The sequence below is a fragment of the Cyclopterus lumpus genome, chromosome 12 (genome assembly GCF_009769545.1).
Source record: "Cyclopterus lumpus isolate fCycLum1 chromosome 12, fCycLum1.pri, whole genome shotgun sequence".
NCBI lineage: Eukaryota > Metazoa > Chordata > Actinopteri > Perciformes > Cyclopteridae > Cyclopterus > Cyclopterus lumpus.
Window position 1 is genome coordinate 9,578,412 of NC_046977.1, and position 111,975 is coordinate 9,690,386.

The window sequence follows — 111,975 nt, forward strand, 5'->3', positions numbered from 1 at the left end:
TCAATAAACAGGAAGGCAATTAGGAGAATCAGGGGCTATAGAGTTGTATGCTGTGTGTGTATATAACATGGGTGGTCAAATTTATTATAGAGGTAGTGATAGACTTTCTCACTTCTCTGAGGCCCTCTGGTGGAGAGGACTGGGAGTCACCCGGCTGCTCTCTGAACAGACAAACCCACTGTCCGTCTCCGGAGAGATGATCCAATCCTGGTCAACACAACACAGAACACAGATTGTGAACATGTACTCATAATAACCTCTAGACTTGAGTTGATTTCATTCTGATCAATCACCCAAATATTTTATGATACTTCTAAAGATGCTAGAGATTGACCTACATTTGTGCCACTGTGCCTCTGTGGCAGCGTGTGTCTCTCTCTTTCTCGCAGCTCATTGATATGCCTGATCATCAGAGGCATTGCTGAACTGGCTGATTGTCATTTCAGCTGCAGTGCCACTGATACATTTCATTCCCTCCCTGGGCTATCTGTCGGGGTGATTAAGCACTTGCTGCAGTCACACTTGACAAAGAGGAGTTGGATTAATAGCACCCTGACTTTCTCTCTCCGAGGCTGCTTATTTTATACTCTTTTCATTATTTATCAAATCATTTAGAAGGGATGTATTGTAGTGCTGCTTCAGGAGAGGGTTCTCCTCTTGGACAACCCTGACTTTTAGCAATTGCTATTACTCACCAAGGGGGTGCAGCAGTAAGTCAGGAAGTCAGGTCTTGCTTTGTCATTTATAGTCTGAGGGCAAACGCTCAATCTGACTGGCTCATTTCATTCAATCTGATCCAGCAAATTGGTATTACATATAGATCCTCTTTGACTATTTGAATATGGAAATTCGACTTGACCTTTCTCTTCTGAAGTTGCATTTGGTGACCTTTTCTGGTATTTCCAGTGTTATTTTGCACTCTGTGGGATGGCGCCATCTGGAATACATGCAGCATTCAACACTCTGCTGGCACAGATTACCAGTTTTTTCCAGCCTGAACAGTGCAGAGGTGGGCAGCGTTGGGGTTTGATTGCACTGACTGTGCCTCTGTGTGGCAGAGTCCACAGAAAAAAGATGTGAAATGCCCCGCTGAGCACCAAAGACTGGGGGTATTTCATTGCAATTAATACAGCTACATACACACTGCAATGTAATATGTCCTTTTCTATGTGGGTGTTTGTGGACAGATCCTGTGTATTGTACTTTACTGGACCCCCTCTGCTCATCAGTATGTTTAGATAATGTGCAGTAGTAATTACATTCATCTCTGTCACATAGTGCCAAGTTACAAAGTTATTGTGGCAGTGACAGCTGCAGCAAAACAGCATTCACACATAACGCTGAGGTGTGTGGTTGCGGATATATGCGCCTGTTTTGCTCTTATCAATACACTGAGTAGAACAGGATCTATTCATGCTTGCTGTTTACACGGAGACCATTGTGTGTGTGTGTGTGTGTGTGTGTGTGTGTGTGTGTGTGTGTGTGTGAATGGTATCAGATCCGGCAATGGGAGCAGACAATAAATCAGACTGGAAAAGCAACAAAAATAAAGCATTTTTCTGGTCTAAAAAGATGTCCAGGTAGACTGTAAGTGAACATGTCCTTCAGTAAAAAAACACAACCAGAGACGTGGTCTGCGTTCTAACATTTTAATCCCAACACAGTTTCCTTGGTGGGGTCAACACAGAATGCAGGGTAGTTCCTGCAGTGGATGCCTTTAAGGATTGTTTGCTGTATTTTTTTTATTAGTTAGTAAACAGATAGTAAACACTGGAGAGTTCTATAAAATATAGGGGAGAGAGAGGGCGATAACGTTCAAAAATGGCCTACACTCCAGGATGTTGAATGCATATGAATACAAAATATTTAGCAGGCTTATGCAGGTCAGTCTATGCAGCTTCCCGACTTGGTGATTTTACAAAGGAAATCTATCGTTCAATTTATCTGTTTGTGCAGAATTAAATGAACAAATACTTTGAATTTTGTTCATGAATACACCGCACTGAATAACCCTTTATATCCTGCTGTAATTGGACAGAAAAGAAAAATCTTTAAACTTTTGAGTCCCTGTGAGGGATTAATAACTAGAAGGGGTTGTTTAGATTTTAGCCTGTAAAGCCACATATAGTGTGTAATGTGTAGAATTTAAGTGATAGCACTGAAAAAGACTGTTTACCCAAATACAAATACAAAGAATAATGAGCGGTCTCCTCTCCAGCACTGATCTCCATTCTTAGGAGCAGGTTGATCATCCATGGAGCTTCTCATACTGCACTTTAAACAGGGCTGATAACGTCACTCTCTCTACAGTTGAGTGTCTGTAGAGAGTTTGGACACAAACAGGGCAATAGCCTACACTTTCTTTGAGAATTGTCTGTGCAGTTGATTTGTAACAGAACTGCTCAAGTTATAGAAAAGATACCGGGGGAATGGAGGAAGAGAGAGCAAGGCCATGGGTGCAGAAGGTTACATGAAGTAACCACCACGTTTTGTTACATTTACAGTCAGTGTGCAGATCCTGTCTGCTTGATATCTTCCATGTGTGTCACACGCGCAAACAGTACAAAAAAGAAAAAAGTCAGCATGTTCTGGAGTCTCTGTTATGGTGTGAGATGTGTTCCTGGTCGGGTTTAAGACCGCTAAAACCCTTAGAAAGTCAAATGAAAATGATGATTCAACATGATTCAATATTAACTATAGCTGGTCCTGGAACAGTTGCAGTTTTCCATCTCCATTCACAAACCCTGGGTGGATATGAGAGCAAGGAAATCACGAGACTTATTACCACCCTCAGCAGATCTATTATGTAAGATTGTAATGTAAAAAAAACCCGGATGAATAATGTTTTGAGTCACAAAGTACAATGGATGCACGGGTAAATGTCACTTGAAAATGGACTTGAATTGTACAATGAATGAGCAGCAATGTAAAATAATACTTTCACAATCAATGTTTACATGGGGCGACATCGGGTGCATACATGTGATTCCTGTACTGGAGGCTCGTGCATTTAAAGGCTTGAAGTTAAAAGCAATTCAGTGAAAATGACAGAGCCTGCAGGCAAGACACAGCACACTGGAAGATGACTGCGTATCAGGTGAATACAGACGCTTTGTGTCACAGCATCACTTACTGTCGTTCCAACAATAAAGCACTTTCTCTATTCAGCCCGTAGAGATGATGCAGAAGGAAGTCTTTGAGGGAATAAAAAAATGTTTTCAAGAATTGTTTAACGCGTCTGTGTGTGTAATCTGTTGTGAAAGATGAGCACGGGAGGAGTCGGGTAAAGTTTGCCTGCTTGAAAGTGGGAAGGGAAATCATAAAAACTGAAACATTAATTTTGGTTCACAGTTATACAGCTGACATTTTGTATAATTAAGTGCCATAAACTTCAAGTAATTTCCGAAAATGTACACCCTGTGGAAATGTCAATAAATTCAGCATAATTAATGTTAAGTATAAAAAGGTCTCATCCATCATGAGTGACATTTTCAGTTCTTGCACTAAGGTTTCATTTCCCGCTATCTCACACTGATATGTGTGGGTTTCTTTTTTGCTTTGTTTTGATGCACTCCTGCAAAGCGATGGGGAGAGGAGACGAGGTTTGGATATCAAATCCGATAATGTGAATCCTTACAAATTCAGTCGATCACACTTGCTTGATCAACCTTGATCTTAAATGCAGTTGTCATGGTGGCTGTTGAGAGTTTACAGTGTTAAAGAACGCTGTATTTTGTACTACTTTGTCATTTGCAAGTGCCTTCATCATTTCAAGTGGTAATTGTAAAATCAATGATATATATATATATATATATATATATATATATATATATATATACACATGGTGCAATGAATCATCAAACTCACGGTTCGGATTATATCACAGATCGGATAAGCACAAATAAAAACGCCAATCATTGATGACCGATATTGTTGATGACTGATATTGTTGTTTGATTATAGCAGCTGGTCGACAAGGTTCCAGACAAAATCTTTTTTTTGCCACCATCGCAAAACATTTTTTAACCACTCTGAAGTCTGTAAACCATCAATAATTCTAAATGTTATCATAATGACGTTATCCATACGGATCCCGGTTTAAATAAGGGGCTATTACAATGTCGTACAGGAAAGTTGATATACCTCCAAAAAAGTGTCCACTTATTCACAGGCATCTCTTTCCCAGTGTAAGTCCATGGGGAAAAGACATTTTGGGCCTAATGGCATCACGTGACCTGGAAGTTGTAATTCCACGGTTGGACACTATGTCATATTGGCTTCAAAGCCTGGCGCTCTTCCTGGGGGGCTTGGTTTGCTGCTGCGTCTAAACCTGCAGGTTTTCTCCGGCTCTGCAGGTGGAGGATATTGAAGGCATCTGACAATTGAGTCAACTTTTCCAATTCAATCGTTGAGAACGTTTGTTACCTGTCACAGGGGCTGGTAGGTTCATTTAATTCACCCTCCACAGCGGCTAATTTCTAACCCTGTTGAAGGGAGCAATGGAGAATATGAAATTATGAAACCAAGAAGAAAAGGTGAGACAGAGAAAAGGTTGCAGTTACTTCAGCATGACGGTGCCATGGATTGTTCAATACACAGGACAGTTAGGCTACTTATATTTTAGAGCCATGGTTGGGAACATACTTTCAGTCAGAGTGTTTTTTCTTTTTTTTTAAATCTCTCTTAATGAGGAGAGGTTGTATGTGGCCTAAAAACAAAGCGCTGCACCCAGTTTTTTCTTTTGGGCCTACCACTCCGATCGTTCTAGTTGGAAATCTCTGAACTTTCCAGTGAGGCACTGGTGTTGAGTCAGGCATAATATATTCAACTAATCAACCACTCTGCCCTGCACTCTGCTTGCTACTAGAGGATGGAGAGGGGGGAAGACCGGTTAACAAGAGGCATTTTGGTCATGCTTCTAACAAGGGGGTATCATCCCCCTCTCAAATCACATACTGGAAATACAATTCATACATTCATACAGATAGACACCCTTCCATTTTAGTTAGATGTCATAGATCGGTTGGCTATTTATAATGATTGTATTAGTGATGGAGATGCTTTTGATATTGCTGTTTTTAAATGCATGTTTTGAAAGAGTTTGTGTTGAAGGTAAAACTTTAAAAAGACCAGAAATTCTTGTTGAAGGCTGTTATAAATATACATATATTTATTTATTTGTGTTTATTCATGTCTGCTTTGTATAGCTTTGTTCATGTTCCCCTTGTACTTCTGTTGGATATTCGCTTTTCTAAATTTAATTTGGTGAAAAATGTGAATATCAAGCAGTTGAAAAATGTGATGAAAATGCTCTGGTGTCTATCAGTGACCCAAAACCATTAAGACACTTAATGCCCGTATTTTCCATTTAATGGAACTGGGAGTGCGTAGATGAAATGGTGGGAGAGCAGTGACCAGCAGCAGAAATTTCTGGAACAAATGGATCTGTGTTTCCATGTCAGTAAATCATTCTATTGTGAAAACATGCCGTTTCATAGACGTTGCTTTGATTTCCCTATATGCGCTTCACTTTGAGGGAGCTTTTTAACTGATTCAATAATTAATCGGAATTCAAGGTTCTGATGTGTGTATTCTGAATTATACTATCAAGGTGGTATCCTACATTGAACAATATCACCAACAAGGGATTACATAACATGAAAATGGGAAAAGGCTGACTGAGCTAAGGGGTTTACTGCAACAGACCTCTATTAGGAAAGTTTAGACAAACCAAGATGAAAAAAATACTGCAGAGGCCAATGAGGATTTCTCAATGCGTCAGGATCAATGACATTGAAGGGTGTTTTAAAATCTATATTGAGACATCTGATAGAGAGCACTGGTCTGGAGATGATAGCAGATCCTTTTTTTGAACTATCTATGTGCAAGTGGTCTGATGGCAAATTGGAAGATGTCCTGGACTGTTTTGTTTTTTAGCAAGGACGTCCCTCATGATCTAGTAGTTTTTAGTCAAGTGAAGCAGTGGATTTTGTCTCAATTCATGATTCATGATTCAAAAAATATGTAATACCTGCCACAGCGAATAAGAGCCAGGAGCTCACAAAACACCACCACAATGACAAAATTCTATGGCGATGACTCCCCCATCAAGTCCTTGTTTACATGAATCCTTCTTGAGTTTTATTTCTATGCTTGTTCCGCACAACAATGCTGTGAGGAGGTGCTGTAAGAAGATTTGTGGGCAGACAGTGATGGGTGGTGAAAAGGTTTTTTTATTTGTTTGGTACAGTTTGCAGAACAAAGCTGTTTCAGTGTGGAGTTTGTCTCTGTCTGGTACTGCATACAGTTCTCATGCACCATCCCTCGCCCTTTATTATGCTGCACATGGGTGACATAGGACTGAACTAGTGCGGACTGCTCCAGCTGCATCTACTTGTGAGCCCACAGGGAATGCATTGTGTGTGCATGTGTGTACTCTGCCTGCGCACCAAGGCTGCTGGAAAATATGGGTAGAGCACATGATTGCAGGACTCTGCACTTACCTAAGCTATTCACAGGCTCAGCATCATACAGTTGATTCAGCACCTTGGTAATAGCGCACACATTAACTGCAGCACAGATCAGAGGACAAGTGCAATAATGAGAGAGAGCCCAGCATATATTGCTTCTCTCTGTGTGTGTGTGTGTGTGTGTGTGTGTGTGTGTGCGTGTGTGAGTGTGTTGAGCAAATGTGTGCATGGTGCGTCTAGTGTGTGTTTGTTAGAGAAAGAGAAATAGCGGGAGAGAGGGAGGGACAGAGAGAGAGAGGGGGGGAGAGAGAGAGAGCGGACGTGTGTTGGTGAGAGCTGGGTGGAAGGATGTCTGCTCATGTTTGAACTGCCTCCAACGCTCAAAGGGAGAGTCAAGGCACACATTCAGCAGAGAAACAGACGTCTCACGTGGGGACACGTCTTGCTCATCATTTGTGGGGAAGCAGAGAAGATTTGGCGATGCCTGCCGAAGTGAAAGAGGTAAGTGTGTGATGGAATGGCTCTATTTGCTCTGTACCCTCCCTCTTTTTTTTGCCTATCAGGTTTTTTTTTTTCTTCGTCCTGCAGAAAACTGTAGCCCTCCACAGCGTTGCATTCTGCCTCTGTCATGATGATTAAAAGAGGCATGAATCGCTCCATCTCCTTGCTTCTCCCTGCTGTTCGGTGCAGTCTCCTTGTGGGCATGGGGACATGATGCTAACATCTTCATCAAGTGTGTGTGTGTGTGTGTGTGCGTGTGCACGCGCATTGCCGTGCATGCGTGCAAATGCATAGGCAAGCTTATAAGGGGGATAATGTTTGATTGCATCACGAGGGGAGGTCGTTCCCCCAGAGGGAAAATGCTGCACACACTCTGGTAAGTGTATTGCCATGATGTATCAGAGAGACATTAAATCTGACCATGCAGCATTTAACTATTTGAGGATCAGAGCAGTGAAAAGAGGCTCCAAATAGGAACTTTAAGAATAAATAGCATTCCTTTTTTTGGGAGACGTCGATTTCAATCAGTATTTTCTTTAAATAGACCAGTCTGGTTGAATTACAACTAAACAAGATGTATTGCTTAATGGACACATCTGAATGAAGATGAATCCTTTTAATGCATGGGTGCTTTCAGTGACATTTTGATTCACAATGTACAGTGACAAATTCCGTCGACTTACAACGACCAATATGCGCATCACTGATTCAACAAATAGTGGAGGGCAGATGAGTTGTGACAAAGTTGCGACTAATCTCTTCTGACATCACTGGGCTGATGTCATGTTTTATTATCCAATGGAAGCATTGCTCGTTCAATCCCACACTTTGATAAAGACAAACTGCCTGTTAAAGCTGATTTATTCTGAGTTTGATCACTACACAATGACTGGCCCTACTGATTCAATTGAAATGCGGAGTGCTCATTTTTTAAATCATCTTTGCTTTCTGAAATGGATTTATGACAAGTTTGAATCATGGCTTGTGTCTGTTGTGCCCTCACTCAGCATTAGATCAGACTGTGTGTCTCCCAAAATAATACCCTGGCTACAGCTGGCCTCAATACTGAGAGTTGATGGGAACAAGATGCTAATCATGCCATTCGGTCTCCTGCATCGCTGCATTCTTACATCCATATACCATTCTTTGATTTTGTAAGCTAAAGTCATATTCAGAATCTTCATCTCAGTCCATTTGGCTCTGTGAGCACACTTAGTTAGTGATGGTGCAGTGAGTTATTTAAATGAGCCTTGACTCACAGCGGCCTGGCCTTCCCTGGAGCTTGAATCAGAAGGGGACAGCACACAGGCCCCTGTCCGGCCTATTATCGTCCTCCAAATCCTTAATCAAGCTGTGTGGAGACAACAGAAGAACCCCGTCTGTCTTTTGGCCTAGCGTTCATTTAATGCAGCCTAACAAAATCCAATCAACCTTCCCCAGGGGTGTTTAATCCAGGATCATGTCCCTGCTGCCAATTTCTCCCCTGTGACCCTTTCATCTCCTCGTCCCTCTGACACATTTTGCACATGGATATGAGGGGGCCCTTGTGTTTGAAAAAAGAATCAAGCCCTCTCCTTCCACATCCAGTCAGCTGTTCACTGCAGCCTGATTTAACGCATGTTTGGTTTAATGCCGCAACCCCAGAAAGAAGAGTTTTGGGAAATTTAACAGCTTTAAAAAAAACTTTTATCTCAGTGCATGTTCACGATATTTTGTTGGTGCTATTTCCTTAAAATGAAAATTGATTTAAACTGGATAAGCAATTCAAATAGTGAAAATGGTTATAAATGATGCGGTTGAATTGATTTTCCCTGCTATAAAGTCTTTTAATTATAAACTGTTTTGATGGGCCATTTGCATTATTGTTAGCTCTAGATTTCAGAGATATTCAGCTGGTGCAATTGGAAGACCCTCAAGACTGAACAGAGGTGCATCAGATAATCGTATATTGATTGAGATCAATTGTGCAGCGAAGCACATTTGTATAGACACGCAAAATTAATGTGAAGTTTGTTAGAAAATCAGCATGTAATGTGTTTATAGTCACATACTGCGTCCAGTTCTGTCTCACTCCAAGATGCTGAATAATTGATCAACTCTGGTTGATGAAACCCATTTTGTTGAAAAGAAAAAGAGAATTTAAGTTTTCCTTGAAATAAACAAGAGTAAATTACAGAACAATCCACATGTTGTAACAGAGCTGCAGCTAGGTTATTGATTCAATAATGGTGGTAAATCAAGTCTCACAACAAATAACTTCAATGACAATAACTTCCAGTCCCATTATTCTGAAGGCTATTTTGTCATGGGGCACTTTTTAAACATGCTTTCATGGAGAACGTCAACATTTGTTTAGAGGCATTTAAGCATATAAATATGTCTGAAATGGATATTTGGACATGTTGGCTAACACAGACAACATGACAGATATTCTTTGTATTGTTGCATCTCGTGTCTGATGCTCCCACCATTCAAGTTGAAACTGTAATGCAGATGCTTCTGAAAAACCCTGTTTTACCCCGTCCTGGTTTATGACCAAACACGATAATTTGTGATTTTTTATTTTTGTTCCACAGTGGTCTGATCTGCAAAAGCCTCCCTGTCTGTCAGTATTTGTACATATCAACAGAAGTAAATCACTCCCTGAAATAAACTTGACTAAACCCTTTTAAAACCGTCTCGTGGCGCATTCAAACAGGAATTAAGCTTAGACGTTTTAATTAACAAACCAAACACACACGCATACAACACATAATTATTTAGCATTGTTTATGCTAATAACATACTTATAAGCAATCATTACCTGATAGAGATAAGCTAACCGATGTATTATTCATTCTAGTCTGCCCCACACTGGAGAATCCCCCAGAGCCATTTCATTAAAGAAGGGATAAATGTAATCTCTCATCCTTTATTATATCCGTCTAGATGTCTTTTTGGTTGTCTCAACATGATCCCTGGCTCTGCACCAGCATGAGTATTGTTGTCCTATTGCACCGCTCAATTAGATTATAGTTCATGAAATGGCTTAAAGACAAAAAAAATGTCTGATTATCCAGACATAGTGCAATTTTAAAAGTGTGCATATTGGCCTTTCTCAGTTTGAATTCAACAGATCATGTTTCAAATTCCACAAATTATACGGTAATGGAGAAGAAATGAGTTTTACTGTCAAGGTTGACTTGGCTCACAACTCTTCGTCGGATGTAGCTCCCTTTTGATATGAAGACACTTTGAATAACTTTGTGTGCTCTCATGTTGTTGTCTACCCTGTTATATTTTCCCTGTTGTGTATAATGCAAACATTGTGTACATGATACACTCAAATAATGCTGATCAGCCCAACTTCCTCTTTTCTGTCTGTGTGCTGCAGGAGCAGAGTTCAGAGGGGCCTCCTCAGCTATCTTTGTCTCAGGAGGCGAAAGATAACCCAACTGCCAATGACGAACTGGACACGCCCACCTCCATCGCCTCTGTGATGACCACGACCAATGAAAGCTCGACAGAGACTGACACGCCGCAGCAGACGGACACTGAGGTTCTTGACTTAATGTTCGGTGTTGCTTTTATCTGTTTTCGTTTTTGCTCACCTGCTGACTTCCTACATTTTGTTTTAACTGAGTTAAGAACACTTTCTGGCCATGATATTCAATATTTTTCTTTACTTGTAAACATATAACAAAATGTGGCATGTCTTTTTTTTATTCAGTGTTTTTTTATTTTATTCACTTAGACTTGAATTGTCAGCCTTTAAGAGCCATTTCTTACTTCTGCGAGTCCATAAAGTAAAGCATCCTAAAGGTACCTGAGTCTGATCTCAGACGGGCTATACACTATACATTGAGTTTCAGTTACATTGAAAGATAAATAATGTGATACTATGAAACAATCATGCACTCATGGTCCACTTGATTGAGTTGGTACATATTTACATATTTTTGCGCTTCAAATAATTTTCCTCACACTCTGCTAGGAAAGTGTTTAAACCAAATTCAGTCGACTAAACCAGACAATCAGATTTGCTGCAGATTACCATGCTTCTAAAGTCCAATCTAAACTTATCTTTAACCAGAGACATTCGTAATTGTTTGGCAGGAAAGAAGAATTCATCATTTAGCGGGGCCTCAAAAAGCCAGGAAAGTGCTGAAATGATGATGATTGATCATCGCTATGAGAAATGAGCTGCAGGGCTGTACAGTATAAATAATAAAACACACACTGTAGGTAACAGACGCATGTTTGGTCTATTCCAAGTAAATGAACACCCAAAAGTTCCTGCTCTGTCTGTAAACACAACAAATTGGTTGGGAAATGGAATTTTAAAGACTAACGGAAGTTCTTATGAGATTTCTGTTCAGATAATACTTGTGGTGCGTCATCCTTGTAGGAGTCCAAGGCCGTGGAACAAGAGGGTGAACAAGCCCCCTGTGAGACACAAGAATCCTCAGAGACGCACCAAGAGGACTTCCAGACATCAGACACACCTGATCTCACAACGACTCCAGAGGCTCAAGATGACGCTCCTCTTGAGCGACCGATTCCTGAAGCAAACATTGAACCCATTGAGTCTGTTACACCGACCAGACCGACCAGCAGCACTACCACAGCCCCCTCTCAACCTCCGGTGGTGCAGCAGTCTGGGGAGTCTCAGCCAGTGAACCCAGACAGGCAGAGCAGAGTGTACGCCCTCCCTGACAGCTACAGAGGCATCAGGAGTGACGGATGTGCAGGGTATGGAAGCCTGTCCCGCACCACCATCCATGGCTACTGGCCCGCCAAGAGCTTCCAGGCTGGGGCTCACTACACATTACCCTTCCTTAGGGACAGCTACGCTCCGGCAGGCCATGGCAGCCAGATAGAGGAGGACGGCCAATGCGAACGGGGAGAAAATCCTCTGGACATGAAGACTGAGCACCCAGCTGCTGTTTACCCAACACTGGGGGGAATCCACCAGTTCAGGCCAATTACCACCATGGAGCTCCTCAGGGAGCCCTCAAGAACCAGGTAAGAGGATGGTACATTGGATCAAACTTTATTGATTCCTCAGGGCAGACTGAGAAAACGGATTTATAGTATGTTTGTGGTTTCCATGGTAGCTAAATGTGGGTCCAAACAACAGTGCCTTCATGAATTTAGCCACTTTGAAAGGGCAATAGGAGAATAATCTGTACAATGTACGTATTGCTCTGCCACTAATGTAACAATGCCCAAATCAACACTTCGCCATTCGATCACAGAGGACCTCCTGTGAAAATTATATATCAAACTCTGTAGCTGCACAGCCACCCGGGAGTGGCCTCGATCCTGGTCCTGTGAGTCCGCCTGGACAATAGAAAGACATATGGACAGCAGATAAGTAGCAGCTGGTATCAATCAGGAATGGCAGCCTGCTGCAAAGTCAATTAAATAAGGTGGTTTCATCTGTTATTGGCTGCCAGAAGCTTGTCCTTATCCCATATAAAGTGACAGAACTGTTAACAAAAGATACAAGCAACTCATTTATACTGTTAAAATCCCTGAAGCCAAGTCTGTTAGACTAAGAGACGCTATTAAACCTATTTCCCTTAAACTGTTAGTGATAGGAATAGTTTGACATTCGGGGAAATGTGCTCATTCACTTTCTTGCTGATAATTAGATGAAAAGATCAATACAACTCTCATATTTATCTGATAAATACAATTGTTCATTTAGGACACGGTTAGCTTGACTTCGCATTAACACTGAAAAGAGAGGGAAACAATAGGCTCTGTCCAATTGCACCAAACTCCGCCTGGAGTCCTTTTGTCACTGTGAGGAGACTCCAGGATGTATCTGTCCTGCCAAGAAAAAGAGCAGCACACAAGCCCCCAAAACAACATAAATTGCTGCTTTCACACTCTGTTTTCTGGGGAATAAACAAACAATAATAATACATGTTTTATCGTGAGCCTTCGAGATACTGCTAGGGGTTTGGATAGAGCAATAGGCTAGCTGTTTTCCCTGTTTCCAGTCTTTAGGTTAAGCTCAGCCAATCAGTATGTAGTGTAATCCTGGCTGTGGTGTACACATTGTAGCATCAATCTTTTCCAATTCTCAGCAAAAGCCAAATTAGTGTAGTTCTCAAAATGTTGATTAACACTAAAATATAAAATAGTGTTTTCAGCTAATCGACCTCTTCTCGGAACTGTGTGGCCGTTTGTAGACTGTAATCGATTGACATCTTCCTGAGTGTTCTGTTGGCTTTGCTGCACCTGTTAGGGTTGGACAAATTGCACCTTTATCATTTTCATTGGTAAGCTGGAGATTTGTCACCCCATTAATTCCAATCAAATCTCTGGCCCACCTTCAACTTGAGCAGAGGTCTAATCATCCAGAATAACTGATATACCTGGTCAGAGGCTTACAAATTAAAGATTGAATTGCATGCATTCCCTTTTCTGTGTCCTCAGAGGTGGATATGATGACGCCTTCATGGCCCAGCTGGAGGGGAATCTGAATCCTTTCTTCCAGGCAATGTGCAGAGCACAGACCCTGCAGTTCCCCCACAAACGCAGCAGCATGGTCAGCCTTGACAGCATCCGCAGAGACCCGCGCTGGAGAGACCCCAACCTGCATGAGGTGATCTCGATGCTCAGCCACCCAATGGACCCAGTCAAGTCCAATGCTGCCGCCTATTTGCAGCACCTGTGTTATGAGAGTGACCGCATCAAGCAGGAGGTGCGCCAGCTGAACGGGGTGCCGATCTTGGTGGAATTATTGGACCACCCTAAGCCTGAGGTCCACCGTAAGGCCTGTGGGGCTTTGCGCAACATATCCTACGGAAAAGATCACAATAACAAAGTGGCCATCAAGAACTGTGATGGCATCCAAGCTTTAGTCAGACTAATGAGGAAGTCTAGCAGCATTGAGGTCAAAGAGTTAGTCACAGGTACCGCTCAATTCTTCACTCTTTCTGGAGCCATAACTTGCAATCCTTCCTTTATTCTCAACAGCATTTGTGTTCTTTTCTTTGCAGGGACTCTGTGGAACCTCTCCTCACATGAGCCGCTGAAGATGATGGTGATCAACAATGGGCTTCAAACCCTGACTGATGAGATCATCATCCCACACTCAGGAGGTAGGAGAGACTCAGCCAACCCCTCCAAACTGCTGAGTGCTGAGTGGACCACCGTCTTCAAGAACACCTCTGGATGTCTGAGGTGACCTTTGTTTTAGTCGTGTAACGAATGATAACAGCCACTAAAAGTCTACTTGTGGTGGATTGAGTTCTCTTTGCTAACAAAGTTGTTTCTGCAGGAACGTCAGCTCAGATGGGGCGGAGGCTCGGCAGAGGTTGAGGGAGTGTGAGGGGCTGGTGGATGCGCTCCTTCATGCCCTTCAGTCAGCTGTTGTCAACAAGGACACTGATAATAAGGTCATTGACTTGAAATTTGAGAGTTTGTTTTTATTATTACAATATTATAAACTTATAAATATGACAAACTTTGCACCCTGGTACATTGAGGCAAAATAAACAAAATTACAGGCTTTTAGTCATTTTGGTAATTACATAAAATGCTGTAATAATTGGTCTTTTCTTAAAAGGCACCGTCAAGTGAGTTATTTTTCTGAAATGGTCAATTACTCTCCATTAGGTATCGTCTTCTTCTTATGAATCCACTCATACTTCTCTGATTTAGCATCACATTTAAGTTAATAGCCTGTTCACAACTGCATTTGATTCAGACAGTTAATGCAAGTCACCAAAGCGATCTCCCAATGTCCTCCAACGTGACATTTCCTCCACATTTACATTTTGATAGGAAAACTCACTAATACATTTTATTCTGAAAAGGGAACGTGTCAGTGTAAACACCTGTATGACTGCCTAATACTATGCACCTTTCTGCAGAGCATCTTTGATCTAAATCTTCTGTCACTGTCCTGAATTCAGTCAGTGGAGAATTGCGTGTGCATCCTGCGAAACCTGTCCTATCATGTTCACAAAGAGATACCAGGAGCGGAGCGGTTTCAGGAACCCCATGGCAATCATCTGATGAGAACAGTGGGACATCAGAAGAAGAAGAATGAGACCGACTGCTTTGGGGGGAAAAGACCCAAAGGTTGGTAGCCCGTGATACTTGATGGCATCAACATGAAGTATTTTAGGTTTGAGTCTGACAGTGTTTGTAAAGTCTGGAGACATCAGTGCATCTGTTTTAGTAGCCTGTTTTTCAAAAACTGCTATTTTAAGCCATTTTCAGAAGATTTAACAGTTTATTATATTGTTTTATTCTTTGTGTGATTTTTACATCACCCCACTGAAGGTTTTTAAACTGAAAAAACTTTGCATAACCCAATATAAGTCATAATTTGAATTACAGCTGATATACAGTAACTAATAGACTGCAGCAGTTCGTGCTGCGGGACACAGTTTAATGGAGAAACAATAGGGTTAGAGTTAATTGTGATTTAAAGTTTTATGGCTTTTCCCCACTACTAACCTTTCAGCTAATTGCACAAAATTGACAAATGCCTCTCTGAGACCAACCTGATACTGTCGGTATCCCCCAGTGACTCACCGCATGCTCTCTGTCTTCTGCTGCATAATCTTAGTCTTTGACATTGTTCTTCTTTTCCCTTTGAACCATATTCACCAGAGGAGTGGTTCAATCAAGGTCAGTCTGCTCGTTGATGCTGACTATTTTCATGGCGGTCATTGAATTCAATACAACATCACATTTACTGACATAATGAAAACCAGTGTTGTATCTGTGTGCATGTATGTGTCTGTGATGTACAGGTTGGAAAAATGGATTAATGGACAGAAAATACGGCACATTGGATTTACCAAAACGTACAGAACAAATGAAAGGTATATACTGAAGAAATGTAATCTCAACTTCACATAAAACATTTTTAATTTAACACAAATAGTGACTGTGATACATCTCATTATGAAATAAGTATGCTATACATGAGGCTTATTTCTGATAGACTAAAGTTTAATACTTTATGAAGAGCATCCATCATATATCATCATCATGCAGCACGATAATCAAGCATCAGTACCTGCTTTCTGCGTTATGTGATCTGCTTTGTATGCATGATGTTGGCATGGCCTGAAAGACAATTAATTTAAATGCAAAGCCACCCTCCGGCACCTGCACTACTTGCAGGGAGTTTCATTACTAAAACAAAATGACCCTGCAACTGAAATCTGGCACATTTTCTGGAATTCACTCAAGAGCTGGAATTCACTCAAGATACTGCCTGACACTGATATATCTTCATTTGCTACTCTTAAACTATCTTTACTCTTGTGTGTCTTTACCGAAAAGCTGCTGTTTTTTTAGCCATGCATGCATAGATGGGAATTCTTACAGTACAGTACTGTGCTGAATACGGTATATGTGGATCCGGCTGCCGTTTGAACACAGATCAAAGCTATGCTCGTGGCTCACACACTCCAACCAGTGAATGCAAATCAGTATGGCCAGCATGTAATCCCTGATGCTTTATACTACTTGTCAGATGTCCAGCGATCTCCACTGGTTCAGTACAAAAAAACAAACTCTGCAGGGGTCTGACAGAGTTGTAATTTTGTTGCGTAGGGTTTCATTAAATTCATCAACATATTTTTCTCCCGGCCTGCCTACTTATTGACCGAAAGTAACCTAGATAAAGGAAAGTGTGGAACGGTGTTAACATAATTTTTTAAGGATTTAGCCACTGATTGTCAGGCTGGTACTTAATGTCATCCATGACTTGCTCTGCCTTTCTGTTCAAAGGCTTGGAACTGCTGTACCAGCCAGAGGTGTTGAGGCTCTACCTCTCTCTTCTCACCTGCAGTCACAACCACAACACCCTGGAGGCAGCCGCAGGGGCACTGCAGAACCTCGCTGCAGGACACTGGGCTGTGAGTAGATGGAACAGTTCTAGTTTGTACACTCTTTGCAATGGGGTCGTGATGGTGGCGAGCATCCCAAACATAAAAATGATCTCTATAAAGCTGGAAACGGGAGCATTAAACTTTAAATTGATGTAGTTATCAAGTGACACGTTGTTGACCCAGTTTATATCTAAATAGGATCACCATGGCTGCTATCGTAGTGTCCTTGTGTCCTAGTACATTGTCTATGGAGCTGGTCCAGGATTTGACTCTGACATTATCATTACGATAATAGTAAGGAGAAACTTGAAATGAGCTGTATCGTAAATAAATAAGTTTGGGGGTCTTTTTACCCTTCACTTTCAGTTAGTTTTCACTAGTGGTGGAATGGATCATACAACTTATGGTTTAGATCGAATCCTGGGTTGGAGTCACGGATTGGATCACCTGATCATGTTTTCTTTTTGCCACTGATACTAATTGCCGATCATTTATTGTTTGAAGATAGCAGCTAGTCTACAAGGCCCCAGACTATTTTTGTTTTGTGCCACCGTCCCCAAAAACATTTCAACAGCTCTGAGGTCGGCAAACTATCAGAAATTAAAAATCTTATTGTTTTATTTATCATGTAACATTATCAGAGATTGGCGACTAGAAAAACATAAATGTCGATGTCCTGATCGCATATTTTACTGAACGTCGGTGGATAACGATCGTCTTTATTTCACACTGTGATGGTTAACGTTAAACCGTGTAATTAATCAGATTAATTATACAATTATACGGTTATGCGATCAGGACATCGTCATTTAAGCTTTTCTAGTCGCCAATCCGGCATGCCACCGCGAGGGTGGGGGGCGTACTGATCACAGATCAATGGTCCGTTACACCACTAATCTACACTGTGCAGGGTCAAACTCGACAACCTCCTCATGCCCTTACATGTTGGCCTCCATGCCCAACGCTTTGTTCTTGGCTGGTTTGGTTGTATTTCTGAGGCTGCATCAATGTTCAAATGTGCAGAAGAAGGGAGATGTGGGGTCTATCGTCTAAATCCAACTAGACTCCAGATTTACTTTGTTACCAGTCTGTATGATCAACAATCACTTTTACACAAGTGAGTGGACCCATAGGTCTGTTAAATAATGGGCTTTGCCAAGACGTATAATTTAAGATCAATGCTCAGGCTCAGATTGCTCAGAAGTTTTAAATCCCTTAGGTTTTGTAATCTAGTTGCCTCATACAATCGAGCAGAATGATATTTACAATGTATACTTGTGGTGATATTAGGGTTTTTGTAAAGGTGGAGAGATGAGTGGCTAGTCAAAATCTCAGCTGCATTTTGTGTTTGCTCTTGTAGTGGTCCAGCTACATCCGGGCCACAGTGAGAAAAGAGAAAGGGCTGCCTATTCTGGTGGAGCTGCTGCGCTCAGATGTGGACAAAGTGGTGCGAGCTGTGGCTATTGCTCTTCGCAACCTGGCGATGGATAGAAGGAATAAAGACCTAATAGGTACAGTCTTCTAACTCATGTGCATACAGGCTCTGCATCTGCATACTAACTGTGCTATCTTGTCTCTCTGTCACACAGGGAACTACGCTTTGAGAGACCTTGTCGGTAATCTGCCATGTGGGCAGCAGCACCCAGCGAAGAATCTTGACGGAGAAACTGTGGTGTCTATTCTGAACACCATCCATGAGATCATCACAGACAGCCCAGAGAACGCCCGAGCGCTTATACAGGGCCATGCATTGCAGAAACTGGTGGCCATCAACAAGTCAAGGTACTTGCATGTCTTTCAACTTAATTGTAAACAACTTTTTCTTGGATACACATTTCTGAACATGAACGTCATTTCAAACTAAACAATGAAAAAAAAGGATCAAATTATAATGGCACAGCTTGATAAACAGAAATCCAAAGCTAAAGCTTCAGATATCTTTTTTTCTTCAAAATCTGACTAAAAAAAGAGAAGAAACGGCATTGGTATTATAGTATTTGTTGCAGGCCACTGCTTAATATCGGTTTGTACTTCAGACACAACCTCGATGCAATAGCTCATGATATTATAAGCATCACATCCCAGGGCAATTAGGAACGGATTTGAATCTATGGGACAGTATTGTCTTGGAGCTGTCCTCTGTTGTCGACCACAATGTCTAATGGTTTGTCTTCAGCCAAGCAGCCAAAGAGAACAAGGCAGCTTCCCATGTGCTCCAGACAATATGGTCCTACAAGGACCTGAGGACTGCTCTGACCAAGGCTGGTTGGAACAAGAGTCACTTTAAGGTATTTTATTGAGATTTCTTGGATCTGGCATGCCTATAAAAACAAAAGGAAAGCATTAAATTCAGTTTTTCCTACCTTGTTTATGTTTCAAAGCCAGCAACTACTGGAGTGACTAAAAAATCCAAGAGTGGAAAGCAAGGCAGCGATGACATCACCCTGCCTCTCATGGACAAAAACCAAGGTCAGCAAATCATTACATGCATCCTCAGCAAAATGTTATTAAACCATCATCTAAATGAGCAAAGTCTCCTCTAGCTCAGGGAACACAACTGCTTTTCAACATACTCTGGTTCTTGTCATGTCAGGGACAAAGAAATGGGCATTTTCAGTCCCAGACCATATTATCCTGAAACATGGCCTTAAACCAATGATGTGCTGTCAAGGTTATCAGTTCAGAAACTTGGATTATTAGCCTGAACCGGCTCTCTCAGAGGCAGGGCAGGCTCACGGATCACCCGTCACATTTCATTTGAATGTTGTTCCAAAAGGGCACCCGCTTTCCCACGTCAAGAGCGACCTCTAGCTTCCTACCGACACAGTGATTCTCTATTGAAGCTTCTTTAGGAATTATGACCATAACTTAAAATATTTTAAATATTTATTTGGTGGAATGGGTATAAACTATATACAAAGATGTCATTGCATTTGCCTGTTTATCTTACTGGTGTTTCAGTCTAAATTAATAGGGTTTTTTTTCAACGTGAGGCTTTACTACTTTTTGATAACTGGCCTTTAATGAAAAATGGTGGTGAAGGGTTGATGGAGCAGAAAAAACAAGTGACATGTTTTTCATTGTATTGTTTTGCAGTGAAATGTTTTGGAACCCACGTAACATGAGTAGAATAAGGGAAAAACCACATTGAATCCAGCTTCACTGGCTTACTGGTATTTTTAATGTTAGCTAGCATTAATATATAGCCACTTTCTTCAAAGAAGATATCTTCACAGCCATATGCTGTTTGGTAACCCACAAAGTGTATTTCAATTATACATTATTAAAGGGAACATTTTCAAAGTTTTACAAGGTTAACACATTATTTCATTAACTACTGACATATAGCTTATAAGAACTTAGATTCTTATAATTAACTTTTTTGTGGCAAACATTTAAATTTATTTGGGGGATAGAACCCTGGGGTTTCTCATCGAACCATTTGATGAAAGAAATACAAAATTCAGATTCAACTTTATTGTCATTGCAGAGTACACGTATACTAGGGCAACAACATGCAGTTTTAGCATCAGACCAGAAATGCAAAAAGAAGCAGTAAAAGTGCAGTGCCATGTGCTAGATAAATAACAGAAAATAATAATTATTAATAAATGAATAAAAATTATTGGGCTTTCCAGAAGCAGGCTACTTATTTACAAAGGTTTCCCTAAAAGTGCAAACAGATTGGCATCTGTTCTTCTCTCATTGTATTTAAAGACAAGCGACACTTTTGCCATATTACCTACTGCTAATATTATTATACTCTTCTGTTGCAGATGTATACTCCAGTTTAGAGCCAAATGATAGAGTTGGAGATGGAAATGGGCCTGTTGTGGAAAGAGACACTCTCCAGGTAATCTGCCATGTGACTGCTGAAATTGTAGTCGTTGTCTTACAGGATTTTGTTTAAAAGTATTACTTTTCTGTGATTTAAATTGTAAGTGCCAGTTTTCTTTCATGCAAATTGACTAACACCATCTGTTTGCATATTTCTTTACCAAGGCGATAAGTGAGAGAAAGCACTTCATCAGAGCTGGCAGGCCTGCAGTGGGCCTCATGGATAACAAACCTCCACCACTGGACTCCTGGGTGTAAACACAACAACACAGCCAGCGAAGCCAGTTAAATCCAGTAGAGACACTTTCCTTTGGTGAAATACGGATTTGTGCAATTTGCTCATTCTTGTACAGAAAGACAAACATGTTCAATTAAAAATAATTTCCTTTGTTTATAGGGAATAATGTGCCAAACATTTACATGTATTTATTATGGAGGTTATTTGGCAAAATATTTAATAGATTTTGTCATTTAGGATGTTATACTGTATGCCTGAGACTCATGATGGAGTATGTATGACTTCTAAAATAGCCTAATTATGCAAACTGTAGTAAATCATGACTCCAAAGAATATATGACATGTACAATTTAAATTTTACTGTTAAACAAGTATGAGATCATTCATAATGCTTTTAGTTTGTCAAGCTTAAGGCCTAAAGTGACATTTGGATATGTTGTTGTCCATCCCCATGGGTTCTGGGCTGAAGAAGAATTATTGTAATAATATTTTTGGTCAGTGTTTGAGATAATTAAGATTAGGACTACTGTCGACCTAGTCATCAAAAACATCCAATTTATTTGGAATTCAGTTTATTCTCGACAAACCTGCCATTAGACTAGATGGTGCAGTCATAAGCAAATCTTCCATTTGTTTCATGATAGGCAAAATGGGATTGTAAATGTGTAACAAAGGACTGTTAATATTCTAAATGAAGGTATTTATATTGTAATATTTATTGTAATAGCCATGTTATTAATTAAGGTTATTGATGTGCATTAGCTAATACCGGTAAGTGATCCTACATTCTATACAACTCTGCTTTGCAGTGGTCCTTTTTGCATTGCGATGTTGAATGAAAAATTAAAATAAATGATGTGCATAATTTCTCATTTTTATTTGTGTTCTCTTTTTGTATTACAGATTGGATTCTGTTTGATCAGTGGGTTCCTGTTAAATGTAACAGCACCCACTGGCCAGTTTAACAAACCCACTTATACGTGTTCTGAAATGAATAGATAAATGGTCAAAGTGAAATGTTAACAATGTGTACATGTTATGTACATGTATTCACAGCCAGGGCACATCTTTAGTCACACTACACAGGATACATCATGAGAACAAGGACTCAAACTTTAAAGTGGCTTCAGCACAATTACAAACACAACTTACTTTTTCATTTCTGACTCAGAAAACTACAGTATCTCTTTAACCAAATCACACATACTAATATTCTGTGCGATCTTATTTTAATAACTAATGTTATAACAAAAAAAAGTATTTCGCTTCCATTCTCTGCTCTCCCCTGAAACAGTTTGAAGGACCCCTGAGAGAACCCAGACAAGCTGTCAAGAACCTCACGAGGGGTGATTATGAACTTCTGAACTTGTGTGGCACACGCTGCCACTGAGAGGGCTTGAATGTGTTGACAATATTCATGTTTTAGATACACACGTGTACTGTGCGTTCATACATCTACATCTTCATGATTTGCATGTATGTGTCATATACATTGATGCAGCACTATGGCTGAAATGTCTTATGTTGCAGTTTGTTTTAAGTCAGTCATTTATTGGTTGAAGTGGGTATACACTGAAATGATTGTAATGATTGCATATGTGTCTGACGACCACCATTATAAAAAAAATAATTAGTTAAAAGCATATGCAAATGAGATAAAATCAGCACCAAATGGTTTGATTAAATTTAAGATGAGGCGGCAGGAGGACACATATTGAGTCTACACTGGCCTCTAGTGGAGATTGTGAAGCATAATAATTGATTTCCTGCATTAGATGTAAAAATGGTACAACATATTTCCTAATATTTAATTTGTCACGCTCGTTGCTGAAGGTAGTTGCAACAACTTCCTTATCTTCGAATGTTTTACATTTTTGATTCCAGCATTGTGCCACATAAAATAAGTTCATACATCCACTGTCATGTAAATCTAGAGCCACTGTAAGGAAAAGTAAAAGAAAAATGTACATCACAATGAGACTATCAGTGGATATGATTATGGATAGTCATATGTTCCTGGCCGGGAGAGAGAGAGGAGGGCCGAGCAGGGCCTTAGTGACATCTCCAAACATGTCAGCACAGCCCTGCCCTCAGAGCCAAACCTCAAGATCAACCAGGGCAAAGCGATTTTCTCTTTGCCCACAACGGCAACCTGTTGTCCCTTAACGAAGCGTCCTCGGCAGGTTGAGCCGTTTCTAGGTATCCTCTCCAAAGGATCCCTCCCGTCTTCTCATCTGATACTCAAGCTTTGGATTTTGACCTTTCTTTCACTCAACCATGACCATTTCAGTCTTCTCCAACCTTGGGTTTATCCGCACTCTCAACGTCCTGCTTCTGATGTTGACTGGTTCGAGCTTGAGCAGTCCCATCAGGTCTCCTGAGAACCATCACAGGGTATCAGTCGGTCGGGATGTAGGTGATAATCCGCTACTTGATACGCAGGACTTTCTGAGCCAGTTTCTGGCCACAATGAACCTGACGGAGCTGAGGCCCCAGGCCAGGCCTCTCGCTGCCCGCAAGGAGCCACCAGAGTACATGCTGGAGCTGTACAACCGATTTGTTACTGACCCCACCGCTGTGCCCTCGGCCAACGTTGTACGCAGTTTCAGGAACGAAGGTACAGACTTGTTTGTTAGTTTGACACTAACGAGAATATTGAGGAATTTTATGTATTGCATACCTTGTTTTTTACTTTGTGTTGTTGTTTTCTTTTTTAATTAAGCTGTACACTCCCTCGAAGGATCATTGAAATCATGTTTTACGTTCCAATAATTTATTGATTTCAAGATTCAGATTACTTTGATTTATAGAAGTTAAGGTGGTGTAAATCTAGTAACTTGTTTTGATTGAAACAACGAAGCTGCACTTGAACTAAGCTTTGACAATTACCATTATATTATGTATTACAATTCAAACGGACTAAAAACATCTATTATGTGTCTTTGATAGGATGCGTACATTTTATTATGTAAAATAGTTTAACTTGTGTTTTGACCATGGATACATACAAAAGGCATTCACACACACTTTTTTTAATGTTTTAATTTCAGATTCTTCCACCGACAGTATGACGGCCAGGGGTGTGAGGATATACCCTTTGCTATTCAACATCTCAATGAGCCACAACGAGAACATAACAATAGCTGAGCTTCGCCTTTTCACCTTGTTCCAGAAGACCCAAAGACCATATGCTGGCATTGACTGCAAGGTGACCGTCTACAAAAAACACAAGGGCGTTGTTTGGACTAAAGAGGTGGGGAAAGAAGGGAGAAGGAGGGATAAAGAGGAGGTGGTGGAGATGAAGGATTTGGAGGAACTGGTGACAAAGCATATCCGTGCCAAAGATAACGGCTGGGTGTCGTTTGATCTGACTCACGTGGTTGCACTCTGGCGGAAGTCAGGGTGTGCAACTCACAGTCTGGAGGTTCATATTGCAGGTCTGGGGTCAGAAGAGGAAGGGGCCACACAAGAGGTCACAGAGCAGGGCAGGAGGTTGGTTGAGGTTGGTATCAACAAGAGCTTGGAGGGGAAACACAATGCAGTAATTATTGTATTCTCAGAAGATCAGAGTAGAGACCACAAACAGGATAAACAAGAGCTCAACCAGAGGATTGAGCACGAGAACAGCCTTCCTGAAAACGTGGGCCGGAGCCAACAAGCTTTCCGGGGGCACGTTAATCACTACCCTGGCTACGGCAACCAGGACAAGCGGGACACACAGTCTCTCATGCAACTGCAGTCCAACCTTATCTATGACACACCTCCCCGAATCCGTCGCAATGTTAAGAGCGAGTCATGCAAGAGGACCCCACTCTTTGTTGATTTTCGAGACATCGGCTGGGATACGTGGGTCATCCAACCTGTGGGCTATGAGGCGTATGAGTGCAACGGTGTGTGCAACCCAACGATGACTTCCGAGGTCTCGCCTACTAGACATGCCATAGTGCAGACACTGCTGAGTGCTAAGAGTCCAGAGAGAGCATCGCGTGCCTGCTGTGTACCCACTAGGTTGGAGCCTATCTCACTCCTTTATCATGAAAATGGGGTGATCACTTTCAACCACAAGTATGAGGGAATGGTGGTGGCAGAGTGTGGCTGTAGATAGCACTGAGAACTATTACACAGAGATAGAGACTGGGCCCTGATGTTTCAACCATCATCTCAGAAACATATCTATCTATCTATCTATCTATCTATCTATCTATCTATCTATCTATCTATCTATCTATCTATCTATCTATCTATCTATCTATCTATCTATCTATCTATCTATCTATCTATCTATCTATCTATCTATCTATCTATCTATCTATCTATCTATCTATCTATCTGTCTGTCTGTCTATCTATCTGTCTGTCTGTCTGTCTGTCTGTCTGTCTGTCTATCTATCTATCTATCTATCTATCTATCTGTCTATCTATCTATCTATCTGTCTGTCTGTCTGTCTGTCTGTCTGTCTGTCTGTCTATCTATCTATCTATCTATCTATCTATCTATCTGTCTGTCTGTCTGTCTGTCTGTCTGTCTGTCTGTCTATCTATCTGTCTATCTGTCTATCTGTCTGTCTGTCTGTCTGTCTGTTCTGTCTGTCTGTCTGTCTGTCTGTCTGTCTATTTATCTATCTATCTATCTATCTATCTATTTATCTATCTATTTATCTTATCATGTGCTTGTTTCCACAGTACAGTGTTATGTAAAAAACACAAGTCTAGACTATAGTTGTAAATTAGTGACAGACACAAATCTGTGCTACAAGATGTACATTTGTAATTGTATAAAGCTAAATTGTTTATGTTATATTAGTGTAGAATATAAAGCTGTCTGTCATGATAAACTATAATTATTTTAGAACGCTTTTGGATAAGTTCCACAATTCATTGTCAATCACAGGCCATATTCTTGCAAATATGGCATCAGTGGCATCCGACACAGTGACACAAAAAAGAAGACGAGTAAAGAAAGTTATGATAACAGACGTCTGAACATTTCATAATATTCGGGGCGAATCAAAAGGTCCAATACTGCAGCACTGATATCAGTTACAATAATCAAATAATTTGGAAATGTGTGTGAGAGATCTTAACACAAAAGATGTACCCTGAGTGCAAAGTTTCAATCTGATAAAAGTTAAGTTTTTGCTTTGGGTTATTTCAGTGTGGGTGCTGGAACAGAGTATACTCACAACATACCAACATCTAAATGTATTATCACAGACCTTTCTCAAAACTATTTCTTTTAGAAATCTACATTTTAGGATAGCCACCAGATTACAATGATTTGCACTACTTATAGGATGCTGTATGCTTTTTTTGTTTTTGTAATATGAAATGTATCTTAAATTAAATTGTAATTAAATCACAGTCTTGCCAAAATGATTTATAGGTAAACATGCTGCAGATTTGCAAACGGTATAATTTGTTACTGAGCACTGGAACTGGAGCTGTTGAAATTATTTATAGAATGTGACACATTTCCTCGTATTTGCTTGCCAAACTTGCTAAAAGTATATTTTCTCTGGCTTTTGACCAGGAGGGGATTTTCACGGTGTCTTGGAGCTATTTGAGGCTTATTGTCTGAAAAATGTCTCTTTCCAAACATGTCTGTCAACTGCTGTGAAATCTTTCCTCACACCCCAGCCATTCATATCCTGCTTTTGGTTCTCGCACCAATATTGATGTTATTATGGTTGTACAAATAAAATACCTGACATCAAAAATAGTCATTGAGCAAGTTTTGATTTGTTGTACACCCTGTGTCATTGCCAGGTAATCGCAGCATTCCCTACCTAACAACCTTAATCCCCATTCCTCTTGCGTCACATGCCTGGCGGGCCTCTCTCTGCCTGCTTCCATGCCACAGTGATAACGAGGTGTCAGAGCCTGGAGTCTTGTAGACCATCACTCAGGATGAGACGCCACTCCAAGTGGCAGCATTTGTGAGGTGAGGTGGTGTCAGATTCCTGGTCTCCAACGCCAACATGCTCTATTGACAACCCTGCCATCAGGTTGCTTGGTGCCCTCTGAACCCTCCCACTTCCTTTTTCTGACACAGGCATGCTGAGGCCCTTATCACGACCACAGCAACCGTACAAATGGAAAAATTACATGTCACATCACCACCTAGCTTCTGCTGTTAACAGTCGGAAGCAGATAACAATGATGGAATAACACTGTTGAACTTTCAAACTTAATGGGATGCTCAGTCCGCACACATATTTACATAGGCCAAGTGTGCAGGGCAGAGATATACTGGCAGTGAACAAATTGATTCCTTGATTGAATTATTTGTTCATTATGGCTTGCTGTATTTTGGGGACTGGACAAAGATATTGGGGCGAGGAGAAGGGGATGTATGTTATATTTGATTTTATTAAAAGCAAAGACTTTCCCCCACATGACTAGTTTGACTATTTTCTTCTGACTCTCTTTTTGACTTGGAAACAACTGCAATATTATTGCTTCAATAGCTCCACATATTAATGGCAATCATAACAAAATGGTAAAAAAATAAATATATTGTTTGATTTGTTTTGCCAGCTTGAACACTCCCTACTGTATTTACTCTTCTGTCGTACTGGCCTTTAAACAAAGCAAACACTGCTTTGTTTAAATAAACCTCCTAAAAAAAGAACAACTAATCCATCCATAAATACATACAAATATATATTTCCATTTATTTTTTATACTTTATAAACAATACACTAGTTTGTTTGATGAAAGTAAAGAGAAATAGTTTCACTGTTAACGAAAAGATACATACAATTATACAAAATCTGCCTTTTCTTAAGGTATCAGTCGCTTTACCTAACTCTCACATGGTATCTGTCAACAACAAAGCTGAGTAGGTTTATGTGATGGCAGCTTTGTTCATCACGTGCAACAACGCTATTGCTGTCTATGGGAGGCCAACTTTAAATCATAAACACATGGCTAATCACATTGAGAGATATGGAGGAGAGAGCATGAGAGATGATTGGACAGGGGACTATTTTTATTTATGTTATGTCACCCTATGTTATAACCACAAGGGGGAGACTTTATATTACAATAAAATCCGTCACACCACAAAAGTCCTCTCTTGGCAAGCTTGTTGCGGGGCCATATTATTTCCATTCTGTAATATTTGATTAAATAGTGCTCCGTTAGATCATGTGACACTTGGATCGCTCACAGGTTAACTTCATTTAAATAATGATGTGTCTTCTAAAGCACCAGATCTTATTTAGGGACTAATAGCAAAAGGGGTGAATACAAAAGGTTTTTGTGTAGGTCCAGTACATATCATCCAAATTAAAATCTATTTAATTCAAGGGGCGTGAATTTTGCAAGTATGTATGTATGTATGTATGTATGTATGTATGTATGTATGTATGTATGTATGTATGTATGTATATATGTATATATGTATGTACGTATATGGTTTGCAATTAGTAAGGGGTTTTGATTTTCTAACTAACAGTAGCAGCACCACGCCTGTCATATTTTACTCGCGCATGCGCAGTTAGAGTGTGGTGGGTGGGAGCATTTTTGTTGTTTATTTTCGTGGCCAGTTAACCATAAATGTGTTGGGATATTATTATGATGTATTTTGTTATACAGTTTTAGTTTAATACGGACTACATATACACTTAATGTGTCTGCCGTTGAAACATTTCACGAGGTAGCGCACTTTAGCCAGCGAGCACGCGAGGAGTTGAGGGTTTGTAGCTAGTTAGCTGTGAGCGAATGTGCTAGCAAGCTAGCTTAAATATCATTAAGGCATGCTAGCAAACGTTAGAAAGCACATCAACATTCATCAACTTTGACCAGTGGGACTAAAGCTACGGCGCAGATGAACCACCAAGTCCACGGTACGTTTGTGCTCTTTCTATATTGCGTGAGTTGTCAATAACAGTTCATTTAACGTCAAGCCTAGCGAGGCTAACGCCAACAGCAGCTGAGCAATGTTAGCAAGCTTCTTACTCCTCAATACATACTAAACATAAGTATTTACTTATACATTCGCATGTAATAACAGTATTATAATTCAGTCCAGGTTGGGTAAAAACACAGTAATTGGTGCCATGCTAATGTTTTGTTTTGCATTTCAACCTTTAATTATTGACGCCTAGTGTGAGTGTCTGCATGAGTGAACGTCAGCTGTCAATTTGAAATGTTGGTGAGAGAAAAAGTTGTTCACAGTAAGCTGGGAATGCTAACAGAGTATTACATGAAAGATCCCCAACATGTCTATTTTACGAAGTTTTGAAAGTTGCCCCAAACTATTTTCTGTGACTGGTGGCTAAATGTTATTTTACTGTCATATGTCATTTTAAAGATATGTTAGATTGGCTTTGAAGAGGCCTGAATAATATGATTAACTATTCTCTTCCTCTTCAGTCATGATTATACACAGTTTCTACATTGAGTGCCACTTTATGTAGTCCTAATGCAATGTACATTTTGGTTGGCATACCATCTGAACTCTCAGTAATAAGACACTGCACTTTCTGTTTTAGGATGCCACCGTGCAGTACTGCAATAGCACTTTCACCGTCACACTTAAACTGGTAAAGGCATAAAAGATACAACTTGAGAACGTCTCCCTGAGGTTGAAGCCCAAAGAGCAAGATGTCAATCACAAACACTCCCACAAGTAATGATGCCTGTTTGAGCATTGTGCATAGCTTGATGTGCCACCGACAGGGAGGGGAGAGTGAAAGCTTTGCTAAGCGAGCTATTGAGAGTCTTGTCAAGAAGCTAAAAGAGAAGAAAGATGAGCTTGATTCCCTTATCACAGCCATCACTACAAATGGAGCTCATCCTAGCAAGTGTGTAACCATACAGAGAACTTTGGATGGACGACTACAGGTACAGTAGCAGATATACAGTCCCAAGTTGGTTTAATAGTATGCTGATTGTAATTGGAGGTAAAAAAACACTAACTATCTCATTATATCTTCCTATCTGTGCTTTAGGTTGCAGGGCGCAAAGGTTTTCCCCATGTTGTCTATGCCCGACTGTGGCGATGGCCTGATCTACACAAGAATGAGTTAAAACATGTTAAATATTGCCAGTATGCCTTTGACTTGAAATGTGACAATGTTTGTGTCAACCCCTACCATTACGAGAGGGTCGTCTCGCCAGGCATTGGTAAGTAATCATCACAGGTTTGTTAATCTTGACTACATATCATTGTTTTAGGTTATTGAGAAATATATTCTGATGCTACAGACACACTGAGGGATTGTGAAGGTTGATAATAGTGGGTGGTTTTTTCACATGATTATGATTCAGCCCCTTCATAATAATTAAAAAGTTGAAATTATTACCTGGACTTGGAATTTTTAATACATGGTGAATATAAAAAGTCTACACATCCCTGTTAAAATGCCAGTTTTTTGTGATGTTAAAAAAAAAAGAGACAAAGATGAATCTATAACGTGAACAATTGAAAAACAAACTGAAATCTGTTAGAGGGAAAAATAAAAAACGTACAATAACCTGATTGCATAAGTGTGCACAACCTCTTATAACTGGGGATGTGGCTGTGTTCAGAATTAACCAATCACATTCAAACTTATGTTAAACAGCAGTCAGTACACACTTGCCATCATTTAAAGTGACCCAAATAAAGTTCAGCTCTTCTAGTAGGATTTTCCTGACATTTTCTTAGTTGCATCTTACAGCAAAAGCCATGGTCTGCAGAGAGCTTCCAAAGCATCAGAGGGACAAGGGTACACACACATTTCCAAGTCATTAAATATACAATGGAACACAGTGAACAGTCATCAAGTGGAGAAAATAGAGCACAACAGTGACATTACCAAGAACTGGACGTCCCTTTCAAAATTGATGAAAAGACGAGAAAACTGTTCAGCGAGGCTTCCAAGAGGCCTACAGAAACATTAAAGGAGCTGCAGGAGTTCCTGGCTAGTACTGGCTGTGTAGTACATTTGACAAAAATCTTCCGTATTCTTCATATGTTTAGGTTATGGGGTAGTGTGGCAAGACGGAAGCCTTTTCTTATGAAGAAAATCATCCAAGCCTGGCTACATTTTGCAAAAGCATGTGGGTAAATGTGTTATGGTCTGATGAAACCAGGGTTGAACCTTTTGGCCATAATTCCAACAGGTCTGTTTGGCGCAAAAACAACACTGCACATCACCCAAAGAACACCATACCCACAGTGAAGAATGGTGGTGGCAGCATCATGCGTTGGGGCGATTGTTTTTCAGCTGGAACCGGGGCCTTAGTAAAGGTGGAAGAAATTATGAACAGTTCCAAATATCACTCAACTTTGGCACGATACCTTCAGGTTTCCGTTAAAAAGCTGAAGATGAAGAGGAATTTCTCCTTTCAGCACGACAATGACCAAAAGCATAGATCCAAATCAACAAAAGCATGGCTTCACCAGAAGAAGATTAAAGTTTCAGACCTGAATCAAATCGAACATCCGTGGGGTGATCTGTAGGGGGCTGTGCACCGGAGATGCCCTCGCAATCTGATAGATTTTGAGTGCTTTGGCAAAGAGTGGGCAAATATTGCCAAGTCAAGATGTGCCATGCTAATAGACTCCTACCCAAAAAGTCTGAGTGCTGTAATAAAATTAAAAGATGCATCAACAAAGTATTAGTTTAACGGTGTGCATATTTTTCAATTTAATGGTTTATGTTATAGGTCCCATTAAGGTGGAACATGTTTGGACATGATTTTTTTTACATCACAAAAACCTGTAGGGGTGTGTAGAATGTTTATATCCACTTGCATCATTTTATCACTTTTTATTCCACAGCACCTTTTAAATAATTTAGAACAATAGGTTCACTGATACTGCACATTCTTAGTGATAAAATGATAGAGTTATCAGGTTGAGGAAATTACAAGGCATGTTCTATTGACCTACATCGACGGATCGAATGACATCTATTTTTTTCCTCTTCATGTTTTGCAGACTTATCAGGATTGACCCTTTCAGGTTCAGGTGAGTAGGTGTCAAAGTTTTCCTGTTTGCTCGTTGAAGATTTTGTGGACCTTTTAGTTTGACTTTTGTCTGCTATCATCATGTAGTTCCACTCCTGGTCAAGGATGAGTATGACTATGACATCCACCAATCTTACTCAAGCCCTGAAAACCACCTGCAGACCATCCAGCATCCCCCGTCGAGGCCCAGTCCACAGGAGAGCTTCCTCAACCCCGCCCTACTCCCCCTATCAGAGGGCAGCAGTTCAGCCTCAACCTCTGCTTTCTGTTCCATCAGTGCTGGACCCTCAAGTGAGACACTATACAGTGACGACATATCTATGCAAAACATAATGCAAGAGGCACTCTCTTAAATTCATGCTATCAAGTTAAAAAACAAAAAAGCTGTAAAAGTATACATTTTATGTTATTGCAAAAATAGATATAGGTCATTTTAAATTCACAATTTTAGAAGGGATTGCCTGTTAAGTTTGACATTTTGATTGAGCAAAGCTACTTTTAATGCAATAAACAACAATTTTATATATTATGATCTGATCTACCACACAGACTTCAAGTTGGCACAAATTGGGCAACACAACTATTTAATTATTTATATTTACAGATCCTAACCCCAGTTGGAGCAGAAACAGCAGCTTCACCCCTGCAGTACCACAACATCAAAATGGGCATCTCCAGCATCATCCCCCCATGCCTCACACAGGGCATTATTGTGAGTGGAAGGAAATTCTGCTCACATGAAGCATTAAAAATTGTCCTTTCTTTTCCGACAGACCCTTAATGATTTCTATATTAAGATAATATACACTCGAATGCAATGTACCATATGTTTAAATTGATTTGATAAATGTGTAACAGTGATATGTGTTGTAGATCAAAACTGTTTTCCATAGCGGACTTTCTCATACATATATATATATATATATGTGTTACTGTGATTAAAGACTAGCCATCTGTGTTAAAGATTATCCATTTTAGGAAATCTGCTAGTTGTCAGCATTGTTACTGCATGATCTGTAACAATGTTACACATCACCTATTAAGAACTGGTGTAGTTTCAGAATTGCTTGTTAAAAAATAATGTTGACATGTTGCAGGGCCGGTAACCAATGAAATTGCGTTCCAGCCCCCACTATCCAATCACCCTGGTGAGCATTGAGCTGCAGATGAAAGACAATCCACATACTTAACGCACGTGTATCCAATTTGACTTGGGTTGTTTGTTGGTTTGTTCCAGCTCCAGAATACTGGTGCTCCATTGCGTACTTCGAGATGGACGTCCAAGTTGGGGAGACCTTTAAGGTGCAGTCCACGTGTCCGATAGTGACTGTGGATGGTTACGTTGATCCATCAGGAGGGAACCGCTTTTGCTTAGGCCAGCTGAGCAATGTCCACAGGACAGAGAACATAGAGAGAGCCAGGTATTACCCCCTCATACTGGCAGATATATAATCATATTAAACCCTCAAGCAATTCATATTTACTGCATGTTGTAGGTATGGTGATAAGTGATTGACAGTAATGCACTGTTTTGTATAGCTCACTTTTCTGACTGTGCTTACCATTCATTTCCCTCCTTTCTGTCCTGAGGCTCCACATTGGCAAAGGCATGCAGCTGGAGTGCAAAGGTGAAGGAGATGTCTGGGTGCGCTGCTTGAGTGATCACGCAGTGTTTGTGCAGAGTTATTACCTGGATCGAGAGGCTGGACGTGCCCCTGGAGATGCAGTTCACAAGATCTACCCCAGCGCTTACATCAAGGTGAGATTGCAGTACAATGGCCGTTCAATGAAAAGCAAGACAATCCAAGTAGGTGTTATTCCAATTTGCAAATTCCTAATTGCTCATGGTGCTAGCTACATTTACAGTACATGCACACCAATAATCCATAATAATAATCCAATAGTCATAATGTGATCGAGGCTCTAATGCAAGGAAGATTGGGCCATGGTAAAAAAAAGAAGTAATGCTCTTTTGTTGATGAAATTATGTTTAGAGTTGGAGTAGCCATAATCACAGTAAAATATCTTCAGTATTCGCTTTTAGTTGTATCATTCAATGGAATCTATACCATTAATACATCCAACTCTGATGCAGTTAGACAGTGCAAATGCTTCAGTGTCCATAAATGGCTTTTTGTCACATGTTATCGATTATCTTTGTCCCCTGCCAGGTGTTCGACCTGCGTCAGTGCCACAGGCAGATGCAGCAGCAGGCAGCGACGGCTCAGGCAGCATCTGCAGCCCAGGCAGCAGCAGTGGCCGGTAACATTCCCGGGCCCAGCTCTGTAGGAGGCATCGCCCCTGCCATCAGTGAGTGTTCATACTGCTGCTCTTACTTTTCATCGAGTGTATTATTATGATTGCACAGCGTTGTGAGCAAGAGACTTACAGAAGAAAAGCAACCAGCAGCGTCTGTTAATGAGGAAGAAAAGAAAAACTGGCACACAGGCTTTATTTTCTTTATTGATAATTATTTAGTCAGCATAGCTGAACTATTTTGGACAGACTTTAATCCTTTTAATTGTATTTTGTAGAACATTGGGGATAGTGGGTCGGGATGAAGCATCTGCTTAAGATACATTTAAAGGGCCGGATACATTCCAAAACAGATGCAGATCTCGTTGTGAAAAGTATTAATTGGCCTGAAATTACGTTTCTTGAGTTCCAGAACATTTTAAGAGAAACGTTCACTAATCTTAAAAGGACAAAACCCAGTTTTAAAGATTTCTGTCAGATTTCATATTGTGTTGATATTAAAATGTATTTATTCACACTCCATGTTAGTCCTAAAACAGAGCTAAGATGGAATAACTGTGACAACTATGCTCCTCATTTCATATTTTCTCATTTAATTGGAAAGTTATTGCTTTAATGTACATACCAAGCAGTTTGCTTTGCATTAGCTGTGAACTGCTTAGCTTTGACAATTTTAGTTGTAGATGAAATAAAGTTCCACATAGCTAACATTTACATAATGAATATGTTCTGCAGGCTTGAATGCAATGACATGGATGGCCTGATCATAATGGGAGATATGCATTTTACAGTCGTGTTTTTCTACTCTGCTGTGTGTTCAAACTTTAACTGCAAGAGCAACTTAGCTAACATTTCTGCAAGCTTTGGCCTATTGTACTACATCGATCTAAAAGTTGCTGACTGTAATTCTTCTGCAGGTCTGTCTGCTGCTGCAGGCATCGGGGTCGATGACCTGCGCAGGCTGTGTATCCTGCGGATGAGCTTTGTGAAAGGCTGGGGGCCCGACTACCCACGGCAAAGCATTAAAGAGACGCCTTGCTGGATTGAGATCCATTTACACCGAGCACTACAGCTACTGGATGAAGTTCTGCACACCATGCCCATAGCTGACCCTCATCCCCTGGACTGAGCGAAGGGACATGAACTGCACAAAATAAGCAGAAAACAATCAGACTGTACTTTCTGACAAACCACTCCCCCTGTAGGCCTGGGGGGCCGAAGGAGGCCTGCAACGGCAGGGATGCTGAGTAGCTTGTGGAAGTATGAACAAGGACTTAAAGGATGGCATTAAACTTCAAACGCACTGCTGTTAAATCCAGCGCTACAAGCATTTGCTCGTATACGGAATGAGATTTCAGGTCTGTAAGTGACTTCCAAACAACAGCTGGAGGAACGTGTGAAGTACACTGGGAGGAGTGGTAGTACTCATGCTGCCGAGAGAATGAGAAAGGTCTCCACAGCAAGATTAAAAGATGCAAAAAGCCTCTCAATTATTAAATTAGCCTTGGTGCAATACAACAGAAATGCATAACTACAAGGCAGTGTAGTGTCAATCATAAAATGATTGATACTCAGCTGCCGTCATATGAACAATTCAACATTCAAGAATTTAAGAGCTAGAGAGCCCCCGTTAACTAACTGACAAAATAAGAAAAAAGCTGCGCACAATGGGATGCTTTGAATTATGGGGAAATCTGAACATGCAAAATGTCATTTCAGTTGAACCCGTCCTCTTTCACTGGCTCTCTGCTGCCTGTATGGCTTCATGGAAGTGGAGGTTTTCACCTCAAAAATCAGGACAGTTATGGAAAATCATGCTAATTATTACTTGTGTTTATGTAAGATGTAATCTTTAATATCTTCCAATGCTGACAGTCCTTCTTTGATTTTTTTTTAAATTTATATTCCCCTTTTGAATAGTTGATATTTGAAAATCCCCTTTTAGCTGACCTCAGCTTCTCTTTTCACCATAAAACTTCTATTATTCTACTGACAGTTGAGGCTGTTATGAGATTAAGAAATTTGATGTTTTTCAATTGACATAGAAATTATTAAATAATTTAAAATGAAACGGTTATTATAACACATTGTAATATTATTTATAAGTGTCCTTTTTATATTAGATGCCGGCATAGTGTCAATTAGCACTTTATTAATTTGTATAACAGTATTGTCTTGTTTTATAATCTCATGCATGGTTACTTGTTGTACCATATCATTTCTTGACAGAGTTGAATTATTTTTTTCTTTTAATGAAAAATTCACTTCACATTTGCACATCTGCTTAAAATCAATTGTTTCAGTATCAAACAGTCAGCCACAGCAGGGTAAAATGTGCATTTACCTCAATTCTGGCACACTGATGACGATTTTGAGCAAGAATGGATTATGGAATTGGAAATGTTGTCTGTGGGATGAACCTACCGTTAATTAAACAACCGCCTTTCAAACCGACAGGGAATGAATCTTTGATACTCAAAAGAAGCATTTATAGGGGGACGTCTCTCTAATGATTGCTCACTGCCACCCATTTTAATTTGAGTATAATTATGACGACACTTACCGTAATCTTTTCTAGACAACCGCTGAGTGAAGCTAAAGGAGTTAAGGAATCAACTGTGAGAGGAAGTGTAAGCCATAGTGACGCCAAAAAGACCGTAAGAAAAATGAAACGTAATCAGACTGCAGTGGTTTCATTGTAAAGTTGCTTCTTGAAGTTTGGTTTTAATTATCAACTGATTGATTTCAGTTTTTGCTCAGCACAAATCAATATTTTGGTATTTGGAGCTCCGTTTACCTACTACCGCTGTTGCAGTATTTTGTATCTATATCTCCTTTGCTACCTTTACAGTGATGAACAACAAAAGAATGCTGTACAATTTTCTGGAAATGCAAGTTCATGCTCATCTTAATCTTTACAATTGTGTCTTACATTTTACATATGTATGGAGTTTGAATGATATTGGTGTTTATATGTATGAGTATGGTTGAATAAAGTTCAATGGGCAAACACTATTGTTCTGGTTTTGTGACATTTCCTTTGTTTGGAATTTGACTAGTGCGTAGTCAAAATGATGAGAGGACACTTGACTTGAACAAGAAAACGTTTATTACTGCAAAGACGAGTCACAAATTTTAAGAAAACAACACTAAGAAGCTAGCCTGAGCTGAGATCTGAAATATTCAGAAAACCAAACTACATGTGTCTTTAATAGTTTCTATATTCATCAATACGACACACTAAATGATAATGTCTTTATAAATATAAAAGTCCCCCAATTGTCCTCGTTTTTTTGTATGTAAAATACACGATACAAATCACCCTACACGCATTGGTTCGTTTGTCAATTTGAGAAGTAACTTAAATTGCACACAAAAAGAAAGTCACATGAAATTTGTGTGTATATATTATATCAGATATTATACATTATCCAAAAAAAGAGAAAGAAAGCACTTCAGCCAACATATAGGATGTTCACCAAAAGAATAAATCAAATAATTAAGACACAAATAAATATACCTTTTTTTTCAGATTTTTGATATATACATATTTGTCCAGGGTGAACACAAAAAAAACCTTCCCCAAATGCCACTGCCAAATGCTTGTGCTTGCATTAGAGCGTGCTACAGATGGCCACGACTCACTAGACTGTCAAATGGCACTTGAAAACATCCAAATACAAATCTCAAACGGGTCACAGCATTCAGAAAAATATCATTTGACAAAAGAAATCACGATCATGAGAAAAAACAATTCATAAGAGCATTTTACTTACAGTAACTCACCTTGTTCATGAACCAGTTCTGTACAATAAAAAGCCGTCTGAAGGTAATCTACCACGTGTAAACTACTAAAAGTGTGTGTGTGTGTGTGTGTGTGTGTCTATGGAGTCACATCCAGCTAATAAATAGTCCAATCTGAAGACAGGTCTTTATGCTTCCCTGGTGTCCCCTCAGTGGCAGCACCTGTGCAATGAAAAAGTCTGCTCAGCCTCCCTCACCACCACCACCCACCAGAGACCCAATAGTCACCCGGGCCATCTGCTCTGGCCGGGGCGAAATTAAAGGCACTGGAGTCTGCTCTGGGTCAGTGAAGCTGCCGTGTCGTCCAGGTGAAGAGGCAACTCTCAAGCTTTCGCTCCTATGACAAGTTAAGGAATAGCTTATGTCTTTCTTTTTCCCCCCCCCCCCCCTCTTTCAAAAACAGCCGTTACAGAAACAATCTTTTCTCAATTCCAAAGACACTGAGAAGTAAGTAAAAGTACAATTGTGTTGGCAGCATTAGCATCAGTCCAGTGTTAAACCGGGCAGATTTTGAGATGCGGAAAGCGAAAAAAATCACTGTCTGGCACATAAGTCTATGTATAATAAAATGGAACGACCAAAAATGAAACACAAAAAAAACTATTTCTAGCAGCACATGGTAGGCGTGCAAGACCAGAAAGCACTTGATGACCCTAAAGCACACAATTAAGAGTTAAAGAAAGACATTGTATAAGCCGTTTTCACTTCAGGCACAAAATAATACAAGTTTACATCTACAATGTTGTACTTGATTTATATGACAAGGGAGCTGAGATTCATGTTGGGAGAAAATTAAATAAAATCATTCAGTGAGAGAAAGGTAAAAATGACAAAGCATCATCCTGCACAACTTTCATTCATAATTGTTATACAATTTCCAGATTTAGAACATCATCTGAAAATTGACGCCGGCCGAAGGCCATCACTTTTTATAACGTCGGTCACAAAGATCCATGTGCATGTTGGGGTCAGCTGATTGAGCTTTTGGGAATAGACTTCATTTTGTCACAGTTATGAGAACACAGATTTAAATGCAGCTCTGGAGAAAGTTCTGTACAAGAGATGAACTAGGGCTCAAGTTTCTGGCTGCATTCATTTTTGTTTTGGACATTTTCACTTTTCTGTGTTCTCCCAACTTGCATTCAACAGATTAAAACCAGAAGTCGGAGAACAAATTCATTATGGTCACGGACGGATGTAAACAAAATGCTACAGGCCTCCGACTTCCAGCTACTTGAAGTTCATTGACCTTTTCAAACTGTTCTTAAATATAAATCGAAAAGCCAGATTTGTGTGCGCTCAATTCCAAGATCTGGTAAGCCAGACATTTCAAGTCAGCGGACTCGGGGTTAACATTTCCGATCTCCCCCGAAGTGTCATGGAAATGATTTAACCAAACATCTGTGAGATTCCACTGACCCAGAAACCTAAATGGCATGCAGTACTTGCTCTCCCAGCCTCCGTTACTGCTACGCAGGCACAAAGAAAACATTTCCTGTGGACCTCTCGTATCTGAAGAAGGAATCATTAACTAGTGATGGCGCCTACAACAAGTGATTACAGAAAATACAGTGCCATCCCTTTTTTTTCTTCTTCTTTTCTCCACCTTAATAAACCTACATACATGAAAGAAAAACAAGTCATGGTCCTCCTTTACAGTAGGTCTGCCATTTGCAGTGGTATAATTCATGATTCATCACCAGTACCCATTAGAATATGGTGTAATGAGTGAGCATCTAAACCAAAACACAATAAATATCAATAAATAAACACTTCTGCCGAAAACAATCGTGCAGACCATTTAAACAAGCATGAAAAAAACCCAAGAAAAATCATTTTAGTAACAAATTGTTCCTATTTAGAGGATTAATCTCAATAATCTCCACAACATATAATGTTAGAACAGTTCAAGTATAGATGTAGTCGAATGAATCAGAAGTTAGTCCCCATGTCTTTCCCATTTCACAGTCTATGAACTACTTACAGAAAAGCTACGAAAAGAAACAATCACATATAAAGCAACAAATATCTGTAGTGTATCATCATTATATATACTATACACATATATATATCTATATATATCTATATATATCTCTTTGAATATCACAAAATATCTACTTTTGGTCCACTGTACAAACATGAACTTTAAACAGGGAACAAAGGATGAAAGCATTTATGGGCTAAAAACTGAAATGGAAATGTATCAGAGGTGAGAGAAAAGCAATGCCGTTTTTCTCTATCGCGTTGAGATTTGTGCAGTACAGTGGTGTGTGTGCAATAAGGTTTGGTGACTGTGCTGCACGCGTCAAAGGGCTGGCACCACTGGTTTGAGGTAGGGTGACTGATGGATGTGTTTCAACACATACACACAAGCACGCAGACACACAGGCTTATATACACACACGTGTACACGTGCACATAAAAACACAGTGCAGACCTATGCATTCATGTCGACACACATACACGCATACAAACAAACAAACAAACAAACACACACACTTCACCCGATAACAAAGGCTAATGCAAGAGTACGCCTCAAGAGGGCAGAGTGAGAGCAGGAGCAAGGCTAAAGACCATGATTCAGATAAGTAATAAGCTTAGTAGAGCTGATCCAGAGAAAACAACAGGTGTGTCTGTGCCTGTATTCCTTGGTCTCAACACTGATGAGCCAGCCCAAATCCAGCCACCAGTCACCAGAAAGCCAAATGTGTGGCTGGGACAATGCAGAGGGGGGCTGTGGGCTCTCTGCAGCACACAGTCAGGACTACAAGGACAGCTGCATTTAAGGATAAGGCACTATGATAAAGCCGAGGTACATTAAATCCCTGACATTCCTTCTGCTCCGCGACATGGCACTGTGGGACAGGAGACAGCTCTTGGGTGGGCCCAAGTGGCTCCCTCTCAGCATCCTCTTGTTGGTTTGTTTTTGGTCCTTTGTGAACTTAAGAGATTTCGTTAAGACAAAAACTGCAACCAAAAAAAACAACAAACAAACAAACAAACAAACAGGGGAACATGTCCAGTAAATTGTTTAGCTGGTCATGTAAACGACACTACAGAGCATCTACAATGATGAAAGGCAAGCGTTATGCACAGAGTGCATAGAAAAGCTAGCATTGAGGAAGTGGTTCTGTACAGCTGGTCTTCTCAATCTCATTTCTATATACACAAGTAGCAGCACAGATACTTCTTTAGGGGGTTCTTTTTCTGTGGCTAAAATCTAGAAGTGGTTGTCAGTGGGTGGCTACCATATGAATTTCAAAAAACTGCCCCATGATCCTTGCCACGCATACATAGAACGTCCTCCCTTTATTTCTTTAGCTACATACAATACTCAAAATATTTTGTTCAGCCAAATGTTTATCAGCAGTTGGAATGCATGTGGACATAAATCATGCTAAAATTAGGAGGGATAAATGGAAATCAAATTGAAAACAAAACACAATGATAGCACCATGAGTTTTTGGGTAATACCAATTGAAAGTACAGCAAAACTATTTACAATAGGTGAAGGTCTTGAGTCAATCGATGACTTTCCACCACTGGGACTGGTGACATGGATTTGAGCTCTGAGACATCAGTACTTTGAAAGAGTGGAATTTTCCTTCAAGACAAAACCCGTCTGTTTAGACAGAGGCCTTGAGTCATGCCAAGGCAGGAAACATTTAACGGGTCAAATTAGTCCTCCTCCATGTGCCGCATTGCGATAGAGCACACCTGTACGGGCCGACACCACATCCAGAATCTAAGCAGTCGGACACGGACAGCACATCTTAGCCGGAGCATCATCATTTCAGCACTCCCCAACTGACGGGTACAGATATGGAGAGGAGAGCATGTCCGCACAAGTGCAGACAGAGACGATGCATGGAAAAGACGGAAACATCTAGACTTACAGAGAGAAAGATATGTGGAGAGTGAGACAGCAAAACAGGCCAAACAAAGGTCGGACGTGCCCTCGGACCCTCAAACGGAGGCGTAGGTGTTGCCTGTGGCGCTGCAGTGGCGGATGGTGGGAGTAGCGGCAGAAGGGGTTAGAATGTGTTCAGTGTGGTCCTGCTGGGGCTGGGGCAGCGAGTGGAGGACACCTGGCTGGACGACCCCCACTACAGGGTGGGACCCGTCCTCGAGTGCCCCGACCTGGATCACCTGGATCACCTCGTGCTCCGACTTTTCTCGCTTTGCAAGAGGTTCCCCCGTCTCCTCTATGTCGTCATCCAAGTCACTGTCCATCCCACTGGTTTCATCTAGACAGGAGGAAGCATCACGTGTATAAAAAACTAGTATGGACTCAAGAGCTCACTGAAGGGACAGTTTTTCCCCCAAATACTGGTTAAATTCTCACGTTGTTGCTCTTATACTTTGTGCCACTTACCTCTATCCATGTTAGAGAGGGACAGCGTGTTGAGGCTGTCGAACTGAAAACAGAGACACACATCAGAATTAGTGGGGCACATGCGTTCACATAGTTTTAATGCGTTTCTAATCTAATAGAGATACCACATTGTAAATGAGATAAAACGTCTGTTCTGGGGTGATTTTGATCAACAAATGACCAAAGAGAGGTTATTTCACATTCGATGTATAGTGTATCCGTCATATACTCTAGTGTCACGGTGGTACTGTGAAATACTGTGGCGATGAGATGCTACAGTTATACCTCCCCCATGACACCAATGGGCGTCTCTCCAGTAGCTTGAGCCACACGATGCTCCACAAGGTAAAACATGTACTCATCGTACAGCAGGCGAATCAGGTGGAAGGAACCAAAGCTGGCAGCACTGCGAAGGGTCAGGTCCCTGATCACCATAGAACTGCAGAGACATTAAAAAAAACATTGCGAGCGTTACGCCTGCTCGCTCCCAGGAGTGTGTCTCAGTATGGCCGCGTTTCTATTTTTCGCACACACACACACACACACACACACACACACACACACACACACACACACACACACACACACACACACACACACACACACACACACACACACACACACACACACACACACACACACACACACACACACACACACACACACACACACACACACACACACACACACACACACACACACACACACACACACACACACACACACACACACACACACACACACACACACACACACACACACACACACACACACACACACACACACACACACACACACACACACACACACACACACACACACACACACACACACACACACACACACACACACACACACACCTGTAGAAGGACCACTTGAGCAGGAACTGTCGAGCTGCCCTGGGGAAGCTGGACCGGTGCTCATAAGGCTTGAGCACCTGAGTGACCACATTCTCCAGCCAAGCTGCCCACTGCTCCAGAGAGCTTTGCTGCTGTAGCGTGGCCTTGAAGTCCTGCTCCAAGTGCTGAACAACTCCCTCCTCACACTGGCACACCCATGATGCCTGCTCCTATACAGCAACAAAGAGAAATAACTGAATGTTGAACACCTGTACTGTACTGTGACAGTAAAAACAACACACTCTCCTCTTTTGACGGAGTGGATTATAGAGAAGGAATGACATTCGTGCACATTACAAAAGCACCAGCACTGTACATCCAAACACAAAGAGCTGACCTGTACGTTGGCAAAGTCAACACGGTTGAGATCGCTCAGCATCTGGTTAATCTGTGACGTGTTTTGCAAAACAGCACGTGCCGCCTGAGCCAGGTGGTTCAGAGATGTGTATCTGCGCAGTGTTTGCGCAAAGGCACTAACAGCGGCAATCTGTGGAAAGAGCACATATCATTTTTTTTTTTTTAAAAGCCCAGATGTTACCTCCATACCTCTCAAAAACTGATGACAAATTGGACTCTCGTGTATCAAGTATTTATTTTATAAACAGTATCGGGTGACATTTAAATGTAGCATTTTCCCAAAGGTAACTCCGTTTGAATACTGCAAGTATACCTTGGTCTGGATCATTCTCTGGGGAATGGCATTCATGGCATTATTGAGCCAACCTTCCAGGCTTTTGGCAAAGTTGCGAATGGCTTGAGTCAAGGCACCTGGAAGACAAAAACAACAACAGGGAGTTTAGGATTGGGCTGTTACAAGCACGAACACAGCAGACAAGCAAGCCTGAGAGGTGTCTTTGACTGTGGCTCACTGGGAATGGGTCTCAGGACATCAGGGATGAGGATCTCCACAAGAGCCTGGTACATTAGATGGTCACAGGTACTCATCCATTTGAGCACAGTCTCGTTCCTGCACAGTTCCAGTAGCTGTGAACGGGGAAGCCGTGCTTCAATCTCACTTAAGCTGCTGAGGAATGAACAAATTGGACTTTGAATTTTCAGATCATCCTACAAATAATTTAGGTTAGCTAATATTTCTTTCTGGCAAAACATACATTGTATATTAAGAGCTTGACCTCACCTGTTTTCTGTTAGAGTGGCACCCTCTACAGAGTCAGGGGGAGAATAACGCCAAAATGTCTGCCACAACTTCTCAATTAGACTGAACTGGAGGTTGACAACCACATCCAGGATAGCCTGAAACAAAAGCAGAGAATAAACCACACACACATTAATAGTTTTCACTGAAAGCGCATTCTAAAACAAGAAGAAATAGTTCATTTGAAAACTGTCAACAGCGAACTCTGCACATCAACCTCAAACATGTGAGAAAATGTGTTTTTTGGGTAATTTTGGTGAGCTGACTCTTTAATCTCTTTAATGAGAAGGTGGCAGACAACGCTCTGTCAGATCAGTTTTTGGTCATAACCTGTGGATGACCTGATTCCTACTTTCCCAGATAGTAAGAGAGATTTGATAGAAAACTTCACAAGATGAAGAGCATATTCTGCTCCAAAATGCCAATAGCTGGCATTTAGAAATCTTTGTCACTTTAAAAACACACACGACCTTTCCCAAAGTTCGCACTCTCTGAATCCAGCCAAAGTTTAAGTGTGTTGCTTTTCAAAATTTGTATTTTCAGTCTTACTTGTATTTTCTCATTAAAGATAGCTTGAATAAAATTAAACTTGTAAATTGCTGGCATAATAAATATTGGCAGATTAAGGCACATATACGTGAAAAGAAAGCAGAAAACATGGACTAGTCATATTGATGATGTAGCATCAACGAATGCTGCAATATTGAAAGGGATTACAGAGCTTTCTTCGAGCAGTGAAGAGGGACCCGGCCCCCTGTTCCCCTTGTGAAGTACACTCATGTGCCAAAGGGAGCTGTGGAGACATTGAAGTGAATATGAAAAGCCCTTTATCTAACCTCACAGTGCTCTCTGTAAAGGGACTGGAGAGCTTTCACATCCTCTGGGCTGATGTTCTCTGTATTGCTCGGTCCCAGGTCCAGCTCTACAAAGTCAGGGAGTGCCCGCGACGCATCTGTTGGAGAGATATACAAAAAAATGTTATAAAAAAAATATTCAGTGTATTTGAGGTGTTTTTTTTAATTAATTTTTTTAATTAATTTTTTTACAGACATTTACATAAAGAGAAAAAAGCAGCTGACCAAGGAACTGCTGGTGGTGTTGACTCTGTGCAATGACTGTCTGCTCTTCTGCACCAGGAAGGTGCTGGCCTCCACTTGAGTAATTCTCCCCGGAGCAGCCATCAAACTTCTGCACCGGCTTGAACCTGCAATAACACCAAGTATCTATAAAAAACTGCGACTTGTTTCCCAACAAATGCTGCATGTCTGTATGCATGCCTCGTTGCCTGTGTACCTCTGTTTTTGCTGAACAGGTTGCTGTCTGAGTGCCATATACTGCATGTCTTCTTGGAGTCTATTGAGTGGCGAGTCTGGTTTCACACGTATACCATAGTAATGGTATTTGGAGTTCCCTCTGCAAGTCAAAACCAAAAGTGAACACACGTTGACGGATTCTCAAAAGGGGGAAGTGCAGAAATGTTCACGTGGATGGGAGAGAGGGACAGAAGAGGGGAACGGATCAGGCTTTTAGAATATCAGGGTGTCAATTAATTAATTAATTAAGAAGAGCCACGCAAGCATACAGCCATTAGAGGAAAATCCAGTTGCCAAACAGAGAACTTTTCGGGAAAGAAGCTAACCTTGTCCCTAGGCGCCTTGTACGGAGTCCCATGAAGATGGAGCGGATAAGTTTACCAAAAGAGGCTGCATTTACAGGGTCCAGTTTCTGCTCCTGGCAGTGGCGCAGGTAATGATTGTAGAGGGTGGATCGTGGTAGACTTACGCCCTCTGCTGTCTCATAATTGTCCAACAGCCACTGGAGCTACAAGGGAACACATGCTTTTTTTTTTTTAAACCGAAGAGATTCAAACACGGGTCCATGCAAATGGTCTGGAAAGACCTCAGACTAGCAGTCCGTTTTGATGTTGCACAACTCTGCAAAAGCATTCTACAGCAGCCAGTGCATTTAAACAATAGGAACAATTAAAAAGCAACAAAAACAGCAAGTCAAACTCAAATGTGTACAGAGCTGAGAGAGGCAGTCGTCGAGCAGAAGTCAAAGTAAAGGGAGGGCAAGCATTCGTAAAAGCAACTTACATGGCTGTTGAGCAGCGAGCTTCTCTGACTGGATAAACCCTCAGATTTTTGAAGAGTCTCAATCGCCATTTCAATCTGATAAACCACGAAGCACAGGACAACAAAATGTAAGAGGTGGGGGGGGGGAATAAAAACAAAAAGACAAAAAGCAAGACAAATAAAAAGCGCTAGTGCAGACACGTTAGTATCCACTGGCAAAAATAAAGAGAATCTAGAAAGGATCACAAGGCAAGCACCACTAAACCCAAGCAGAGCAGGACTACCTGTCATTTAAAGAAAGTCTTAGGTTAGTTGAGGAATGGGGACAGAGGCTCAACGGAGCACTTCAATTGAGGATAGCTGGCAGACACACAACCCTTCCCGATTCCACCAGCACAGATCCACTTATAAAAACAAAAGTCTTGGCAGTATGCCAAGATTTTTAGTAACACCTGCACGTCAACCTCAAGGGTTATACTGAAAATCTTCATGTGAAGAAGTCTAATTGGGTACCGTCATTTTCACAAACAGCGTAATTCCTAAATAAAAGAAAAACACAGTAACATAGGGTAACAAAGAGGCCCATTTATACTGTCGCATCACTAAGGCTACACAACAATGAGCTGGTATTTTGCTTTAGCAGTTAAATGCCCTTGAACACAGTTTGATTAAATAATAAAAATGTAAAAAACATTTCTCCTTTTCACAGCCATTATTGGGTGTTCTCAACTCTGCCACGACTGATTTCCTCATAATGTAATGTCAGTCGCCAAGCATCATCGGTACATTACTGCGAGAAAGCATCATTATGGTGGACTATATGAAAAAAGCTAATGGGGCGTTTAGATTATAGCAAAAAGGCAAAGCACTTGTGATGCATGCACCACTTTGTCCAAAGCAGGACTCTCATGAGGAGTAGGTATGCCCTCCTTAAAACACCTGTCTCAGGTTTTAGCCCCTCCTTTCTTCTCCACCAAAGAGTGACCAGAAATGGACACAACGCTCTGCATCATGTGACCATTAAATATGACGGGTTACAATGTGAACATTACTGGCAGTAGTTAGTTTACGGCAGAGAGACGGCGGCCTATGCAGCGCATTGCATACATCAGCAAAGGATCATCACCAGAGATAAAACACAGCAGACACTCGTCATAGAGGAGGTGCACACGCAAGCTGCTTCTCTATAATATGACATATGTACTATGTGTATATACTGACATTTTGAGAACATGGACACAAATATTGAGTTTAAATATGGAACTCTGCTCATTTTGGATCAAACTAGTGCATCGATCAATAAAGTATGACAGAAACAGAGCATTTACATTAATAGGGAGAGTCAGGGCAAAGTAACGACTAACACCCAATTAGTGGGTGATATTAACTCACTGTGGCCGGGGAGGCTCGTGCCGTCTGGCTGACAGGGTGGGGTGCAGCGTTGTCCATGATGTAAGCCCCAGGACTGGTGCTGATTACCTGACCCCCTGCCAGATTCATGCTCATTCCTCCACTGCCCCCTCCTCCATTGTTGGTCATGCCATGAGATGTCACCACAGTGGAAACTTGTGATGAGCTGCTCTGCGTGTCAAAGTAGTTCCCGCCACTGTTCTGGCTGTACAGCTGCGGCTCTGAGTACGAGTAGGTTCTTCTGTTCAGAAGAGAGGTTAGAAGTCAGTCATAGTGCACACAACAAAACTGAGACACAACAATCAAAACAGTTAAGAGTTATTATTTCAAATGAAGTTTTTTTTCTTCTATTTTGTTTATTTTCTTCAGACACCTATTGATGACCACATCAGTTACAACAATATTGTTTGTGCAGGTACAGTCAAATACTGTCAGCGACAACTGTCCAATCCAAAATGTAGTTTTTGTGGATTTCTTTAAAAAAGAACCATAACATTTTGTATTAATATATTTCCATGGGTTTTTGTTTGTGATTTGGGGGTACCTTTTAACTTTAACATATTATGTTGACACAAGCCTGGTCCTCAGGCCATGTGTCTAGCTGTTTGCTGTTGTTTGATTTTGTGTTTTTAAGCACTTAGTCTAGCTTACACAAGAGTTTCCGACACTAGCTGAGGTCACACAGTCTGTGTGTTTATGTCTCCCTGTGTGTGAGTCTCTGTGTTATCACAGTAGGACAAACACAGTCGAGGGTCTATGTAACCCCCATTCCTCAGACCCAGGGGACCCTGGTGTAGCATCAGCACTTAAAAGACAGGCCTACTTCTGGTCATGTTCAGGTGACGGAGCACAATCAAGCACACGACTGCAGACCCCTCATACAAGTCAAAGAAGACAAAAAACCAATGCACTCCCACCGACATCATCTGCTTGTGACATGAATGATGGTTTGAGGAGCCTCAAGAGGAGAAAGAACAGGCTGCGGAGACTTAGCGCTAATATTTATAGAGTGGTGTAAGAGCAGAACTGGGTAACAGACTGACTCACATGTTGCCATTAGTGTAGACGCTACTGTTTTCCTCCACATACTGCACCTGTGCTGGGTAAACATGCTGAACCTGTTGAACAGTCTGGGCCTGGAAAGACAAATTGCAAAGTTGTAAATTAATTATTTAATTGACCAAAGGCACATATTGCACTGTGAAACACACACACATGCACACGCACACGCACACGGACACACCCACACAGACCGGCTGGATGTACCTGTTGCTGGACAGGCCCCTGCTGGGTGGAGCCGGTAGGCTGGACAGGCACGGTGGTCTGAAGAGGGACTGTGGAGGTGGAGTCAGCGCCTGTCTCAGGGGTCTGCATGGCGCCTGCATAAGACGGAGAAAATGCAGTGTTACTGTCGATAGAGAATGGTCACAATCACACCCTCAACCTACCGGTTAAACTGGCAAAGCAACTTGACAACTCAGCAACAACAAAGACACGATGATCTTAATGAATCATTGGGATAGGGCTCACAAGGGGCATCAAACATGAATTACTCCCTTAAACTGAGTAGATTAACAAATGTGGGGCTGTAACAGACATCAAAATTACAATAAAACATACAAGTTATTAAATTAGTCTCACAATTTTGTTAGCCCAGGACATAAAATGCCCCGATACATAACAGAAAACAGGACAGATTTTCTTAAATCAATGCTGCTAAAGCTGCTCAAGAGCAATTCTACCCTCGCACCTGTTTCTGCCTTGTAGTACTTAATGTACTGAGAGCCTCATGCATCAGTGACACATGGTCCTGTCTCCATGTTCACAGCCATAAAGCAAGTTAATATTTAACAAACTCCAAATAGATGATGCTTCTCATTACACACTGGTGTTATTTGAGATTAGAAGTCCAGGATCAGTACTAAGAAAACAACTGGAAAGTTATCTCATATTTTAAAGTATCTTTACCAAATAGTGTCATTACTATTAATTAAATAGCTATGTGGCTGTATTGTGCATCAGAGATGTAAGACTGTGTCGACAGCACTTACTATAAGCAAGGCTAAAATTAGCTATTCTGAAAAGATAAGGAAAACAGTGTGAAGAGACACTGGTGGTGAACCTGTGTTTATGAGTTAATAATAGTATGGCTGGCTACCATCACCCCTTCCAGGGTAAGGCCACCTCCTCCCCATCACAGTTTCCAAAAACAAGCCTCCCTTGGTTAATTAAGCCAAGTCTCCCTATAGCTTTGAAACTCACCAGGGACCGCCTGCCCCTTACCTTCAATATTATACTGGCCTTTTTCTTGGGAAGAAGGGTTTCACTTTATCTGCGTTGGGGTTACTAACCTCAAAGTTGGACTACCAAGCTGAGTCAATTGTTCCTGGTGCATTGAGTGTGTGAGGAGGAAGCCTGTATTGTCTTTAAATATACAGGGGCATTGAGATTCATTAACGCAAAGCCATCTGCTTCCAGCATGACTATTTTCAACACCTCAGGGAGGGGGATGAGAGTATAAACCATCACTGTCAGACATGTCAGTGGGCTGTTGCTAGACAGGCTGCAGTCTCATTCTTGGAAAAATAACCTACTATCCTGTTCAAATATTCATATTCTGTGATTTAGACAAGACATTGCAAATTATGACATAAGCTCCCCAAAAAAGTGACAAACATATATATATATATATATATACACACACACATACACATAGGCAAGCCGTTGGATGCAGGCCACCCAAAATGATGCAAAATGTCAAAACGGTATCCTTCAGCTTACTGTAACCAAAAGCTAAACAAGGACTTGTGCGGAGACGACAATCTAGATTTATAATACTCCACCGTGCAGTTTGAAAGCCAAAGAACATGGCCCCAACTGAGCCCACCAAATCGAGGGAAAGAGCCCCTGCATCACAACACACTCTTGTTGCCTCACCCCAACCCCCTCCACAAACACACGCACACATATACACACACTACCACACCTCCTGCCTCACCATTCAGGCACTCCCTTGTGGCCCACTTAAATGCTGTGCTCCACTGAGCAAGTGCAAGCCCTACAAAGACACAGAGGAACAAAAGCCACCAAGGAGGGCAACATTTTGCCCTGCATTTTCTCCCCTCAATTCCTCTTGCTAACATGACAAGCAAACAAATAAGGAAAAGTGCAAGGTTCACAGTCGCCGCTACCAGAATATACACAGAGCCATATTTGCCTCTCTAATGATCATGTATGATAAAGGTGGAGTGTGGCGGACCAAGTAAAGAAATATAGATCTGGTTAGCGAGGTTGAAAAGTACACCATTCGCAAAATCTTTCTCTCTCAAACACACACACACGCATGCACGCACATACACACACACACGCACACGCACACACACACACTGTACATGCAACCCCATGCATGACAGGAGCATGATCAGGTGCTAATACAGCGGGGAAACAGGTGGAGGGAGATGTGATTGGGAGCGGAAGAAGGGGGAGGTATGCTAAGTGCTGTGTTTGCTTAGAAGTTGAGTTTGAAGATTACAAAGAAAACCAGGGGTGATTTATAGTGTCACGGATTGCGCTGATGTTGATTTTGATGTATTAAACATTACATCAATAAATGGGACATTCACAGTTGTGACAATAGCAAAATGATCGTGTTCAATGTATATAATCTGTTTTTATTTCATGACAGGAACATGGGAAACTGAAATGTCAACATTTCGGGAAGCATCATGACAGCGAGTCTAAATGTACCCTGTTATTGATATATGTGGGGTTAGGAAGGAAAAAACAGGGGCCTTTAAGTCTTCTCTTTCATCAACAATATACATTATTGTGGGCAGGCTGGGGGAAAATAACAAACCAAACATGCTGTATTCTGCTAAGCCATGAAAATGGATGACTGAATAATTGAATTAATCAGCCCCTCTTTAAGTGATTGGAAATGTAACAGGATCCAGGCAGCAGGTGGCATGGTACTATTTCTGCACTGCCGGATTACAGGTAAGTGGTAATATGATATGATAACTAGCAGTTCCCAACATCCTGTCTTCTGTGTGTGTTGGGAGAGGTGTCTGTGCATGACCTATTTTGGGTTGCATCTGCAAACAGATCAATATATTAACATTATTTTAGGCTTTACCTGCAGAAAGCAAATTAATAATAATTGTGCGATTTGTATTTTGATCTAATTGGTTTGAGGTGCTCTGGCTCTGTCAGGCTGCACGAGTAGTACTTTGATTCATGGTACACAGCCATCATACAATTAAAAAATACCCACATTCTAATCCAGTCACTGTATTACTATATTAATTTACTGCGTGTGGTGGACACAGAGACAAGCCTAGATGGCCAGTAGTCCCATCACTACCAGAGATGCACCTGTCCCACCTGTCTCACCTCTCCACTGACACACCCAGGCTCTACCCTAACGGGAATCACAGGTCGCAGCTGCACAGGAGACCCAATAGACCCCGAAATAATTGTGATGCAACGTTATATGAACCACCTAATAGGATTGAGTAACATAAAAGTGCATCTTTACTATTCCATTTTAGGCTAAAAATAAATATTATTTTGAAATAAAACAAATTTAAATGTAGAAAGAAGCCCCAACTCAATCTGACATTATTATGATGAACTAACGACCTGGATCTCCCTGGACAGTGTCACTCATTCTATGTCTGAGCGCACCCAGAGAAAAACATGCACACACGTAAAAAAATATGTAGCTAATAGTTGAACTGTCATTCAACAATTATACATGTTTTGCAGAAGGGGTGGATACATATTGACGTTAGCAGTGCAGAATGTGAAATGCAAAATTACGAAACGATTCGGAGAAGAAAAAAAAAAGCGGGGGGGTGGTGTACTAACATTGAGGTATTTTAATGTTAAATCGGGTTCAGGTGTTTTTTCTCAAAGCTGACCACTGCAAAGAAAAAAGAAGAAAAAACTCATCACAGCCATCCGATGCCACAAAGAGGGCAGATGGAGAGCTGGCGGAGCTATCCTGCTCCCTAAGACAAAAGGGAAAGTAATGGCTTAGCTATTGTCATTAGCAGTTAGTGTATGGAAAGCTAGCTCACTGCACTTTCCACTGCTGATCGTTATCGATTGTGCATAACCAACGAGCTATGAACCAACCCGAAACACACTTACAATATGCCCGTAACATTAGCCAAGAATGGCTCAGGCATCGTAAAGGGGCAACGCTGGCGTTAGCAACCTAGCAACAACAGACACCTGCTCCTGGTCCAGCTGACCAGCTAGCATCAGCGGCTAGCCCCAGACCGATGCTACTTCCCAGCATGCTGAAGTTTAAGCACACAAGTTACGCGGAAACCCGTTTTCTCCCACACCGCCTGACGTGTCGGTCTGTTTTAGACGCGAGGCACCCCTCGAGAGGACGTCGCTTGCTTCCAGCTAGCGACCAGGACCTCTCACAGCTGTGGGTATCTACAGGCAACGTTAGCAAGCGGGCTACCACGTCACAAAGAAACACCCTCGCTAGCAAACTACCCCGGCTATCCGCCGAGCCCTTCATTCAGCTGCAGACAAAACACTCACCGCAGCATCAATATCCCCTTCGCACAATTATCCCTTCAAGCGAGCAAAGGCCGATTTCAAGCTTGGGGGTAAAAAATAGTAAAAAAAAAAATTATAGTATTCAAACCTGAGCTGAGGACTGGTTGATGAAGATGAGGATGGTGGAGGAGGTGGTAATGATGGAGCGAGAGGTTGTTGTTGGTGGGTTACAGTCGCCAGGACTACGGTGACTATGGCGCTGCCTCACTGGGCAACAGTTGCTATAAAACTCACCGGGAGCGCGCAACCTCACCAGGCAGGTGGGAGGAGATTAAAGCGCACTTCATACAGTCTCACGGAAATAAAATCACACCGAAATATATATATATATAAAAATATTTTCGGTGTGATTTGATTATATGTGTTTGAGCATATTGGGTTTAAACGGTTAACTAAACCCGAGCGAATATGCGTTTAGTCTGATTTATTTGGAGACGTTAAATAAATCGAGAATGAAAAACAACATGCGATAGGATGTTTAATTTAAAAAAAGAAAACAACGACTGTAATGTCTGTAGTTTTCCATTAGAGGATGAACCTACGTTTTATAAAGACCTAATCCTGAACCAGGAAGCGCATTATGTTGTTGGATAATCATTTAGGAATTTCTTTTTATTTCCATACTGTCATAATTAAGCTACGACATACACAATATGGTTATGATTGTGCTTCTATATGATATATGCGTGTATTGTGAGATTCTGAGGATGCCAAGTGTATCTAAGTGTTGGCCAAAGACAGGGAAAGAGTTAGTTACAGTATTACTATGTCTGTCATTTGCACACTGGCCTCGAGGTTACAGGTCTGCCATCAAAGCCTGCCACAAAGAGCAACATGTATTCCCAAAACTACTGCAACAACCCACTCGTGTCTTTGTCTCAGTGTCAGCAACATCTGGGTGTTGCCTTTTTCATTTGCCTTTCTATAATGAGGAATTTAGTTTGCCACGGAGATATGTTTCTTTTGACATTCACTTGTTAATTACACAAAATTGAATGCAAGCAACCATATGGTTCATCTGTATCAGACACTTTTGTTGTTTGATAAAAAATGAGCAAATAGTTTGGAAAATGATGATCGATACCACCTAGTGGTTGCCTTTTAGTTGACCAGAAAAAGGATATACTAACACGTGACCTCTTTCGCCCTGGCCAAATGAACCATGCCAGGTGTGGAAAGGCAAAGAGGAGTTTGTCAACAGTAGCCTCGACGTGAAGGAAACATAAAAAAACGAAATAGCTTGATTTATTTCGTTATACTTGCTTTTGGGACAAATTATGTACTTTATTTTATTAACTTTTGAGTTTGGTTTGAGTTTGATTTCAATAATTAATAAACATAAGTGAAAATCCAACCAAGAGCCCATGAGTCCATCAAATCATCAAATGTGAGTGAAACAAATAACTCCATGTTAAGCCTTGAATGATCTGTACTGTGTCTACAGTTTCTAGATGTGAGAAACAAGCCACTTCACCATTGAACCTCTCCACCGCCACTGTTTTACAGAAGTAGGCCATAATACATTTTCATTTGTTCTGACATCGCCATAGAAATAAGGATCATAAATACATTTTTCATTTGATTAGAAATATTTTTATTTATCATATTTGAGAGCTGAACAAAAAGCACAACGTTTATGACCAAATGAAAGCCAGACTTATATCAAAAATGCAAGAGCTGGAAGAAAAGTGGGGCTAACACCAGTGGTATACACTTAAAATGAATGCTGACTGAATGATTGCCTTCCATCAACCTGTTATACATTAGTTTTTGCATGGATTAGAAACCACAAGTGTGCAGGGGCAGTTCCCAGTATACACCACCCAGATGGCTGCATAGGCCAAGAGTTAATACCATTCTTCTGTGCTTCAGTGTATTTAATGACAATCGTGTTGCATTTTGAGATTATTCTCGCTGCCCTACTTTGTTATTGAAAAGATAACCCCTCTTTATAAATGCGTCTCTCCTCCTGAACAATTAAATACTGAATTAAATGTATCCCTACTAGATACAGAGCTTAACTAACCACCTGTTTCCACGTCGTCCACAACACTTTTTTTGGTTAGCAGTACGAAACAGATGCTTTTTGGAAACGCTGATGTTGTTGCTAGGCAACTACTGAAACCCCCATCTGAAGCTTGACACTCATTTGCTAAAAGAATTATTTCTTTCAACTAAAAGAGTTTTGTCCTTTCAATTTCATACAAGAACAAATTAAATTAGCCACCATAAACTGATCCACAAGAGTTTGGTGCATCTTCATTTTACACAGAGACACATTGTATACGACAAATAAAAAACAAGAGTACAAATGATTGTCTTTTTATTGATCTATTCCAAATATGTTCAAAAGTGAAAACACCATAGCAGTAGCTCTTGCTTATTTTAGCCTATTTACTACAACCAATGTGTACTTTACACTGCTGCTGATCACAATAAGATTTGAGTAGTTTTTAAAAGTATTAATCCTCATGGACGGTTCACTACACTAGAAAAATCCAACATTTGCAGGGACCTCGAATTTGCATTTGTGCATGGTAGCCTATGGTGATCCATGTCTGTTTTTCTTTTTGTTTTAATACTTATATAGTCATGTTATGGTTGCATGGCTATGCAGCTGAAAGTGCAAACTGGATTGAAAAGTCTGTCCTGCATTAAAATGCAACAATTAGGTAACCGGCAAATTAAAGCAGCTATAGTCACTGATAGTTTACAAATGTCAAGCCAGTTTTAAAGTCTTCCTTTTCATACCACATGGACATAACTGGATGGGAGGCATTTAAAACAATGTACAGCACAAAGCCATGCGTTGAGAAAGGGTCATTTGCAGTAATTAAGCTAAAACATGTAAAATCATTGGTATGGTCACCAACATAACTCCACCTTATGATCCAGGCACAGGAGCAATCATTGCACATAACAGGACTATACTCAAACAACAGGTGATGTCTATGAACATTACAGCGGAATGGTAAGGCTGTCTTGTTACTATAGTTACAAAGCCATGGTTCTAAGAAAAACCTTCCCTTGCATACTTTGCTTTGATTGCAGTGTTGAATATTGTGAAAAATGTAACCAAAAACTACCGAAGTACTTATGAACATTGTTCTACACAAGCGGTTTGAAAAAATAGAGAAAGTAAACATTTAAATCCAGTCGGCTCAGGCACTCTTATACATTGATTATGGAGGCAGAAGCCAGTCTGTTGAGCCAATAGTACATTTATAGAGATTTAGTCGAAGAGAGATAAACTTGCATTGAGAATGTAAAAGTCAATTCCTTCAAGGCCCAGGAAGCAGCATCTTGAATTGTTTTTTAAATCAATCAACGAGTCAATCAATTAATCAGTCAATCAAAAATGAAGCTGCTGCTAAGATGTGGCGCCATCTAAAGTGTTCTTTGACCATTTGACTTAAGGGACAGTTTAACCGGAAATAAAATCACATATTTTTCCTCTTACCTTTGGTGCTATTTATCAATCTAAATTGTTTTTGTGTGAATTTTCTAGGTTTGGAGATATCAACAATCGAGATGTCTGCCCTTCTCCAATATAACGGGAATTATATTCCCCAAAGGAAACTGCTCACAACAAAGACTGTGGATTAACTTGAGTTACCGGTTCATGATTCTGGAAAGAAACATTTGTTTAGTTTTTAAAATAAATGTTTTGGGTGCTTTGAGCACCACAAGCCAAGTGCCATAGTCACATTATGTTCAAGAGAAGGCAGAGATCTACAGATGATATCTCCAAGGATACTCCCACCAAAACCATCTGAGTGATAAATAGAACTACAGGTCAGAGGGAAACGTGATTTTGATTTTGGAGTGAACTGTCTCCTTTTAAATCGCACGGGGACACACAATAGTGCAAAGGCACAAAACCGCCAGTAGTAATATCATCCCTCTGTATAGATGCAGGAGATCTGGCTTGTGCAGTGGTCCACCACACTGAAGAAGTCCCCTCCGTGCAGTCCTTGGTTAGGATCCACATCCTGTGCTTGACTGTGGACATCAAATCCTGCAGATGTGCCTGTGGCCGGCCACACACACACGCACGCACGCACGCACGCACGCACGCACACACACACACACACACACACACACACACACACACACACACACACACACACACACACACACACACACACACACACACACACACACACACACACACACACACACACACACACACACACACACACACACACACACACACACACACACACACACACACACACACACACAGACACACAGTTGAAAGATCCGATGGATTGCTCATGTTTGAGTAACTTAGTTTGGAAAGTAATTTCATTACCTGTGATGCAGGAAAGAGCTGTTTGTAAGGATGCCCCCCCACTGGGATTATTGGCTGCTGGAGTGAGGCTGTCACCGAAGGCATCAACTTGCATCAGGTGACTTGAGCTGGTCTGTGCTGTGATTCCGCCATATTGTGGAGGAGAATATAGCATTGTAATCTGCCCTGAGAGCTCTACGGGGAAAATGCGAAAGCCTTTATCCACATTGTAAAGAACAACTCAATAACGTCCTTAGTTTCTCTCCTTATATCACACAATCCTGTAGAAAAGTAACAATAGACCTCATAAATTAATCTTTATTTCAGTAGCAGTTAAAATGTAATTGTGTGTTTCTGAAAACCTTGTCAACATCACGTTGGCTGTCAAGTCCGCGGGGAAAAGAGGTGATATCTATTTAAAGGTACAAAGAGCGGAGCTGCCGGATTCTGTCTAACAAGAAAAATCACCAGCCACCTGCTACACATCGTAAAGATATAATGCACGAGTAATGTGCATGTGAGGAAATCCGTTCAGATTGTCAAACTGCCTAGGCAATTGCTAATATAGGCTATTCAGATATTACACTTACACTACTTTTTCAGATGCACAACTGTATTTACATCTATTTGGCAAACCTTTAAGATAATTAACCTCTGAGTACCTGGATTGTGCTCTGCCAGATCAAGAGGCTGGCCGGGCGGCTTCAGATCCGGCTTGTTCTGTAGGGACGTCCCATTGGGAGGATGAGGGAGGCAGGTGGGAGAGCAGGGCCCACACTGGTCCCTGGGGAAGAGCTGGTGAGGGGAGGGATCAACAAACCTGAAATATATCAGACTGAATTAAACACTCTGTTTGTGGGATAAAGAAAAAGAACAATGCATGTTTTTATTATTAAAGAAAGAAAGCAATTATTACTTATTTACCTACTGTGAACCATGTGGTAACATCCTGGTGCAGTCATGATTTCCAAAACAATGCAATTAAGAATGTAGATAATCTAATTTTGAGCGTTGTTTCGTGATTTAAATGTATGGTACGTTTGAGGCTGGATTACATCAACTTGTACGCTCTATGTTATATTTTTTATATTAAAAGATTTCTCAATATTTCTCACATTAAAAACTACTACGCACTGAATGGAATCAAGGTTTATAGAATATGCTGTACGTTCTTCACAAAGTATTTCTGCATGGTAATGTACTGAAATGCAACACATTCTACAGGTGTTGACCTTGTTGTCTGAATCCTCTATTATATGTATATGAATGTATATATGTGTATGATGGTTTCTATAAAGATATATATTTTTTAATGAAATATAATGTAAAGACAAACTACATCACCCTTTAATCATACTTCAACTGGACATTTTTGGTTAATTCCATTTTAGCCTCAGTTTCATGCATGGTTATCAGTTAGACAGCAAATAAAGCCTTAATTAATCCTTCATCAGGCAATGACCAGGTGACGCTTTCACACAGTTAATATGACACAAACTTCAGCAACATGAAATAAACCAGTCATCATTTATGATTGTCCTTAGGCAATTCTTTACTTGCTTGAAATAACCACTTAATAAAATGCAGAAAGTTCCCTCTATCAACTTTTTCATCTTTTATACATGCATGTAATGGAGTAAAGAAATCCAGCTTTCGCAGATATTTATTGCTATAAGGATATGTACGGCAGCGTATTGCTGCCACGCCAGAAAAAGAAAAACGGATCAGTTATCAACTTTTATTGTTACAGCAATATATTTTCATGTTATATCAAGATGTATTTTCACATTATTACGATGTACAAACTTGTCACGTTATAACAAGAAAAATGTCTTGTTTTAACAATATACTACTTATCTTGTCCATGATAACTTATTGTTATAACATAAAGGTTCAGTTGCCAGTTCACACCTCCTCTCATTATGACTTATGAAACTTTCATGTTATAAGGATATAAATTATTACTCTTTTTTTATCTTGTTATAGCGTGAAATGTTTCCCGATAAGATAAATTACATTGTTATAACCAAGAAAAGTTTCTTGAAAAGTGTTTTTCACAGTAAATCGTTACCTAAATTGTTATACCTCTGTTGCTTATTGTTACAACATTAAGAAAATCAAGAACATTACTTTCAGATTGATTTAACACATTGTTAAATAAAGTGGATTAAACTAGTCAAAGTAAATATTGTTCAGTGACCATGGGAGCTGAAACCCCTGCTGTTAGGTTTGGCCAAGTAACACTTTTTGGAAGTCTACTCGCCAATAACAAGAATACATTAGGAGTCAGAGTTTGTTGACAATATGCAAGGACTGAATGGGAACCAAAAAGATTCCCAGAACAGTGTACAGAAAACAGCAACAAGGATTTTACAATCAATTTAACTTCTAAAAAAGTAATTACAGCATCTCTCTTCTCACACTTTTTTTAAATGGTATTTTTCTATGTTTCACTTATTGAATTCCTTAGCTGCTCTTGTCGGTGACTATAGCATCCTTTAATACCAGCAGTCAGGACCAATGAGCCAAGGCAGGCAGGCCAATTGTCCTCCCAGAACCCCGCAGTGAATGCTTTGGCCTACTGCTGATATGAGAACAAACCCAACCAGTGAGGAGCCGTGAGCATCTGGCTGCTCAGAGCGACTGAAATACTTCATCATGCTTTTGAAGTGTTTAATAGAAGGGGTGTTTTCCTATGGATTGACCAGGGAAATGTGTCGCTGGCTATCCCAAACTTGTAAAGCCTCTTCCCACAAACTATCAAAACCCTCCAGCTAGACACTTTTGTCAGGGTACAAAATAGTGCTTTCTCTTAAACTGAATATTCTAATTATGAGCTTCTAGTCTTGCTGCCATGACAACCAATGTTTAAGTTGATTGTTTCAGATCATCAAAGCATTTGTAAAGCATTTAAATCAGTGATGGTTAAAGTTCTTACTGTGCCAGTGGGAATAGAAAATAAAAATAAAATACCAGTTGGCTAACGGCTCCAACTGTTGCTGCGTATGGTTATATTGCACAGTATTTCAAAAAGATTCAAGGCTTTGTCTTTTTCTCTTATGAATGGGTATGTGCACACTTTTAATGACATTTGGAATTCTTGTCTCATTATGGGATGCATGAATTGGAAAATACTAAAGTTGCTTGAATGATTTTGTTAAGATGTTTAAACTTAAATATAAAATCGCCAAACCAGACACAATGACAAAAATCCTCAGTACCTGTATTCATCTTGCGAGTAGCACAACAAAGCCCGGTGAGGATTGCTGGAGGAGTCTCGTCCCTGTGGAGCAGCTGAGGAACAGGGAAGAGACACTTCAGGGCTGTCCACCACAGCCTGAATCTAATGGATAAACCTATTATGTGAAAATGGTTGCGGGGGTGTATATGCTAAGGCAGTGCTTCTCAAATGGGGGTACGTGAAGGCACTCCAGGGGGTACGTGAGATTTAAAAATATATATATTTAAAATGAGCATCCATTAAAAAATCCTTTAAAAATAGCTGTTTAATAAATATTCAATAAAATATAAGTGTCAGTTCATAAACTAAATTTAATTCTATATTAAATCAGACACTGATGGCACAGCGCTGTGCATTACATCTTTTCTTTTTTTTTTTTACCAAAAAGGCTTTGCGCTGGTTATGGGGTATATATTTCACAGGTGGTACATCACTGAAAAAAGGAACCACTGTGCTAAGGTATCTAGTTTCATACCAGACATATTAATGCAAAGAGCCGTACGAAAGGACGTACACATACCAGAATATATCTCATGGGAGGCACAAGGCGGAGAGTTCAAGTCTATCCTCGCCAGAGGAGAAAGGCTTGGTTGCAGAGGGTGGATGGTTAAACAGTCTGTCAGCGCGTCATCAGCAGTGGATTTCATCTAGAGACATGGCACATGGAGCATAATCCTGAACAGCGGTGGACAGAATACATACAGCAAGAGCATTCTGGAAGAATTTACTTTGAATCGTATTATTATTCAACTGTAATAGTTCTATCTACAATAGTACTTGTTACACCTTCATAGTGATGAGAGAGTATTTTGCATTGTGCGCTTTTATGTTTTTTCTATGTCTAAAAAGGGTTATAGCAGAATAAATGCCAGCCAAAAATAGTATCAATCAATATAAACATCTTAAGGATAATAGCTTTAAAGCCTGTTTTCTACCATCAGAACTGTTTGCAGACAGGACAAGAAATGGCTGGTGGACAGCATACATGTTCGAATTTTGCAGTGTTCTTGGTAAGAAATAAATATAACATCAGTTGAATCCCAATTACTATACATATTTTTCTTTAGATTTAGACAAGAGAAGTTGTGCATGTGGGAGACTTTGTAAAATGTCACCCTTTTTAGTCACTACCCACCTTCTTTGTATCTATGGTGACATCACCCTGAGTAAGAGCTAAAGAGAATACATCTCACACATACATGCAGCAATCTGAACTGAAGCACTGCATTGCCATAATGGGCAACTTTGAAATGGAGTCAACCAGAGAGGAAAATGAAGGTGACAATTGGACAAAGATCCGTCAAACAACATAATCAGATGTATTTTTCTGCAAGTTTGTTCGGTGTGAGAGCAAGTGGATGTATTGTCATCTGACTGCAATGAAAGAGAAAGAGTTAAACAGAGTGGAATGGAGAGCACTTCACAGAGAGTACAATGCTCAATACTGTCAGCTAATTGGGGAAAAGAAAGCACAATGACATGATGTGTTGATGTATATTTTGTTTTGTTTGTGGGTGTAATGTTGTGGAAGTGATGCTGTCTACTTGCAATCTTCACTAATGAGATTTGGCCACCTGGACCCCGCCAACATCTTTTACAAATCCATTTTTTTTCAGAAGGCAGCTTACACGCTCTTTCAGTTGCGTTACTTGCTATAACGTTTCTCATTCAAATACATTCTCAAGAACAATAGTGCTTGTACAAATCTAGTGAATTGTGTTACAGCACACGTCGTAGTCTGTACCTTCTTCCGTAACTGACGTTCTTTCGTAGAGTGGGATTTCACGTGCTTCCTCAAGGAGCTGGGATCAGTGTAACGCTTTGCACAGCCAGGCACTTGGCAGGTATATGGTTTCTGTACAATCACAGAAATATGAAAACTTACCGGACTCCACATAGAGGCAACAATACACACACACACACAAGCTTTGAAATCCCATCGATAATTGAGTGTGTTTTTGCAAGGCTGCCACTCACTGTGTCCAGGTGTGTACGCTGGTGCTTAGCTCTGTCACTTGAGTTGCTGAAAGTCTTCTGACATCCCGGGTGCTGACACATGTAAGGTTTCTCCCCCGTGTGGCTACGCAGGTGGATCTTGAGATTTTCAAGTCTAGAGAAAGCCTTCTTGCAGCCCTCGAACTGTAACCCCATGTAAACACAGTAAACGTTGTTCAAGCAGGACATTGATATCAGGTTCCCAAAAATGTATTTATACTACACTTAAAAAAGGCCTGGGGGCCAATTATGTTTTTGGCTGTTGACTCCCTCCAGTGCAATATCCATTATAAGCTCTGCAATTATTTCCAATAGGATGTTTCACATATACCTGGAGCTATGAGCTTATTAGCTGAAAGTCGCTGCAGACAAAGGCCTGCTGACCTCAGTGTGTGGGAGGGAGTGAAAGAGGAAATATAGAGAACCTTTTGAAAAGATAAAATGACTTGCCATTTAGTCTCAACTGACACTAATGTAAGCCCTAACTGCTCACTGCTATAGTTTCATGGTTGACAGCCGATCAGCTATGGAGCAGCAAAGCCCTGAAAAGTGTAAACATTTGGTGGAGACGAGTGCATTTTAGTTAGACAACTGCAACTCCCTGCTATTATTCATAGTGAGCAGACTGTATTGCTTGTCTCTATGTTGGATTAGTATACAACCACATTACTCTCACCCTCAGCCGATTTCTACAATGCTGCATTTTTTCGGTGAAAATATACTTACTTATTTAGATCACTGTGCCTTTTATTCATTTCTTTTTTACACATATGGATGTTATTGTTAAGATAAAATGAATTGAAGAATATTGTGAGCATATAACCTAGATAGGGCACAGAGCACGCCACCCTATGAGGAGGAGATATCTACAAATGTAACACTGATGATTGAAGCTAGTTTAATGAGTTTGATACAGACTCATTAAGCTAGCAGACTCATTACAGACCATTTTTTAAAATGAAAGAATCAGTTAACTTATGATGCTTGACTCCATCAATAAGCACTCTATTTCTGTGCACAAGCCTAAAAATAACATACCCAAAATTAAATGGTTACTGCTCTTGAACCGTTTTGATTACAGTCATGGCTCTCCTCTGACAGGTAATAAAGTCAACATTGGTCAATATGATACTAATTTGAAAGAGGCACACACATAGTATAAATACATGATTATTTCTCACCTATTTTTCTTATTATGTTCTGTTTTGTTTGCCCTCTTGTTATGACACAGAACTATGTGGCTTTCAAAAAAATTATATTTTCTCAAACTTACAAATCTTTTTTAAATGTGAAAGAGTACATTTACTTGCCCACTGTTTAAAAAAGAAGAAGATATATATTATTATTATTTTTTCCTTCACTTCAACACAAATATAATATTCTACACATGTCTTATGTCACCAGCAGGGGGCAGTGTTTATGCACTCATCACTGTTCTGTCATTTGAGTTTTGAATCCTTTATCTTGCATCACCTTGACATCGGGTCGCTATCAGTTACAACACGAGTAAAGTCACTTGTAGTATACAGTACATATATTTACAGCATACCTCAGACTGAAGAATGACTACATTATATATCAATATCTATTTCATATACACACACACGCACACGCACACACACACACACACACACACACACTTTAGGGCTCAATACGTCTGTCTACTTTTCTCAGATTAGGACTTTACTCCCCTCTTCTTGTTCACAGGGCAGTTGGAATGTGATTACTAGGTTTTATGGAGAAAACACACAGACCATGTCCATTTTTGTTATTATTTCTCTAAGACTAGATTCCTGACATACTGATACCTCTCAGTCATCACTGCCAAAGCCAAATCAAAATGTCCCTGCCCATTTATAGTTCACTAATGACCTTCCTCTGCATTCCACATATAATTACTTTCCTTTCTTCATCATCACGACACAGCTATTTCCTCACATCTATTTTGAAAAATCATCCAGCGTCTTCAATTGAACTTGGAAATAAAAAGAATAACTTTTTTTACCAAACTCAGTTTGAAGCAAAGATATTGGCCCATTTTAACGTTATGACAAATATTGATGAATGTTAAATAGATGGTGATTGCATTCTGGAAATTGTATAGAAGCATAAGATCTAGACCAGCGGTTTACCAGCAATGATACATCAGTCTCTCGTTCTGCAACGTGGTCAGACGAGTGAGAAGCAGCATAAAGTGAGAGCAGGCCAATAGTCCTGGACTAGCCAGGGTTGGCTAACCGTGTAGCTCTCTTTCTCTGTCTCATAAAGCTCTCATAAAGCTTTTTAGTTTGTCGTGAGGGACATTTGGGCTGAAAAGAAAGCAGCATGACTCCTCAGTGTAGATCAGTGTTACAGCCAGCTTCTGACAGGCCCTGGCAGGTACTCGTGGCCTGGCTGAACAATGGCAGCAGCCGTCTGTGCCAGCGGAGTCTGTCTAAAGCCCAGTCTCAGCCTGAGGTCAGTTCACGCTGGACTCCACTCTTCTGTTTCACAAGTGAGGTTTCTCCCCGCTTTGCGCTTTTTCCTTTCACCCGTTTTCTTACACTGTATATATTATTTTAAAAATGTCCTTCTTCATTCCTGGAGAGGTGTTACAACTATATATTAATGGTGTAATATAAGTTACTTATCGAAGATCTATTTTTTTTTCTTTTTAGGCGGCGACTATGGAACCAAGTGGTAATTGCAGGTGTGTTTATTGGATCTCACGTCTCACTTAATAATAATTCAAATATTATACTAGACATAATACTGCAAATGCAAATGTTTTCATCAGTGGGCCATGGACTCAATCATCATTGTTACCTCATCAGGTGATGGATTGTGACTTCTCATGAAACAGAGGAGGGAGTTTAGCGTTCTGGATCAATGACGGCTTTGTTTACTAAAGCAAAATAATGACTGGAGCTGTAACGTGAAAGAGTATTCCAGTTACTTAAGTTAGCTCCCTCTAGACAATTGTCAGGATGTTGATTAAAATGTTACCAAACCTGCCATCAAATTAGACCTGCGTTTCAGTGTTAGCGAGGCTTTAATTACAAGCTGCTCATGTATGACAATGTAGTGGATTAGCATGGAATTACTGTTTCATTTTTACCCTACTGATTGATCAAAGCATTAATAACTAACTACATTTTGGCCAACCTTAAACATAACTGATGGTCACTGGGTATAATTATTGTTTTACTGAAGACGCAGCATATTTTGAATTCAGTAAAAACACAATATACTCATTACAACTTAAATTAATTGAGTGGATATTTTGTTGTGTTGGAGTAGGAGTAAAAAAACATGCCGGTCACAATGTACAAGGTAATAATTAAAAAAAGAGCAATTAATTTCTCAACCACCTAAGAAAAAATTGCCAAAATGGCACAGCAATATATATATATATATATATATATATATATATATATATATATATATATATATATATATATATATATATAAAAATGTCAATCATAATTAACATGCTGAACCACAATGACTACAGGAATCTCTTGTTTGGGTTTTAAGTTCACTCCGTGCTTTTAAAACTTCATATGTTTAAATCACAGTGACAGATGCAAACAGACTGGTGAGTTGAGAATATGTTAACAAACAGTGGCATCATCATTAAACAGATTGTGGGCAACAGGTACAAGCCTGGGCCTGCCCTACATGTTCCATTTGTAACAAAAGCTACCCTATTGTTCTGCTGCGGCCTCGCACTTCATCATTCATCAGTTTATTCACCCGCCAATCATTTCCTAAGAAAATCTGAGTGCTGCATCTTGGAAGACTTAAGTGCTTTTACCTTTTCTAACTGTTCTGTGAAATTCATATCTTGCCTTTCTATCATTTAAAACGACTTGACAATTTCAGTATTGTAGTGTATGAATATACTCATGTCAGGAAAGAAAAAGCCTGCGCTATAACATATATTATATTATATATATAATGTTCAAACTTGAAGAAAATCCGCACGGAATAAAGTTGTGTCATTTTCGTGCAATAAAAGATAAGTCTAGTGTGCTGACCTTTTCTTCTTTTCTCCAGAATAAGATTGCCCTATATTTACTATACCACAAATACAAGTACCACTTTGTTACAATTCTGTTTTTGGCAATGGGTTGTGACTATGAATACTTATTGAATGATTACCTGGAACACAGACCCATCCACCGTTTGCAGCCCCATGGCAACAGAGCGGGCTTCAACTAATAAGTGAGTATTTTGGTACCAAAGGTCGACTGCAGGTATGCAGGCCGTTAATAACTGACTTGTTGAAAGCAGCATCATGAGGCATGTTTTGCGAGTTGTTTATCAATTACTCATCTAAGTCTCCGGTATTTTCCCAGTGGGAGCGACAAAAACAACAACAACAGGAGGGAATTCAGAGTTGTGTACAGTCCATACATATTTCTTTTGCCATTCTAGCTCCATGGAACTGAAATGACGGTCTGTCTGTTGGTTGGTTTCTTCACATTGGTCCTGACTGAAATTTCTCGTAGACTTGCCCTGAAATTAGTACAGACATTTAGACCCAACAGGATGAATCCCACTTGGTGGTCCTCTGACATGTCTTGCATTACCACCAACAGCGTGACCTTTTTGGCTTTTAGTCAAATATCTTAAAAGCTATTAGATGGATGGCGATGAAACTGGCCCCCTTCGGATGAATTGTAATTACTTGGATGATCTACGGACATTTCATATAATGCCACTATAGGTTAAAACTATAATTATCTGATTCTTTGGAATGTCATTAGCTTTGCAGCTATTTAGTTATAAACCAATCAGCCTCAGCTGTATTTGTTCATTAGCAAATGCTAACACTCAGCTAACATGGCCAAAAAAGCACCTGCTTAACATCGGCATATTACCATTGTCTATGTGAGTATGTTTGCATGCTGACGCAAGCATCTGACTCGAACTACTGGTGTGTCTAGTTTGACATATTCCCACATTGCATTAAAACCAATAACCAAACTACAGAGGCATCATTAAATTGCAACACAACTGAAACAACTCATCAATCTTGGCGAAACAAAGCTACTATTCCATCAATAACCCACCCCATGGATTAACGCCAACTCGTTGGCCACAGATGCAGACCTATAGAGAGCCAGACTATGGGGCATCACCTTTCCATAATGGTGGCCAAGTTTGTCAAACAGTGGCCAGGCAGGACCCCTGCTGCTGACAGGCCCAGTAGCTACTGGAGAGCCATGGTGCCATGCCAGACCTAAAGTGCGAGGCTTCTTTTGTGCTGATTTAATAACTACATAATTGAGTTAACTCCCATGTCAATTATCACAGAGCTCTGCTAATTACAGCACTACTAAAGTTAAGAGGAGAGAGAGGCCATTTCTTTTCTTTTTTACCTCAACCGTGGCAATAAACACAGAGCACATGAAGGCATTTGCCCTTTTTCCCCACTGCAGTCGGAGGCTTCAAAGCCTTCAGCTACATACTGTGGCTTTGAATGGAACACTGAGAATTGGACTCAGTCAGCCCCTGACATTCATCATGTTCCTGCTTTGACTGCCTTCACTCCGTCTTCTCACAAATTAGTAAAAAGATATTCATCTGATTTAGAGAGAGCCAAGCTGTATTGTTGAAAGGTGAGATAGCATACGGAATCAGAGCAGAGAAATGAAGTGTGACAATAGACAGACAGACAGACAGACAGACAGACAGACAGACAGACACACAGACAGACACACAGACTTCTGTTGCATGAGAAGATACATAGCTGTAATCTACATGGTGTACCGTGCACTTGTTGGGTTTCTCTCCCGAATGGACCCTCATGTGGATAAGAAGCTTGTATCGGGCATTGAAGGCCTTGAAGTTGCGTGGACAGCCCACCCAGTGGCATGTGAAATCCTCAGCCTTCCGCTGGTCCACATGTAGCTTTTCTATGTGCTTTACCAGCTCCTCCCTTTGGTCATATACTGCACTACAGTCCAACCACCTGCAGCATTGAGCCCCATATTCATCCAGCTCTCCTTCTTCCTCTAGCATAGAGACCTGTGGTAGAAAGTTTACCCCATGCCTGTGATGAACCATGGGAGCTTGTGTGAGAGGAAACTGAGAAGGGGACTTTATTTTACAGTACTGTCTTGTGAGGTGGATGTGCTGGTGTGAGTGGTAGGGTGGTGGAAGACCCTGTGGAGTAGCAGCCTCTTGGATAGTAGCCAGCAGGGCTGGCTGTAATTGTGAAGGTGGCAGCAGGTTGTTGGTGGTTTGGCTGCAGCTCTCTGCTCTCTTCACCAGTGACCCTCCTTCCCCAGGGAGACACTGCTGGTCCACCACCATGTTAGCCATCTGGCTCTCCAGACCCCCTCCCTCTTCAAGCATCTGCATACGGCCATAATCTGTCTGAGGGACCAGAGCCTGCGAAGAACCTGGCATGCTGTAGGGATGGCCGTGGGGGATGCAGCAGCCTCTCACACCAAGGAAGTGACCATAACCTTCAGATTGGACAGGTGAGAGTGTGGGGTGGGAGGCTGGAGAGCTGCGGGAACCATTGATATAGGCCACAAGTGAAGTAGGTGAGGTCCGTATGATGGAGTTAAAATCAATGCCCATGACATCCGACAAAGGCGACATGGAGAGCGCTCTCTTCTTAGCCCGTGACTGCCTGGGGCTTCCAGCATCTCCCGCAAAAAGGTACGAGGGCAGCGATGCAGAGGTGCTCGTGCCCCCTGATATGGTCGTGCCAGACATGGCTGTGTCAGGGGGAAGGCTGAGCGGCTCACCTCCTTCGCTGACTTGGGTGGAGCACTGAGGTAGACTCAGTGGTGGAAGCACACGGTAGCCATAGGACCAGTCATGTCTGCCACTAAACATTGACTGCGTTTCAAACAGACTAAGGGTAGTGGATGCCAGGGATTCTCTGGACTGCAAGGATCTGAAATACAGATTGTTGTTATCCACTTTAGTATCACTCTTCAGGTTTAGTGAGCTCATCATCACATACTTTTATTGATATTGCCCACCTGGCGTCAGTGTGGGGAATCTGCACACTGTGTGGATGTGTTGGAGGCTGTTGTGCTGCAGGCCTTGCAGTATACCGTTGGCCTGTGACGATGGTCATGGGAATGCTGGTCACTGTCAGGTTAGCAGCGGCTGGCTGGCCAAAGACTTCCATGGTAGGCCCAGACACAGAGCAACCGGCTGGACACAAGCCAAAAATTAAATTAACCGAATATCCATATGGGAGATACCTTATCAAAGTATATAGGTTACAACAGAGGGAAAACGTGTATCCACTTTCAATAAATCCCAACAGATGAATGCAAAGTGTTAACATAAAAAGATACACAACTAAATGGAAAAGACATTGCAGTAAAAAATGCAAATAAAACTCAAATACGTCACATTAAGTCTGCTTTAACTAAGGTTTACACGGCAGATTGTGGAATTTCCCTCACCAACCTGACACTTTCTGCTCTGTTGATCACTAATGAGCTTCCTTCCATTCCTTTTCTTCCTCTGAAGAAAATGTAGGGAAAAGCTTTATGCTTGGTTAATAATCAATAAATAAGAACAAGGCGTTTTGCAAGAAGACAGTAAGGTTGTGAAGAGCACACTGAGAATAAGTGAAGGTCGAAGATGCGATGAGTAACTCAGTTGTTGTTTATTATACAACATCACACATTATTTTATAGGATGTATCCTTTAACGGCTAATAAAATGGAGTCAGAGTTTGCTGCAGGTCCAATACTGCAGCATTAAAGCACTGTTCTGGAGAGTAGAGTTACACCTGCATTGTGCTCACACACACTAGGTGGATTAGATGTTGTCAACCTTTGTTTTTACCTTTGAAGCTGTTGTTAGAGGAGCAGCGTCCCGTCTGTATGGCGGCTGTCACTGTTTTGGTTGTGGGATGATGAGGAGGCACTTGTAGGGATGCAGTCGAAATGTTTGGATGAGTCCCGTTGGTCAACACCTGTCTACGGAGGCTCAGGGTTGGCAGGACAACATGGCCTCCGCTCTGTTTATCAGACGCAATGGAGTGCACGGCTCCTCGTTTCACTTTCTCCATGTCCGAGGAGGAACTAAAATTGTCTTGTTGCGGGGAAGACATGGTTATTCTGATGGATTTGGACTGGTGTCCTCTGATAATGCTTAATGATGGGGACACGCTGCAAGGAGACACCAGGAGCTGACAACCCTTCCCACTCATGGCTGAAGTCACCAGAAGCTCTGCGCTCGGGAACTTGATTCAAGTCGCTGTAGTTTGCAAAGTTTGCTTCACACGGGATCCACTGCTCACACCTACGGAATCAAACAACAACACATACAATGGAATTAATACAATGTGGAATTAAAACAGCACATATAATATCACACAAACAACACACAGTTTTTGTCAAATAAAACCTGTAGAAAACCACTCAATCGTAACTTAAATGTGTTAAAAATGTATTTCTTCTTGTGCACAAAATAGCCTATATAAATATTTGCCTACATTAAGGTTACTTCTGTAAGAAAATAAAGTTTATGATGACTGCAGAGCTAACATGTTCCATGGTATCCGTATCAGGCCAATAACAGAGTTAAAGTTAAGGTATTCTACTTGGAGTTAAATCTAAGAAGGTATCCTCACAAACTAAAGTGACCTGAAGTGTCAACGCCACGGTCACTCACCTGTTGCTGTCGTCACAAACACTTTACCGAAGTGACATGTCGGAATAATTGAGTCCCTCAGTCCGCCGAGCTGTGCGTGTAATCTGCTTTGACCGGAGATCCACCGGCGTGTTTCTCTGAGTTCGTGGCAGCTGTGCACTGAGCAGAGAGCTCAAGCTCCGAGGAACCTCTCAGTGAACCGCGGCGTGCCGCCTCACTTTGCGGTTGTTTCCGGGAACTTCTTTTCCTTTACCGGTCACCTCGTTGCCCTTGACGAGGCTTCGTGTGAACAGCGTCATCTCAAACTGAGTGGACCTCAACAGTAAATAGTTAAAGTTTCTTTTTTCTTTTTTTATTACAGGTCACTCTGGCGCGTGCGCGGGGATATGCGAGCGCGTGTTCCGTGATGGCACCAAACAAAAAAAGATGTATTCCGTGCCCAGTTGCATATTGTTATAGGACTACTGTTTTGAAAATACAGAATTGTCAATTTAAATATCTGGAAACAAAAAAACCCCAAAAATAACGCCCTTATATTTTGTATGCGTTTCCCACTCAACATATTTTGTATCCCGCAGTTTTAGAAAGATCCCACTCGCTCAGGGATTTAATTAGTAACGAATTTAAGATGGCTTAAAGCTATTTGTTGTATCTGAAGCACTTAAAAATCGGTTGAGCTACAGTATGTGAAACGTTGTTGGCTCTAAAATGACAGATTCAACGTGTTGCATACAGCTGCAGTGATACAGATATCCTCAAATGTACCTCAACATTTCTTATCCATATAATTATGTTTTGAAAAGTAGACAAAATGCTGTTTAAATTATTATTAAATGCAATGTTTTTTACTTTATTTCAATCTTCATGTCTCTCAGGATGTGCACTGATGCACAATTTGAACCTTATGAACCTGAGTTGCATGCATCTTGTACCTGCTCTGCTCTATCCTTCTGCCCAACCCTCCACCTCATTGTTAGGGCACTCTTTTTCTACTGGCTGTTTGTTCTGTAGATCCTGCTCCAGGTTGCTATGTAAAACCAGCATATTTATGAAAGGACTGACTGTGCTTTGGGATCTTAAATTGAAGAGGAACTCTGCCCCACAATCTATGTTAATGATGCTTATGCAGACGTCAAACACTAAATGCAAATACATATGTAAACAGGCTATGCTGACTACTATGTCTTGAGTGGTGGATGACTGTACAATCATAAAGTCTGCTGAGGATTTGCATTGATCAGAATAGTGGATTGTAGCTGCATACAGTGCACTGTATCATCTTAAATTGGAAGTAAATTAGGTCTGTTATTTATTTAAAAAAAAAATACTTGTCTGAAAAACCTTTACCTTTGTTACAGAAAAAAACATTGATTATACATTTCACTTTGGGTATTTGTTGATTGAACATTTGAGACTTTCAGATCTCAAATGTTCAACAGAAATGATGATATTGAATATAAAGTAGTAGTGACCTCTGGTGGGGTAATATTTAATTGCTGTGCTCCCAGCCTGTGAAAGTAAATTAGTGTAGCTACGTTCATGCATATTTTCAGCTTCAGTTCTTACCAACATACATTTTCACTCTTATGCTCTTAATCTGATGTCTTTGAAAACATTTCACTATTGTCAAAAAAAACAGTGATTTACTGCAGAACTGAAGACTCTTTCTGGGCCCCTCTGTTTTTGTTCCCCTCTGTTGCCAGCAGGGGATACTATTAGTACACCAATAACGGTGGCTGCAACGTGGTAAAAGTAATAGTACCACTTATTTTCAGATAGAGAAAAAAGAATAGGAAAAGAAGGGCATGTAAAGATGTAAGAAAGGACAACATGTGATGTCACAAAGATAAGACTGCCCCGTGTTTACACTCTACATCTTCCAGGGATCTCTCTCGCTTCAAGCTGTAATCCAGTGTGATTCGCCGTCTTCTTCCCTCGACTTAGTGAGTCACGGTGTGTTTCCAAATGTCAGAATGGAAAAGTGTACACGCTCGAGGCAGAACAACAACACAGCTGTACCACTCGCTCATGTCAGCGACAAACACTGGCACTTGGAGCTGAGCTTTCATGTGTATGCTCTTACTGAATAACAGTTTCCAAAGCTGTCGGTCAAACTGAACCAACAGGTTTGCTTTTCCCCTGTAGTCCAAGACCTCCTCTGCAGCCTCTAAACAGAGGAGCAGTGGGGTTTTTTTCAGGAAAGGAGCAAGGGCAGGTAGAGCGATAGGTGCAGCGGAGTGGAACAGATTTGAAGAAGACCAGATGAGATACTAGTGTTGACCATTAGAGAAGAGATCCATTTGTAGCAGAATTAATGCTCTAATAGACTCTCAACCACTTACAGAATCCATCCCCCCTCCCCTCTTGATGACAGCAGCAGCACTCCTGGAAGTAGCAAAGCATTCATTCTGGTGTCAAGATGAGGAATCATGGGTGATTTCCCTCTAAGTTATATTACAATAGTCACTTAAGGTAATGCACACCCCAGTGGACCTGTGATTAATTAATCTGCTTTTGATTTGCTAATGACAGTTCAAGTCAAATACAAGGTTAGTGAAGGCTGAGTCAATCCTTTTAACTTCAGCTGCAGAGAGGACTGTGGTGAGTGGAGAAGATATCAATTTATTGGTACCATCCCTCATTAAAATGGCTGCTATTAGCCCGCGGCACCTAGTACTAACTCACAGCATATTACTGTAGTAGACACGTACACACAGGTATCCCAGATTACATTAAAAGTTTCCCGTTAACATAAAATCACTCATGTTGTTTTGTAGTGTTAAATTAATGTTTTGTAAGACTATACATAGCATGCTCTTAGAGATGCAGCACTACCATCTGGAAGTACAGTACGGAGAGCAGGACCATTCATCCATCTCATGGGCTAGACCTCTACTGTCAGTAGCAACACCTAAGATGAAGATGAGTGCGAGAGAGATGGGCTTCTGAGCGTCTTCCATCTCTATCCATCAATCTGAGTTGACTTCTCTAATAACCTTTACAGAGAAGTGATGTCTGATGGAAAAAAGGAAGGACAGCTGGGAACACAGGCACCCATGTCTTCTCCGGCAGGCTCTGTCTTTTCCCCCTCCCTGCTGTGTTTTTCCAACAGGATGACTCTAATAAAAGATTGCTGACACAATAGCCCCCGTGTTTTGAGACTGGCCACAGGCTTGTTTTTAATTTGAGCTAACGTTGGGGGTGAAGCCTATGGGTGTGGGTGCGGAAAGCTCTTTCTTTCCTTTTTGGATATTATTAAAACTGCGGCTATGTAATCACATCTAGGAGGATGAGGCCCGAACGCTGGAGTATAATCGCAGGACTCTGAGTCTGCAAATCAACAGCATCATTTCCCAAGACTTCAATATAATGAGAGAAAAGAGGCTCGGACAACAAATGAAGCGGATCAAGAGTGAATGGGAATTTAATTATCAAAATTCAATCAAAATTCAATTAAATCCGGGTTACTCAACCGTAATATGACGTGGCTCAATGACAACGCTTAAAGCAATAATAATGACCCAACTTCATACAATGCTTCAGAGTAGAGCTTTTATTTATGTTTAAAACATTTATGCACATAAAACCGAGAGCCTTTTCACACAGCCTCACAATAACTGACCTATTGATGATGTCAAACTGGGAAATTACAATAGGTTTCAATGCTGTGCCTCTGTAGCTACTTTTAGACAAATAGAAAAGGTTTTCAGGATGCATGACACATCTCTTATTTGTGGTTGAAGATAAAATATGGATGAACTCATCTATTGTATTGCATTGTGCTTTCGAATGCACCTCATGCTTCATATAACGATTTTTTTAGTTTATGTCAAACATATTATGAGTGTGGTCTTAGTTTAACTTGACTCATGGCTTCAATAACTTCAGTTGTTATAGTTATGTGGTACATCACATGCTTGTGGGTGTGTGAGAGCTCTTTAATAGCTGTGGTGCAGCTTCAGGGGGCCGGTTTTGAATTTCCCAGTGCCAGTGTGGTGGTGAGGGCTGACGGGGCACATAAGACAACCTAGAAGGTCCAGACATAGGACGGTGTGTCATTAGACCCCTGTCTGGAGCCCCTGGTCAGATTCCACAAACATCCGTCTTCATTAAAAAGGTTGCTCTCTGAGCAGATGGTCATTAACAACCACCCCCTCCCTATTCCCGGCACCCTCTTTGCACTAGGACACTACCTAGAGGACACCCATCGTCCCTCAGGAATCCCAGAAAACCTCACCTAAGGAAGAAGAAGAAATGGTGCCTGACAAGGCCACCTGGTAATGATCACTCTGAGGGCCTCGTAAATCTCTTTTTGAAATATTTCAAAAGAACAGCATGAAGTATGGAGATGGCCCATGCAGCAGTATAATCAATATGACAAATCCAGTGGCACAAGATAGAGGTGGTCAGAATGACACGACTGGTACAAATGGCGAGTAATATCATGTGTAACCTTTTCCAGTGTTTTTGTCCCTGTGTCTTTTATGTGGCTGGCATATCAATGATGTTTGAGGCTGTGCCGCCATTCAAACAGGTGTGGCAGAGGATACATGATGTCGTGGTCAGGCTTTTAGGGAAAGCTGGGGTTGTAAAACACAGGATGTTAAAGTGACGTAGGTCCTTTTGCTGATTACAGCAAGACTCTACGAATGAGGGGTTGTTTTTTGACCCGAACCAAACATACCACTTCTTTTATCTGTTCACTAATGCATACAACTTTTACACCAATGCGACTCTACAATGAAACTCTACTAAACCAGTGAAAAGTGGTCACAGGTTGTCAGCTGTGATTTGTTAAGTTGGAACTCTCGGGTCCAATATGAGTAATGTCAATGTTATCTACATTTTAGTCGAGCCTCATCATCAGTATCTCCAGCGGCAGCCACCATGGATCCCAATTATAAGAGTAATCACTCCCTCGCTGAGAGAACGGTTTCAGACGGGGTAAAGTATTATTCATCTTCATCATATTCATTATCAGGCAGCAGACGCAGGTGTCCTGGCCTCCCACTGCTCCACACCATTAGTGACTGATAGACAGTGGGACTATAGAGCCTTTACTCCACAGAACACGCCCACACACAGCAAGATTTCTTATTTTTATTTAAACAAGTTGTTGAAATCTGCATAGCATATTCTGGTTGCACCCTATCTCCTGCTAATCAATGCAGTAGTTGCTGCATGTCACCGACATCAGGTAGACAGGGTGCCATGTTTAAAGTACGTGCACGGTCAAAAGTCACACAGCAGGGGGCTCACAGCACATAATTTGTTCTCCCCTGACTATCCCCTGCTGTCTCTCTAACAAGGAGGTTCAGTGTGACGGACATATAGTGTCTCTGTTCCAGGCTCCGTAAGGACAAGAAGGTGGCATGTCACCCTTCCATCCACCCCATACCGACATTGGACACGGGTGAAAAGGGCAGCCGGTTCCCTGTTGAAGGGAGCTGTAGGTGCCACATTTGTATATTGTGTAGCCTGCTGTAGGTGCTGTGCGTAACTCTCAGAGTAACTCACATAAATCACCTCATTAGCCTGTTCTCTAATGGGTTATTGTAGCACCAGGCTGACACCCCGTTCCCGTAAAAGCTCATGAGATTTCAAAATTCGAAAAATGCTTTTGGGTGGGATCGTTTTCCTATCCTCTGGCACCTGGTCGAGGTCATTCTATTAGGTGGATTGATTTACATATAAATTGAACATGCAGTATTACGCACCTCCTTAAACTCATCTGTTTCACCACTGTATCCCATTATCTACCTTGCATACTTCAACAAGCATTTAATTTCCTCTTTCATATTGTCTTGTGTTTCATTATGATTCAGTGTTTATGAAAATTAATTTAGCTAATAACGCCCACATGCACTGCCCCTTTTCCTGCAATGCACCTATTCTAATGTGTTCTGAGCGACTGTGTGTCCTGAGGTAAAATGGGAAATGTTGAAAATTCACTGGAATATGAAAAGCAATCATATTTTCTGTATCAGTAAGCAGGTCTGTGGTAGCTGGGGGTCATTCTTGCTCTCTGCTGTTGCTTGGGGAGGCATTTTGTAAGAGCCCCCTGGGCTCACCCAGTTAATTAAGTTTTTCTGCTATTAGAACGATGTAACTTGAGATTTTACTGCTCTGAAAGCCACTTTCTTTACTACCACTGAGGGTTTGATAGACGTTACTTCTCTGTATGATGCCTCACCACCAACATATATTATGTTGTGACATGGTACATCACTAGCATTTCGATATGTCTCTTAATTAAATAGAAACAATGAGATGATTTGTGTACACATGCCATGAATAGTAACTGGTCTTAGTAAATTAGTACATTACAGAAAGAGTGTTTCAAGAAAGAAAGAAACACGACTGAGCACATGAACTGCGCAATGGAGTTGTCTTGGTGATGTGACGTTTGAATGCTATGAAGAGGTGGAAGGGATGATCCAGATATAGAAAAGTGTGGGTGTGTGTATGCAACTTAATCCACTGTGAAGAAATAAATTAAGCAATAACATTTGCTAAGTGAAGCACTAATAAAGACTGAAAAGACTAATTGATTTAAATCCATATGGAAACATGTCGCTGAAGTTTATTGCTGCACTATTACTGCACTTTCTGAGCAGAATCATTTGGGATTTTCTTTTACATTGCTCGATGCCTCGACTTCACCAGGTGGGGAGCATGGACTTGCAAACCAAGGCGTTTCAAGGTATTTACAACTGCAGCGGCTTGTGTTTTTCTTCGGTGAAATACATTCATAGAATGTGGCAGAAGAAGAAGTATCTTCGCTATCGTTTCATGAAAGAAGCCCTGCAAATTCACAGATATTCTTGGCTATTTGATGTTTGTCTAAACCCCACTGACATTAACAGGGGGCATGCTCGGTTAAAAAAAGAGGAAAATAGATTCACACATTTACATACAGAATTATCACTAACCTCTGCAGCTCTATGAAGTTTTACCACACTCATCAACCTATTGTCCGTTAGCAGCCACTTTCAGAAAATGCGCTCTTATGCTCTGTATACCTGCCAAGCAGACAATGTGAAGTTTGAAGACCCAGAAATTAAATCCACACAACTTTAAAGTATGATGATATGCCAGGACTGGATAGGATATGCCAGATTGCCCATAATAGCAATAGCATCGCAAATGGTGAAACTCTGTAGATGGAAACAATAACTGGCATGGTGCATCAGGGTAGATGTTTGTCCATGCAAATCAAAAACAGAATAGCTGACAAGACATAATCTGGGCGGAGTCCAGCATCCTCATTGTCAGAGCACTTGCTACTCAGACCATATCAATGCAAAGATACTCCTGAAGCATCTTTCAAATGACATTTGGGGGTCAAAGTCATAAGCCTACAGCAAGTCCACAGAACATATGGGCTATATATTAGGTGGACAAACTGTCACTCACTCCTCTCCTCTCCTCTCCTTTCCTCTCCTCTCCTCTGCCCACACAGGACCAAGGAACCGGCTCACACCAGGCGTGAGACCGAAGGAGGAATCTTGTGTTGAAGTTTGACCCCACCTCTCTTTACCCTGACCTATTTGTTAAAGGACACTTTTTATTACACTACTACTGTCTGAGTCTCCTGTTTTTAGTTCTGAATCTGGCCTCCAAGTCCCCCGGATTGCCACAACACATGATCCCATTTACTTCCACACAGGGAGACATGCAGCCGATCAATCAAACACTGGAATCGGATCGATACCGGACTCCAAAGCTCAGATATCAATATTGGGAGTGAAAAAGTCAGATTGGTGCATCCCTACTTCAAAACACTGACTTGAGAGAAAAATAATAAAACACCGGTTTGATGAATTTTAACCATCACAGCTCGTGGAAAGAGAGAAATCTTTCTGTGCAAGGCCACTTTTGGCATATTTAGCGGAATTCATGGCTGGCTCTTTTCTGGCCGCTCAGCTGGGATCAAGAGCTAATGTGTGTGAAGAGGCACAGAGGTTCTTTTGGGGGGAGAGACACAGTTTACAAACACATCTGATGCCAAATGTAAAACTGGAGCAAACAAAGCTGGATTCCATAAAGATAATGGAATAATATATTTTCTTTACAGAAACTCACATTCTTACGTACTTTTTGAAAGTACTGGATCGCAAATATTGGAGAAAGACGTGATTGACTATCGACGCTCCAAGCCACAATGCATTTTGCAACAATCTTTTTTCAGAGTGGTTTGATGTGGATTCGGCTTCAGGCTGTTGTTGAGTGTGACAGTTTGACAATGTCAGATGTAAGTATGTGATCAAAACATTATGTGACTGGCATGCTGTAATTAAGCAATAATACATGAGACCATGCAAATGAGTGGACATGGTCTGAATTTGAATGTGGACTCTTGTCTAATAATTACATAGCTTACCATGAGATACAGGATCTGGAAAACTAGCCTTATTTTCTAAGCCTGCATTATATAACACGTAGCTTATAAAGTGAATAATTGGATGTGGTTCTGAATTTACTGCCTGACTTACCTCGTTCACCCACATTGGCTCCATCCTTTTTCAGATCTGTGCCTTCTTTTCTCTGGTCAAAATCACAAATAAAGCAGTTTCCATTTATAGGAAATTTATATTGAAGGCAGACGCTTGTCAAAGAGACTGATGTCAGTGTCTCTTGACCTCCACAAATAACACTCATGCCTTGCAATTGTGCAGAAACACACTTCTAAGTTTTGACTTGAATATCAGACTATTTCTTCTCACAAAGATAAACGATTTCTAGTCACCCCAGACCTAACAAATATCTATGTAGCCCATTTGGCCTTGACTTCTGCAAATGCCTCCGAGTCTTGGTCTTACATAACGAATAACTCAATAGCAAAATATATTTTTCAGCATACAGATATTGTGCACTGAAATATTCATTTAGTGTAGAATCTGACTTCCCATTTTGTAAATGACTCTGCCCAAGATTACCTACCTTATGCAAAAATAACTATGGCGTTGACAGTACGGCAGTGACCGGATGTTTTTCATTTTAATTCAGTAGTTTGTTTTTCCCCATTATGAATCACTGTGCTACTTAAAGTCATTGATGCGGCAGAAGCAACATGCAGGTTTTCCATCTTGTTGTTTAGTGTAATAATAGTGCATTGAATTCAATGCATGAATTGTGGAAATGAAACATGCCACACACCATGTATTAGAAAAATGAACCTTGGAATCACAGTGAATATGTCATTCTTGAAAGATTTAGAGCACATTTGCATTGAAAAGTCAGCAGACAGCTAACATATTCTCATGTATGTTATTAATGAGTCCCACATTCTGGCTCATAATAAATACTGATCCCAGAGAGTGACCCCTGGCCTTAAGTAGCAAGGGGAACTACACATTACACAAAACAGTCTGTTATATAATATAGCCTCTTTGATCTTGGTGGTGCACACCAGATCCTGTGAACTGTGAATGCTAATGTAGGCTGTGTTATATGTCAAAGGTGTTGACATACTCCTCCACAGGAGAATATCTCTCATCACCCCATATATGTCTCCTCAACAGAGAAAAGATCCACAAAGCTTTGTCAGCAGAATAATGAGGAGCCACAGGTAGTTTCCTTCCCTCGCATTAAAGCAGATTCAAACAGTGCCTCCAATGTTCAGCTCTAATAGAAGATTCAATCTGCAGCCTGTATGACAAGAGTCTGACAACATAAATGACGATTGATGGACAGTGGTCAATCCATACCGCTATCATAATTGCCTTCTGCTAAAGCCAATAACCTGGAGCGCGATCAGGTCTCATCTAGGTTTCATACATACAAGTTATTGCTGGCAACTGATTTGGGATCAGTTGGTTGCCTGATTCTGCTGTTGAAGGATTAGCGCTGCTGCTAAAAACATCCTCATTGCAATTTGGACGGCCATGGCAACAAAAAGTAGTAGTAATCGGATGTAACTCAGTTTATAAGTACTAGAAACACAACGAGAGGACGATGGAGAGAGATGTGACCAGGTATCCCAGGAAGATAGGGGAAAACACTATAGTTTTACCACTCAGTTTAAACTTCCTGCATCCACGCTGCTTGCATAAATAATAATCTCGTTGAATGAATTGGTAATAAAAATGTAATGAAACTTAAAATATCCCTGCTTTGAGGCATATTGAGGGTTGGTTACGGGGTAAAAACATCAGAACCCTAAATTATACATTGATAACTTTAAAATCTTGTTTATAGATGGATTATTATTGTCCATCCTTACTCCTTATTCAGCATTAGAAAGGCACTATTGCCTCTTATGGTCTTAAACAGGTAGTTGAAAACTTGCCTGTGTCAGCTTTTCCTTTGTTTACACAAGGACATTGTTATGAAAGACACAATCTTAGCTGGATGTACTTGCGTATTACACAAAATGATCATTTTGGACATTACCAGTTAATCTATAACCCACCTAAAAAGTGGACAGATTTGCGTACATAGATATCGGTGCAGCCACATTTATGGTGTTAGAGAAGTGGCAGGTAGAGCTGTTGATCAGTACCTTGGATGAGAGTAATAGATCCGTTTAGCGTTAATCAATGTCACTCACAGGCTCATTGAGCAGTGCACTCAGCATCCGGCTTTTGTGTCAGAGAGCCTTTTAATCTAATTGGACATTAAACTCCTGTCATTATTCCTCATGCTCTGAGACTTATTTATGGCTCTCCTGCTTGCTTGTCTTTTCCTTTTCATTACAGCATGCCAGTCTGCATCAGCAAACTCATTAAAGGAAATGAATCAAAGGAGAAAGCTGATGTGTGGCTGAAAAGTGTAATTTAATAAATGTGTGTTGGGTTGCAGTGCTCAGCACATCATTCATGTTGTTTACGGGCTGTAATGTGTTAGCAGGTGAGGGGCACTTTAATAATAAAGGCTTTTCACAAAGGCAAACATCAGGGCTGCCTTTTAATAAATGGACCAGTGGGGACTGACAGGATTAGCAATGCTGAATGCAGTCAGCAGGAATGTGGTTCAGAAATAGGAATTTCTCTCAAAGATTTCATGTTTCTCAGTCTCGCTCAGTCAGCACTAAAGACCAATGAAGTGTCAATCAGTGTCTTTATTACAATATGACACGTTAATGTAAATGTTGCTAATGTTGCTAGGCTATTATGTATTTGTGTCTTAAAGTGACACTGTAACATTTTTGAAAGGCAAAATCAGATATTGCACCTTTTACAAATGAGAAATTGAATTCATAAGCAACAAAACGGTTTCATGATCATTTTAATAGACCCACATGTTTTGCAGCGACATGGTGGTGATTTTTGTTTGCTAATATTTAGATAGATGTTGATGTTTAACTGATTGCATAATCAGTTCAATGACCTGATGGCACCATTTTTTTCATTATTACCAGTATCTCACTCGCCAACTATGTCTCGCTTTAAAGCTGCACTGATGACTATTTTATTATAACTTTTTCTGTTGCCTTCAATGGGCAAAACGCTGCTATGAAGTCTTTATGTGCAGAATTGTGTGTGATTATAATTTTACAAATCTTTGTAATCCTGGTGGAAAATCGATGTGGTCTCGGTTGCTTTCAGCACATTTATCTCAGTGGGTGCATTGGTGTACACAGAATAACTTTAAAGTGAGGACAGGTCCAGGGGGCATCTGGCTCTTGGGTGTATAGGCATGTTAAGGACACAATATACGGATGTGGCCACCTTGAATCCCCCCCCCCTCCCCTTCTGTGATAGGTCCCAGGCTCAGGTATTTTCTTAAGGCTGAGGCCAAGCGCTGAGGAAGAAAGCGACAATTGCACGGTTTGAGGGTCTTAGGAGACTCCCCAGTCATTACTGTGTGCATAGCAGCCAGAGACACCTCTTCATGGGTGTTTAAGCAAGCACTTTAAATGGAAATGCACTTGACACGTTAGGAGATGTAATCGTTGGGTATTTGAATTTGACTTGGCTCTCCCCTAAATGTCTCTCTGTACCTCCCCATCTCCCACTCGTGTCATTCTCTGATGCGTTCTCACCTTTTCTGTGTTTCTCTCCTGTTCACTTTATTTCTCTCCCTCTCACCACCCACTCATTTCCCATTTTGAATTACTTGTGTTCTTCACCGCATCCTTGCATTTTATGATCCGTTGATGTTGTTTTTGATCTGTGCTCATTTCTTAACTGCAGAACTGCCAGAGAATGTGCTGGTGGCATCTTTTATAATATGAGGGACTGAGGTTATTATATATTGGAAAGGACTAGACTGTAGCATCTGTTTGCTAAATGTAGCTATTTTCTTTCTATTTTATGAACAGGAATATGGATAGTTTCTTGCTTTCATACCATACCCTAGTATGTGATTCTATTCATCTACAGTTGCTGAACCGTAGATGAACAGAAACAAATGTACAAGTAGAACTTTTGAAAATCCCTACATTTGTATTTATTTTTTGTGAGGCAAAATCCTACCATCAGATGTCCTCATAAAGAGCTGCTGTCTAATATAAGTGAGGTTCATCTTTGAACTTTAGTTCACTGAAAGTGCAAAAAGGTCCTTAACATTGCTCTGAAAAGATAATTTATTGGAAATGTTCCCCTCGGAGTTGTCTTTTACATATTTGTTTACTCTTTTTTTTCTTCACAGTCCTTGATTACTGCTGCATCTCTTTTGTCCTTTATCACAATCTGTTCACTCATTGCAACAATTACAGCCTGTGAACATTTCATTAACCTAATATGTCTTGGCTGGGCCATGCAACATTATTGTGCTGAGCCAACTGTTTTCATCACACTCTCATTGCAATAGCCCCTCCCTTCCTGCTAACCTCAGCCTGTGCTGTCAACTGAAAAGCAGCTAAATTAATTGCGTGTTTGTCCTATGCCTTCTTCACAAATTAACTTATGAAAATTACCTTGCATAGCCACTAAATAAGGCATTGATTTAGATGTGTTCTGCATAGTATCAGTGATCAGTTGTTGCACGTTATGCATTAAATCAAGTATATACAGTTTTCTTGTAAAGGAACCTTTTTTTGTACTACCTTTATTTGAGGTATAATGCAGTTTAGAGGCAGTTGTCCTTTTTCCAGTTTAACTTGAAAGAACAGAAGCAATAGACATCAACATGTACGTGGCAAACAAAGCCATGCGAGGAGTTTTCTAAACGAAAAGCAGAAGGGGACACGCTTCCTGTCTGCATCAGAAATAAACGTTTGAAGCTGGACTTCCCTGCTCGTTTTGCTGCCTTTTATTTCCTGAACCACGGCCGTGCAGCGATGAATGGTGTTCGTGCGAGAGCTGCTCCTTTGTTCTTTTCCCGGGATGGCCTGTTATTTGGACTTGGCTTTGCCAGCCAGGAACAGTCTGTTCTGCATTAACTGCTTGAGAGGTCAAACCAGCTTGATCATTAGTCTTCACGAGGTGCTCAGCCTCCCGCCCACATCTTTTACATTTATTTTACAGTGCTTTTCATATTTCTGTGCCTTTTCCCCCCAATTTATTTCTCTCTTTTTTTTAGGTTTCTTTTTCCTTTCCTTTTTCCCAAAATTCACAGTTGTGGTAATGCATACGTCCCCTCTTTGCTATTATAGTTGTTTATTGCCAGGAGGAAAGTATCTCCACTATGATCGTCCAAAAATGTAGATTATATCTGGAAAAGTCCTTTCAGTCAAAATGCTGAATTTTTTCTTCTTCATTGTGGTAATAAAGCAATTTAATGTAACACTGCATATACACAATGTAATTAAAAACATATATCATTTTGAATAATGCTATTTTCATTATTTATGACGTGTAAATTTAACAATATGGTGAACTGCCTGATATTTTCTCCTCTTCTCTGAAATGGAGCCTGGCTCCACTGCTCCCTGTGCATGGTCAATCATATACACTTTGCATATGAAATTAATTCCATTATTAAACATGCTGCACTTCAGAAATTTCAATTACCTCCTTCATGAGGAGGAGAAAAAAAGTAATGCATGCCTACGCCAATGCATGAATATCGTATTAGGCCAAGAGAGTAATCATTGCCCATGGCTACAGAAGTCAAGTGTCTCGAGGTCCATTTATATACATGACTTCTGGCCAGATGGCCACTACAGACAACAGGTTCATTTATGAAGTCTACTTATGCAGCCATCAAGAATGGAAATGTATTAAAATGGTCAAGAGTGTGACAACTGAGAGCTCCAAAACAAAATGGTCACTAATGGGGTTAAGAGGTATATTGGTAAATGCTACGAGTGGGCGGCAATGTTTCGCCTGAATTAATACTGCTGACCTGTCTGCTTGTTACAGCAAGAATTTGTGATACAGAGCAACATTTAGTTTCTACAATCACACCGTCTGTTATCACAAAGGGAATTCAATGCTCTTTCAGAACAAAGAGTGTTGAAATAAATGCTGACGGTTTTTTCGATGTCTTTTGGGAAATTGGCAAAGCATAAACACAAGGGAACAAAGTGGCACGTTTTGACCCCGTAGAGGACGAACACTTACCACTGTTAATTTCCTCGCTTGCCATTTCCTCATGTTTTGCGGACTTGAGCACTCTTTCCAGTTGGGTAAAATGTCCCTTGTTGCCACCGAGCTATGAGTCTGAGAGGAAAAAAAAAAGGTCAAAGCAATTTATATGTGACACATAGAGTTTGATCGCTTTGTCATCGCCTCGGGGGCCAAACCTGCCGCTCTCATAAGAACGGCCCACACACACAGACATGCACGCACAGATGCGTGCATTTACAACACACACACACGCACGCACACACACACACACACACACACACACACACACACGTCATCTGCATGGGAATGTGTGAGGAAACGATTTTTGATTGCATGCCTTTGATGTGTCTTTGTGTTGTGTGTGAAATAAGGCACACGCATCATTGCTCAGGGGTTAAATAAAGGACTGATTTAAGATCTCAGATAATTCAGTACATACGGTATTTATTTAGTAAAATGCTTAATTTGTTGGCAATTGTTGACAATGTAACACGTTCAAATTTACATTGCAAGTAAATGGCATTCATCTAATGAACCACCAGAGACAACAGATGTCACATTTAACACACAAACATAACTTTGTTTTAGCAAAGTGTGATTGCTGTTTGCTCATTTCGCTGCTTGGTGTTAGAATTGTGTTTCGTTTAGGTCAAAATTGTTATCTGAGCTTTTCGCCAAGCTGTTGGATGGATATATTGCTACATGTGTAACATGTCCTTAATCTGGTGTTTGTTTGCTCGGGTTCAACTCTACCCTGCTATATCTTGGTCTTGAACTACTTACAATTACTTGCATTTAGATAGTTTCAAGCCTTTTTCAAACCATCTCTAGGGTGCACTCAATACACTGAAACGTCAAGATACTTGAAGACAGAAAGAAATGAAGACCTCAGGTAGGATGGTGGCCATGGTATGTCCGTTGCAAGTATACGGTAACAGATGAAATTGTCCAGATGTGTCATTATTTATTGTACACATCTGCTAGGGTTACAGGCAACACAGAGATGATGGGTGAGCGGGAAAGACCAGGAGGCAGGAGCTGCCTCCATGAATACCCATCATTCCAATTCCCAGTGATTTATGAAGAGTCTTTTATGAAGGGGGACAAATGACCTTCACACATAGTTATCAGAGGAAGATATCAGTGGACAGGGATTTCTGTATCTCATCCCTCTTTGCCCCCAGTACCCCCATCCGGGCTCTGTGTGTTTCTCTGTGTGCAGGTGCGTATGTGTGTGTTGTTGAATATAACTGACATTGAGCTGGTCCTCGGGCAGAGGGGCACTGCTGCCTGCGCTCCATGTGTGCGAGTCTGTCTTCGACTGAGTGTTTGTTGTGTGACAACTACGGATACGAGTCTCAGCATGGCCAGCATGATGAAGTCCAACAGGCTTTTCAAAGTGATGTGCATGATGTGTGACACGACGTCCTCTGCAATGAAATAAATGACCAATCGAATCATTATCACTCAGTCTGCTCTCTATCAGGACCTGTAAATGGTATCACTGTGCATTGCAGGGTCAGAGATCTAAGCTTTGACTTTGTTTGCAGATCCACTGGACCATTGTCCAGTGGATTTTTTGCAGGACCACATATTACGTATCACTCTCTGTTTATCTTACATTTCTAATTAAAAAATAAAAGTTCCTGTGATAACTTTTTTTTCTACATCTAGATTTTTTTTTGCGCAGCCAGCGGTTTGTGTTCCTCACGCCGTGTTCAAGCTGCGGGTTTCTTCTTGGACGGAAACTCCGGTTTGTGTGTCAATCTGTCGCTTAGAGATCCTGCTGGTTCTTGGCGGAGCTTTTTTCCCTCATGACTCCAGATGTTGTGTGTCGTCACCTGCGATCATCAGTCCAGGTAGTCTGGCTCTGAGAGTGTCAGAGCCCTTTCTTCAGTCAAAATGAAATATGCATACTTTTTTTTTTTTTTTCAAAGGCGGACAAGTTTAGATATAAATATAATCCATATACTGCCCAAAGGAAAGCCACTTTTATCTAGAACATTAACATTATGCTAAATTGTATGCCGATGTACTACACAACAGTCTGATAGGATGTATTCAAGTTCATATTATTTCCCTCATAAAACATTTGGAACATTTGAAGCTTCCATCATTTACATCCATGCTTACTTACTGGTCATCTTGTTCATTGTGTTTGCTGGCACACTGCTACATTTCTTCATTACTGCCAACTGTACATTAGTGGAATAGTGTTAAACCATTCATCACCTGTGTGTCTGTTTGTGTGCATAGCGTCAACACAGCCACAGTGGTCAAAAAACCCTCAGGTACCTTTTACATGAGGTCTGATCTCAAGCTCACTTTTCATCAGAATATATTGTAAAAAATCAAAAAAAGTATACATGAAAAGAAAAGGATGAAACACAGGAACAAAAATAATGGTTACATCTAAATGCTTCAAAACACTTACATGACATTACAGCATATATGCTTTTATTGAAGTAGCCAACCAAAGTTTGAACACATGGCCGGAACAAATGAGTTAGAATAGATATAATATGAAGCGAAGTGTTTACACTAATTGTATGATCTATTACCATGTCCAGATCATTTAACATAAACAACAGTGGGAGTGGTAATTCCCCATCCCGGTGACGCAGAGCCAGACACTAACTCCACTTGTGTCTCTAGACATCTCCCATATTTTTTTACATTTTTATAACTGCATTAAACGGTGTGTCCCATTTGTCAGCCCTTTTTACTGGAGGCTCCTGATGCTCTAGTCCACAGATCATGAACCCAATTAAAGCAGGTAATTTGGGTTAAATTTATTATGCCAAGGCTGCGCAGCCATTGGCTCAGAGCTCATCATGCCTCACCTTAATCACCTTTGGTAGTGACGCCTGGTCCCTGAGAGGTCTCTGGTCATTTTTGTTATTGTATCTTTGATTTATTTCCTTCATAGCACAGAAAGTGGCCAGTGACTGCCCCCACTGCCCACCGAGAGTACAATAAACTAGTGCTCATGAGCTCTCTTATCCTCTGACGACAGTATTATGGAGGAGAAAGATATACTGACTTATTCACCTGTAGAAACTTGGTCTATGCTCAGCAAGGTTTATAGGGGAACACAATTAAGTGGAAGATGATACGTGATACTTTTTATCTCAGTTACTATAAAGTATAGTATACTGTCATTAATATCTCATCCATTAGATAGTCATCCCAATATAACTTGATCATTAAATGTCCACCAAGTATACATTAAGCACACTACATATATGTATTGTACTTGTCACTTCACATATAATGAGCACGTTTTTGGGTTTGAAATAAACACATCGTGTATTTTTTCACATTCCCTTTGATTGCCATAGAATAGATGCAGTGCTTGGAAGAAATCTCATGAATAAGAGTTATTTAACAAATACTGCGGCGCAGGAGGGGAGGAGACTGAGGCATTGTTTCATTTCAAGCCTGTCAGTCTGACTGATGACTTCTGGGCCTCACATCATCTCTCTCTTTCTTTTCATTGTATTTATGATTTGAAGTAGAAGACCTACAACACCGAAGGTCTGCAGAGTCTCCTCCTGCATTATTTCAAATCATTCTTTCACTGTCAACTGCAGGTAGCTACTTCTTTTTCTCTGAAGGACAGATGCATTAAAAAAAAAACACATGAAATGTGTACTGCATTTTAATAATTTTTTGTATATTTTAAAGATGAAAACTTTCAAATATTTCAAAGCACACCACAGTGTTTAAGATCTGTTGCCTCCCCTTCAGGCAGCTATTCATGCTTTAAAAAAAATGCATTTCAGTACAAGCACTGCATGAAATCACACCAAAGACTTAAACTTGCTTTAGCTATTTAAATATTAGTTTCTGGTTTTGTTTTTCATTTTGCAAGTGTGATGCAATCACTTTCCTGCAAGATTTGACATCTCAGACTTGGCTGCTGAATAGCGTTGTATTATTGGATGTATAAATCAGTTAGGTGTCTTTTGAGGACGGTTTTAAAGTTATGGTATACTGTAAATAGTGTAACTACATAGTATGGTATAAATGATTATACATGGGGGTGATAATACATCGTCCACTATTATGTATTACAAACCTGAACAAATGTAAGCAAGTGAATTGTGTCACTGTTCAGAAATTAACTAATGCCAAGGGCTGCCTGGAAGATTGAAACTATACATTAATCTGTCAAAAACATTGTGGTATGCCATAAAAAATGTGATATTGCATATGGAATTTATATCTAAATGTGCATAAACAATGGATTGGTTCTTTAATTCCTTTAAAAAATTTTAACATGCTCACTCAGCTTTTTCTTATCCTTCAAATAACATGCTGAAAATGATCTCATGGATTTAATCTTTGCTTTTTGTCGAGACTTATCATCAGTCACACCCACACTCCCCAAAGTCAGTCTGTCTCCTGACAGAAACATGGCACATTATGTTGGGCTCTTTAATTTATCCCCAGACCACATTAATGGTATGTGATGGTCCATTGAGTTCCTTCTAGTTCTTCAAGCCGTACTGTCTGTGACATATTCTTCTGAGGGGGGAGCCCATAGGAATCTGTTCAAGGGGTGATTAATTGGTCGAGGTAAAGAACTTGCTATGTCTATGCTAGACTCATAATAATTCTTTGCATACAGAAAAGCAACCACCAAACAGATAAAATACTGTTGACAATCTTAGCGTTTAGCTTTTTCTCCTCTAAAGCAAGAGTAGATGGAAACCCAAATTGGCAACCACAGTAATGTAATGCAAATCAGAGCAATCCCCAAAGTCACAGGCAAAGCATGTTTTCTATACAGAGGTGTCAGATGAATGATCACACATGAGCACACACATTCACTTTTTTATTGGCAAAGTAAATAGAAGATGTTAAGTCATTTTAACATACGCAGACACACACACACACACACACACACACACACACACACACACACACACACACTCGCACACACACACACACACACACACACACACACACGCACACACACACACACACGTACGTGCATTCACACCAACATGTGTGTGCACCCAGCCGTTCACGCACATGCAGACTGAGGCATTGCATTAAGGGAGAGACCCATCTGGTAGCTTGTGCAAGTGTAGCACTCAGCGGACCCTGATTTCATTATCTCAGCGTGTTCTCCGTGACCCGGAGAAAAGTGACATCTGATTTACCTCAAGATCAATTTGTATGTAAATCAGTGAGAAACTGGAGGGCAATAGAGGGGTGGCGTAACAAAAGCTGTTTTTGAGTCTGTGAGCAGGTTTGCGAGTTTGGTCGGCACAGTGGCCCCCACAGAGACACTAATAGAGCTCATTTAAGTAATGGGACCCTTTGGTCCACAGGGCAGAGTCTCAAATCAGAGCCCTGCACAAACTATACTGTCCCATTACATTCAAGACCAGCAAGCTCGTGTAAGATTCATGTTATTTTCCATTTAATGCTCACATAATTACCTATTGCCAGGACTCTGCATGTCAGTACATTACTAGCGCACTATGGTGCATCTTAAAGTGCAGAATCTGACAAAATGGTGACCTTTTTATGAAAATGGATGGCATCGGAGAGAGGACACATGCTAATCCCTCCGATGTCCTGCCAACTGGTTGTTGCAGCCGCGTTACCGCCAACCATACTTTGCCTAAACTAAAGCCCCTCTGTGTGGTCGTAAAATATTACAACCACATTGAGAGAACACATTATGTCTTTGGATGATGAATGCCTCTGCCATCTCAGATATGTTGGTCAATTTCCTCGTCTTTGATTTGAGAGCCGAGCAGGCTATCCTGAATCTTAATGGATCACATAGGAAGTGTCAGTCGTCGGCCGGATGCTTCTGCTCCTCTCCGCCATCTGCAGATGGCTTATATTGCTTATATTTACATTACGGGTTCACTGACAGCTGTCATGTGACAATATCATATTTAATACTTTGGCATGAAATCGGTTGCATATATATATATACAGTATATATATATATATATATATATATATATATATATATATATATATATATATATATCTTGACTTGATTAGAAACTTGCATGACTGTTTGTCTTATCACACAATTATGCTGTTTTCCCCATTTCCTTCATTACTGCTAAGATCTCATTGATATTATAAAATATATACATTTGTGATCGGCTAACGTGTGTCTTTGGTGGATGATCATATTGGCATCTAGGTCTTATGGAAGGGTCAGGGTCATTAATTTGTGATTTATGGTTACACTGACCAGCAGGTGTCCAAGGAGAGACTCAATAGTGGGATTTAGTCTGTCTGTGTATAACTACTGGTCTTGTGTGAACATATCATTATTGTCTTTGTTATGAAAGGTTGTTTGAAACCTGCTCAGTTTGAAACAGTTTCCAACAGATAGGGTGGACTTTCAAAAAAACTACAACTGGTTTAAGATTATTATGGTTTTATGTGCACATGTGCACACACACACACACACACGCACACACGCACACACATGCACCTTTAAATTATCATATCAAATATGCGCTCAGGACTGCCCCACAAAATTGCATCTATAAATTATGTTGAAGGTAGTTTCATTTTATCTGCAAAGCGAAATGGTCTTGCTAGCCAATCAAAGTCTGCCAATCCCAGGGACACAGTCATATAAAAGCTCTTTCTATTATTAAATAGGTATATCATCTCTGGCCGACACTGAGAGTTTAGATGACAATGGCTGCATCACTCACAAAACACCTTTAATTTCTAAGAAGAAGAGTTGCTTACTGCTAACGGAGCTCCGTGATGTTGTTAGAATGGAAATTGGTTGGTTTTAGTAACCAAGCTGCTTATGGTTTTTAGTGATAGCAAATAAGCAATACCATCTGAGTTAGTTAGAATATCAAATATTAGTCGTCATTTGCTGTGGTATGGACCAAACTTACATCAGCTGTGCACTAAGAGGATGTTAACAAGTAACCAAGAAGCTGTTGGGAATAAAGTTATGGTTGAGTGTTTTTTTCAACATCGGATTTTGTTCATCTCAAAGCTTTTTGATGCTCATCCGCTTCATTTGAATATCTACTTTACCCTATATCTATATATATTTATACTGCAGTGCACCTCAGTGTATTGATTGTAGCCTCACTACACACCTTCTCAGGCCCTAAATGAAGCACGCCCTTCCCTCTACCAGAGTATTAAGCTGTTCTGTAGAGCTTTACAGAACACAGACATGGTGGACTGTGTCCTCCTCAGGCCATTTAACTCCTCAGGTACCACTCACTTTCCTCGGCCCGGGGGATGTACCAGTGCTCCATGCCCTCTTCTGAAAGGAGCATTCTGTCGCACACGCGCACACACACTCTGAAAGCTGATGATGACCTATTTCCCTTTATATCTTCCATAAATTACCCCATTAACATCTCTATAACAGCACCAGTAAAAGAATGAGGATTCAACAGCTACTCTTCAGGACTGACCGAGCGCAAAGATTATGGCCCATCACACAGCGACTGGGTCCATCTCCGTGTAGTCTCTCTCTTCATTTAAGTGACTCCTCCGAATAGACCTTGTGCAGTAGCTGTGTGTGTGTGTGTGTGTGTGTGTGTGTGTGTGTGTGTGTGTGTGTGTGATGAACTGACTTTGCTTCAGAGAGAAATTAAATGATTCTCCGTCTGAAATGGATGTATAGTATTAACACCAAGCAAATAGAGCTGACTTCAACTGAGAGTTTTTTTCTGGTTTGCACCATAAAAGTCGCACGCTGCACTTCAGTAAAAGTAATTCATTGAGAGACAGGTTTAAAGTGAGATGACAGAAAAGTGCGATGATCTGTATCAGTATACAAGTTAAAGAGTTGAGAACGGTTGCCATAAAGAGTAAATGGTTGACAATCAAATTATGGGATTTGTTTGAATCACAAAGATTAAGAAAACAAAGATGCTCGTCTCAAATGAATCACAGCAGATGAACAAGCATCTCTCTCTCTCTCTCTCTCTCTCTCTGTCTCCTGAATAATTCACAATATATTGTATTCATTATTTTGTCAATCAGAACTTTAGTCTATTTAGTGATAATGAAATATCAAAATGTTGTACAGATTTTGTATTTAACTGTAAACATGCAATGTGTGTTTCATTTGAGTAGAAACCCGTAGAACAAAGAACAAAAGGAGAGAAACAAAAGAAAAGCCTGTCTATACATTTCTCTCATCGACACTCCAAAGAATTAATCTCTCAAACTGTTTTGACAAGTGACCCTGTGGGGGGCTGCTAATGTTATGGCAAGGGACCCTATTTAAGTAGCCCACATCTACGCTTTTCTCCCTCCAAACTGAGTGATCTAATTATTGCATGTTAAATGGGCATCTGGTAAATGGTGCATATAATGATGCGCTTCCACAGAATTAAGTGCCTGCCTGTCCTGCTTCTGGGGCTAACACACAAATTGGCCTTCTTCTGTTCTCTCCTCCCTTTTTTCCTCCTCCCATCCCTCATTTGAGTTCTGGGGGTAACCTCTCGCAGAGACACGCCTCAGGTTCTCCCTGGATTAATTATTGCAGACTGAGGTGATTTTTGGTCCAAAACCCCCGTCACTATCTCACGGGTAGAGGGGAAAAAAGTGTGACAAAGTTCTAAAGATGTATTTTAAAAATGCATTTGTATTTGATTCTTATTTTACAGTAATAACAATTAGGAAGTCAAAGAAGCAGCATTGGTTTCTACAAACACTTAGGGATCCGAAAATCTTGATTGACATTTTAGGAGATTTGGTTGTCTGTCGTTGGACAAGAATTAGCGTGCCTTCCCCCATCCTTCCGACTTGGCTCCGCTGTGTAAATATCAGGGGCGAGCATCATGTCTGCTCTGTTTCAGTGAAGCCTCAGCTACGTTGCTGACATTTATCTATATCTGCTGCCAGAGAATAACCTTTCTGAGTTATGAGAGGCTGTCCAGGCCTGCCTGTTTAAATTTCGTAACCCATAAGTTCATAATCAGGCCTCCGAGGACGAAGCTTAAGGGCCCGATCAGTGATCCAAGTGTAAACAAAAGGGTAGCCCCCCCCCCGACATTCGAAACACAGGATTGGAATAAAATAGACAAGAATATGTATGTCATTAAAGGAAAATCACAAAGAACAAATTTTCACATTTACCCGTAGTGGTAATTTTGGCACCAAAAAAAAGAACACACAGCTGTTTGAGCTCATAATACTCAGTGAGTGGGTGTGCTGTTCTCCGGCTTTGTGTGGACACATGCTTTGTCTTTTTGATTTAGATTCATAATTCATCTTTGTGCCTTCAGAGGGAGCTATTTTACCAATCACTATATACAGTTCGGCTCCAAATGATGCCACCTCCCGATATTTTAGCTTGTATAAGTGGCTGATAGTCAAACACTACATTTCAAATACCTCAGTAGGAATCTTTTTAAAAACTGTTGTTTTTGATTATAGTACAATATAATGGCAGCGTTTCCTTTTGTGGGCCCTGTTCGGCCTCTCAGCCTTTTAGAGTAAAATCAAATTACATGACCTTGGTCTTTGTGATTAATGACTGCGCTGAGGGATTTTGCGTATGCTTATTGTCTCATTAATGGACATAACCATTAGTCATAAGTCACATGCTCATATTAGACATCATTAACTATGACAAGATTAGAGGATAAAGATATTTTTGTAATAGTGCATAAGAGCATTTATTAACATGTTCAAAACCGCTTCAGATTCAGTGTGGTTGATATGATAGATGACAGCTGCATGCATATTTCTAAAAGTAATTGTATTTGATCTTTATGACAATTGTATATAAAAGATGAGCAATTATTTTATAATTCAATGAGAGTTCCATACATATCAGTAAATTCAAGCACTCACAACTGTGCTCATGGCAGATGGGCAATAAAACCTCCCATAAAACACTAAGCGTACTATAAATGTTTCACAGTTGTGTTTCTTAACCCACATTATCCATAGTTCATAACTGTGGTCTTATTTGCACAGTAAGCTCTAAACTGACCCCTTTATGGAATCATTTCAGTTTTGACTTGACGGCCTAAACCAACTCATCTCTAATGGTCTTGCTCTCTGAAACCTTTAGATAAACCATCGCAATATCTAATATAATATAAGAACCAGATGATATCATCAACAGCAAATAGCTTCATTTTTGAGCAAAAGCATGAACATGTTTAGTTTTAGAACCAAAGCAAGAGCCGGGCGACCGAGCCTGAGTCGTGTGGCGCTCGTCTTCAGTCTTGTGCCATGTCTGGTCTGCTTGGCGGCCCCGGGAGCGACTGGGAAACAAGTGAGGCTGAGGATCAGCAGACTGGAGCTGTACACTCCAATGCCTCTGCATGCTGAGGACAGCTGACACACGCTGATATTAAGACAGACACACCACCGGTCCAAAGTTACAGAGAGGTGATGCTGCTCCAAAAAGCTGCCTGTCCCCTCTCCATGTCTCACCTGTCTCCTGTGTGTGCAGCCAAGTCTCCTGGCAACATGCTGCACACAAGCATGCTTAAGTGCACAAAGACAAAGGATGTACAAGCCTCCAACACACACACACAAGGATGTATAGTCACAGACAAGCAGGCAGGCAGGCAGATAAACACACACTCTTACGGAAAGAGTGAGGCACACAGCAAACCGCCTCTCACAAAGTCTGTTAATGGTCCAATAGAACTGTTGTTTGGACCACATGTTCTGACCACATGTATTGACCATATCTGTTGACCTGAAGTGCTGCTTGCTCAGGGTTCACCGACTGTGCTGCCACACTGGAATGGATTAGCAACAGCAGGCCTAACAGCTTGGTTTGGTGCTATCCTGCCTGGCTGCCATCCTGCCTTGAGCGCTGCAGATGCCACCTCGCTAGTGGGTACTGGGAATGTGTTGTGAAAGGTGATGATACTTCACTGCTAGTGGACCCCAGCTTTAGAATAGATTATAGCCATTCACAAGAGCCTTTTATGAGGATTATAAAGCCTGAATGATGCTGTAAGGTGGAGGTTAAACAGGCCGAACAACTCAGAGATCGTGTGATACATGTTTTATTATGTCACAGTTCCTATGCTCCATGCAAAAAGCCAACTGGTTTAATAGATATAACACAGGTATTATAGTCGACCAGGGAACGTCTTATGGAGAAATGTGTAGCTCAAGGTTGTTCAGGTTAGCCTACAACAATAACAACCCACAGTAAACAAACAAGTCTGACTTGGAAACCAATGCTCCACTCCTTTGATACTTCCTCATGGGAGTCTGTATGTTTGCATGCACGACCGGTAAAGATGCCTTAGCTGTGAAGGTCACCTTGAGTGGCTTCCCCAGGTTTTTACCTGCACTCCACTAGCGAACATGAAATCCATCACCTGGCACCACCATGGTAATAGACTCATTTTTTTTCTGCCGTCTGGTTGTCGGGGAGATTCACGAGGGACAGAGGTGTAGTTCTCGTGCAGTGAATAATTGACCCTATGCCAGGGGGGAACGTGGAGGTCATAGCTGCCAATGACAAAGAGGACGCCCCTGAGCCTGGACCCGCAACTCTTTGTGAATGGGAGGTAGAAACAAGAAGGCATGGGACAATGAGTCTGAACGAGAGGGAGAGATCATCAAGTTAGTGAGGAGGAACAAATAAAGCTGGCCGAAGTGGCAAAAGAGGAAAAGAGGTGGTTATTTGGAGGAAAACAGGAATGGAATAACGTGAACATAGATAACATGAAACGAGCTGAGCAGGAGAGACGAGAGGCATACGTGTTGTGGCCAGTTATTATGAACACCACGTTTGTTTATTTTAGTCCACTGACTGCAAAGGCCTAGGCGTGTTACATTTGTGGTTATTTTAGGTATTTAAATGTGTGATGCCCGCATGTATAAAGACAGAAGGCAGAACCACTTGCCAAGCAGCATTAGTTCATAATTGCCACTGCTGAAAAAAAAAGTTAAAACCTTCAGCACACATTTATTATTTCTTTGCACATTATGGAAAATTGCAACGATTAGAATATGTGAAATGAAAACTTTCATAATTTAAATTATTCATTTTAGCACACCACTGATAAACCATCAACATATTATAATTGGCATTTGATGAAGAATGTAACGGTCAACAGTATGCAGTACTTAACCTCATGATGCATTATGGGTGGGGGTGGGGTGTGGGGTTAGAGAGTTGACAGTCTTATTTTCCCTGTAGACCAGGGACCGGATATTACTCGATGTGTTGTGGATATTAAGGTGCAGCCTGGTCTTACACTGTATTCACCCACAGGACACAGGGCCCTTGCATCTACATGTGATGTCTTGAGCTGCAGGGCCAGAAATATGTGCATGGCAGCAGCGCAGAGCTGGCACATCATCTGAAAATGATGTCAAAGCCATGGTGCTGTCCTTCTGTTCACATATCGTACAGCCATACGTTATCATATCTTCTTTAATGAAGTCCTTATTTCCTTAAGAAGGGTTTCAATAAATACATCATATTAGAGAGTTAATAGAGGGTTAGTAGAAATGCAATAATGTTGTATGTACCTATTGCAATTCTACTCCTATAAGGCCTGCAGTTTATCTGGTTCATGATATATATATATATATATATATATATATATATATATATATATATATATATATATATATATATATACATATACGATCTGTCAACATATGTCAGTATAGAACCATATTTAATGATAATAACACTGTTCTAATTACTTTGGGGGTTCAGGTTTAATGTCCTAGAGGGTATTTGTTAAATCATCTCCTTATCTAAGTCAGAGCAGGCCTCTTCTGCCCTTCCAAACACCTGAGATGCCCCAGTGTGCACTCCAGCTACTGTAAGTAGATAACTGCTCTCTATAAAAGGGCTTTGGGGGATAAATAGGAACTGTTCAAAAATAGGCTAATGATAGCCATTTTCAAAAAATTACTAGAGCCCAGAATTGCCTCTCTTGATTTAACACCCACAATAAAACCTGAGATTAATTGCACCCCTAAATCCGTCTGGATTTTAAGTATTCTGCGACGATTAATCAGTGTAAGAGCCTAGACACTCTCTTCCTTGTTGCTCTACACCTTGCGCTGCTTCTCCCAAAGGTGTTCAAAACTAACTTGTTGTCCTTTCCTCTGTGTGTTTTGTATTAGGTTTTTGCTGGAGGTTTTCTTGTTCTGTCTTGATTAAAATACCAGTTACATCCCTTCCTTCATTCTCAGTGTTAAGTAACACGGTGCCCTCGGTAACAGAAACATCGCCAGGTAATTGCCTTTGATAAGGAACTTGTCTCGGCTGAAAGTATTAAAAGAAGACAGGTGTTTTACATTACACTGAAATGTTAGGGAATCACAGTTGAGTCTCAGAGGGAGAACATGTTACTTATCTTGATTTAGAGGAAAGGTCCCACAGGTATCTGAATTATGATGATTATAATCATCCAGGACTGTGTATCATGCTCCTGCATGAATATCTCCCAGAACTTAGACATTTCACATACCTGCTCATAATATTTCTAGTAGAACGCTGAAAATACAAGCTTCAAATGGGAGGAGATCTTCTTTGCCACATATAAACTGAGAAGACACCTGCAACGAGAATGATTTAATCTTACAAAGAAAAGTCTTGTTTGTAAAGTAATTGCCCATCATGTAAAACTCAAGAACATCGTGCGATGGGGTCACGTCAGCTCTCCACTCCGATACCCTACTTCCGACGCCGTTGCTCGATCCACCCAGATCTTTGAATTCGGCTCCTATTTTAATCTCAACTACATGTCTATAAAGTTTTATGACTGCATCATACACAGTTGCTCCACTTTGACTGCACGAGTGAGTGTGCTTCATGATAAGCTCGAACGCCCATAACGCTGTCCAGACCTGGCATGTTAGCGCCGTGAGCTGCTGGCCGTCGCCATGGTGAGAGCTGTTGAGAGGCAATAGAAATTATTCCAATCTCGTATTTAGCTCCTTTTAAAGGAAGAACGTTCCCCCCCCCCCCCCCCATCTGAATAAATCATGTTTTATTTTTTACTTTACAGCAACCTGATTGAACCTGAGAAGATGTGCTCCCATCCAGTGACTTTGTAATCTAAACATTCTTCCCATAACATATTTTATGATCTGTGACTGTCGGGCTGAGCAGTTACAATAAGTCCAAGGCCAAGTTTCAAGTCAGGAATACATTTAAATAATTGTAGCCACGTTATGGAGATTTTTCTCCCACTATTATCCTATTGTCACTTAACTGTCCTGGTTTTCGATTGATTACCAAAGGAAAAATAATGTTTTATTGTAATTCTTCCACCTTATCACACCCTCAGCTGTCTGTACGATCACCAGCCGCCATCGGCACAGATGTGTTGCGACACACACGTTTTGGCTCTCTCTCTGTGTGGAGCTGCAGCAAGGACCCCCCACTGAGGCAGCGTATGAAGAGCACCATCTTCTGCTGAGCCACCAGCTGTAGCAATGAGTGAGGCAGGCTCTTCACAATAGGGTTATTCCACATGATTCTGCCAATCCAGGCCTGATACTAATGAAATCTTTTTAAGAGGAGGATACTGAGCTGCTGCTCTGTGGGTATGCAGCTCACACGGGACAGGCAGAACTGGCGCACTGTAAATTGGTCTGATCCCGGCTGCAGCTTTATCATGTTTGGCCACAAAAGCCGATTAGTGGATTTCACCCCAGTGGTGGAGCAGGGGGACAGTGTGTCTGTCTTAGCCCTGTTCCCCAAAGAACCTTCTGGAGGAATCCAAAGAGCCAGCACTCTGTAAGGAACGGGGAACGTGTGTAGTATCAATGTGTGTAGTATTAATGTGTGTAGTATCAATGTGTGTAGTATTAATGTCATATCAATGTGTGTAGTATCAATGTGTGTAGTATCAATGTGTGTAGTATTAATGTGTGTAGTATCAATGTGTGTAGTATTAATGTCATATCAATGTGTGTAGTATCAATGTGTGTAGTATCAATGTGTGTAGTATTAATGTGTGTAGTATCAATGTGTGTAGTATTAATGTCATATCAATGTGTGTAGTATCAATGTGTGTAGTATCAATGTGTGTAGTATTAATGTGTGTAGTATCAATGTGTGTAGTATCAATGTGTGTAGTATCAATGTGTGTAGTATCAATGTGTGTAGTATCAATGTGTGTAGTATCAATGTGTGTAGTATCAATGTGTGTAGTATCAATGTCTGTAGTATCAATGTGTGTAGTATCAATGTGTGTAGTATCAATGTGTGTAGTATCAATGTCTGTAGTATCAATGTGTGTAGTATCAATGTGTGTAGTATTAATGTCATATCAATGTGTGTAGTATTAATGTGTGTAGTATCAATGTGTGTAGTATTAATGTGTGTAGTATCAATGTGTGTAGTATTAATGTCATATCAATGTGTGTAGTATCAATGTGTGTAGTATCAATGTGTGTAGTATTAATGTGTGTAGTATCAATGTGTGTAGTATTAATGTCATATCAATGTGTGTAGTATCAATGTGTGTAGTATCAATGTGTGTAGTATCAATGTGTGTAGTATCAATGTGTGTAGTATCAATGTGTGTAGTATCAATGTCTGTAGTATCAATGTGTGTAGTATCAATGTGTGTAGTATTAATGTCATATCAATGTGTGTAGTATTAATGTGTGTAGTATCAATGTGTGTAGTATTAATGTGTGTAGTATCAATGTGTGTAGTATTAATGTCATATCAATGTGTGTAGTATCAATGTGTGTAGTATCAATGTCTGTAGTATCAATGTGTGTAGTATCAATGTGTGTAGTATCAATGTGTGTAGTATCAATGTCTGTAGTATCAATGTGTATAGTATCAATGTGTGTAGTATCAATGTCTGTAGTATCAATGTGTGTAGTATCAATGTGTGTAGTATCAATGTGTGACACATTGATACTACACACACTACACACATTGATACTACACACATTGATACTACACACACTACACACATTGATACTACACGCATTGATACGACACACATTGATACGACACATACTACACACATTGATACGACACACATTGACACTACACACATTGACACTACACACATTGATACTACACACATTGATACGACACACATTGACACGACACACATTGATACGACACACATTGATACTACACACATTATGTGTGTTGTATCAATGTGTGTAGTATCATTATGTGTAGTGTGTGTAGTATCAATGTGTGTCGTATCAATGTGTGTAGTGTCAATGTGTGTCGTATCAATGTGTGTAGTATAAATGTTATTTAATATTGATCAAATAAATGTACCCCTTTCAACAGTATTGTCATATACAGTAAACACAGTAAATGTGTATATGTTATTCCTTGTGAGGGATTCCTTTACGTTGCTGAGCCATTTCCTCACCACTAGCACGTAGACTACACGCACGCACACACACACACACACACACACACACACACACACACACACTGGCGCCTAAGCCCTATACCATACGTAATGGAAATAGAAATTAAGTAATTAATTTGTAAACTTTGTAAAATAGAGGTCATAAAACAGTGTTATAAAATCACTACAGATTTGCATCTTAATGGTATGATGACAGCTCAATCCTATTTTTAACCTGTCTCCAAATATACAGGCCTTTATGGCTGCTCCCTGGCTCCCAACACATCTGTTAAATCTGCATGTTTCTGACCACATTATAATGACATTGTGAGTTGTTTATTACTGATTATCTATGTGCCTGAATGTTTTTTCCTTGATCTAAATGTTAATGGGCAGAGCAGACAGTCTGAATAGTCTCAGAGCTGGACCTCTGTAACGGTGCTGCCTTATCTTGGGGTGACTGAGACTAACATACCGTCTCTCTCTGCATGAACATGACAGTTAAAGCAGAAATGAATACCAAAGAGAGAGAACATTGTTTTTTTAGAGGACATATAGATACAGAGCTCTCTCATTCATATTGTGCATATTCTGTGAAACAATGACAATGATACCGTTTACATGAGTAGACTTTTTTTTTTGGGGGGGGGGCTGTTTTATGTGTTGTGTACATCACAAGATCTGCTTCTGGCCTGCAGATTTCAATACTAATTAAAAAGATTATTTCCTGACTTTACACAGCTGTATTTCCATCTGCTTGTGCTCCCCAAAGAGAGGCTTTAATTGTTAAATGCAATAAACACATTAGCAATTCAGACAGCAATGGCCCAGCTCATCTGCATAAAAAAAGCAATGGGAGAATATTTCACCTCATTATTTTGATTGTCCGGACTGATGTCAAAGTCACATAAACATAACATTTTCTAGTGACCAGTCGAAGAGGAAATAAAATGTTCATGCTCTTATTGTGTTTTTACCTTTTCTAATATATTACCATTTCCATTTAATCTAATGTTCTGTCCTGTACAACATATCATGGATTAGAAATCCCTATAACAGAAATCCATATTTTTTTGTTTGCAAGCCTTATTTAAAAATGCCATGCCTGGGCAGTCAAGATAAACAACCATCTTTTACTGGCAGATCTGCCCACCAAGCACTTCCTGTCCACAACTCTGCTGCCAACACCTTCAGTGGATCTTGTGAGCATCACTTACTGTTTAGCTCCACTCATCTGCATGTCACGTCACATACAGTAAGTGATGCTGTCTGTCTTCCTTTCTACTCTGGGAGGAGGGGGAGGAGGAGGAGGAGGAGGAGGAGGAGGAGGAGGAGGGGGAGGAGGAGGAGGAGGCTTCTGTGCTGCTGCCAACAGAGTGGGCAATCTCAACTATTCTCTTCATAAATGAAAAGATAGGAAGCATTCACAGATGGATGATTTAAGTGCAACTCAGTTAATGTGATGCTCACTTTACTACAAAGATTACCTCCTTTCACACTGATGCATACACAATGGTTACATTAATTACAGGTCCATAATTGTATTAATTTTTGGTATAGGCAAGTATAATAATTCCATACTGAAATATCTAATCAATTATTGGATGGACCAGCATGATTTTTATACAGACATTCATTGTGCCTTCCACCTGAGACTTTTCTTGGTTTAACAACATACAGACTTTTTTAATATATAAGTTGTTGTTAATATACAAATTGTTGCCTGCTATTACAATAAGAATTAGATTTGTCAAAGGCTAAAGTGTGTGTATATTGTTGTGTGCGTGTGTGTGTGTGTGTGCGTGTGTGTGTGTGAGTGTGTGTGTGTGTGTGTGTTTGGATGCAAAAGGATGCAGTTCTTTACAACTGAAGAAATATACAGAGCATTTTATTTTCAATTTGTCGTCCATAAACTTACAAACAGGCCTGTATCTTTTAATGGTTTTATATGTTGATGAATTACACTTTTGTCCGGTAAATAACGAGAGCTATAGACTACAATAGGACATCTATATGTGTGTGGTTTGGAGTCACTCTCTAATTTGTTTTGCTTTCATATTGATTTTTTCCTACTTTTTCATCTATTAAAAAGATTTACCGAGCAGTAAATGCTTTTATAGAGCCGCAGTGGGCAGCACATTACAATGTATCTCATGATGGCCGTTCAGCATTTTGTCATAACGGGAAATAAATACTTGCACTTTTCTAATTCATATACAGTTAGAGTCGTGAATTATTTCGAACACTAATGCAGAAAAGAATAATGAAGGAGGTTGAGTGTTCAGCATTGACACGTCCTTGAACGTGTGCACGACAGAATGTTTTGTTGCATATTGTTGAATTATTATTTACTGCCAAGGTTTAACCATATTGAAGTCCAGGACTGAATATAATGCTTAGCACATCCATTGGTAGTCTACTCTAACCCAGGACAAGGACTTGTACAACTCCCATATATATAATGTACATTATTACTTATGTACCATCTACAATGGTCAAACATATCAGGATCTTAATAAACATATCTAATTTCATAAAAGCCATAGGCATTTCTGTTAAATGCTACAATGTCTTTTATTTAGACTTTGGCTGAACCATTTACATCTATCTCATTTGGTAGAGTGAGAAAAGTCACTAATTGAACATTATTTATTATTTTGTTAAGGCAACATAAGTTGATACATCTTACTTGTCTGCAATCATCTCTTTTATTTTCCAATACACTTTCTTTGACTATATGTTAAATCAATCTCGCCGTTTTTCTATTTTTCTTCATTTTTCTTCATTTTTCTTCATTTTTCTTCATTTTTCTTCATTTTCTGTCTCTCTTTTCTATTTTCACAAAACATTTTCTTTAATCTGTTGAACCTGATCTTCTTTTCCTTGTAAGCAATAAAAACAACCTTGGCATATCATAAAATCATTTTATTATAAAAGAAACATCATAACTTTATCCTCAACCCGTTTCTTTGCACAATGTCACACCGCTGCCAGTTTCTGCCGCGTCACCTCCACCAAATAATTTCCTCAAAAAGGAATTGTCTCTTCATGCAGAGCAGCTACTTGTTGTACCCAGAGAACCGTAGCAGCATGTGCACGTTGAAGATTTGTGACACTGGAATAGAGATATGAATCCATCTGATTGCCTTTATTTTAGCTTGAATGACAATTTTCGGAGAATACTCCGATCCCTCCTCTTTAAATCTACTCCATCCTCGCTGCCATTCAAACATACGGTCAACTAATTGATCCCCTCTTGCTGGCTGGTCCCCACATCAGGCTGACTGTCAGCATGGGACATGGGACGCATTGAGAGGTGCACTGCTGCTTCAGCAGATCTAATTGAAAGTACGAGCTGTATCTTCTTCTCCCATGCAGACGTCATTGCATCTATTCAACGTCTTCATGCTGCCCCATATGGTCTGCAATTGAAGCCATCTTTCTATATTGACAAAGACTCACACAATACTTTCAATGGAAAGGAAAGAGCAGCTTTGTAAAATAATCACAATGACCATATTAATGTACAGAAAATGCATCATCAAAACAATTAATTGTTGAATTAATTTTTTTTTTTAATCTTTAATTTAAAATGCTGTTATATGAGTGTTTATGTGTGTGTATGTGTATATTTTTGACTAGCATCACTGCATTATGCCATATAATAAAATAAGTGAGGTGTGCATTTCGTTGAGCATATTGAATAGTTAAGTTCCACTGACGTCCACTGGAAATTACAATTTTGAATCACGATTGTTTTCATAAAGTATTTTGTATGGCTGGTATTATTTTCACCTCGTGAGTCTGTGTGTGTGTCGTCATGTTAAAATGTGGAAGACGCCTTCTGTCGCTGGAACCACCACGAAAGCTGTTTTGAGTACTTCGCCAGGTGTTTGTATCTCTGTCACCACAATAGCACCACGACCGTGTCCTCAAGATGCAGTCACACAACGTTATAGGTGTCTCGTTGAGATCAACATCAAGCTTGAGTTCCACGATGGGTGTGGTCTGAGAAAGGATACTGAGGAAGCTGGGGTTATCACAAGAGGGTTTCAAGTTTAGCTTTGCACACATTATGTTTTCTGCCATGCATGTGTATTATATGGACCTTTGCTAGAACATTTATGACCTTTTTTGTTTGTTTTATATTTTTGCTTCTCTGCTCAGGCAGCTGATTTGCTCATTATGTCAACATGGAAAAACAAAATTGTGTATATACTGTTTTAATAATAATATCTGCATTATTTGGAGGATGTGACACACTCTAGGAGCACCTTCATAGCTGAGTTGCTGCATCATCATGGGTTTAGTTCCAGCCTTGGGGTCTTTGTTGCATGTCTGCATGGGGTCTCCTCCCATTTCCAGCCCCTGTCTCTATCAAATAAAGGCAAACATGCCCAAAAAGCACAGTCCATTATCTAATGCAGTTTGCAGAATTGTACTAAAAAAAAGAGGAAATAAGCAGCAATGAATAAACAGAAATGGCACAGAGATTGATGTACAGGGAGGAGAGTAGCTGCTGAACAATAACAGACAGTTAGGGGCCTCTTTCTCCATCCTGAAGTTATTATGTAGTGTCACCTTCAATTTTATTTTATATCTCCTTACATTCTTTGTGGCCAAGTGATTCACAGCAGCTCAAGACAGATCCCGCCCCTCATTGTGCCACACTTGCAGAGCCTTTGCGTTGCAGCTGATGCACTGCAGAAACAATACAGTAAAGTTTCTATGCACTGGGCCGCATGTATTCTCACTCTGTGAGTTACAGAGCAATAAGCATCTTCAGAAAGCTTTACTGTACGGCTCTGGTGGCAGTTCATAAATTAGCAAGAGAACGCACTGTTCACTTTAGGATATTATGCAGAGAAGGCGTTGTGGGCTGTCTCTACCGCCACTGCAGCAACATTACTGTGATTAATGCCGCGTTTCACCCATCCCAAAGAAGAAAAGTCCCGAAACTGCCTCTTGTCCTTCTGCTAGTGCACCAGCCAGTTTGACCTAATTGTAGCTCATCTCAAGCTAGAAAACTGCTCACTGAGACAGTTATTCACTATCCCATTCCCCCCATCATGAAATCGCAATTGCATCAGAGCATTTAATGTTTAATACTTCCATAAATTTCCCAGCATGTGTCCTATTCGGTTAGAGGCTGAACCGTCGACGCATTTCCACTGTCTCTAACTGTGACATGCACTCAGCCCTCACTGTGTCTGGTACAGAGGACGAAGCAGTGCATCTATAGTGCATTATGGCCCAAACACTAAAGAGCAAAGTCACAGATATCAAAGTTGGAAACACTGACCCTTTCCAAAGGTTTTCCCACTCTAAATGTGAGTTTAAAAGCAAACTTCTTCCAATGCAGAAATCAGAATTATTTGACATTATAATAAAAATGCGCCAAACATCAACAGCTCTTTTCCAGTTATTTCAACACAAATATATTTAAGTACATCTGTAAACCTCAAGGTGGCAGCTCAGCCACTGCCTTACTTCTCACTGAGACCATCTCAGAAACAGTCAAATCCCTTTCTGCCAACACATGCTGAATCACCGCTCCTAACAAAACCGTTTGGTTGAGTACGTGTCTATTTCCTGGCCAAGTCTCTTTTGCTTTCCGGGTTGGAACAACAGCGTGTCCTTAAGCATCAACTAGATTAGCTGTTGTCGAATGTAGCCCCCGATGCTCTACACTGGGAATCAGTGGATCAAGTGAAGTGTTTTATTTTTGGACACTTCCTTCTCCGCATCCGAGTTCTCTTCAATGCCACACTCCCAGCCAAATGCATGTGAAGCTTGTTAGAACTTTGTTATGAAAAGATACAACCTGCATTGACATCTAGATTTAAGATATCATTTAAGATAGTCAAAAACCTTTTTATCTTTGATTGATGCTTGAGTGCACACAGAACCAATACAGTGACTTGGCTCTCTTTCAACCTGTAGCTCAGCCAATCGTACATAGATTGATGCATAACATTGAAGACGATGCATCTCATTTTATATGCCCATGTCATCATCACATGTTTTCTTTCAAGCTCTGAAATAACAATACGATACCGTCTGTGGCTGCACATCCAGTCCAATACAGAGGGTGACAGATAGGCAATACACGCACTCCAAGAAATGTCACACTTTTTTTTTCCCCCCCAAAGATTCAAGCTGGCCTCTCGTCTCAATATTCAGGAGGGTCAGACTGCCAAAAAAAGAAGAACACACAACGAGCCATCTGGAATATTGTAGTCTTCTCATCAACTCTGTCCAATCTGGAGAATCTTAAGATCTTCAAGTTAAATTGAACCAATTGTAAAATGAATAGCTATATATATAGATATCTATATCTATATATATAGATAGATAGATAGATAGATAGATAGATAGATAGATAGATAGATAGATAGATAGATAGATAGATAGATAGATAGATAGAGAGATAACTATGAATATAATAGAGGAATGACACAATCCTTTAGAAAATTAAATTGTTATATTTTTTGTTTTGTTATAATTTTGTGGTGGGAAATACAAATAAAGCACTCTAATAAATACTCTCTTAGGAATAAAAAATGTGAAACATTTGAAAATAGAGCTGCTAAACATGAAGCCAGTTCATACTCGGGAGAAATGCTTGCTTGGATTCACTCCAGTGCTCAGATATCCAAACAGTGTGTGTGTACGTGTGTGTGTGTGTGTGTGTGTGTGTGTGTGTGTGTGTGTGTGTGTGTGTGTATGTGTCCATCAGTCTGCATTAGTTGGCCACCATCCTGGATTCCTCTGTTCTTGTTTTAGGGTTGAGAGATTTAAACATGACCCATAATTGAATGCAAAGGCTGCAGATCCCTGTTTCTTCCTCCATCCAGAGCAGGACTGGACAAACGAGGGGAGGGGGTCTTCTCAGTTCACCGGCATCCACAGGGTGGAAAAAGTGTGAATACAGCGGATGCAGCTGATTTACATTTAGAGCATTTAATTGCCCCCTTTTGAGTCCTATTACTGGAGTTTTGTACCTGTTTATATTGGCACCCCCGTATGTTCCACCAGGATTTGAAATTCATGTAGTGTCTAAATTGTCAATCATACTGACAGCTTGAGAGAGAGCTCCTGCTTCCATGGAGGCTTTATAGTTATAACTCTAAATAGTTCTTCAATTATAAATAATAGCACACTTATAAAGAGGAACAGGAAATAAATACAATAGGGAGAAAAATACTGTATTATGTATAAATAAATACGTTGTACTATTATTTCAGTTTTATTCACAGCATCAGGACAGGGTAGGATTTCCTTCACAAGATTACACACACACACACACACACACACACACACACACACACACACACACACACACACACACACACACACACACACACACACATACATACATTCAATAGGCTCAACCGATCCCACATCTTTGTTGCTGTGCCACCAAGTGTTTGGTCCCTTTGATGTCCCCAGACTCGAACACAATTGCCTTAAGTCTCAACATGCTGTGGCAAGAAATATATAAAAGTTTTCGTCACATAATAAAAGCAGAACATTATCCACATGCTTCTTCAACATAGAAGAACAGTCGCAATCTCCCTCTGTGTCCTCTTTGTGACAGACATCACAGTGCAGAAGGCTGAGAAGTTTAAAAAACCTTCCCTGAAGAAGAAAAAGTGCCTCAGGAGCTTCAACATGTAATGATCATTATCAAGAGCTGCAGTGAATCCTCTAAACTATATAACATGAATATAACATTCCAAACAATACTCTCGTAATAAAGAAATTCACATCTTAATCTAATTTGGGCCATATTGTCATTACGATCTCACCACTAGTATATTCTAAAAACAGTTTTTACACTCATGCATATATGCCTAAATAACCATGCTCAGTGACCTGATGGTACACCTCAGGGTTTATGGCTCAGTAATACTGGGTGCATCTACGGGGAAACTATATCCTCCTTTTGACAGACGTGTGTCTCTGTTAAGGGGATCAGTGTGTGGAGCTTTGAAAGGGGAACCATTGACTTTACAGGTTGGAAAAGGGCGTAAATAATATTTATAGCAATTTGGGGCTCAGTGTGTGTGTGTGTGTGTGTGTGTGTGTGCTTCATTACTGGTGACTAGCGTACACGAGGGCCCTGTTATAATACTGTGCCTGGGGAGGGGGGGGCGGGCAAACATAAAAAAGAGTGATGTCATCCAGAGCTCTATAGCCCACTGATTATCTGTGCTTGAGGCTAACAGTTCAAGGCTACATTAGCGTCTACTATTAAACACTACAGAAAGTCTGACTGAACTGTCGGCGGCCATGTTGCATTCTGGGGAATCTCGGTGCAAGGTCTTCTGACAACTATTCATCCTGAGTCCAACAATAGTATCGGGAGTGCAATGCTAAATCAGTGGAGTTGTCTTTCAACGATGTGGCGCTTGTCATTGAATTCTATGGTAACTTTATTGTGTCCTTGTTTGAGTTTTGTGCAGTTTTGTGTGTTTTCTGTTGAGGTAATGATAATTCAGGCCTCTGTGTGCCAGTGGTATAACCACAGTATGCCAGACCCAGACATAGCCATTGTGTTTGTGTTTCAGTAAATGCTTGAGCTTTCGCTCCTAAACAAAACAGAGGGAAAAAGCTTTTTGACCAAGTTAAGGTCAAACTTAGAAGCTGCTCTTATAACATGACAGATGTCTCTAAATGCAGTCAGCGAACTGCATGAAGGGCTTGGTGACTTTGGAGGTGGTTGTACACGTTGAATGACATACAGCAGATGAAGGGAAAATGTGACTGAACAGCGTTTCCCCCAGGACTTAACATCAAAGCCTCACCAACAGGAAACATAGTTAATCTCCCTCGTCTTCCTCCCCAGTGGGATACTCACAGCACAATGAGGGAAAATGGGCCAAGTGCACCAGGCCTATAGAAGGATAAACACATGTGCACAAACAAAAATGCACACTTTTGAATCCAAAAGCTCACACCAAAAGTACAGTATAGTCTTTGATACGTGGATAGTGTTGACAGTGAGACTCCTGCTGCAGCCCAAGATTTTTATATAGCACTGCCTAGGTTTTCTTTTGAAATTTCTACTTCAAAATGCTTGTCTCGATCCTTCGGGATAGTAGATCTCAGATCAACCCTTGAGAAGTGTTTACTGGCCCAGTGAAGAAGAAGAATGAATTTCACCTCATATATCAGTGCAGTATCCAGCCATGACACAGTGCTCTACAATGAGAGGAGAGAGTTAAGGATCCCACCCATCTTAATGGCCTTCTTCCCCGGTAAAGGAAGCTATAATTAAAGTTAAGTGAGCAGATGCTGAAAGAAAAGCTTTTTTTGTGATGATAAATGTGGTTTTGAATTTAACACCTCGGGGTAGAGGAACCCTATCTAAATGACCCCGAGGCCCCTGCCACTTCTACAGTACGGCATAATGCTGTAAAATGCGGTGACAACACCCTCCTCCGCTTCCACTCAGCTCTCCTCCCCTCCCAGCCCGCTGGCTAAGGTTGAAACCCTTCTGTTTCAGAAGGGATTAAGTTACTGCACTTAAGTGTAGCAACAATGGTGATGAAATTGAGACCAGTAATGTTTGCATTGTACCTACAAGATCGAAACCCCCAAAAGCAGAAAGAGGTGTGGGAAGAAAAAAA

At 40.5% G+C, this 111,975-nt stretch overlaps 5 protein-coding genes across 6 annotated transcripts; 3 read left to right on the top strand and 2 right to left on the bottom strand.

Moving 5' to 3' along the window:
* Window positions 1–6,950: 6,950 nt before the first annotated feature.
* On the top strand, window positions 6,951–21,683 carry arvcfa (ARVCF delta catenin family member a). The gene is made up of 14 exons (XM_034547250.1): window positions 6,951–6,971; window positions 10,351–10,509; window positions 11,359–11,975; window positions 13,401–13,879; window positions 13,967–14,150; window positions 14,248–14,365; window positions 14,885–15,053; window positions 16,722–16,849; window positions 18,183–18,333; window positions 18,412–18,604; window positions 18,999–19,110; window positions 19,204–19,291; window positions 20,599–20,675; window positions 20,825–21,683. The coding sequence occupies exons 1-14, from the start codon at window positions 6,951–6,953 to the stop codon at window positions 20,915–20,917; spliced, it is 2,589 nt and encodes an 862-aa protein (XP_034403141.1). The 3' UTR covers window positions 20,918–21,683.
* Window positions 21,684–23,174: 1,491 nt separating this feature from the next.
* On the top strand, window positions 23,175–25,002 carry LOC117740109 (bone morphogenetic protein 10-like). Its single transcript, XM_034546288.1, has 2 exons — window positions 23,175–23,514; window positions 23,948–25,002. Exons 1-2 carry the CDS (start codon window positions 23,175–23,177, stop codon window positions 25,000–25,002), a joined length of 1,395 nt encoding a protein of 464 aa, XP_034402179.1.
* A 3,379-nt stretch (window positions 25,003–28,381) lies between these two features.
* Window positions 28,382–37,129, top strand: smad4a (SMAD family member 4a). The gene is made up of 11 exons (XM_034546287.1): window positions 28,382–28,746; window positions 29,395–29,746; window positions 29,854–30,028; window positions 31,830–31,859; window positions 31,946–32,149; window positions 32,463–32,570; window positions 32,956–33,006; window positions 33,096–33,279; window positions 33,449–33,617; window positions 34,030–34,168; window positions 35,032–37,129. The coding sequence occupies exons 2-11, from the start codon at window positions 29,507–29,509 to the stop codon at window positions 35,241–35,243; spliced, it is 1,512 nt and encodes a 503-aa protein (XP_034402178.1). The 5' UTR covers window positions 28,382–28,746; window positions 29,395–29,506; the 3' UTR covers window positions 35,244–37,129.
* Window positions 37,130–37,205: 76 nt separating this feature from the next.
* rfx3 (regulatory factor X, 3 (influences HLA class II expression)) lies at window positions 37,206–53,613 on the bottom strand. Of its 2 annotated transcripts, none has more exons than XM_034546286.1 (17): window positions 53,502–53,613; window positions 49,100–49,212; window positions 48,881–48,969; window positions 47,816–48,074; window positions 46,445–46,519; window positions 45,988–46,169; window positions 45,642–45,761; window positions 45,428–45,552; window positions 45,185–45,300; window positions 44,331–44,446; window positions 44,062–44,216; window positions 43,863–43,960; window positions 43,530–43,679; window positions 43,154–43,362; window positions 42,579–42,732; window positions 42,294–42,336; window positions 37,206–42,165 (listed from the first exon to the last, which is right to left on the bottom strand). In XM_034546286.1, exons 2-17 carry the CDS (start codon window positions 49,205–49,207, stop codon window positions 41,885–41,887), a joined length of 2,280 nt encoding a protein of 759 aa, XP_034402177.1. In that variant the 5' UTR covers window positions 49,208–49,212; window positions 53,502–53,613; the 3' UTR covers window positions 37,206–41,884. The 2 variants fall into 2 exon arrangements, with proteins under 2 accessions (XP_034402177.1, XP_034402176.1); XM_034546285.1 differs by lacking the exon at window positions 53,502–53,613 and adding an exon at window positions 52,988–53,282.
* A 3,696-nt stretch (window positions 53,614–57,309) lies between these two features.
* glis3 (GLIS family zinc finger 3) lies at window positions 57,310–71,119 on the bottom strand. Its single transcript, XM_034547317.1, has 10 exons — window positions 70,753–71,119; window positions 69,930–70,107; window positions 68,701–69,841; window positions 62,926–63,087; window positions 62,693–62,803; window positions 61,469–61,595; window positions 60,929–61,001; window positions 58,370–58,527; window positions 57,729–57,902; window positions 57,310–57,443 (listed from the first exon to the last, which is right to left on the bottom strand). The coding sequence occupies exons 1-10, from the start codon at window positions 71,117–71,119 to the stop codon at window positions 57,310–57,312; spliced, it is 2,625 nt and encodes an 874-aa protein (XP_034403208.1).
* Between the last annotated feature and the right edge of the window lie 40,856 nt (window positions 71,120–111,975).

Excerpts from the sequence above, each read along its gene's own strand:
- arvcfa (XM_034547250.1), top strand. The coding sequence starts at position 6,951 with ATGCCTGCCGAAGTGAAAGAG. Across the intron at positions 10,510-11,358 it reads CGCAGCAGACGGACACTGAG|GAGTCCAAGGCCGTGGAACA; the intron begins GTTCTTGACTTA and ends TCATCCTTGTAG. Across the intron at positions 19,292-20,598 it reads TCTCATGGACAAAAACCAAG|ATGTATACTCCAGTTTAGAG; the intron begins GTCAGCAAATCA and ends CTTCTGTTGCAG.
- LOC117740109 (XM_034546288.1), top strand. The coding sequence starts at position 23,175 with ATGACCATTTCAGTCTTCTCCAACCTTGGGTTTATCCGCACTCTCAAC. Across the intron at positions 23,515-23,947 it reads ACGCAGTTTCAGGAACGAAG|ATTCTTCCACCGACAGTATG; the intron begins GTACAGACTTGT and ends TTTTAATTTCAG.
- smad4a (XM_034546287.1), top strand. The coding sequence starts at position 29,507 with ATGTCAATCACAAACACTCCCACAAGTAATGATGCCTGTTTGAGCATT. Across the intron at positions 30,029-31,829 it reads GGTCGTCTCGCCAGGCATTG|ACTTATCAGGATTGACCCTT; the intron begins GTAAGTAATCAT and ends CATGTTTTGCAG. Across the intron at positions 32,571-32,955 it reads GCCTCACACAGGGCATTATT|GGCCGGTAACCAATGAAATT; the intron begins GTGAGTGGAAGG and ends GACATGTTGCAG.
- rfx3 (XM_034546285.1), bottom strand. Across the intron at positions 48,970-49,099 it reads AGGGGCCTGTCCAGCAACAG|GCCCAGACTGTTCAACAGGT; the intron begins GTACATCCAGCC and ends TTGTCTTTCCAG. Across the intron at positions 46,170-46,444 it reads GCTCGCTGCTCAACAGCCAT|CTCCAGTGGCTGTTGGACAA; the intron begins GTAAGTTGCTTT and ends GTTCCCTTGTAG.
- glis3 (XM_034547317.1), bottom strand. The coding sequence starts at position 71,119 with ATGAGTGGGAAGGGTTGTCAGCTCCTGGTGTCTCCTTGCAGCGTGTCC. Across the intron at positions 57,903-58,369 it reads TCTGGCAGAGCACAATCCAG|AGCTCTCAGGGCAGATTACA; the intron begins GTACTCAGAGGT and ends TTTTCCCCGTAG. Across the intron at positions 57,444-57,728 it reads AGCTCTTTCCTGCATCACAG|GCACATCTGCAGGATTTGAT; the intron begins GTAATGAAATTA and ends GGCCGGCCACAG.